The sequence below is a fragment of the Carettochelys insculpta genome, chromosome 1 (genome assembly GCF_033958435.1).
Source record: "Carettochelys insculpta isolate YL-2023 chromosome 1, ASM3395843v1, whole genome shotgun sequence".
NCBI lineage: Eukaryota > Metazoa > Chordata > Testudines > Carettochelyidae > Carettochelys > Carettochelys insculpta.
This window is the reverse complement of record NC_134137.1, coordinates 13,673,670-13,817,848: the sequence shown is the minus strand read 5'-3', so window position 1 is coordinate 13,817,848 and position 144,179 is coordinate 13,673,670. Positions and strand designations below refer to the sequence as shown.

Here is a 144,179-nt window from a genome sequence, read left to right as displayed (position 1 = left end):
TGAGATTGCTAATGGGGTGCCAGCCTGTGGTGGTTTTAGCGGTCAGCTATTCACAATGAAATTGACTCAGATCACAGTTTGTTTTGCATAGACCACTAGACAGCCTTGGGCAGTAACGTATTAGCAGCTCTCACAAACTAAGCCAAGAAAAAACAAAAAACAAAAAACAAGGATGCTCTACCAAGGCATTCTGCTATCACATTAGAAGGCAGGTATCCCTCTGAGTCAGTAACGACTGTTCCCAGAGGCACTGTCTTTTCCCACGGGATACAAAACTAAAATTCTCACCATTTATAGACATCAAGGAGTCATCAGCACGGGCAACTCTGGGAAGCAGATGCTGCTTGCTGAAATTCTTCTGGTAGTTTTTATTGGATATGCTATTTTTCATCACCTCCTCTCTTCAGATGTTGTGCAGGGTTCCTTCCCAAAGTTAAATAGCTGCCACGTTTCAGCCTGGGGGTAGCGATAATAAATGACGGCTGATGTTATGTTCACAGCACACACATGGGCCGCGTCTACACGTGTGTGCTACTTTGAAGTAGCGGCACCAACTTCGAAATAGCTCCCGTCACGGCTACATGTGTTGGGCGCTATTTCGAAGTTGAAATCGACGTTAGGCGGCGAGATTTCGAAGTCGCTAACCCCATGAGGTGATGGGAATAGCGCTCTACTTCGAAGCTGAACGTTGAAGTAGGGAACGTGTAGTCGATCCGCGTCCTGCAACTTCGAAATAGCGGGGTCCGCCATGGTGGCCATCAGCTGAGGGGTTGAGAGATGCTCTCTCTCCAGCCCCTGCGGGGCTCTATGGTCACCGTGTGCAGCAGCCCTTAGCCCAGGGCTTCTGGCTGCTGCTGCTGCAGCTGGGGATCCATGCTGCATGCACAGGGTCTGCAACCAGTTGTCGGCTCTGTGGATCTTGTGTTGTTTAGTGCAACTGTGTCTGGGAGGGGCCCTTTAAGTGAGCGGCTTGCTGTTGAGTCCGCCCTGTGACCCTGTCTGCAGCTGTTCCTGGCACCCTTATTTCGATGTGTGCTACTTTGGTGTGTAGACGTTCCCTCGCAGCGTCTATTTCGATGTGGTGCTGCCCAACGTCGAAGTTGAACGTCGACGTTGCCAGCCCTGGAGGACGTGTAGACGTTATTCATCGAAATAGCCTATTTCGATGTAGCGTGCATGTGTAGATGTAGCCATGGAGATGTTAGCTAAAACCGTTGCTGTCAGCTTGCAGCAAAACACTATTTATTTTAGAGAATTCAGAACAATAAACACACAACCCCAAAACAGAAGACCAAGCAGGCTGCTCTCTACTCACAGCATTTTACTGTTAGATGTTATTTTACTGAAAAATAACAGCTGATAAGCTCAGCTCATAAACATCTCTAAAGAGCTCCTGAATCTGCAATGAGGACCAGGGAAAAAAAAAACTTTTGGAATGTAGAACAACCTACAGTAACACAGTTTTAATATGCCACAGGTGACAATCACTGTACATCTGTCTGTGAATGGCATGGTCCTATAGACCTACATTTATTCTTCTGTTCCTGTTTTACCTTCTCTCCTCCTCAAGCTCTTCTTTATGTTCCTGTTGGTCTCATCTTACCTATCAGTCTTTTTCCCTGCGTTTCTGGAGGTACTACATTTTATGTGCAAAACCAGGAGGTATTCTTTAATCAAACAAACCGATTTAAAAACACTTTACTGCAAGTGTTCCATTTTTTTATGCTTATTTCTGATTTCATATTCAGCACTTGCTTGTTGTTTTGGGGCAAGAACAAGTCTGGGAGAAGCTGAGGGCAGGGTTTAAACTTGGGGATCACAACATTGGATGATTGGGTAACAAAATGGAAACTGAATGTTGATAAATGCAAAGTAACGCACATTGGAAAACATAATCCCAATTGCACATTACAAATGATGGGGTCTTACTTTGCTGTTACCACTAGTGAGAGATATTGGAGTCATTGTGGATAGCTCTCTGAAATAATCCACTCAATTAAAAAAAAAAAGCAGTCGACTAGCACTTTAAAGACTAACAAAATAATTTATTAGGTGATGAGCTTTCGTGGGACAGACCCACTTCTTCATCCCATAGCCATACTAGAACAGACTCAATATTTAAGGCACAGAGAACCAAAAATAGTAACCAAGGTTGCCAAATCAGAAAAATATTATCAAGTTGAGGAAATCAGAGAGTAGAGAGGCAAAATGTGGGGGGAGGTCAAGAATTAGATTACGCCAAGTATTCAAAAGAGCCCCTATAATGACCTAAAAAATTCCGATCCAAGCCACTCAATGTGCAGCAGCAGTCAAAAAAGTAAACGGAGTATGGGGAAAGGGACAGATAAGATGAAATATGCTACATTGCCTCTTCGTAACTCCATGGTATGCCTCCATCTTGAACCCTCTGCACAGGTGTACCTACCCCACCTCAAAAAGATATTTTGGAATTGGAAAAGGTTCAGATTAGGGCAACAAAACTGATTGGAGGTATGGGAACAGCGTCCGTACAAGGGGAGATTAATTTCAGCTGAGAAAAGAGATGACTAAGTGAGGGGATATGACTGAGATTTATAAAATTGTGAGCGGTGTGGAGACACTAAACACGGAAGTGTATGCATGCCTCACAACTCAAGTACTACGGATCAGCCAATGAAATGAATAGGAAGCAGGTTTAAAACAAATAGAAGGAAGCATTTCTCTATACAACGCAGTCAACCTGTGGAACTCTTTGCTCAAGGACGTTGTGAGGGCAAGACAATTGCCGGACTCAAAAAAGATCTGGATGAATTCATTGAGGACAAGTCCACTGATGGCTGTTAGCCAGGATGGGCTGGGATGGTGTCCCTAGCCTGTTTGTCAGAAGCAGAGAATGGGTGACAGGGGATGGATCACTTGGGCTACATGTACACTAGGAGAAATGTTTGAAATGGCCATGCAAATGGCCATTTCAAAGATTACTAATGAGGAGCTGAAATGTGCGGGTCATCCAGATGGGGGTCCTTTTCAAAAGGACCCCACCAACTTCAAAATCCCCTTATTCCTGTCTGCTGATAGGAACTTTCCAGACACCCACCACATCTGCAAGAGATGCAGCAAGGACTGTCACTCTCGTGTGGGTCTTCATAGTCACAGTAGACGCTGTAAATGAAGTCCTCAACTTAAACTATAAAGGGCGTGATCCATAGTCTATGCAGACTGAAGGATGCCTACTACTACTGCTGATAGGAATAAGGGGATTTGGAAGTTCCTGTGGTCCCTTTGAACAGGAGCCCCGTCTGGACGAGCTGCAGCATGCTAATGAGGCGCTGAATATGCATTTCAGCGCCTCATTAGTAAGCTTCGAAATGGCCATTTGCATGGTCATTTTGAAGATTTGTGCTAGTGTAGACACAGCCTTGGTGATTGCCCGTTCTGTTCATTCCCTCTGGGCACCTGGGACTGGCCAGTGTCAGAAGACACAATACTGGGCTAGGTGGATGTAGAGGTGTGTGTTGGTGGGTGCTCCCCCTCCAGGGTGGGGGAAGCCCACAACTCCTCGCTACAGCCTCGGAGCTGCCCGGTTCAGGACAGGGCAGCAGTTGCTACAGGGTTCAGTCCCCCTTCAATAAGGCTGAGCAGGTAAAGAGTACACAAGCCCCTCACCCTGGGCCAGCAGGGCTGAGCTGTCAAACAATATGTAAGTGCCTTGCCATGGGACAGGACGGGCAGCAGTCAAGACAAGGCTCAGCTCCTTGCCACAGGGCTGAGCAGACAAAACAGTAAGTGGTAGCTTGTGTTGGGGCAGGGCAGAGCAGCTGACCAACAAGTCAGCAGAGATCTGGAGAGAGGGACCTCAGAGTCATCAGCCGGGCCATCTTCATAAGACAGACTGGCACATCCGTCCATGCTGCTCCGTGGGACCTCCCTCCCCGGGTGCTGCCGAGCAGGGCAGTAGTGTCCCCAGCTGCTGCAGGCACTGCTGCTGGCGTTGCTGGCTCTGGTTCCCCAGCTCGAGGATCACTGCTGTTGCTGCACCCGTAGCTGCTGCAGCAGCTGCTGTTGTTGCTGGAGCTGGGCTGGCGGCTGCCACTGCCGATCAGTTTATTGATGTCCATGGACTGTGTGAGTCTCAGTGCAGGTCTGACCCCTTCTGACAGGGATCTGGGGGTCAGAACGCCCACATTTGCACCCACGTATGGAAGTGTGTGCTGGGGAGGGGGTTCATCCCCTCCAGGGTAGGGGAAGACCACAGCTCCTCGCTACAGTCTCAGAGCTGCCCGGCTCAGGGCAGGGAAGCAGCCACTAGAGGGCTCAGTCCCCCTTCAAGTGGACTGAGCGTGCAAAGAGTACGTAAGCGCTTCGCTCTGGGCAGAGCAGACAAACAGTACAGGGTCACTCGCACCAGGGCAGGACAGAGCCGCTGATCAACAAGGCACTAGAGATCTGGAGAGGGGGAAGGCTGCTGCTCTGGGGGCAGGGAGGTATGGGAGGGGGACACAGGCCACAACACACTGACATTGGTTCTGTTGACGTAGCTCTACGGGCTATTTCCTACCTCCGCTTCCATCAGTGTGGGCTCCCACTCAGGCTTGTCTGGGAGGTCAGGCAGGTCCATGTCCTCCGAGTAGGTGTTGGGTGGCAGGTATGGAGAGTTGGGCAGGTCCACCTCCTCCAGGCAGAGAGCAGCCAGAAGGGCTGGGGGCTTGGGCAGAACAGGGATCTCCTGTTAGGGAGCCTCCAGCTGGTCAGAGGGCTCAGGTATGTCAGGGCCCACTGGATAACAGGCAAGCAGCAGGCCTGGACATCCCTTTGGGTTTGGGTCTGGGCTGCCAGCCGTCTGGTCTGGCCAGCCTGCTGATACGGTGCAGGCTACTCGGCTCCTGCTCTCAGGACCCTTGCCAAGTCCCTCTGTTTGGCTCAGAGGCTGCCCTTTTACTGAGCTCAGTGCCTCACCATTGGTGCTTCCTGCCTTGCCTGTCAATCTCTGGGGGGGTGGGACAAGGGTGTTCTGGCTCCGCCCCCCCAAGGCATCTGGGAGGATTCCTTCGCTTCTGGGGTGGAGGAAGGCCACAACAATTGGCTACACCGCTCCCCTCAAGTCCCACTGTCACCCGCTGGGGTCAGACTCTTCCATCTCCCCCAGCCCTGGATAAGAAGTCTGCATTTGCATGGTCCTTACCTGCTCAGTGGCGGACTGTGAAAGCATAGGGCTGTGGTGTCAGGTACCAGTGCATAATTTGGGTGGTGTTGTCCTTCATCTGGGTCAACCACTGCAAGGGTTCCTGGTCGGTAGCCAGCACAGATGGGCTTCCCAGGATGTAGTATCTCAGCATGTCACAGGCTCACTTCATGGTGAGGGGGCCTCCTTTTCCACCAGTGTAGCACTTACCATGGGAGAAAGTTTCTGGCTGATATGAAGCCATCACATGTTTTTTTTCCTTTGACCTCCTGGGACAAGACAGCCCCAAGCCTCACCCATGAAGCAACGGTCTGGAGGATGAAGTTGTGTCAGTCTCTGGGGGGTTGGGACAAGGGTGCTCTGACTCCACCCACCCCAGCCTCTGGAACGATTTCTCTGCTTCTAGGGCAGGGGAAGGCTACACCACCTTGCAATGGTGGACCATTGATCTTACCCTGAATGGCTGTTCTTATGTTGGCAATCTAAGGGTACGTCTACACTGCCAAAATAGACCTGTGACAGCTCGTCTCAGAGTCTGGGTCAACCGACATGGGCTTGTGTGGCTTGTGCTACAGAGCTAAAATAGCAATGGAGACCTTCTTGCTCAGGTTGGATTTGGGGCTTGGAGACCTACTCCGCCCACTGGGTTCCAGAGGCCAGGATGCAGCCCAAGCTTGACTATCTACACTCAGGTCTGCCGAAGTGGATGTGTAGAAGGGGAATTGCCCTGGAACCCAGTGATACAAAAGGGCCCAGAGCTTCCTGACCCTTAAATTGCTGCCAGAGTTCCACCTTCTGAGTGGCACTGTGGGCTGCATAGCCCCCTCTGCCCAAAGCCCCACACCTTCTGGGGGAGTGGAGCCAGGCTGCCCTGCCTTGCCCAAGGACCTGGAAAGATGTCCAGCCCCAGTCTACACCGCTATTTTCAGTCCCATACTGCAAACCTCACAAGGCTATGTCACTGCATCCACAGACTGTGACTTCCTGCCTCACTTATCTCTTGCAGTAGAGATGTTCCCTAAGTGACACCCAGACTTGGGACACCTTTGAGACAGCTTAAATAAGGGACTCTCCCGAGAGAAACGGGATGGATGGTCACCTTATGTTTCAGGGCTAAGCCTGGATTTACCTTGACTCTGTTCTCTGCCCAGTTCTATCTCCTCCCTGCAAACACCACTAGTGTGGGGTTTTCCTAGTCCAAATGCTGAGACACCCACCCATGCAAATCCAGCCCTGGATATGCTCCTTGAACACTTGCCCAGGAACCCACTCATAAGAGCTATGGTCAGCCAGTCTGAGAGGACAACACCACGGGACCAACCAAAGCTCTGAAGCTCCACTGACACTTCTCCCACTGAAGGCACCTGAGTGCACCAGCCCTCTTTCCCCTGACCCTGCATAGTGGAGCAGATCTGCTCCTGTGCAGCAGGAAGCCTGCTCTGAGCCAGAGGTTTTGACCTTGTTACATGCACACATGTGTAAAGCTGGCAGAGCCTGCTTGTCAGCTGGTGGGATTGAACCTTGAACCTTGGGGGCAAAAGCCATAAGCCTCTACCATATGAGCTAAAAGTCAATCAGCTGCTTCACTATGGCTGTAGGACAGATGTCACTTTCCCCAGGGGTCGCAGCACCTCTGGGTTACGTGCGGGAAGAACCGCAGTGCAGATGGTATAAGCAGCTGCAAATATTTTCCCCTGGGGTTGGGTTTCTTTCATGTACTTGTGGCTGGAAGTTACAACCTGGCATTTGCCTTTGGGGCTTGTATTTCTTTTAGTGCCTGGGGGACATAAGCTCCAACTTCATGGGTATTTCAGGGCTGGAGCATCCCTGGAAAAAATGGTGCTTAATAGCTCGGTGGCTTACCACCCCCAGTGCTTCCTGCCTGCCGCTGATCAGCAAGAAGAGGCAGAGTGAGGGCAGGGTGTGCTCAGGGGAGGGGGTTGGAAAGAGGCTGAGACAGGAGGTGAGACACTGAGGGAAGGGATGGGACGCGGGGGTGGAGCAGGTGTCAATCACCCACAGGGAAATCAGGTCAGTGTCACAGCATGGGAAAGGGGAGGATGGGGAGTACAAATAAGGAGCTGTTAGAGGAAAAGAAAAGAGCTGCACCCACCTGGGCCACAGCTACCTCCCCAAACGAGCCCATGGCAAGCACTGCCTGTCCTGGTAAGTCCTGTCTGCAGTTGCTCATGAGGTGGACTCCTGTGACGGGCTGTCCAGCCATTTGCAGTAGCAGCAGGGAGTGGGTATATGGAAGTACCTGGTTCACACTTACCTTTGGGTCTGAGTTTCCTCCAGAGGTACTGTCTCCTACCCCTCAGGATCAGGCCCACCCATTCCCTGCGTTTTCTTTGCTGGCCGCCTGTAGAAGCTGATGTTCAAGTCAGTGGCTGGAGTTGTAAAGTAGTTGTAACCCTGCGCTTATTACAAGAGGGCAAGCTCCCCTGTGGAGTTCCCCTGGCTTAACTCCATTGAAGCAAGGTCCCCGGGAGGAGAATGTGGGTTTATAAGGTGATACGGCGTTTATCATCAGTCAGGGTTTGATCACCTGCAGGAGTTAGGTGGCCTGCTCTGGAGAGCTCTCCCCAGCGCTCATATTTAACACAGCCATGTCTTGTTTCACACACTCCCATGTCTTCTTCCTTTCCGGGCTTTTCTATCTCTAGAGCGGGCAGATAGATGGGGTGAGCATGGCAGGCCTGGCCTGGCCTGCATTTGAATGCTCTGCCATGTTGGTGAGGCATGAGCACAGGCTGAGTGATTGGTAATACAGCAGCACCCAGCAGTCCCCAGGAGTGCAAGGTGCTGTACATACCCATATTCAAAGGCAGGCCCAGCTCCAAAGAGCTCGCGCTCAAAACAGACAGCGGGTTGACATAGAAACTATGGTGATGGAAGACTTTCCATCACACTGATGATTCCACCCACTCCAGAGGCAATAGCTGGGTGGCCACGAGAGTCCTTCCCTCAGTCTAATGGTATATGGAATGAAGCGGGAGCTCAACCTAATGACATCACACACAGTATGACATTTTTCATAGCCCTGAATGATGTATCTAGTTCAACTTACTTTAGATGTAGACTAAACCAAGTGACTTGCCCAAGGAAGGCTGTGGCAGAAATGGGCACAGACCCAGATCTCTTGAATTCCAATCAAGTGCCTTCATTACAAGTCCACCCTCTCGTAGCCTGTAGGTCCATCCTGTTTTGTTGGTGACCTAGTTACTGTAGAGGATCACAATGCGGAGGACTGGGAAGCTGTTATCACCGCTGCGCCATGGAGTTAATTATTCATTGTTATCACTGAGGAAACCTGGATGGAATTAATAGTATCTGTGGGAATTGCTATTTTTCTTTCTTTGATGAATTTCTCGCCTGCAAGCTGCTCATGTGTTATGTCTCCATTGGTTCTTTTCACAGCTCTGTTATATTACAACCATCTCACTTGCTGGATATAGTGACTTCACCATTTTTTTAATATATTCTGCTATAAAGCTCTTGAAATCATCATCTATTTTTCTCTAGCCCCTCTAATGCTAGCTCAGTTGAGCATGTCAGTTTAGTAACAGGAACTATTAAATGGCAAAAGATTCAATGCAGAGGCAAGGATGTATGGGGCTAGCTCGTGCATTTCCAGAACGCTGAGTTCAACAAAATACAGCCTTGTAGATGCAAGCTTCAGGTAAACACAATTGGGCTCATTGGGCCTTAGAACTCTACTCTGCTTGTGAGCTCAGTTGTAAAAAGTGAGTGTAAGTTCATCGGACATCACAGTGACCTGTACCAACAAATGTTGATGGGGGAAAAAGTATGAAAGGCAGACAGAGACTAAATTAGCCCAAATCAAAAGGCCTCCTGATATACCTCAAGGACTGTGTTGAAATCATACATGGTTAGAATAGGAGATGCAGAACCAGAAATTAATTAACCAGAATTGGTGAGCTGTATACTAGGCCTAATTGGTGGACCAAGACTGAAGGGATGGGGTATTCCACCCATCGCTCCCTGTTCGGGCCCTTGAAAGAAAGAGACTTTGGGGAAAAATAAGAAGAACTGTCATGGTTGCCTCTTCTGTCATCTACTGGGTCTCGGGACCTTCTTTGCCTAAGCCTGAGTGATACCCTGACCAGTCCAGGGAGAAGATCCTAATGCCATCACCACTGCTGTCACCTCCAGTCGAATCCCAAATACTATGCAAAACAAAGCAGAGGCTGACTTTAACGACAGCAAGTACAAACCACCTCAACTAACCTTTTCTCTTTCACCTAAAGAGGAAGATTATTACTACCTGTGGGACTGTCAAGCAGGGGTAGAGGGATGGATCCTTCTAGAAACTCACGCCAGCTAAGAGAAAGGGAACATGGGATGTTGTTAAAATTAAAACCTGACTCGAAGCATTTGAAATGTGAAGTATTAACTAGTTTTCCTTCTATTTTATCTTTAATAAAACATTAAAAGTGTGTTCAGTGGTGTGCTCGCCAGAGTATTAGGTAGGCTGAGGTCTCTGCATACCAAATCCCAGACTTTATTTAACACTGCTAATGTTGGGGATTGTCTAGGCTTTACAGGACCAGCAAAACACAGTGAGCAATACCCTGGGGGTCAATTTAACAGGTCTCAAGAAGACCTGCTAAATCAACCACCAACCATTCTCTTGCTGACTCCGGTACTCCACCAGAAGGAGAAATGTAAGGGAAGGCAAGGGGAGAGTTTCTCCCACCAACCCAGCATGATGCAGATACTGCAGTAATTCAGCCTAAGGTACATCAGCTCCAGCTCCGTTATTCATGTAGCAGGACTTGCGCGAATTGTGCCACCTTTTCCCCATAGTGCAGACCCTACCCTGAGATTACAACAGTTATGTTAAAACTATTAGCCTGTTTATTCAATCTAAATCAATACAATACAAGCCACACAACCCAAACACTTCTGCCTTTAGGCTGGCTATGGCCATGGAGAAGTGTCTGAAGGTGTTTTTTCTACATTCTCTGTGTTAAGTGCAGCTGTATAGTTGGGCGAATATCCTGGGGAGAAACATACAGTCCAAAACAATAGCTCTGAGATATGAATTGCCCTGCTCTATTCATTTCACTGAGTGCTCCCTTCCCTGCACCCCAGGGCTGGAGAATTTGCTATGTGCCAAATATACCCAGTCTCAGAAGCATGTTCTTGGGGCGTGTTCCAAGTGTCTGGGTTTACCTCTGGGCACCTCTGAGTTTTATTTGTCCACCCCTGCCTGAAAAAGTAGTTCTTTGGTACATGCCATACACAGGGTTTTCCTTCACTAGCTTTTCCTGATTTATTCCTGGGATGTCCCAGAAGGCTCCATTTCTCTTTGATTTGATTTATAAGGCTTCAGGAGATAGATGGTGCCTGCTCCCTTTATCCTTGTTGTGACAGCTCTCTGGTATGCCCAAGTGCATTCATTCTTCTCCTCAATGACCTTGCCAGGCTTTGCTGGAGCATGTTTAATTTAAAATCAAAGAGCGAGAACTTTAACTTGATTGCTCAGGTGATTGAGCAGGTGGGCCTCAAGATGATTAACAAACCTACACGTCTGACTTGTAAATGGGGTGATGTATGATCCCATGTCTCTGTAATAAGGTTTAGGCTTAAGAGAAAGAAAGAAACTGTAGGCCCTCCTGCCCCCAACCTGCGCTAACTTCCAGGAAAATCTATCCCCGTATCTTTGACAAGGGTAAACTCACAACAGCTGCTCCCAACCCAACAGGTTGATGAGTCGGCAAACACCTTTCTTAAGGGACTGTAAAAGGATCAGGCCTACTTCATAGCACCTTCCGCTGATGGGCCTCGCTGCGTCCCTGCTGAGTCAGCTCACTCCCTTGGGTCAGTTCCATCCAGCCTTTCTCAAGGATACAGGAAATTTGTGTCCAGCAGGGGATAGCTGCTCCATCTAAGTCTTGTAGATTCTTCCTGCAAAGCCTGAGGCAGGGAAGTTCCTTCTCCAAGCCTCTCTCACACAATAAGACGTCCTAGCTCTTGCTTTAGAGTCCTAGCTGGAGTCTCTGCTCCTATATGTTTTGTTATTCTAGAGCATGTCAACTCTGCAGTAGTACCAGCAGTTAGCCACTGGGGGCAAGTCCATCAGCCCTAAGCTTAACAGACAGAGTTGTACTTTGTGATCTCCATTTTCTTCTGCCGTTTTTAAGGACTGGCTAACTGAGTTCTGCCTCTTTGTCAGGGGCAGCAAGCTGGACTAATCAGCCCCTGCCATCCTTTTCCAGGCCTCTGATCCCAGTTCCTCAATGCTGCCCTCCATCTTCATCCATTGGAATTTTGTCTGCAGAAGGTTCTGGTTTGGAATCACTGGAAGAGGGGCAGGTTCATAACTTGCCTATCAGAGCTGGTTTATCGTGCTTTGAATCTAGTATCTGTGTATCGCTGGTGACTGCTCCCTGGTGCATATTTAATAATTAGGATGTTGGGTGTAAAAGTTTCTCCCCTGCTCCCAACGAAATTTTATTTACGGAATTACAGAATGTGACACCGAATTGACCGTCGCTCACTCCCAATGTAGTATCCTGTATCCTGGTCTGTCTCCCAGGAGACTGATGCTGTGCGACAAAAATATTGTGCAGTTACACAGTAGACATGGGGTATTAAAAGCATTAATTATGCCACATTTACATACGAAAAATATCACTTTTCTTGGAGCAGCAAAGGTTCAGAGCAGTGGATTTGACAAGGGGACGTTGGAACTGTGGGTTCTATTCCCAGCTCTGACGCCAGTCTGCGGCAGGGCTGTGGGTAAACTATTTTCAGCCTCTCTGTCCCCTCCCATCCTTTGCCGCTCAGTGTGCAGCTCTTTGTGGCAGGGAACATCGCTGGGGTTTGTATAGCACCCAGTGTAGTGAGGCTCTAACTGAGGCCTTTGGTAGAATATTAACACTAATGAAGAGTCAAACTCTCCAGGCTGTACAATAAACTCTTAGTTTAACAGACCCTGATATAATGGATTCTGGAAATAACAGACAGTGTCTGCCAGCCCCATGTCTCCCCATAAATAAATCCCAGAGTGGCTGGTGCCACCAGAGCCTGTGGGGGGGAGCTAGGGCAGGGCACAGAAGCTCTCCGCTCTTAGCTCCGTGTATGTGGAGGGGAGACGGGAAGGTGGGGCGCAGAGGACAGGAGTGAGTGATGGGCTGGGAAGGTCACTGCATCATCATACAGCAGAACCATTCGGCTCTAATGGACTTTTGGCATTAACGGACCCCTTCTCCCCTATTAGTCCGTTCAATTGAGGGTTTACTGTATAGAGCAGACACGCTGTCTGATCCCAGGCTAAAAGCAGATGGCCAGTGAATTAGGACAGTGGGTCAGAAAACAAGGCAGGATCCCTTTTTCGCACCCACACATGGCTCTGACTAAGGGCTGTAGTTCCACTGGAATGACTCGCACAAAAGTCTGCTGAATTTGACCCAAATCAGGATTCTGGAATTGGTGTGTGAGCCAAATTAGCGGTCGTGTGCCACTGTTTGAAGTGAAGAAGAATGTGTCCTTTTGCTCTGCGGTTCCTGCTGCCAGGAGCAGCTGTTTTGGCTTCCTTCCTTTCACTGATGATCTCATTTCAGATCTTGTCTGTTTCTCTCTCTCCAGCTCTTGCTGCTTGTTAACTTTTCTTTCCCTCCCTATTTACTATTAACATGTAGAGACAAAGTGTTTAAGGCCAGTGAGGACAACCAGAGCAGAGTGTGACCTCCTACATATTGCAGGCCGTCAGTGCCACTCAGCATCTACACAATGAGAAGAATGTATTCCAGCTCACAGGAGACTAAATCATCATGGGCCACAGACAGAGAACAGGAGGCACCAATGTGCCCCATTGCCTGAGGCTCTTGCAATGGCAGGGAATTAATGACTAGGCAACAAAATGGCAGATGAATTTTAATGGTGATAAATACAAAGTAATGCAGATTGGAAAAAAGTAATTCTAAATACACACACAGAATGATGAGGACTACATTAACTGTTCCGACTTGAGCGAGAGATCTTGGAGTCATTGTGGGTAGTTCTCTGAAATCATCCACTCAATGGGCAGCAGCAGTCAAAAAAGCAAATGGAATGATGGGCATCATTAAAAAAGAGATACGGTATGTCTACACTATAGCAGTCCATCAACAGAAGTTACTGTCGGAAGAGATTGTCTGAGAAAACTTAAGTTGACAGAGTGTGTCCACACACACACACACACACACACACATCAAGCCGTTCTGTCGACAGAGAGTGGCGGGACAGCCCAGCCACCTCGCAACAGAATGGCCAAACAGAAGCACAGGGCTGCCCAGTGACCCAGAAGCTCTGTCTGTTGACAGAGGGCCCCCGGAGCATCCACACGGCTTTAAATTGACATATTTTAACAGCAAAGGCGTTATGCCTTGTGGGGGAGAGGCAGAAAGCTGTCAATGAAAGTGCCGAGTTTTGTCGACAGAATGCCTTTTTTGTGTGGATGCTCCATGGGTTTTGTTGATAAAACTCTCTACTGTAGATGTAACCCTACAGAATCAGACAGAAACTATACATACATGGTGGACCCATATGTTCAACACTGCATGCAGATGTGGTCACCTTATCTCAAAAAAAGGATACTCGGGCATTGGAAAAAGTTCAGATAAGGCCAAGAAGAAAGACGAGATGTTTGGAATGGATGCCGTGTGAGGAGGAATGAAAAAGACCGGGACGTCTAAGCTTAGGAAAGAGAAGACGAAAGGAGGACATGATAGAGGTCCATAAATCATAACTGCGGTGGAGAAAGTAAATAAGAAAAATTTACTTACTTGTTCCCATAACACAAGAACTAGGGGGTCACCAAATAAAATTAACAGGTAGGAGGTTTAAAACAAACAAAAGGAAGTAGTTCTTCATACAACACACAGTCAACCTGTGGAACTCCTTGCCAGAAGATGGTGTGTAGACCAGGCTTTTAATAGGATTCAAAAATAAATTCATGGAGGAGCCGTCCATTGATGGCTATTAGCCAGGATGGGTAGGAATGGTGTCCAGAGCCTCTGTTTTTCTGAAGCTGGGAATGGGTAACAGGGAACGGATCACTTGGTGATTACCAGTTCTGTTCATTCCTCTGGGGTGCCTGATATTGGCCGTTTTTGGAAGACAAGATAATGGGCTAGCTGGACCTTTGGGCTGACGCAGTGTGGCCGTTCTTATGTTCTTAAGTGAGATATATCCAGATAATCCTGGCAAGCCACTCTCATTCCACACAGCAGATGTCTCTGAGGACATCTCTGAGGAGAGAACAAGAGGCAATGGACTTAAGCTGCAGCAAAGGAAGTTTAGGTTGGACATTAGGAAAAAGTTCCTAACTGTCAGGGTGGTCAAGTACTGGAATAAGTTGCCAAGGGAGGTTGTGGATTCTCCCTCGCTGGAGATATTTAAGAACAGATTAGATAGATGTCTATCAGGGATGGTTTAGACAGTGGTCGGTCCTGCCGTCGGGGCTGGGGACTGGACTCGATGGCCCCTTGAGGCCCCTTCCGGTCCTAGTGTTCTATGATTCTATGATTCTATGATAGGGACAGCCTAGAGGAATCAGTGCTAGCTCTGTGTGTGTGTGCACGTGTGCTGGTGGTGGGAGCGAGGGAGGGAGTGGTAGCCAGGCACAGCAGCAGGGCATGCTGGGAGTAATTAGTTCAGCCAGGAGCAGGCACCAGGACTTGCTGTGTTTTATCACTCGGCCAATGAAAGGGGTTTCATTTTGGTTCCACTGATCATCACGTTCACTTGCAGGATCCCCAAAGCTGGGCCGCAACACCACTGGAGAACTAACTGGCTCTCATACGCTGGGAACCCCACACTTGGCCCTCCACAGTGCAAACATGGTGTGTTTTGGGCACTTGTCCCTCTAAGCGCATTGCCCTGTGGGAGGAACAATGCTCAGGTGGTGCCACTGGGACTCAGGCGTTGTGGGATTGACTCCTAGTTCTGCCCCAGGGGGCTGGAAGTGAGTCTGTCAGGGAATATCTCCCTTATGTGGTGTATCTGGGCTCTGATGCATTTGCACCCCAGCCAGTTCACCCATACAGCCCCCACCTATGTGGTTTCCAATGCTGTGGCCAGTCGCTCTGTGCCTCAGTTTCCCATCTGAACAATGGGAGTAATAACATCCCTACCTCCCATGGGATGGTGAGGGTATATTCATTAGGGTGCTGGGAACGCTCAGGCTCTGAGGAGGGGAGGCCACTAGCCACTTATGTTTGTAGGGGTGGTTCTCGCTTTGTTTAAATTATTCATGTTAGACCTACTTTCACATTCTGCACTGTAGAGCTCACATGCCTATTGTCTTTGCTTAAATGTCACAAACCCAACTGCACCATCAATCACACATGCCAAGCTTGCTACGTTTGCCGAGGACAGTTTGCTTGTGAGCAATATTTTCCCTGGAACAAATGCACGAGCCCCAAATGGAATGTGATTGCTTTGTGGAAACAGCTGAGTGTTGAGGATTTAAAACTGCTGATGTCACGCATCAGCCTGATTCTGTGGAAGCTGGGCTGGGAAGTTCAAGTTCTCTAGATTCCTCACTGGGAAACAGAAACTGTTTTTTTGGAGAAAAGAATTGGTTTGTTGTGAGAACAGAGGCAGCAGATGGGGAAGGAAGCACATCAGAAACATTAGCATTGGAGTTCTGCCTTGTGGGTTTACACAGAAGAGCCAAAAATCAAGCACCAAACAGGGGGTCATTTGGATCCTGACTTTGCAGTGGGGGACTTTGCTGTGGGGCCCCTCTGTGGCGTGCCAGTGGCTGAAGGGTAGCTTTTTCCTTACTGGTTTAATGAAACCAGCTGGACCTCTCCCTATTGCACTGGGGATACACTGCATCCCCTTCCATCTGGAGATCCTACCACCCAAAACCCTGTTTAGCTAAAGATTTTGCATACCCCAGGGAACCTCTGGATAAACAAGTCTGTACTTAGCTTACATTCTAGCCCACTAGAGAGGAAAGCTGGCCAGAGGTTGGGGTGCTAGGAGCTAACTTCTCTGTTACAAGCTTTGAGTGCCCCCTGGACCAGCCATATAGGCTGTGGTTTTCCAAGCTGCACCAAAGAATGAAGTTCCCAGCTCCCATTGGGACACAATGGAAGCTGAGCACTTGATTTCCCTCTGTCCATTTGAAAACTCACCTCCAGGCTGATTGTGCTTCAGCCTCTCAATGGGGATAAAAGCACTTTCCTTCCCCTCTGAAGAAAAGGGCACGAGGGGCTTTGACGGTACAATAAAGGCCATGCAATATCTTGGCTAGACACAACAACTGAAGGAAGAAAATTAGTTTTTCATTTGTTACCTGCCAGGACCCGAATCAGCATTCTCTGTTTCCTCTTTAAAACCATCACTGGTGCTGCTTGTGCGGACGGTGAGATCTCCACGGCAGGATGGCTGTCACTTGCTATCTGTGAAGCACCTCATGCATTTTTGGTGCTATAGAAATAAGTCACAATAATAACGGCAGCACAATTTCACTCAGAGGGGGCTTGTGCATGTGGGATTTAAAGGGGAGTAAATTACAGTGTCTGCTAGTTCAGGCTGAGGCTTAGTTACCTTTAAATCCAAACTCCGTGCTAAGGGCTATGAGGCAGTGGAATGAACTTAGCAAGCGTCTTATTGCTAGTGATAAGTTATATGTTTCCAAAAAGGGGTTTGGTTGACTCAAGGGGCTGCTAAAGAGATGCACACTCTGTCACCTTTCTAGCACAAGGTTGTGCCTGGTTCTGGCTCGTGGAGGGTGATGATTCTCAGACTGGCCTCTCCGTGGTGGGCTCACCTCTCATCCGAGCTAAAACTGCCTCCTATCTCTGACATCTTGCGGACATCCAGTGACCTGTTTAACCTCACCCTGACCAAATGAAAGGTGTCATCATTCCCCGAAGCCCTCCCTCCTTCTCAGTTACCTGGACCCTGGTGACATTGTCCCTGTCATTCTGGCTCATAATCAAGGCATCATCTTTATACTGCCCTTTCTTTAGAGCCTCACTGCCAAGCTGCACCTAAATCCTGCCTCTCCTCTGTCAGAGATGCTCTTTTCTACCCATCCAAAAAAAAAGCCCTATGCGGGCTCCCATTAATCTTGTCTCTTGCTTACTGTGATGTCCTTTTCTCTGGGCTGGACAAAGGTAACCTTGCCTCCAGAGGTGACGTGGAATGAGTATGTGCGGTCACATGCTACTGCCCCAGCTTGTTTGCTCACATGGTGTCACTGGGCCTTCCTCCCTGGAGGCAGCTGAGCCAGCGAGCAGCACGAGGCAGGAAGAAGCAGGAGCAACAGTGTGGGCTGTAGGGAGTGGCCACTACCTTGTAGAGCGGGAGGTTTGACTCAAGCTGTTCCGGGGTGTTGGCCCCTCTCTAGCCCTTTTTCAGTTTTGTGAGACATAAGCTGCTTGTCTTCACGTTCAAGACCCTGTCACAACCTCTGCTTAGTAGCTGTACTAGTGTGGCTTCTAGGAACCCTGGTCATGGACCGGGACTCCATTGTGTTAGGAGTCTGTTACGGGATGGGGTGTTACAGATCCACAGCCAAGTCCAAATATCACCCTTCACCTCAGGGCAGTATGGCCTAATGGCCCGAGTCAATATGGCTGTCCTATGGGGGGCTGCATGTGGAAGCCACACACTTAGGTGTGGGTCACTGTCCCATGTAGTAGCCCGAGAGCACTTACAGAGAGAGCAACTGAGTCTCCTCTGCAGCCTTAGCTGAGCGCCAGCTGGCTTTTCTCATACAGTAGTGGCTCCTGCCCTGAGCTCCAGTGGGCCTAGGGTCAAGTCCACGTGATGGTGGTTACACATGGACTACTGGCTAGAATCAAGATGGCTGCCTTCCTAGTCAGCCTGTGTGGCTCAGCGGCCAGGAGGGAAAATGGGATTCCCCCAAAGGGTAGGTGGTGGCCAGGATAGAGGAACCTGGGCCCTCCCTACTCCATAGGATCCCAGGCCTAGACCGTGTCAGGAGCAACTATATTCACCACTAAGTCAGTGGGGATCAGGCCAAAACACTCTGACTTCACCCCAGTTCTACAACTGGCTAAAGTCGAGCTCCTGTTTGCTACTTCCTGTTTTCTCATGTGGCCATCCACAGGCCTTCTGGGCCTCTGTTGCTGTTGGCTGGAGACGCTGCCAATGAGTTCATCCTCTCTTTGGCTTCTGGGTGCCCACTGGGGTCTTAGCACACCAGGCCTCTTTGGCATGGGGCTCCATCATCTCCTGATAGGGAGCCTGAAACATGTGTCCTATCTCTTCTGTGCTGAACTCAGGCTGAGCTGGGCTGCTCCGTTTTATACTGAGGCTCCTGTTGGAGCAATGTCTGCAGCAGCAGCATGGCTTCCTCAGCCCACCGCATGGGGTTAACCCCTTTTCATCCAGTGACGGGTAGGTAAGGCTCGTCCCACTGCAGAATGGACACAGAACAAAAAGTCAGTCCTGTCGCAAGGACCTCAGAACCTACATTTACATTGAAAGGAAACAGATGGGTACAGATAGATGGACAAGAGCAAGGAAACTGGGACACGGGCCCACCAGGAGGCAATTCATGCTGGGGTCCCCATCACTCTCCACCACACACCGACAAATGCATGGCTGGAGTCTGCATATATTATTTGGTGGTTAATATCAGGATCAGGTATTAGAATAATAAGACAGGCTATGCCTAGATTGTAGCCACAGAGCAAAATAATTTATGCAATTTGTGAAGAAAAGTAGCTTATCTACTACAGCAGAGGAGAAGGAGCCCATGGAGAGATGTAAAGTGTTTTAATAGCCTGATTAGGGGAGCAGTGTGAAGATATAGAGGGGTATTACAGCAAGTATAAGACCAGGCATGTGTATAAAATGATTAGGCATATTAATAGGAAGAGGCAGCTGAAGCGGATGGCAATCAAAGAAGAGAACAATGAGGTGCTCGTGAACAAGGAGCAGGTTGTGAAGCGATGGACAAGATCTTGCACTGATCTATAGAAAGAACAGTTGGGCTTGAGTGTCTCAGAGAGACTGATTGAAGAACTGGAAGAGATAGCTTCGTCAAGCAGTGAGAGTGAGAATGATATTTCAATGGAGGAAGTAGAAAAAGCAGTGAAACGACTCACAACAAGAGCCCTGGAAATAAAATCACAAGAGAGATAATCAAATATGGTGGAGAAAGTATGATTTAGGAAATACACCAAAAATGTAATACAGCCTGGAAAGAAGGGAAGACACCTAAGGAACAGACAAGATCTGTGCTAGCGACAATACACAAGAAAGGAAGTACATTGGAGTGCAAGAACTGAAGAACGATTGCCCAATGACTCATCTAGGTAAGATGCTGATGATGGTACTGATTGAGTGACTGAGACTGCAAATAGAAGCATGTCTAACGGATGAACAAAGTGGGGTTCAGGAAAGATAGAAGTACCATACAGCAGATATTGGCATTAAGATTGATAGTGGAGAAATCTCAATGAAAGAACACCTACACTTGCTTCATCAATTTTCAGAAGGCACTTGACAGTATAAATCAGAAAGTGACTTGGGAGGTGGTGTAGTCATACAGAATAAATAGCAGACTGATATGATTGTTGAAAGATGTCAATGACAATACAGAGGTAGCGGTGAGAACGTGCAGAGAGTTTGGAAGTTGGTTTAGAATGAGTAGAGGTACGAGACAAGGAGATCCGATATCACCAAGTATCTTCATCATGCACCTAAAGGGAATGATGGACAAGTTCAAGGAAGTGGTGGAAGGGATATTGGTGCATAGGATGAGAATTAACAACTTGAGGTTCACAGATGATATAGTTATCATTGAGAAAGATGGAGAGAAGCTAGCGAGAATGGTGCAGGTGCTAAACAAGAAAGGGAAGCAGTACAAACTGATCATCAAAATCAGTAAAATGAAAACAAGGGCATTTGGAGATAGGGAAATAGGAAGGAAGACCAGTGCAGTTGGGATTGAACTAAGGAGCATAAAGAAGATCACGTATCTGGTGAGCAACATGACATATGATCTAGACTGTAAGAAGGAACTTAGCGAGTTGAATAGTGAAAGCCGGAGTGAGTTTGAAGGTGATGAATAAGATTTGGAAAAGCAAAGTGATTAGCTTAGGAACAAAGCCGAGCATCTTGAAAACGTGTGTGTTCATCAGCATATTGTAGGGATGTGAGACATGGGTGATAACGAAAGATTCAAAGAGAAGCATATTGGTGTTAGAGAGGAGTTGTTATAGAAAGATCCTGAGAATAGGCTGGATGCAGAAGGTCACCAATGAGGAATTATATTGGAAGATACAGCCAAAAGAGAACCAACTGCAGAAGTATCAGAGAGGTAGAATCATAAAATCATTGAACACTAGGACTGGAAGGGACCTCGAGAGGCCATCGAGTCCAGTTCCCTGCCCCAATGGCAAGACCAACTACTATCTAAACCATCCCTGATAGATGTCTATCTAACCTGTTCTTAAATATCTCCAGCGATGGAGATTCCACAACCTCCCTTGGCAATTTATTCCACTGTTTGACCACCCTGACAGTTAGGAACTTTTTCTTAATGTCCAACTTACAGCTCCCTTGCTGCAGTTTAAGCCCATTGCCTCATGTTCTATCCTCAGATACCTGAAAACCGCTATCATGTCCCCCCTCAATCTTCTCTTTTCCAAACTAAACAAGCCCAATTCTTTCAACCTTTTTTCATAGGTCACATTCTCTAGACCTTTAACCATGCTTGTCACTCTTCTCTGGACCCTCTCTAGTTTCTCCACATCTTTTTTGAACTGCGGTGTCCAGAACTGGACACAATACTCCAGCTGAGGCCTAACCAGCGCAGAGTAGAGCGGGAGAATGACTTCTCGTGTCTTGTTCACAACACACCTGTTAATGCATCCCAGAATCATGTTTGGTTGTTTTGCAACAGCATCACACTGTTGACTCATATTTAGCTTGTGGTCCACTATAATCCCTAGATCCCTTTCTGCTGTAGTCATTCCTAGACAGTCTCTTACCATTCTGTGTGTGTGACACTGATTGTTCCTTCCTAAGTGGAGCACTTTGCATTTGTCCTTATTAAACTTCATCCTGTTTACCTCAGACCATTTCTCCAATTTATCCAGATCATTTTGAATTATGACCCTACCCTCCAAAGCAGTTGCAACCCCTCCCAACTTGGCGTCATCTGCAAAGTGATAGCCGTGTTAGTCTATATCTTCAAAGGACGACAAGAAGTCCTGTGGCACCTTATAAACTAACAGATATTTTGGAGCATAAGTTTTCATAGACAAAGACTCACTTCATGCATCTGATGAAGCGGGTCTTTGCCCACGAAAGCTTATGCTCCAAAATATCTGTTAGTCTATAAGGTGCCACAGGCCTTCTTGTTGTTCTACTGCAGAAGGTTATACAACAGAAGTGACAGCTATTTAGGCATATCTGCAGAATGAACGATGAGTGAAAAGTCAAGATCTTGATATTCAGCATAACGGATGGTTCAGCTAGGATAGGCAGACCCCCCAGAGACTCAGTAGATGATATAGTAGTTTGGTGTGGAGCTAGTCTACAGAAACTAAGCCACTCCACGCTGCAGAGGGAAAGATGGAGGGAAATAGTGAGGGAGGCATTGGACACCAATGGACACTGAGCCCATGGTTATTGTTGTTGATGATGATGGCTTATTACAAACAGAGCAGAGCTCAAAGTTGGGTTGTGCCTCGGAAACCAGTGGGAGGGAGTCTGGTTTCTGATGTGTAATATGGCCACCCAAACAGGACCCTAACTTCGGCACAAGAAGCAGCCGAGGAGGAAAGATTGGCTGAGGAAAGGAGCCTGCATTCTCCTGCACTGCGTTAGCAAAGGGGTTCGGCAGAGTCCAGCTGAGGAAATGGCCAACCATAGGAATGTGCTGTCCTCTAAAGCTGACTCGGAATTGTATGTTTCCACATTAATGGTTATAGTTACTTGGGGCACAACTTGGAACCATCTAAGGGGCCAGACTCCTCAACAAAAGTTATTTGAACTGGAAAAGCTAGGGGCTGGGGATTGCAATGTTACAACAATCTCTATCAGCAGCATTCAGAAGCACTCTCTGTCCTTCAGCGCTGGGAGTGCAACCAATTAGGATGAAACAGGAAATGCTAAGATACAATCATCAGATCCTGAGGATAAAGGATAAAGGAGACTATTGCTCCCCGACTGTAATTGTCGGACCTTCAAAACCGGGCTCCTCTCCCAAGCTCATTATAAGTACATTAAGCCTGCAAGATGAATTTCATATTTCATCAGTGATCATCACTCAGCCTGTCTCTAAAAGCAAAAAAAAGAAGAGTCTGATTTATGCATCTCTGCTTGTCTTGTCCTTTGAGAAAGCACGGCTTGGAAAAAAAATTAAGAGGAGAAGGTGTATGATTCATTGGTAGACAAAGATGTATGCCCAGACATGAGAGATTTGTGTGCACCAGATCTCATATTCTTCACCTAACATAGAAAGTGAATTTTGTTAAATGTTAGTTTAATTTAAAGGGGTGCAGAAAACATAACTTTTATTTTATAATACAATCCCAGCCACTTGCCCAAATTCCAGTCTGAGAAGTAGAGTGTACATTGTCTATGTAATGTCCTCTTTGTATTTCCGTTGGCTATGATACTTTTCACTTCCTGTCATTAACTGTTGCTAAGTATTTGTAACAGAGAGAAAGTCGTGCTAGTCTATATGCTATCAAAACAAAAAAGCAGTCCAGTAGCACTTTAAAGATTAACAAAATAATTTATTAGGTGATGAGTCTTTGTGGGACAGACCCACTTCTTCTGAAGAAGTGGGTCTATCCCACGAAAGCTCATCACCTAATAAATTATTTTGTTAGTCTTTAAAGTGCTACTGGACTGAGTTTTTGTTTAGTATTTGTGTGTGTGGTATTACAGTAGTGCTGTGTTTCATACCAGAGGTGGTTGCATTTCTTCACGGGGGGGGGGGGGGGAGTGATTTTTGTATGCACCATATATGGGTTTTTTTCATATCCATTTTAAGTTGCAATTGAATGAAAGTATGTGAATACAAGATTATCATCTTTCTTTCAGATCATAGCACTTCAGGGGACTTCAAACACAAGTACCGCCCACTCAGCGTTGTGTTCTGTTGCCCTTTTAAAGAACAGCTTTACTAAAAGCCAGCTGGCTTTAGCTGAGGTGTTAGAAGCTCATGTTCAAAGTTCCTGGGGGCCTACGTTTGATTCCATCCACAGATGATGGGGGTTTGTCAGTGTTACATGAGCACGCATATACTTCCTCCCTAGCATCAGGCAGAGCATTGCTGAGACAGAAAAGGGGACACTGATTACTAGGTCACAAGGACCAATTTCTGTGGCATGTGGACACTCTGGACTTTGTCTTGTTTAGCATGTGAGCTCCCACAAGCTCACAGGTTACACTGCCATGGCTGCAAGCCATTTGTACTAAAGTATCAAGTAAAATGTTGCCAGAGAGGGCTTTACACCTGAGAGACTACATACAAGGTAAACAGTTTGGGGGGAATTTCCATTATAAACTCTGAACAAATTAGATTTTTGATTGGCTGATATACTGTTCCACATGTGTCATCACAGTGCTCAGTGGAACAGAACAATAGCAATTAACCTTTTCTACACTGGGAACCACTCTGGAGGACCACGCTAGCAGTAGGAGAAGGTTGGGCGGTGGTAAACCTATGAGCTTGCGCAATAGCTAGGACAAACACAGGCATATCACAGCAATGGTCAGAAGTTACAGAGGGAGAGGTGTAGGTTGGATATTAGGAAAGTCTATTTCACCGGGAGAGTGGTGAAACACTGGAACGCATTACTGAGATAGGTGGCGGCATGTCCATCCCTAGAGGGTTTTTAAGTCCCAGCTTGACATAGTCCTGTCTGGGATGATTTAGTTGGGGCTGATCCTACTTTAGGCAGGGGGCTGAACTCGATGACTTCTGGAGGTCCCTTCCAGCCCTAGGATTCTATGATTCTATGATTTGATATATTGAGACTATTGTAGTTACCTTTATGACTGTTCTGTGGGATGCTGTGGGCTAGAGGTTGCATTCTGTTCCATGGGGAAAGGTTAACACAGATCCCCAAGGAATAGAAGACAATGTGTGTGGAGGTCATTATTGGCTCCCTGAGCCTGTAAACAGCTCCAGAGAAGTACCACTCCTGGGGCAGTTTGCATATACTACTGCAAGCTGGGTTTTCATGAAATCCAAGAGACAAAAAGAGAACTGGGGTTATATAAAGGCCAGCTTGAACTGATGGATTGGCACCATTTTTGATCGAACAAAGAGACATGAGTCTTTGGTCCAAGGTGGGACCCAACCCTGCTGAACAGCTGGAAGGACTTGAATTTGCTGGACAAATGGGTGACTTCTGGAGCCCTGATCTTTATTTAGACCCTTATTTTACAAGTTTTTTGTGACAACTTGTTTGTGACCCTCCTCATGGTCTCAAGTTGCCCACAGTTAGAACTCAGGAAATAGTCTCTGGTGTGTAGCCATGTTAGTTGGTATCTTCAAAAACAAGGAGGTGTCTGTGGCACTTAAAGACGAATGTATTTATTTGGGCATCAGCTTTTATAGGTAAAAACCACTTTGTAAGATGCATCTGATGAAGAGTTTTTAACCCACAAAAGCTTATGTCCATATAAATCTATTAGTCTTTTAGGTGCCACAGGCCTCCTCGTTTTTCTTCCTGGGAAGTGTCTGATCTACATGATTAGCTTACTCTCTAACGGCTGGAGAAGCCCATTACTGCTTTATTGATGTAGATTCTTCTTGGCTCATGTCCTAGCAGCCTATGTTTTCGGAAAAAAAGGACCTGAATTGTGTCTCAACTGTTGAGGTCATGAGGTCCTGATGAGAGGTGTGACCCACCACTTTGAAACCTTTCCAGTCAGAGACTCACCCTGTGGTTAGCAATTGATCTCCCATTTGATCCAGCTACACACAGGTATCTCTATATTTGTGAACATTTTCAAGTACAGATTGAATCTCTCTAGTCCTGAGCTCTCTTGTCTGGCAACATCTGTAATCCACCATGATTTTAGTAAGCCGGGTAACCACTTATCATGGCTGTGGGTGTGGCCAAGTTTCCCGTAGTCTCATAAAGTTTCTTCCCAGCTACCCTTCAGCTCTCAGTATTTTGTGCTGTTATTTAGCTGTAATTTACCCATAAATGTCTTCTAAGAGCTCAGCAAGCAGTGGAAGTGTTGGTAATACTGCTAGGCAATATTGACCTCTCCGGTCAGATCCCGAGGCTGCCGGACTAGAGAGGTTCAATCTGTATTTTCAAATGGAGTTTTAAAACTGGCTTTTGCTGCTCACTAAGCCAGGCTGCTTGTGGTGTTGGAAACCAGTTCCATGGCTCCCTGAGCAGCATGGTGACCGAGATGACAAGTGCACATTTTCCTACCACATTTTCCATGGGAGATTTTAGTTTCATCTCATCTAGCCAGCTGCCATTTGAGTCTTTAGCTGGGAGAACAATTCACAACAAAGGAACACAAGGAACTTCCTGGACAGACTGGCTCTGTAGTCCATCCATGTATAAATTGCAAGGCCAGAAGGGACAATTCTGCTCATCTGGTGTGGCTGTCTGTGTAACAGAGGCCACAGAACTACCCTGTGAAAGAGCGTCTGGCCAGGAAGGTTTTAATGTGCCCTTGGAAGGCTGTGCAGAACGCAGCCAATAGGAGAGGGGCTGTGAGGAACAGCCACTCGGAGCCAGCAGGCCCATATAAGAAGGGTTTCAGTGGAAAGCAGCTTCCGTTGCTCCCTAGAGCTGGAGGAAGGAGAACTGGCTGCCTTGAAGGGGGAAGAAAGCAAGCACCTTGGAGAGAGCAGTGCTGGGCAGCATCAGGAGAGTGTGAACGAACTCCTGGCTGACTGCTAAGACAGGCATGCTGGGGCCTTGAGACAAGGGCAGAGAAAGCGCTGAATCTTTGGGGAAGTGCCTGAGGGAGGTTGGAGGGAGAACAGCACATGGTTGCCACCTGCACAGTTGCTGGTCTGGGACCTCAGTAATGGTGTGGACTTGTTCTCTCGATTCCCCCACTGAGGAAGTGGCCGGGCCATTGGACTGTGGTACCGTCCCCCAGAAGGTGGGGAACAGAGCATGGCAGAGCCAGAGGGCTATGTCCTGAAGAGGACGCTGTCATCCTTAGAATGACGTACATCCAGGGGCAGAAATGGGTAAGAGACGCCCCCAGAAGAGGTTGCATTGGCTAGAAGAGCCAGTCCCCAGGCACTGCATTGGTGAGTTCCACCCCAGCACATACCCCCAAAAATTCCCTGAGCAAATCTTTTAGCAAAGCTTCCAAGCTTGATTTAAAAATGTCCTTGCTAGAGAATCTGATGGTTAATTACTCTCACCGTTAAAAAATGACTCCTTATTTACAGGCTCAATTTGTCTAGCTTCAGCTTCCACTTAGCCAAGTATCCTGGCACTTGTCAAGAACAGGTGTTACACAGGAAAGTGTAACGAACCATGGAGTGGCCAGTTATGGAATGCTGTGTCTTAATGGGAAATCTCCTCCGATTCCTATCAGTTTGAGGCTGTCTTATGCCCTAAACCAGGAACATTTATGTCCCTTTACATTCTAAATCTCTATTGTAACTTTGGGTGTTCACGCTATCCATGTAAACACTGAGTCCTTTTTCAAATATAATTAAGGTACAATTTTTTGAATATAATTAAGGTCTCAGTGATAACTTGTGCAACTCATTGCCACAAGGTAACAACCGTTCAGCAAAGGATTTTCTTTGCTCAGTTTTCAGTGTATCACCTTTAATTTAATCTGCCATTCTTGTTCTTCTGAAATGTCATCTCATTGATTCTATGGAATGGTGCAGGTAGATACACCTATTCTGTCAAAGTCCTCTTCCACTGTTCTGCATTTGGCAAATTTAACTGTTTCCTTTTTCATGACTTGTCTCCAAACATTAAAAATATGATCAATCTCTTCCTTATTTGTAACAATTTGACAAATATTTTGTGTGTGTTGTTTGTGAGCTGCTTGCAATGAATTTCACCTTGAATATTTCGTCTGAGTAATATGAGCTTTACTTGCACTGTGTGACTGGTTACCTAAGCCACTGGGTTTGGTTGATGTTCTGTGAGTGGAGGACTTAACCTTTTATAAATCACAAAATCACTGGGACTTTCATTCGTGCAGGGAGGCAGCCACAAACACTGCAGGGAGAGAGAAGCAGCTGAAGATAAACAGACCAAGGGAATATGAAGATGTTTGAAAACGTGACCTTTCCTCTTGGCCACGGGAAAAAGCAAGATGTTTAGCTACAGCAGCGGATCCCAGCTTTAAAACTCCCTTGATTTCTTCCTGATTCTATGAGACAATCACAATCCAAATTCAGGGGCCATTTAGCACACTTGACGATCAGTTTTAGCATCAGATTCACACTCAGTGGTGTATTTGTGAAGGTTGCAGGTTCTTGCTCTGCCTCTTGCTTGACTGCCTGGGTGCCTGGACTCTAGCTAGAGACAGCTAGGGAACTACTGGACTAAGGTGTCGTGTGTGCACTGATATTTAATCCATCCACCTAATGCATTGAGTGAATTTGCTGTGCTCCTAATTCACTCTTTTGCTCTGTTCAGTAACAGTGCTGAAAGGGCCCCTTCTGGAGGTGCTTCTTTATATGTGGCAGGGACTTGCAGCTGTGGCCCTATAGCAGCCATTTTGCAGCTGGCTGCTAACTGCTGTATTTCTTTCCTTTTAAAAAGTATCTGCCCCTCCTGTTGTGATTCTCCTTTCTCTTCTCAGAGGAACCGGTGCACTCAAACAAGCACATCCCTCCCGCAGCCACAGCCTGTCTTTGCAAACTGCCAGCCCGGCTCTTGCAGAGCACTGCACAGAAAACAGAGTCTGTGCAGGAAGTGCATTGCTAAGTACATTATCCCTACTCTCATGAATCTCCCTTAGCCTGCCTAGAACACAAAGGGGAGCAGGTTTATGGAAATCAATAGAGTTACCCCAGAGATCGGTTTAGCTCATATCACCCCTGCTTTAAAAAAAGCAGTCCTGTAGCACCTTGAAGACTATTTTATGTATTAGGTAATGAGCTTTCGCGGGTGAGAATATGAAGAAGTGGGTCTTACCCACAAATACCCATCACCTAATACATAAAACAGTCTTTAAGGTGCTACAGAAGTGCTTTTTTGGTGAAGCTACAGACTAACACAGCTACCCCTCCGAGATCCCTCCCTTTGCCATTCACATCTGTCCCCCACATCGTATTCTCTAATTGTTTGCAATGTTTTCGTTTAAATAATTCCAGAGATGGAGCTTGTGCAGCTGAAGCCTTCAGCACCAGGAAGTTTCCCTTCTTGTTATTGACGATGTGCCGACCTACTCCGGGTCCCGTGGGTGCGCGTGGGGTGTGATACAGCGGGGGGAGTTGGGTGGCCCAGGACCAACCACCCCACCTTTATAGCAGCCTGATATAGTGTAGCAGCAATATGTGATTTAGTGTATTTACTTTAAAACCTAGGTTTCCACAGTATTATGAGTACCAGGAACAATAACACTCCGATTGTGAACACCACAATGCCCTGTGGCTGTTCTAAGTCCCAATAATTCTCTATACAGACCCAGCTAGACCAGCTAGTGGTATTTACCAATAGTGATTTATTCATTTATTCGTAACTACAATTACTTAACACTTGTTATATATATATATATATAGATAGATAGATAGATAGATAGTTATTTATTTGGCATAAGCTAAATACTAGGTTACATATAACTATATATAATTACATGTGACTTACCAATAACATCCAATGCTCCCACATCTCACCAATAACTACGTTACAGCGGCCCTTCAAGTCAGAGATACGGCTTGGTTGGGACCTTTCGTGGTGGTGACGTCCGGGTGATCAGGCCGGGGTCTGCTGTCTGGACTGGAAGTTGCTGGCCTCCGCCTTGTGTCCAGGAGCCCACCCCCTTATTCCTGTTAAATCACCTTTTATACTGTTTCTTACTTGGGGGTTCGATACCTGGCCAATTAAAGCGTTTGTTACCTAATTTGGGCTTTCTATCCTCCCGGCCTGTCAGAACATGTTACAAGATTTCCTCTGTCCTTGGTCTTTTTCTGAACCTCCCCTGGGACCCTCTGATGTTGTACAACCAAGATGTTCTCTTTGGGGGGGCTTCCAGCTACTAGCCCCAGCTGTTCTCTTTGGGGGCTTACTATCTGCTTGTCAGGATGTTCTCTTTGGGGACTCTCCAACTACTTGTCAACTTTCTAATTTCTTTCTCCTGGCCTGACTTCAGACCTTCCCACCGTTGCATGATAGCATTCCAAGATGGAGTGTATGGTCATTCTGCCTTGCGAGTGAGGCCCGGCCACCAGGTGCTCGTGCTCCCACAGTTATATTTTCCTTTGCTTTACTTCATCCTGTTCCTCCCATGATGTTCGTTTGTATCACATGAAGCAGACCCTCTCTTCCCTCCCTGTCAACATCTTTCTGATATTTGCAGCTGGTCTGTCCTCCCTGATAGTTGGTTGTCCGTCCCCTCTAGAGTTCATTTTCTTCATCTCTCCCCACAAATCAGTCCTCCTATTAGATTTCTTTGGGGGTGCAGGGTGAGTGGGTGATTTTATTTATGTTTAATCAGCTCATGGCTATTATAACTGCAGAAATATACTAATGGCTGTTTACGCTGATGTCCAGCTGAGCCCAGCTGTTGGCAAGTGTCACTGATTCTTTACCAGCAGGAAGCCTTCTTCTAATGGAGAGGTAACGAGTGAGGGAAGGGTTTATGCTGTACCAGTTTGTGCCTTGGGTGGGGAAAATAAACCTCTCTGTGTGATTGAAACTGGGAAAATAACCACCCAGCCCTTAAACCAGCAGTGGAAAGAATGCAGTGCTTAAATGTTATAAAAGAGTCAGGCCATTACTGCAGTTTGCATTCAGCTCATTCACAAGCCCAGCAAGATTTGCCATTGTTCCCGCTGAATGGCTGGAGGATTGTTTCATCCATCTGTTGTCAGAAATAGAACAGCAGAGTCCAGGGAGTGCAAACAGGCTCACTCTTTATTAGTGCCTGTGCAATTTGTAATGAATATCACAAGATAAATTGCTGTGTGCATTGTTGGGTTTTTTTTTTTGCAAACAGTACAACCAACTCATTTTCAGTGACTGGTAATCAGGCAGATTACAGAACAGCTGCCGCAATCAGGGGAACTTTCAGAAATAAATACTTTGCATTTCTGCTGTCTAGGACCTCACAGTGTTTTACAATAGAGGTGACATTTGGCTGCGAATTCCAGCCTTGCTGTTGTGAGAAGGTTTCATGCCGATTGTGTGCAGTGCAATGATGCAGCTACGGTGATGGGTTTTTTTTTTCCTTAGGGAGAAACTGAAACACAGAGGAAAAGCAACGAGGGGTTGGTTCTGTGGCACCTTATAGACTAACAGAAATGTATGAGCATAAGCTTTTGTGGGCAAAGACCCACTTCATCAGACCTGCATCTGATACCTGAAACACAGAGATGTTGAATGACTTGCAAAAGGACTTGCAAAAGGCCTATGAGGAAATCAGTGTCAGAAATGGGAGTGGAGCTTCTGATTCCTGTATTGCCTCACTGTCACCCATCTCTTATGCAATTGTCATGAATGTTTCTGCAGTGCTTTGCACTGTCCATGCTCTTAACCCACATATTTGTTTAAAAGCAGTTTCCTATTTTGACTCAGTTTCCCATTCTCACTCTGTAGGATTCCTTCTGGGATGGCAAGATCATTATTACTTTCTGGCTACGTCTACACGTGCAGCCAACATCGAAATAGTCTATTTCGATGAATAACGTCTACACGTCCTCCAGGGCCAGCAACGTCGATGTTCAACTTCGACGTTGCTCAGCCCAACATCGAAATAGGCTCAGCGAGGGAACGTCTACACGTCAAAGTAGCACACATCGAAATAGGGATGCCAGGCACAGCTGCAGACAGGGTCACAGGGCGGACTCAACAGCAAGCCGCTCCCTTAAAGGGCCCCTCCCAGACACAGTTGCACTAAACAACACAAGATACACAGAGCCGACAACTGGTTGCAGACCCTGTGCCTGCAGCATAGATCCCCAGCTGCCGCAGAAGCATCCAGAAGCCCTGGGCTAAGGGCTGCTGCCCACGGTGACCATAGAGCCCCGCAGGGGCTGGAGAGAGAGCATCTCTCAACCCCCCAGCTGATGGCCGCCATGGAGGACCCGGCAATTTCGACGTTGCGGGACGCGGATCGTCTACACGGTCCCTACTTCGACGTTGAACGTCGAAGTAGGGCGTTATTCCTATCTCCTCATGAGGTTAGCGACTTCGACGTCTCGCCGCCTAACGTCGAAGTTAACTTCGAAATAGCGCCCGACGCATGTAGACGCGACGGGCGCTATTTCGAAGTTGGTGCCGCTACTTCGAAGTAGCGTGCACGTGTAGACGCAGCTTCTGCGCCCTGGCCAGGTGCACAATAAAGAACTGACAAGGTCTCTGCCCAAAGACCCAGAGGGACACCCAAATTTATCATCGTACAGCTGACTAGGAGAATGCATTTTTAAGCAACATTTGTAGTAACTTCTTACTGGGAGGCAGCCCAGTGGTTAGAAGTGCTGCTGGTGCATGAAGACGCTTGAGATCAGTTCTTGGCTCTGATATTGACTCATTTGTGTTGCTTGCATCTATCTGTTAATCTTCCTGGGCTTCATTTATTCTGTGTTTCAAATAAAGCAGAAATTCTTCCTGGGACAGCTGTTGCAAGCCATATTTAACTAACTTGCCAAAAGCGCTTTGAGATCCTCCTGTGAATGGTCTTATAAGAGAGGAAAGAGGAGTATTAATAGAGATGTATTACTACTAAGGAGCTTGATACTGCAAACCTTGGCTCACTTGAGCAGTTCTCACTCATTCCCTCCTGCGTTTGAAGCTGCTCAGATTACTGAGATGTGGAAGAGATTTCACTAAACTCACCTGGGATTCCAAGGATGGTAAAACTGCAGGCAGGTCACCTCTCTACAGTCCCTGATTTAAAAGGTGTTTCCTGCCAGTAAGAACAAATTGAGTTCTTATCGCTTTGTTATGGTTTTGATCATACCTCTGAGTGTTTTCAGGCAAAACTGTGCTGAGTGGGAGCCAAAGACTTGCTTGTAGAGCTGAGAATCCTTCTTAGAACTCACCAAGGACCTGGGTCTTCTCCTTCTCAAAAGAACATAACAAGGGTGCAACCAAACTGAACTCTTAGAAAGACCAGGCAGGGCCACTATGTTCTGACCTCCTAAAAGATGCCCAGTCCTGAGATGAAGACAGCAGTAAATAGAGAAGCTACTGCAACACTTTAACAGGGCTCAAAAAAGAACTCGATACATTCATGGAGGTTAGGTTCATCAATGGCTGTTAGCCAGGATGGGTAGGAATGGTGTCTTAGCCTCTATTTGTCAGAGGCTGGAAATGGGTGATAGGGGAGGGATTGTTCAATGATTATCTGTTTGGTTCACTCCCTCTGGGGCACCTGGTATTGGCCACTGTTTGAAGACTGGACACTGGGTGAGGTGGACCTTTGGTCTGACCCAATATGGCCAGTCTTAGGTACCTGATAAGTTAATTATTGACACTGCTTAAAAATAAATGTCTTAATTCTAGAATGAATTTGTCTAGCTTTTATTTCTCCCCTTGCCCTCAACACAACAACAGCTGAATCTGGCCTGTTAATCGCTCTACCCACTGAAGTGGCAGAACAGAAATGACTTGGCACAGTGCCCTAGCAAATTAGCCTCCAGGTACAGCTACCACTTGGGGGAGAGCTAGGTTCTGCTGCTTTTCAGGGCCCTGGCTGGCTTTGTGACCGTGAGCATGTCCCTTGATTCCACTCTGCTTTAGTCCCCCCAGTTGTCAAATGGGTACAATAATACTCATGTGCCTCTGCTAAGTGCTGTGATAGCTAATGATATAACAGGACAAGTCACTGTTGTCGCTGAAGCCTTTCTTCTCAAAGCCTGTTGTCCTGGGACAGTTCTGCAGTTCCTTCATGGGGCCATATATGCTATTTGCCTCAGTGTCTCCAATGGAAGGTTCATCATAGTAACCCTGTAGTTCCTATCCATCTCCAATGCTCCTCTCCTCCAGGGAGACCTTATTCTGCTCAGCAGGAACCGGGCCATTAGGTTCAGTCTCCCAGCGTTCGTCCATGCACACCCAGTTCTCAGAGGGAAGGTGGTATATATGTACCAAACTAACACTGAAAGTTTCTCTCAATTGGCCACAAGAAAGGGGAGCCCTGTCCCACTCTGTACCACAGGACTCTTGCTCTTGGGCCCTTCAGGAGAGTGCCCTGGGACCCCCTCCCCTCCCATCCCACTGCTAACTCCCCAGGACAACTTTGTCTTCTGGAGTCAGCAGATTTTTGAGCCCGTGGCTAATAACATTGTCTCTGGAATGTGTTTTTTTGGCCCTTTTAGGCTTAAAGGGCAGGTACACCCAATTACAGGGCAATCCTGCTACTCTCTCCCAACCCATGCACAGGTAGCCTCTCTTTCAACCAACACAAGAGCTTCAGTGCATCAACCAGACTTACAACTACACATCTGCAGAGAACAGGGGGAATAGGACCAAGCTTTCAGGGGCCCTGAGGCCAGCTGCTAATGTACCAAGCAGAGACGAAGGTGCTGTAGTGCTGTGATAATTGGCGTTTATAGGCCAGGACAGAATTCTGTACATGGATACACAGAGACATTTGTGTACTGTATAAAAACCTTTATAAACCATTCAGCCTTACGGGTTAGTGCTCAGAGTGCTGACATCACCGAAACTGCCAGGCAAATGCATGTTTAGGAAGATATACAGCTGCAATGTCCCAAGGGATTAACCCACGCAGACAAGCACGTGAGCCATCCCTCAGGTCTGGGTAGATGTAAGCTTGCAGACAAAAGAAAGAACAAAAGCTGTAGCACTCACAAATAAAGCCAGGAAATAAGCTTATCTCCTGTTTCAGTCTCATCTCAGGCATCCATCCTTCACAGTGACAGTAAAAGGCAAACCCTAGGCAGCAGGTCTAGAGTGTGATTCACATTTTTTCAGTCAGACTTTGGGGGTCTAGATTTTTCCTTGACTTTTCTGCCAGCTTCTCCTTCTCTGGGCTTGTCTTTGGCTCCGCGGCATTGCTGGTTTCCCGCTCTTGCCGTCTGAGAATGAGGAACACAGCCATAAAGCACAGACAAGCTCCCACTTCAAAGAATAACTGGAGCCCAAGGAATCTAAGGGACAGAAGCACAAAAAAACAAGGTAATAAGATAAAGTGCAAAGTTTCAGGATACAGTGTCTGTCAAGCAACAGGGCTCAGGGCCATGTGTCAAATCAGCACTGAGTTTTGAGAAAGAGCCATTTTGGTCAATTAAGAAGGAAGGCAGGTATCACCCAACAATGGGAAGGAAACATGCATGTGTCCAGGCAAAAGGAAATGCTTGCTGAACACTGACCTCAAGGATGGAGCAAAGGCTTGGAAAATAAAGTGGACCATGCTTCTGCATCTAGGCTGAGTAGCACTTGCTCATGCCAACAGTAAATCCGAATCATTGCAAACAACCAGCTAGAGATGCTTTCAAACCTTAGTGGTTCTGCAGCCCTCCCTCAGCCGAGCAACACCAGGACTGCCACTAGTAGGATAATGCCATAATACGTCAGGAGGATCTCTAGGGATGAGGTGGAAAAAGTACCCCAAAAGTTACTTGAGTAATAGTGCAACTCCTTTAATGGGAATGTACTTAAGTACAAGTTATTGGTGTCCCTGTGGAAAACTACTTGAGAAAAACTACACACACATGTACACATATGTCACATCTGGATTATAGTCAGGTATCCAGATGTGAAAGCAGCTGTACTTTTACTCAAGTAACTTTTTGGGTACTTTTTCCACCTCTGCTCTGGGGTGCCCCAGGCTCATTCTCACATCAAAGAGTAGAGAGATTTGGCACGATTTCCCTGCCTCTGTGGGCAACAGTCCATCTCTGGATACTGTTATATTATCTCTGGTAGAAAGGAGGGTTCTCCAGGGCTCATACATATTCTACTGAGGAACTTGTTTTGGTTTTTTTTTTCCCCAGAGGGTTGTACCATGTACCAAGTAAATCCAATAAACCGTCCTGTGGAGAATACTCCTGAGCCCCTCAGAAACTCTTTGCCCCACTGCAAGGTGAGCATGGTGCTCTACTCTTCCAACCTTTCTCAAGCAGCCTGGACAAAGCTTTGCAGCAAGTACAACCTGCCAGGCAATGCTTCTGCCTGGCTTTAGGTAGCATTTGGAGAAAGCGTCTTTACTTGAATGGGCAAACAAATTACCAGCAGATGTTGTAGCCCTTTTCTCCATATCTTTGCCATCTTGTGCACCATGGTGTACATGGGGTTATCACAGGGAAAGTGGGTATGTTTTATTGGCTGCTCTTTCATGAAATATTAACTTCACATCACTGTTGCAGAGTAGAAAGTCCATCTGCCAAATCTCAAGATGCCACTTTCCAGTCCATTTACCCATCCATCCCATGTTCGTCACCTTGTTAGCCAAGCAGATTCCTTCAAAGATGTCATCGATGGGTATTGCCTGATCTACACTTAAAATCTAGTTTGACATAGCAATGGTGTGTTAAGGCTATGTGAAAAATACACATCTGAGTGTTGTAGCTACACTGACCTCAGCCCCCTGTGTCGATGTGGGTCAGTCAATAGAATAACGCTTCCACTGCCTTGTGACCACTGCCAGGGTAGTGGAGTTACTAGATAGGACACGCCCTTGTGTTGCTGTGGTGTGCGTCTATGCTCTAGAACGGCACGGCCCTGTCTCTGTAGCAGCGTCGCTAGAGCCCCTGTAATGCAGCCAAACCCTGAGACCAGGCAGTACCCGAGGGACCCACCTTTGTCTGAAGAGATCGTTGTCGTAGTATCTGCAAGCTGCGTTCTTCTTGCACTTCTTCTCCCACAGGATGCAGGTTGTGTCGATGGCACTTCCATAGAGCACCGGACCTGGCATCCAGGCTGGAAAACAAGTGGAGGGCATGTTGGCAAACGAGAAGCATTTCTTTCTGTAGCACAGACCCCATCCTGCTATTTTTCAAAACTCTGTTAATGGCAGGGGCCTGGCTGGTGTTACATGGGGGGCATACTGGGGCAAGTGTTCACATAGGTTTCTCTTTAGACTTTTGGGGGCAGGTGGAAAGAAAGGCTCTGTCCATCTCCCAATTCACCTGCCTCTGTTCAGTCCCTGTCTCTTGCAGCTGGGCCCAGTGGTACATGGAGGGGGAGAATGGAGCTGTTTCTCACACCAGCTGAGGGTGGCTTCTCTGTGCACCACTGCAGCTGCTGCTGCAGCCCTGCTTGGGAGACAGTGGTGAACTGTGCCCTCTGGGGACAGGCTCAGTGAATTGGAGCTCCACTTTCCCTCAGGCACCTCCCAGCAGCTGGGCTGGGCAGGAGGCAGAGAGGGAAGGCTGCTATTGCACCTCCCTGGCTGGGATCTCTCAGGCACCTGCCACACAGCACAGGGGGAGCAACCTGAAGCAGCCACCATAAGCCCTTGTGAGAAGCGGCTCCATCCTGCCCCCCTCACTTCCTGCCAGGCCCAGCTGCCAGGGAAAGAGGGTAAGTGAGCTGGAAATGCACTGCGGGGCAGGCATTGTGGGAGAAGGACAGAGCCTCCTCTCCTCCCCACAGGCAGGTAAATTTGCTGGAGCTGGAAAGCACTGTGGTCCTGGGCTGGGTGCAGGTGGGGTGATCACTGGAGAAGGGTCTGGAAGCAGGTTCCTTGCCATCTGCTCAGCCCAGCATTGCCCAGGCCTCCCCTGCTGAGGTGTCCCCAAGCTTTGGGAAGACACCGGTGCTGTGAATCTCTCCAGGCCCCCAGCCTCCCAGGAGCTGGCAGGTTTGGCTGGTCTGGCCCAGGGAGGTGGGGCTGGAGGTTCCTCCCAGAGGCAACATGTGGACTGGTCACATGTCCCTCCACGTTTGCATTGTCCCCCTTCAGTGTCAGGAGGCAATGGCCAGACACAGGAAAAGCTCTTAACCAATTAGCAGACACCTCCTCCAATGCCTGGGTGGCTGTTCATGTACTTTCTGCCAAAAAGGTACTATAGTTGAGAATGAACAAGACAGCCAGGTCCTAGACTTGCAGTTCTACTAGCCTAGACTTAATTCTGTCTGGTCTGCCACTGCAGAACAGCTATGGTTTGCAGAACAGCTATGACCACCACATTATAGGTTGCTACAGGTTTGTAAAATACCACTTTAGCCAACCATCCTGTATTGGGCTGGGGTTGGAATAGATGGGATGGGATTTTCTCTCTCATTTTTATATATGGCACAGTCACTCAATCCAGGCATTATTGAACCTGCAGGCTCAGTTCTTCCTCTGTACTACGGGTTTTGTGAAAATGTCCATTGCTAGGACTTGTGGGAATCGTACCAGTGCTCTTCAGGTGAAAATTAGTTACCACTATAAGAAAACCAATTACTTGAGTTGAATTCTAGTTTGAGCCATTCTGAGATATTCCTCGCACAAAGACACAAATAATATGAACAATTCCCCCCGACACTTTCACTTTTTGAGAAAGATCCCAAAGTGCTTTAGAGAAGCTGTGTGTGAGGGTCTCCTCTCCACCTTCACGGGGGTGAAACAGGGCACTCAGAAAATGCCAGGTTATACCTGACAGCAGTGTAAATGGGAAATTTTAGATGGCATTCACAGCTTGCAGTTTGACCAGGACACCAGCCCCTACATGCCATCTATTGAAGAAAGTGTGATGGAATCTTTAATGACTACAGATGATCATGACTTTGGTTTTGTTTCTTATCTGAAAGACTCTTCTGCCAGTAATGCAACATCCCATAGCTGGGAATAATGGTTTAGTGAAGCAAAGTGACACCTACTGAATCAATAATACCCTTCGTTTGCAGCACCCTAGTTTCTCTATTCGGATCCCATCTGATCTATGTGAATCAAAATTTCTTATGATTTTCAGTGCCACATCACAACAAAGTTTAATTTACCGAAAACTCTCAGCAGCATAAATTGTATCCCAATAGCAAATGATTTATCTTCAGGCTGAACACTCCTGAAAAGGAAAAACAAAAGAGGAATTAGTACATCCCCCTACACATAAATAGGAACAGACATAAAAACGAGACAGAAAAAAATATGCCCCTTTGCTACATCCAGCCAAAGCTTCTACGAGCCTCACTGGGGGGCAGACTTTGCTTCATCACATGTATCATAGGCACAGTGTTTTGGTTAATTGTCACGGTAACTCCATTATTTTATAATATAACAATATGTTCTTCAGACAAGTTTGCTGCCCTTTACTGTAACATGTTTTCAGAGATTACTGTTATTTCCTAGCATTCATTTATTTAACATACTCCATTAGCAGAGACCAAGGCTAAGGTTTTGTGATGTATCAGACGCCCAAAGTTTTAGACATTAATTTCAGCAGCAGCATAGGGTGCTGAAATGTAACCGGGCATAACTACTTTCTGGGACAGGGTTTTTTATTTGTAGTCAGAGCTTTACAATCAAGCTGGAAGGACGGATCACAGAGATCAATCCTGAGTCTGGTTCTGCTCAATATCTTTATAAATTATTTAGACAATGGCTTAGAGAGGACACTTATAAAGTCCATGAATGATAGCAAGCTGAGAGGGGTTACAAGTGCTTTGGAGGACAGGGTTAAAATTCAAAATGATCTGGACAAAGTGTAGAAATGGGCTGAAAGAAATAAGAAGAAATTCAATAAGAACAAATGCAAAGTACTCCATGCAGGAAGGAACCATCAGTTACACACAAACAAAATGCAAAATGACTGCCCAGGAAGTAGTACTGTGGAAAGGGATCTGGGAATTAAAGTGGATCAAAATGTAGCTCTGAGTTAATGTAGCACTGCTGCTTAAAAAGCAGGAGTGTTGTAAACAAGGGAAGAGAAATAATTCGTCCGTCTACTCTGTGCTGACAAGACCTCAGACAGAGTATTTTGAAACATGACCTAGACTGCAATAACTGTGCATGTTTAGTCTGGAGCTGAGTACTGAAAGGGGACATAACAGTTTCTGAGTGCACAAAAGGTTGTTACAAGGAGAAAAATGAAAGGTTATTCTCCTTAATCTCTAAGGATAAGACAAGAAGCATTGGGTTTAAACTGAGGCAACAGAGGTTTAGGATGGGCATTACAAAAAGCTGCCTAGTTGTCAGTGAAGTTAAGCAGTGGAACACTGTGGAGGAAGGTTGTGGAATATCTGTTGTTGGAGGATTTTAAGAACAAGAAGGAGAAGTGTAGAGTCCGGAACTTGAGACAGAAGAATCCCAGGCACTGTGATAGGCTGAGGACTGACTGGCTAAGCAGCAGTACAGCAGGAAGGGACCTAGGGGTTATGGTGGATGAAAGGCTGGATATGAGTAAACAGTGTGCCCTTGTAGCCAAGAAGGCCAAAGGCATATTGGGGTGCATTAGGAGGAGCACTGCAAGCAGATTTAGAGAAGTTGTTATTCCTCTCTATTCGGCACTGGTGAGGCCACATCTGGAATATTGTGTCCACCTTTGGGCCCCCCAGTATAAAAAGGATGTGGATTTGCTGGAGGAGGTTCAGCAGAGGGCAACAAAAATGATTAACGGACTGGAGCACAAGACCTATGAGGAGAGGCTGAGGGATTTGGGCTTGTATAGTTTACAGAAGAGAAGACTGAAGAGTGATTTAATAGCAGCCTTCAACTTCCTGAAGGGGAGCTCTAAAGAGGATGAAGAGAATTTGTTCTCAGTGGTGGCATAGGGCAGAACAAGGAGTAATGGTCTGAAGTTACAGAATGAGAGGAGTAGGTTGGATATTAGGAAAAACTACTTCATCAGGAGGGTGGTGAAGCACTGGAATGCGTTGCCTAGAGAGGTGGTGGATTCTCTATCTCTAAAGGTTTTAAAATCCCGGCTTGACAAGGTCCTGGCTGGGATGACTTAGTCAGGGTTGATCCTGCTTGAAGAAGGGGGCTGGACTAGATGACCTCCGGAGATCCCTTGCAGCCCTCGGATTTGATGATTCTATGATACTGGTAGGGCAAGCACCAATGATGGCACTACCTGGCGTGCTTACCTGCCCTTCTCTCTTGGTGATTGACTACAGTGTAAAGATGAAGGCACTATGAAAGACAGAGAGAAACATGGAAAAAGACTGAAGTGGATTTAGATGAGGATCACTACAGACGATGGACAGTGAGACAGAGACTGGGATGGCATCAGCAATAAATCCAGAGAAGTAGATGGGTCTGATTCTCTGCTGCCTGCCCTAACACCCAGGCACAGTATACATCTGAAATGATGTCATGTTAATCTGGTTGCATCGTATACCCACTTTTACACTTACTTTGCACTGGGTAAATTAGCTGCCAGGCACTCATGTGTGAGCGCCAGTAAATTCAACTGGGGCTCAGAATCAGGCTCATACACACATACACCCATTTTCACTGTTACCTTATCACCCACCCACTCCCTGTTGGGCTGCTTATCCACCTGTTGTGTCTTGTCTCCTCTCTGTCTTACCCCTGGGGCTCCCCTTGCTCCCTTGTACAGGGCTTAGCAGGCTGGGGCCATGATCCTGACTGGGACCTCTAGGCATGAACACACATAAATAACCACTGATATGTTTAAATGTGGATAAATATAATAGCGAAGTGCCAAGGCAGCAGCTTTCAATGTACCCGTCATGCCTGCCACTCCCAGAGCATTTGTGCTTTGGATGAAGCAGCTTTCAGATCCAGCCGTGGGTTTGGGTTTTCAAAACTCAGCCTCCTCTTCCCAGCACGAGAGCGCTCTACAGAGCAGCAGAACTGCTGGACAGAGTGCGCACGGGGCGAGCGGCTAGTCTCCCGCCTGCATTACCTCAGAATGAGCATGAAGGACGGGGTGTGTGAAATGCTTGCGAGGATTCCAGCCAGGCAGGAAAGTACAACGAAGGGTAGGAGGAGGTGGGAGCAATTTGTGCCACAGGTCCCAGGGGAGGCGGTTCCTTCAGTCCCGTTGACGGAGATGCACCAGCAGCGTGTGTAATTCTGAAAAGAGACCAAAGGAGATGCAGAGGTGTGGGAAGCCGTTGGACTGCAACGCACTCCCGCCAGCTGTAAGTGGAGACACGGACATAGATAAGAAGATGCGATTTGTTCTGCTATATCAAACCATGGGTCTGTTCAGTTCCGTATTCAGCCTCCAGCAGCAGCTAGCAGCTGTGGCTTCTGAGGAAGAATTCATTACTGTTACAGCTGACCAGTGGCAGACTGCGTAAGGAAGGGATCATGCCATAGGCCTCAACTTTGTCATGTCCCAGGGGTGTCTGAATACCACTTTTCCCCAGGCCCAGCCTCCGCGCCCCCTGTTCCTCCAAACATGACCCAAACCCACCTCTTCTTGATCTGCCTCTTCCCACCCTCTTCTGCTCCTTCCCCAAAGTGTGCCCCACCTTCACTCTGACTCCCCCCGCCCCTGTGCCTTCTGCATGCTGCTGAACATCTCTTCATGGTGGGTGGGAGGCAAGGGGAGGAGTGGGAGTAGCTGATCAGTGAAGCCACCAATGGGTGATGAGCACCCACGGAATTGGTGCCACCTGAGTAACCTGACCTTCCTGACCGCTGCTTCTGCTCCCATTTGTTACCACGTCTTAGTTAGGCTCCAGCCAACAAAGGAGTTAAGCCTGGACAGATCGTTTCACCCACATGGAGGCCCCCTGAACACATCAGGATCTCAGGAGGATGACGGGGGAATGCTTGGTGAGATCACCATTAGACTTTAGAACACTGGAGGTGCTGGGGGCGAGGGGAGGGAGTGGGTGCAAGACTTTGCTGTTGCTCCTGGGTGTGGCACTCACCATCCCCTGGACATCTGCCTCAGTTCAGCCTCTCCTCACTTTTCAAAACCATCTGGTAATATTCCTTCTCCAGAGGCATTTCTACTATCAGTCATGCAAGTCCCTGGCTAGGCCCCTCCCCACCCATCCCAGTAGTGATTCCTCCAGGCTTCTGCTTTTTGTTCCTTGTTACAGGTCTATTGTATGTTTGAGATATTTATGCCCTGAATTCTTGTAATGACGTGATTTGTCCCTGCAGCTAAGTGCCTTGGCATCTGCAACAAACTCTGATTCTGGGATAGTTTAATCTCTCATGACAGAGCTCATCAACAGCTTTTTTAAAAAAAGAAAAAAACAATTTAACAGGACCATTTGCTGGAATTAATCCTCCCTGCAGCCACAATTGTGAGAGCAGATCTGGGGCAGAGCACTGAGGGAGGATTACATGGAGAAATTCCTTTTGATTGCTCCAACACAGAAGGTTAAATTTTGCTTCTGTCTCCTCACTAGGATGACTCATGGTCAACTGAATCCCTGGCCTCCACGGAAGAGAAGTGCCTTCTCAGTGATAGATGCTGTTTCCCCATTTCTCCTGCTATTCTGACATCACAGCTCCGTAGAAAATGTTCTACTATTTACAGTCTGGGCCAACTTCTGCAGTTCCTACAGATGTAAAACTTTGAGACCATGGACCAATAAAAGAATAGATGTGTACCCTTCTTACAGGTTCTTTTTAATTACATAGTTACTAAAATAGTTAAAAGAAGTTAATTATCTTTGGAGGTTGTCACACAAAGCATATGAAACAGAGAGTAGCTCAGGCAAAAGGCTGTGGCTAAATATCTAAATATTTTCAAGTGTGGTAACTGAATCTCTATCTTTCACTTCCAAAAGCAAATGCACGGTTTTATCTCATCATTAATGACAGTTACTGTCTCTAGCAACCAGTGTGATGGACAACATTTCAAGCTCAGTGTGTTTCCATTGCACCACAGATGGAACTCCAGTTGATTAAGAGTTCAGTTATGCAAACCTATATAGAATGGCATAGTTAATTATATCCTATAAAAGTTGGCACGTTATTGGTGGAAAGGAGGAAATCTATGTAGAGGCTACTTTCAAAAGCCCAGCGCTGCCTTCAATGAGAACATCTCTGTCCAAAGAGGAGGCTTTCTCTCCTTCTGAGTGGAACAGAAATTGAAGGGAAAAGGGAGCTTGGCAGATCTCAGAACACTTCTTTACACATAAGAATGAGATATTCCTTCTGTTTGCATTAGATCTCATAACTGCCTTAGAAACCATTGACCATAAGGAGTTCCTAGCAATCCGTGGCTTGGAATTGTTTAGTTCTTTTTTTCAGGGAGCCAATGATGAGTCAGTGTCCATCACAACAGTGGTCTTTCTTGTGGGTTCTGTTCCGCCAGCCTCTGAGTCAAGGTATTTGAAATGTCTAAGAAGATAATGAAGATACCTGGAGAGAGTTGCCTTCAGCATGAAGATGATACTCAGTTCTATACCCACTTCTTAAGAAAGGACGTTAACAAAGTGACTTGGTATTTGCTGCAGATTGGGACATTGATAAGGCCTGATGGGCTATGGCTCAGTCCTGATAAGCCAGAGAAAATGTTCGTAGGTTATGAGAGAAGGAGGCAGAACTTGTAAACACCATGCTAGCACTCCTCATTGAGGAAGTGTGTCCATCATGTGTCACTAAGGTTAGGTATAAAACAGCACAAATGTAGCACTTTAAAGACTGACAGAATGATTTATTACGTGATGAGCTTTCATGGCACAGACCCACTTCATCAGATCAATCTCATTTCCAATACAGACTGACATTTATAAGTACAGAGGACAAAAACCAAAAAAAAACCCAAAAAACCTGCAGTAAAAACTGACAAATCAAATACATAGGAGGGGGATGAGGGGTGGGGGGATGTTAAATGTTCTGCCTGAGGTAATTACGAGCATCAAAGGAAGGGAAGCAGCCCTTGTAATGCGTGAAGTAACTGATGTCTCTGTTCACACCACGTGTTGAATCTGAATCTGAATTCCAACACACAAATCTCTCACTCTAATCTGTTTTTAAATTCTTTTTGCTCCAGGACACAAATTCTCAGGTCTTTAACAGAATGGCCCGTTCCATTGAATTGTTTGCTGACTGGCTTATGTTGTATTGAGTTTCTTGATGTCTGCTCTGTGTCTATGTATTCTTTGGTGAAGGTTTTCCCCAGTCTGTCCAATGTGCACAGTGGCAGGGCATTGCTGGCACATATTGGCGTATATAATGTTGCTGGAAGTGCATGAGAATGTGCATGGGCTCTTGTAATTAAGATGGTTATGTCCAGTAACATGGTTAGGTCCAGTTAGGTATCCCCAGAATAAATTCTTCACCAAAGAATAAATGGACACAGAGCAGATCTCAAGAAACTCAATACACATAAGCCGGTCAGCGAACACTTCAATGGAGTGGGCCATTCTGCTAAAGACCTGAGGATTTGTGTCTCGGAGCAAAAAGAATTTAAAAACAAATTAGAGAGAGATATTTGTGAGTTGGAATTCACATTCAGATTCAACACATTAACGTGGTATGAACAAGCATCAATTATCTCACACATTGCAAGGACTACTCCCCTTCCTTTGATGCTCGTAATTACCTCAGGCAAGACAATTAACATCACTCCACCCCTTATCCCCTTCCTATGTATTTGATTTGTCAGTTTTTATTGCAGGGTTGTTTTTTTTTTGTCCTCTGTACTTATAACTGTCAGTCTGTATTGGAAATGAAATTGATCTGATGAAGTGGGTCTGTCCCACAAAAGCTCATCACCGAATAAATCATTTTGTTAGTCTTTAAAGTGCTGCATTTCTGCTGTTTTGTTTTGTTGGAGTGCAGACTAACACAGCTGCCTCTCTGTTACTAAGATTAGGGATGTATTTGGATCCAAAGCTGACAAAGGATGAGCCAGAAGGTGACATAGCCGAGGAGGCATTTTTTTTTCTGCTGGTGTTTGGTGTAATGGGCAGCACTACTGCTTTTATGGATATGCCTCCACTTATGCTTACTTCTGTGACCCCCACATCAGACTGCTGTGATGTGCCCTACATGCAGTTACATGTGAGGGACACTAAGAAGCTGATGTGGAAGATGTCAAACCATCAAATTGGCTGAATGGCGCATACTGCCAGGTGCATTTTCTCCCCGAGCTCTGTGAGATACTTTGGCTGTTGGTGAGCTGCTGGGTGGAATTCAAGTCATTCGCTTTAACTGTCAGAGCCCTATATGGTGTAGGACCTGGTTATTTGGGGAATCCCTCTCTTCTTCTGCCATGCTGGAGGCACGGCATTATCCATAAATCTCCCTCAAAGCTGGGCTGGATTTGTTAATCTTTTGGTCACTCTGCAAGTCCTGTCTGATTCATTTATTTTGGATGGAATGCAAAGTTATTTGTTTGTTATATGCGATAATGGCATGAATTTGCTCCTATTAATTTCCATCTCTGCTCCTGGAGCATGGACGGGCACCTCTTGTTCAGGTCTCGTCTCGTGTCTGAGCCAAACCAACGGAAGAGGAATAGATCTCAGATGCACTGATGCAGCGCAGCTGTCAGTCTGTGTGCAGGCCTGGGGAGTGAACAAGACTCCCGCAGCTCAGGGTGGAAGAGAGCTAGCAGGCCTGGAGTGGGTAACTTTGGGAGAGTTGCCTCACTGTTCCCACTGGGCCTGGTTCTAGCCATTAATCACTTGCTCTCACTAAGCCCAGACTCAATTAAATATTAAAGGAGAAAGCTCTGGGAGGGGGAATGCAGAACCTGAAAGTGGAGGAGAGAGGGACAAAAATAACCAGCATGTTCTTCACCAAGAGAACAGATTGTGGGCCTGGGACATTGACTTTTTCCAGTTTCTCTGTGTGTAGTCACCACTGGCTTGTTTTTATAGGGAGCTTGTTTTTTAAAATATAGATCATTAAGCACAGGGAATGAAGGGAGAGCTTCCGAAAGGGGCTGGATTTACAGCCTCTGACTGAAAAGTTTATTCACAAAACAACTACAGCACATGCAGCCGTCGTGCAGGCTCCCCGACATCACCTTGAGCGGAACGAGCTATTCCAGAGCTGTTAGTAGGTAGCAAGCTGTGGTCTTGCCAGAGGACAGGTTCTAGAAGAAGTCTTGACTGGAGACTGTAAGTCGCTGTGTGACAGGGTCTTCCTTTGTGGTGACTCCTTGTGGCTCAATTGGGCACTACCGCACAATCCCAGTTGCGGTTTTCCAGGGGTCAGTTGTCCCCACTGAAGGGTGCAATGCCAAAGCGCTTTGAGTGCCACCCTTGCTGGGGACTGAAGTCCAAAAAGAAGCAAACACTACTGACTGAAAAACAGGCTTGAGTGAGGCAGCTTTGGCGTTCTTCCATTCAGGGCTTGTTTGCATGTAGCCAGTGGGTGTAGCCAGTCTTCCTGGGACCAGTCTCTTATTCAGTGGGAGGTTTGTCTAGCAGTAAGCTGTCACAGGTACTTAGCTGAAAGCAGAATTCCAGCCCCAAAGAGAAGCAGAGCTCTGCTCCCTTTCCTGGTCAGCCCCACTGACCTGGTTTCCTCCCTTCAATTTTTTCTCTATGCTCCTGACATCTGCCACAGATGTAGTGGAGCAGGGCCAGCCAGGCACACAGGTCTTCATTAGCCTCCTGCTTGCCAGCATGGGCCTGGATGGTACCTACACTTTATCACATAATCCTCTCTCAGGGTGTGTCAACACTACACAACTTTTAGAGACACGATTGTGTCCAAACAGACCTGTCACTTCAAGGCGGCATGTTTGAGCACAGTTGGCATTTTTGCTGACAAAACGCTTCCATCCTTGACAAGCATTTCTGCTGATAAAGCAGTGTTCACCTGCGCACTTGCTGCTGAAAATTTGTGTTGCTTGGAGGGGGTCGGGGGAAGTTAAGCACCCATGAACGACAAAAGTTTTGTTGAGAAAGTGGAAGTCTATAGACCCAGCTTAAGCCCAGCCTGTCCTTAGGCACAGATCAAGTCCAAGTCACAGGTGACTGCCTAGTTGCAATGGGTTGCAGTTAGAGGAAATTTTGCTCTTGTGCTCCTGCATTCTTCCATGCTGCATGTGTGGACAGCTGGCTGGCTCCTCTGCTCTCCTGCCTGATGCCTGCCACCCAGAGCGGCTCTCTGCGCCACATGACCACATGCGAGCTTCTTGGCACCATCTTCAAGTGGCTCCATGCCGTCCCCACCAACAAGGTAATGGGGCAGCGGTTTGTAAGAGCCAGTGCTGGAGTGCGGGAGGAGCTGAACTGACCAGAGGGAACCATAACAAACCTACTGTGATCCTCAGAGCATTCCAGTGCTGAGGGCAAGGAGCTCCTTGTATCTAGCAGTGAGTCTCACCTGGTCTGACCAGCTCAGGGTTCTCCAACTCACCATTGTTATAATCAGCATCTAAAAGATGCTATGCAAAGTAAATGTGAAAAGGTAACACGATGGTCATTAACACTACTGTGTGATGTATGTACGGGTACTATATAGAAAATTATAAATATGGCCAGGAAGTATATCCTTAAAATGCATTTGGCAGATATGTTTTAAGTCATCCTGCCCTAGACAAAGGAATGTGGTCCTGCCTGCTTGAATGCATCACCAGTATAGACTGAGCAAGGGGACAATGGAAGTACATTTACAAAAAACTCAGTGAAAGCCCACAAACTAGCAACTGAGGAGACAGCACTTAACTATCATGGCAGGGAGAAGAGCCTTCAAAAATTAACATTTTGTGTCAGCTATTGGTGGGTCACAGCAAGCTTTGGAACACAAAACTAAACCTCGAGGGTCTGAGCAGAGAGAAAAAGCCATTTGGCATTCCTCTCCTGAAGAGACAAAAACCCAGGTGCTTTGAGCTCTGTGTTAGATTCAGGCTAAGGCCTGGCCAGCCACACTGAAAGAACAGGTGGTGAGGAAACTGCTTTGAATAAGTAGCAGAGAGGTAGCTGTGTTATGCTGTATCTTTGAGAACAACAAGAAGTCCTGTGGCACCTTATAGACTAACAGATACTTTGGAACATAAGCTTGCCTGGGCAAAGACCCACTTTGTCATCTGAAGAAGAGGGTCTTTGCCCACGACAGCTTATGCTCCAACATATCTGCTAGTCTATAAGGTGCCACAGGACTTCTTGTTTTTTTTGAAGATACAGACTAACATGACTACCTCTCTGATACTATGTATGGTGCCAGTGTTGACCATGAGCACAAGAGGCATTTCCATCTGGGCCAGCTGCATTTGTTTAGAAAAGAAGCAGATGTCATACAGCAGGGCAGAAACCAGCAATAAAATGCATTAGCATGTATTTAGTGAGTGTAGAGTGTGACTAATGTACCTCTGGCATTTGGATTGTGTGCTGTTATCTTGCCGAGTGAGACTGTATACTCTTGGGGGCCTGGCTGTTGCTCCACCTGTGTTAATTTAGCACAACAGGTATCAGAGAGGTAGCCATGTCACTCTGTGTCCTCGAGAACAACAAGAAGTTCTGTGGCACCTTATAGACTAACAGATATTTTGGAGCATAAGTGAGTGCCCATGAAAGCTTATGCTCCAAAATATGTTAGCCTATAAGTTGCCACAGGACTTCTTGTTTTTGAAGATACAGACTAACACGGCTACCTCTCTGAAACTGTAAAGGAAGGTGTTTTTAACACATCACAGAGCTGCTTTTGGGAGCCTTGTCAGAGTACATAAACCCTTGTTTAGAAAACTCTGTCATCAGAACATATTTCACAGTCACAGTTCAATAAAGAACTTCACCAAACATCTGAAACCAGCTCTGTGGGTTTTGCCTGTGAATAGCAGCAGCCCGACTCCTGTTCTGGAAGGCGGCCAACCACAAATTCTTCCATTACTGGATGTCAAATAATATTAATCAGCAGTAATCTCTGGCAATTGTGTTCTCAGATGTGAAAGTGATTCACATCAAGCCATGCATTCTTTTTTTTTTCTTTTTTGCTAGCTGGGACTTGCTGGTATTTAAAGGTTAGTTGCTTTTTCTGTCCATGGAGGAAACTCATCTTCCTTGCCTGAGTCAGGCTCAGCTTGTCTATACAGAGTGTGTAAGTGAGGCAGCACAGTGGGAGATGGCCCACTAAACTCTCAGTTCTGGGAACATGCATTAAGTTACACGTGAAAATGTATCTGGAGGTCTTCCTGTACAGGCATTACTGGTACTAGCACATACCATAAGAGCACCTCTCAAAGGGTTAGAGCCTTATCTCATCCCCATACATCATGTAAAAGGGCCAGAATGACATACAGTGCCCTAAAAGTCCCACAGAAAGCAGGCACAGAATTTCTTCCATGCAGCAACTGGCTGCAGAAGACAACCATAAAGTTATCTTCTGAGGACCACTCACAAGCCCTGATGTATGGAGTATGTTGGAGGCAGAAGACGGACCTTTGAACAAGGAGATTCCAGGCAGTGCTGCAGCCTATGAGGCAGCTCCAGGAGGCTATTCTAACTTCATCTGGTGCCCAGGCCTGTTTAATTTCTGCTTAGGGCCTCTGTGGGCTCTGGAGCAGCCCTGGATTGGGAGAATGCAAAGGTTGGTTAAGGCCTAGTGTCCCTAGTCCCCAGGTAGTGAATACTGTACTGTGTCTCTGAATACTACAAAGAGCTGTTTCTATTCACCCCACCCCACCCCACCCCAGCTCCAGCACAAAAAGTCCTTCAGCTACCAAGCAGTATCAGTGCCACCATCATCATCACACATTGGCAAACGTACCTCACACCGGTTTCTTCAGAGTATGTCTTGCCCTTGGAACTCTGTTAAACAGTTCAACCTACTGTTCCTGGGTGTGGTTATATCCTTACATTCTAAATAGCCCATAACACATTGGCCATAGGTGATGATGGGAGGGTCACTCTCATCTTTCCCTAGAGCAGTGAAGCCTGAGGAATTATAGGGCCCAGCATATGGTGCTCTAGTCTGGCCTGGTAGAAGGTCACTCATTTCAAGATGAACACTGCACAGTGGGGCCTGTATTCCCTGCAGACCACACCCCAAGTGGAAAACGTGAATGTAATATGCTCCAGGTGAGGAGCGGGGTAGTGGTCCTCTGGCCCTTGACAGTATGTCAGTGTAGCCTTCAGTTTGGGCAACGTATAAGTAGCTGTGATGCAAACTAGGTTTATGCTTCCATACACACACAGCAAACCATACACTGTTCGCCTGTGAGGGTATTTATCTTACAGTAGGGAAAAAAAGCAGAAGGAAGGAAATAAATGCCCTTGCAGGGAGTCTTGTGCTTGTGGCTCCTCTGAACCAGGCCCCAGCAACTCTGAGAATAAATGGCTTCCAGCCCCAGACACAGGCGAAGGTCTTACAACTACAATAGTGCGGGAGACAGGACATAAAAGGCACCACAGTGCCACAGCCTCATACACAGCAAGACTGAAAATGGGGTAGTAATAAAAACGTAATTACAGCCATGGAAGCTCCTTTTTTGAGAATACCAAAAAATATAACAACCTCGATTTTGTTTCTTCCAGCAATTTAGCCATTTCTCCAAGCAGAGAGTTGAAACCAACAACTACAATGTCCTGCTGTTGGGATGTGGGATGAGTAAAGTTCGGTGCTATCTGTGCTTCTGTCAGTATGACTTTGTGTCTTGAGTGGCTGCAGTACAGCAAACTCTGTTATCTAGGCTAACAAGAAGCTGGACAAGTTTCCTCTCTCTGCGTGACAGATGGGACTTCATTTTAATATTCAGGAAACAGGAGCTAGTCACAGGGACTATGGTAAATCCAAAATAAAACAACTGAAGTTCTGTGGAGAGCTGGGGAGTAACTCTTTTGTAGCCACAGAATCATAGAATCATAGAAGAGTAGGACTGGAAGGGACCTCGAGAGGCCCTTGAGTCTAGCCCCCCACCCTCATGGCAGGACCAAGCACTTTCTAGACCATCCCAGTGTTTGATCACCCTGACAGTTAGGAACTTTTTCCTAATGTCCAACCTGAACCTCCCCTGCTGCAATTTCAGTCCATTGCCTCTTGTTCTATCCTCAGAGGCAAGGAAGAACAAGTTGCCTCCTTCTGCCTTATGACACCCTTTTAGATACCTGAAAACTGCTATCATGTCCCCCATCAACCTTCTCTTTTCTAAACTAAACAAGCCCAATTCTTTCAGCCTTTCTTCATAGGTCATGTTCTCTAGACCTTTGATCATTCTCGTTGCTCTCCTCTGGACCCTCTCCAATTTCTCCACATCCTTCCTGAACTGTGGTGCCCAGAACTGGACACAATACTCCAGCTGAGGCCTAACCAGTGCAGAGTAGAGCGGGAGAATGACTTCTCGTGTCTTGTTCACAACACACCTGTTAATGCATCCTAGAATCACGTTTGCCTTTTTCGCAACAGCATCACACTGTTGACTCATATTTAGCTTGTGGTCCACTATAACCCCTAGATCCCTTTCTGCTGTACTCATTCCTAGGCAGTCCTTTCCCATTCTGTATGTGTGACACTGATTGTTCCTTCCTAAGTGGAGCACTTTGCATTTGTCCTTATTAAACTTCATCCTGTTTACCTCAGCTCATTTCTCCAATTTATCCAGATCCTTTTGAATTATGACCCTATCCTCCAAAGAAGTTGCAACCCCTCCCAGCTTGGTATCATCTGCAAACTTAATAAGTGTTAGGAGTGTAGCTCAGTTTTGGTAGCCATAGCATTATTTGCACTCATCTCATTGTCACAATTGCAGTGCCCAATTCATGATGTGCTGGTGCAGCACTGGGCACTAGAGATAGCCCATGACCTGAGTATGACATAGCCCATGCCTTGAAGTTCTGAAGATCTCCCAAGCTGAACAGGGTCAAGATATACACCATGTTGGAGGGAGGCCTAAATACCACTACCTCCACCTATGTGCTGCAGGAAATGATATTTCTGGCTTTGATAAATGGTGGTTGCTCATGGGTTTGCACAGCACCCAATATAATGAGGCCCTGATTGTATTTGAGCCATCTGGATTCTCTTGTAATACCAGTAATAAGTGGGTGGGCCTTCTGAGCAGCAACCCAGAATGTAAAAGGGTTTGAAGGCTTTCTGGGTCAAAGGATGCTGGGGCCAGGACACAGTAGCTATGTCTACACAACAGCCTAAACTCAAAAGTAGCCATGCAATTTGCACAGCTTATTTCAAGTGTAGTTCAAAATAGGTTATTTTGGCAGCGCCAAATGTCGAAATAATGCCCTATTTCGAGGCATCCCTCCTCCTCCTCCTCCTATGGGCATGCCAAAATAGCATACCTGTTATTTCAAAAAATATTTCAAAATGATGGGTGCATGTCAAAGACCTGGAGTAGCTATTGGGGGATACCAGATATCTAGACATAGCCAGTGATCCTGCAAGGAACAAATATCAACTTAAACCCATAGCTGGGCGTATGCACTGGTAGAAAGTTTGTTGAAAGGAATGCCATCAAAAAGGGTGTAAATGCAGCCCATGTGAGGCAGTGTGTGTACACAGTGGAGGATGAGGGGTAACACTATTTCTTTATAATGGAGTTGTAATGTTCTGCATTATTTATTTATTTGATTTTTAAAATGCTGTCATGTTTAAGATAATTTATTTGTATTGTGGGACCGTCCAGATGATCTAGCTTAGTTTTGGGCCTTGTTGCGTTCGGCTCTGTAAACCTACGTAGTAAAAGACTGTCTCCAAATGAACCTGACAGATAAAGGACAGGAGAAGAAACAAAAGCACAGCACACTGAATTAAGAAGAAGAAGAGGTCATGGGCTTAAATTGCAGGAAGAATTACTCTCACCAAGGTGACTTGCCAAGTCTGGAGCAGATGAATGACAGAGCCAGAAACAGAACCCATTTCTCTGGCTCCCAGTCCAGTGCCCCATATACCCCATGCTATGCTGCCCCACTGGTGGCATCAGAGAAGGGAAAATTAAAAATCAAAATATGGCAATTTCCATCAGATGCTTTCAGTTATGGACTTGGGCCTATTGCAGCTTCCCACTCAGCTCTTCTCCTTATAGGTATCCCACAGAGCTGGAAGGGACCTCAAGAGGTCATCAAGTCCAGTCCCCTGCACTCACAGCAGGACCTAGCACCACCCCTCACTGATTTTTTTTTAATTAAAAAACTAAGCCACTCCAGACCCTTGAAAGGCCACCTCAAGGCTTGACCTCACAAACCTGGGTTGATAGGACCAATGCACTAACCAATGAGCCATCCCTCAGGGAGTGCCCCACTAACCTTCTCACCCTGAGTCCTGTTTCTCCCACTTACTTATTCCACTTGTGCCAGTAGCCTTGTAATTACTACCCACATGTTCATCATCCCCTAGCAGAAAAGTGATTAATTGCTTCTAGCTAACCCTGCCGCCTCTTCTGAGCTATAGCAACACCAGTAGCAAGCACTGTGATAGAGACAACAGTCAGTTTAAACGTTGTCACCCTGAGTATTCGAATAATAAGGAGACAGTTAGTCCCTGCCTAGGGAATTACATTGTGATGAGAGGATTCCCTAGAGGGCACTGTTACAAACAGCCTACAGCTCGTTTTTTTGCATTTAATCCCTGTTTGGTCTCTGCTGCAATGCTCCACCATGGTTAGTTTTTAGTGTAGTTTTTTCTGGTTGATGCTATTGCAAGAGCAGGAGAATTTTCATTTTGTCTTAATTCCTTGTGGCAGAGTTGTTCCCTGGGAACTGGGCATCAGTGCTTGGGCTGAGATTTCTGAAAGATGGATTTGTTATGTGTTGGTTGTGATCACATCACATCACAAGAGAAAGGAGAAGGAGCTGTGTGGGGTGGGTATGAGAACATTTTAGATTTAATTCTTTTCTGCTCAGTAGAGTCTAGTCTAGTCCATATGTCACTGATTTCAGGCTTTGAGCAGTGAGTAGGGTAATTCTGACTATCCAAGAACTATTGGGTGAGAATAAGATACTGTAGCTGCCAATGACTGCTGAGAGGTCACATGCTTATTGATGATTTGGGCTTATTGGCTCAGATCATCATCACTGTAGAAAAATTAAACTTTTCACGCTCTTACAATCTCATGGATGAATTGCTTGTATCTACATTTTTATGGCAGATCATGTCATTGTAGTGTGAAGCAATATCTTCCATCACTGCTCCAAAAACATGCCAGTAAAATGACTTAGTGTGCATTAAGAGTGAAGTGACTTGTAGGGTCTGAGCCATCTTCTTATGAGGTCACTCTGAGCTAGATCAGGCCTTTAGTGCTGGAGCAAAGCAATGGCATGTATTTCTCTGTCCATCCTTAGACTGGTTCAGCACAGGCACCACAAAGGCAGGCTTCCTCACCCAGATGGCTGTGTCTTGGCCTAGATGACCTCTCAGAATGCAAGGCCAACTCAGTTGCTGTGCCCATGGAATCTCTGGCCTCTCTGCTAAGATAGCCACGAGAACTGAGTGCCAACCATGATGAAAGCTTCTGTGAAAAGGACACTTGTCCAACTCTGCCAGAAGTTTCCTGGGACTTTTCATTCCTCCTCAATCAGCACTACTTTCAGAAGCAAAGCAAAGCAAAGGCATCTAAGAGGCATGTGAGAGCTTACCACCAATTCACAATAAAGAGAGATAAACCACTGTAACAAAACAACTGCATCACTTCTGCTATACCTCTGTAGCACTTCAGCACAGATACTCACTAGTGACAGAAGAGGCTCTCTCATTACTGTAGTTAGTTCGATAGCTGGGTAATAAAAGGATTGTCCCATCAGCAGAGCACAGTCTGCACCAGGGGCCAGGTTGTACACTGCTCAGGGAGAGCTGGTTCAGCCTAACTCTTTATGTAGATCTGGTGAAAGACTTTATTGCCACACAACTGATCTACATATCATCACTGAACGATCAGAATTGATCGTTGCACTCTTACTCATTAGCAGTGCCAACTCAGGGCTTTAATGCTGAGCAAAGAAAAAAACAAACTTTACTCACCAGAACTTTATTTTCCACCACATCAGAGTTTACAACTTCACAGCCAGCAAAACAGGGGGAGATGTATTCAATGCCATCAGCCCCACAAATAGGGTTGTAGGCCTTATCGAGACAGTTGCATTTACTGTTACACTCAAAAGAGTGCTGTCCACCGTCAGAGCTATAGTAGAAGGAAAGATATGACTATATTAATACATAAATTGTGGGTTTATATAGGATACCATATGTGCATAGATATTAGAGAACAGGAGCTTACTTAATGCTGAATGTGCATTTGTGGGCCTTGCCAAAACTACAGAAAATATAGTTTAACATGGATTAATTCTTGTACTTCTACAAACAAATCCTCAAAAATTTGAAAGTCTGGCCATAAACAGTCAAAGGATGCAGCCACTAATATTTGTGCATTATATTTTTCCTTTAGCAACCCATGCAAGTGGAAGTTAGGGGCTCAGGAGAACTAATGGCATCACATCAGGCATATGTACAAGTAAAACATTGCCAATTCAGAATTAATATTTTCTTCTTTAGTATCATTATGTGTAAACAGTTTTCTTTTGCTCTAAAGTCCACACAATGAATGGTCAAAATTTGACCCTACGTGGGGTTTCTTTTTCTTTACAGGGTGTAAAGATCTGTTCGCATTTCAATATACGGAAAGGTGACCATTATTTATTTTTCTCCATGTTGACATCTAGATATATTCTGAGATAGTAAATGATGAGCCAAGCATTTTCCAGTATGAATTTTTGATTCTGGATTATTTGTGAGAAAATTCATTAAACTTGTGGGGTTTGTGATGTTTTCATGGATAAATTTCCAGTCATCTGAAAATTCATTAGCCTTATCACTATAGCAGATTCACTATCTTAATTCACAAACATAATCAGCGTTACCTTCAGCATCGTTCAGTGACCGTTAACCTTTTCAAGTAAGGCAATAGCTTTTCCCTTTCCCAACTCCCAGAAACAATCACACACACACACACCCCACATTTTTTTTTGCGCAAGTTATTTACTTGTTCCCATAACAAACAAACTAGAGGTCATCAACTTAAATTAATAGGTAGGTAACAGATTTAAAACTAACAAAAGGAAGTTTTTCTTCCACAGCACACAATAGACCTGTGGAACTCCCGGCGAGAGGAGGTTATGAAGACCCAGACTTTAACAAAGTTCAAAAAAGAACTAGATAAATTCATGAAGGTTAGGTGCCTCAACGGTTACTAGCCAGGATAGGTAGGAATGGTGTCCCTAGCCTCTGTCTGTCAGAGGTTGGACATGGATGTCAGGAGGGGAATTGCTTTTGTGATTACCTGTTCTGCTCACTCCCTCTGGGGCACCTGGCCTTGGCCTCTGTTGGAAGACAGGATACTTTGGCTACATGGACCTTTGGTCTCACCCAGTGTGACCATTCTTATGCATGGGTAGGGGGAGCAGTAATTTATATCTAAACTTTGTGGAGTGCACCTGGGAAACGATATTTTATAAATCAGTCAGTCAATGAAAGTATGTCAGAAGGCTAAAAGTGTGGTCTAAATTTACGAGTGGTACCTTCTCCTGTAGTTAAGGCCAGCGACTTTGTGAGTAGGGCAGCCCAGGAAGAGGAGGGGAAGGGCAAAAATGACACAGAGGAGCATGCCAAGGACACACATGCCGCCACACTGCTTCAGAGTCATTTGGAACTTCTTCATGATGGCTCCACCCACCACGATTCCAACCATTGCCCCAGGGATGTTCACAGAACCTTGGGAACAAGAGCGAGAGAGAGATACAAATGCCAGTGATAATATTTCAGCACCTTCCACTCAGTGCTGCACACAGTACATGGATTCAAGGCTAAACGACAGATCTCCGCATCTCATTGTGACTAATAATTCTATGTTCTTATCGTCTCATCGGTGGAGCTCAAAGCACTTTACTATGGAAGGAAGCATCACACCTCCATTTTACAGAGGGACAAACAAAGTGAAGTCATTTGTCCAGCCTCTCCCCACAGATCCATGTCAGAGCCAAGACTGAACCCAGCTTCTAAGTTATGAGAAATCCCCATTCAGTGGGAGAATTTCTACCAGCACACAATGTTTGTGTTCCCATGCTATTGGATATGCTTATCCCTGACTTAGAAGAGAATATAAAATCACTGCTGGAAATGTTTGCAGGTGACACACAAGATTGGTGGAGTGATAAATAATGAAAAGGACATGTTAATTTCACAAAGCCATTTGAAGCACGTGATAATCTGAGCTCAGCCAAGCCACATCCTTTTTAGTATAATTAAATTAAGATCATACATCAAGGCGAGGGACTGTATTTTGGAAAGCAGTGGCTAAGAAAAGGACTTGGCAGTCATGACAGATAACCTATTGATTATGCTCTCCTAGACTGAAGCATTAGCTGAAAGACCAAGGATGATCCTTGAATGTATTAGCAGGGGACAATCGAGGTCAGACCAGATCCCTACTTTTATACAGTTTATGGTGCTATTTAGATGCTTACTGAATTACCAATTTACTTCTGGTGTTCACTCTCTTCAAAAAAAAAAAAAATCGAAATTTCCCTGGCAGGAAGTTCTTTGGTAATGTTCAACTGAAATCACCCTTCCTGCAATTTAAGCCCATTACTTCTTCTTCCATCATGGGTTGTTTTTTAGATCTTTAATGATTTTTGTTGCTCCACTCTGCACTTTCACCAGTGTTTCTACATCTTTCCTGAAATATGGTACTCAGAACTGAACAAAATACTACAGCGGAGGCCTAATCAGTGCAGATCAGAGCAGAAGAAGTGCTTCTTGTGCCTCACTTATTATATTCCATCTATTACATTGAAAAATGATATTTGGGTTTTTTTTTTTGCAACAGTGTCACCTTGTTGACTCATAATTAGCTTGTGCTCCACTGTGACTCCCAGATCCATTCTTCAGTATTCCTTCCTAGACAGTCATTTCCCATTTCGTATGTGTGCACTTGGTTGTTCCTCCCAAAGGAATGCTTTGCCTTTGTCCTTTTTGAATTTCCTTATGTTTAGCTCAGACCCTTTCTTCAGTTTGTTCAGATTATTGTGAATTTTAATCCTGTCCTAAGCATTGCAACCCCTCCCAGCTTGGCATCATCTTAAAACGTTATACATTTATGCTCTTTGCTATTATCCAAACAGTTGATGACTATAGGGAACAGAACCAAGCCCAGAACTGATCTTTGCAAGACTCCCACTTGATATGTCCTTCCAGCTTGACTGTTGACCACTGATAGCTCCTCTCTGGCTATGGTTACACTGACCCAAACTGCCAGCAGCAGTCTTGAAAGTGCAAAGCTGCTCATTTGCACATTCACTTGCCGACAGAGGCTGCTGCTGGTAGTAAAGAGCAGTGTAACTGTGGTTCTGCCAGTGGAACCCCAACTTTGTTGAGAGCCTCTTATGCCAGAGTTTTTCCAGGCATAAGAGGCTGCCAGCAAAGGGGTTTTCACCAGCAGAACCATATTTGCATTGCTTTTTTCCTCCTGGCAGCAGCCTCTGTCAGTGAGACCTCTCATCTGTACACTGCTGATGACAGTTTGGGTCAGTGTAACTGTAGCCTCTGGGAATGGTTGTCCAACCTGTTATGCAACCACTTTACTCTACTTCCATCAAAGCTTTATTTCCCTAGTTTGTTTATGAGAAAGTCATGTGAGAGTACCGGAAGCCTTACTAACACCAAGATATGCCATATCTACTGCTTCTCCCATCTACAACACTTGTTATCCTGCCAAAGAAAGATGTTAGGTTGGTTTGACACAGTTTGTTCTTGACTCATCCATGCTGGCTGTTGCTTATCACCTTATGATCTTCTCGGTGTTTGCAAACTGATTGCTTAATTATTTCCTCTATTATCTTTCTGCGTGCTGAAGTTAACAAGTCAATACTTCCCTGTGTTGTCCTTATTTCTCTTCTTTTATAGATGGGCACCCTTTGCCCCTTTTCAGTTCTCTCAAATCTCTCCTGACTTCCATGTCTTTTCAAATTTAATCATTAATGATTCTGATATATCCTCAGTCAGCTCTTGGAGTTTTCTAGGATGTATTTAATCAGATCTCGGTGGCTTGAAGACTTCTAACTTGAATAAGTAATTTTTAACTTGCTCTTTCCATCTGTTAGCCTCAGATCCTCTATTATTTTTACCAGCATTAATTAAGTAAGATAGCTCATTACTATTAAACACTTTGGTGAAAACTCAAACAAAAATATCATTTAGCACTTCTGCTATCTCCATGTTTACTATTATTGTCATCCTCCCACCATGATAATGGGCCTACTCTGTTCTTGGTCTTCCTCTTGCAATGTATTTACAAGATATGTTCATGTTACCTTTCATGGCTCCAGCAAGTTTACTCTCTTTTTATCCCTTGTCCTTTCTAAATTTGTACCACACTCATGTTGTTTATATTCATTCTTTGGAATTTTCTCTAGTTTCCACTTTGCTTATCTGAGTTTCAGACAATTGAAAAATCTCTTGGTTATACAAGGATGGTCTCCTTTCATACTTCCACTCTTTCCTACACAGTAGGATAGTTTGCTCTTGTGACCTCGTAATCATGTCTCCTGAGAAACTGCCATCTTTCTTGAGTGGTTTTTCTCCTTAGACTTGCTTCCCAAAGGATCTTATCTACCATCCACTTGTGTGCTAAAGTCTGCCTTCTTGAAATCCCTTATCATTATTGTGCTGTTCTCTCTCCGACCACTCCTTAGATTCACAAATCATTTCATGATCGCTTTCACTCAAGCTGCCTTTCACTTTCAAATTCTCAACCAGTTCCTCCCCAGTCATCAAAATCAAATCTATAACAGCCTATTCCCTAGTAGCTTTCACCACCTTCTGAAATTAAAATAAAAAGTCTACAGTACATTCCAAGAAGTTGTTGGAGAATCTGTGCCCTTCTGTATTAATGTTTCCAATAGATGCCTGGGTAGTTGACATCTCCCAGCCTGGCACAATCTGTGGCACGCTCACTGGCCATACACCCAGACTTGACACTAAGGATACGTCTACAATAGCCCAAATCCTCAAAATGGCTATTTGCATGGCCATTTCGAAGATCTGGGCTGGTGCAACCACAACCTCAATGTTCTGTTTAAAATAGCAGTCGATCAAAGCACAGTACTGAATTTTTAGGATGCAGAGCCAGAGTCCTATGGCTAAGGGGTGCCTGGCAAACTACAGCACTGTGGATTTGCACCTCAGTTTGCTGGGCACTAGTTTCTCATGCGGAGAAACCTTAAGGCCTGTGTTATGCAGGAGGTCAACCTGTAAGATCAAAATATGTTCTTTGGACCTTAAAACCATAAATCATCTAAGAAGAAGCTCAGCGTTCTTAAAATATTTAAGTTACTTCTCAGGCACAACCCTTCCCAGGGATGCAGGCTCTTGGTATATTTAACACGCTTTCCAGATATCTGTGCTGAAACACGCCCCATTATTTAATTCTTAATATAATGGCTTAAGTCAATATGTGGGTGCTCTTGATGGACTGTGGAGGGTGAATAAAGGTGCTGTTGTTCTAAACAGTGACATTGCAGGTTGAAACACTCTAATCCGGAACTCTCTTGTCGAGCAACATCTGTGATCTGTCATGATTTGAGTTAGCTAGATGACCAAGTTTCCTGTGGTCCCATTAAGATTGTTTACAGTCACCCGTCCTGGCTCTCAGTGTTCTGTGCTATTATTTCACCACTAGATGCCTTCTAAGAGCCCAGTAAGCAGTGGCTGTGTTGGCAATGTTGATGGTGTGCTGGATCATACTGACCTTCCATAGACTGATAAATTCTCTTGTCCAGCACTGGTCAGGTCCCAAGGATGCTGGATTAGGGAGGTTCAACCTGTATCTGTGATGGGCCCATCTTTTCATTCGGTGTTTATACACAACCTAACACAATGGGGTGCTGGTCCTTGACTGGGGCTCATAAGCACTGTGATGATACAAACAAACTATATTGATAACTTTTATTCCTAATTATTTCCATTTTACTTTAAGAGGACAAACATAATCCAGCCCTCTCCTCATCTTCTGACATTGTACTTGAGAGAGGGAGCTTGCATTGGCTTGAGTCCACAGAGAGTTAAAGGTGCGGTATACAGAAACAGACATAACACATAAATAATTAGGTGGCTCATGTACCTATTTAGTGAAGGGGCCACTGAGTAAACAAACAGCTTATGTGACTTGCCCAGAACCACATAACTAGATGAATGGAAGAGAAAGGAGCAGAATTCAGGAGTTCAAGTCATGTGACATTACCAATAGAAAAAACACCTCTGCAAACCTGTATGTTTAGTGAGTTTCAGTGAGCACTGAATGCGCTCTTGTAGACCTGTTCCTGACCTACTTTGCAAATAAACCCCACCCAGCTCCAACCCTGCCTACTTCGCCTCTGGGCAGATCAGTCCTTGTGTATTTAGCTGCTGTCATTTGAACTCTGTTGTGTTTGCATTTGACTGTCTCCTGTGTAAAACACGATTGAGTCTGAAGTTAGCCTACCAGGAAACAAGGGCTTCAGTGATCCCTAGCATGTACAGTAAGAGTGAGAACTAGTGCAATAGTAAGAGAGAGTACTCACCTATGATCATATTGGCAAATGATGCAGTGAGGGAGAACTGCCTCTCTAGGAATTTGCCCATAAATGTTGCTAATCCAGCAACCATGGCAGACAGATTGACTTGGGCTAAAACCACCAGCAGGTAGACTGGGTGCCGGAGATTTCTCAACAAAACCAAAGGAAAGACTGAAATGAAAATGAGAATTAATAACAGAAACCTATTAATGCATAGCACTACCTGAAAGAAAGGGAATTTCCATTGCATGACAGGTTAGCATGCCTCCCATTAGCATTATAATACTTAATATGATAATAGTACAGTGATAAGAACAGTAATAATATGAGACAACTGGCAAGGACGTGTGTGAAACAGACGCAGGAAATTAGTTCCAAGTTTCTGTAACTCCTGTTGTAATTTTCCAGGGGCAGCTTTAAAAGGCTGAATGAATAATAAGTGACCCAGCGCTGGTTCCAGGGCAGCCAGCACACATACACAAAAACACAGAGCCAACTACCATGCCAATAAATCTTTAACAGCTCTGGCAGGAATGGGAAGATAGGGGAAGCAAGGGGCATTTCCAGGTCCATTGAACAGGCTTGATCTATAAAACCTTTTTCTATTTATCAGCTGCTGAAATACACACACGTAAGGCCTTTGAACGGCATTTATTACAGTTCTAAAGATGCACATATCACTGCCCACAGGCAGACACCAACGTGGGACCTCAGGAGCTTAGTGCAGGAGCCTCTACACTTTGAACTAAAAGCCAGCTGGCACTCAGCTAAGGCTGCAGAGGAGACTCAGTCTGTCTCTCTGTGCTATGGCTAGGCTAGAAGGTTTTGTCAGCAAAACATCTGTTTTGCTGACAAAACCCACGGCATATCCAGATTCCCAAGGGCATTCTGTCGACTGCAGGCTGACAGAATGCAGCACTTTTGTTGATGGCTATACCCTGCTCCCCACAAGGAAGAACGTCTCTGTCAAGAAAAAAAGCTGGTCTGGAAATTCTGGGGAGCCTTCTGTCGGCAGACGGGGCTTCTGGGACACCAGGCAGCCCTGTCTGCCGTGCTTCTGGTTGGCCATTTTGCCAATAGAGCAGCTGTACAGTCCAGCCACTCTCTGTCAACAGAGCAGATTGCTCTTGAGATCCGTTTGGCAGTCTGGCCGCGACCTGACGACAGAAGTTTTGTCAGAAGATATCTTCTAACAAAACTTCTCTCCACAGCTTCCTATAACCAATAACCAAATCCACTTATTCCTAAAATCAAATAGGAAAAAGGGGATTTCGAAGTGTGCGGGGTCCTTTCAAAAAGGACCCTGTGTAGAAGAGCTGTGTGCAACCGAAAGCAGCTCTTTAGAAGTGCCGTGGCCACTATTATGCTAATAAGGTGCTGCATATTCATTGCCGAATGAATACATGAATATGCAGCAACTCGTTAGCATGTCCCAAAGTGTCTCATTAGCATCCCCTTTCGAAAGGGGAGGGCTAGTGTAGATGCAACCACAATGAGGTTTCCCTATTTTGAAATAAGGCGTCCACTATTACGGTATTATTTCAAAAGAGCAGTTGCCTTGTGGCTGCACTGACACTACAAGATAATTTCGAATTTAAGGCAGTTAACTCGATGTTACCACATGACTGTCTTCACTGTAATGCCATTAGCTCGATTTTGGGAGCGCTCATATTGAGATTACGATATCGCTGTTACCTGATGGGTATAGCGTGAAGCTCAAATTCAGAAGTTTGATTAAAGGCCAGTGTGGAAGTGCCACATCTTAAAATTGAATTTATTAGCCTCCACAAGTGTCCTGTTATGTATCCCACAAAGCTAAGAGCTGCATGTGGCTCCCAGGTCTCTGCTACTGACCACAGCTGTTGCACTCTCAGTTTCCCAGGTCCTGCAGCTTTGTTGGAGCCAGGAAATTGACCAGGGCTGCTACGCTGCCAGTTTCCTCGCTCCCCCAAGCTGCAGGGACTTGGGAAACAGACAGTGTTCCTGTGCCTGGCTCCTGGCTCAGCATGTGGGGCTGAGGGAACTGTGGGATAGCTTCCCACAATGCACTGTTGCAACAGTCAATGTTTGGTGATTTCAGTGTGGAAGCAACAAGTCGAATTTGTTGGGAGCCTGTGGGAAGTGAGGATACTCAAAATCAACTTTAAAAATATCATTACAAAATCGATTTTAATGCATTCAAATTTATCTTGTAGTGTAGATGTCACCTGTGGTAGAAGCTAGCAGTTACTATTTTGAAATAACTTTGCTGTGTAGACATACCCCTGGATCCCTGGACTCACCATTAGCTCCTATGTACATATTGTTATTTATTACTTACAAAGCACATTAGATTTACCTGGTGCCTAATAAATCAAAGGAATAATTAAGGGCTAGTTCATGGTCTCAGCTGAGCCAGTGCACATACAGAGCTCCACTGGCCTGAATGAACTTACACTACTGTGAATGAGATCAGAATGGGAACTGGAGACTCCTTCCCTTCCAATTTAGGTGCCAAAGTCTGAGGTACTGAACTTTTCCCCACGTGAGCTCAGACTGCATAGGTAAGGACTGAGTTGAAAAAGAGAGTGGCCTTAGGACTGGGTCCCTTGTGTACTATGTGTATCACACTGCCCAGGGTTGTTTTGTCACACAGGCTACTGTAGAGACACAGTGCATCTGAAATGTGCCCCTGCATTTTCTTTCCTTGGGCTTCCTGAAGAGACTCTGCTATAATGAACACAGGAAGCAGCTGTGAAGTTGGGAAAGGATTATTTCCTTGTTCACTGCTGCTTCAGTTCCAGCACCTTTTTCTTGATAACCATAAAATATATGTGTTAATTAAAGATGAGAAAAACTCAGATGAAGGTCCCAAAGGACTCAACTCTGCTTCTCTGGAAAGCAGATGGAAAAAACAGTTTCAGTCATGCTACTATCACTTTTTAAACAGTAAAGTTCCTTGCTCCTTCCTGTATATCTTTGTGTCAACTAATAAAACAGAACTGAAGAGCCCTTCCAGACAAACCACAAGAGGCTTCCCCAGATGCAGACTCCAATTCCTCCTACTGATTTCAACATGATAGTATTTAACATGTGGAAATAATGCCAGGGCTAACAACAAATGCCTGATGTGAATTCGGGAAGCATAAGCAGCTCAGAAATTATGGGAAAATGCCTGGTATCTTTTCCAAAATGAGGGCAATCTGTGGTCTAACTTCCTGAATCGACATGTGTCTGGGATCTAAAACTGTTTGACTAGAAAAACTAAACGACTATTAACATCACAGAGTCCAAAAGATGAGACACAGCAGACCTCCTACCTCACCCCGCTCCATAAATCTTAATTCTGCTCTCCTGGGTCTGGGAACAGCCACTAGGAATAAAATATATGTGTGGGTCAGCATGGGCTCCCCCTCAATAAACAGAGGTGATGACTTTGCCACCTTCTGTGTTCTGACCCATCACTGGCAAATGTTTACCTATGCCACTGGCATCTCTTTAACTCAAGATAAGGATGTTCCCCAAAAAGCTCTGTTCTAGTTCAAATACGAATTAATTGCGGAAAATCTTGTGGTGTGTGTTATACAGGAGAGCAGACCTTGTTCTGGGACCTTTAGAGCCTGAACTTCCGCCCAAACCTCTACACTGTAGTTAAGCTGCAATTATCTTGAGCTCTGGAAGGCCAAGTCAGCTGGCACAGCCAGCCGTGGGTTTTAAATGGTAGCATAGACATAGCCTCTCATTCAATATTAAGAAAACTAGAGTACTCTTATCATCCTGCTTCAGAGCTTGCACACCACAAATCACCATTGAGGATCAGACATGGAGATTGTCAAACCACTTCCACTACCTCAGTAGTCAAATTGATCAAAATGCAAAAATTGAAAGTGATCCAGTGTCCCAGTGCTTTCTTTGGGAAATTTCTCTGATGCATTTTCATGGTACTTGACTTGTGGCAAGACACCAAGAGCCAGGTCTACAAGACAATTGTTGTTCCTGCACTCCTTTATGGAGGAAAACCTGGATGTCATATGTACAGCCCCACAGGATTCTGGAGAGAACATAAGAACAGCCATACTGGGCCAGACAAAATGTCCATCTAGTTCAGTATCCTGAACTTGACCTGTTGCTCACAAACAGGGAAGAACTAGTGGAAGAAATAGAAGTGGGGGGGAACCTGGGCTGCAGCGACCATGAGATTGTAGATTTCAGGATCCGGACGAAAGGAAGAAGGGTGAGCAGTAACATACAGACCCTTGATTTCAGAAGAGCAGACTTTGACTCCCTAAGAGACCGGATGAGCAGGATCCCTTGGGACATGAAGATGAAGGGGAAAAGAGTTGAAGATAACTGGAAGTATTTTAAAGAAGTCTTACTGAAGGCACAGGAACAAACAATCCTGCTGCGTAGTAAGAAATGCAAACATGGTGGGCAACCAGCTTGGCTTAACAGGGAAATCCTTAGTCAGCTTAAATTCAAAAAGGATGCATACAAGAAATGGAAACAAGGACAGTTGACTAAGGAGGAGTATAAACATACGGCTGGAGAATGCCAGGCAGTAATCAGGAAAGCGAAAGCACAATTGGAACTGCAGCTGGCAAGGGATGTGATGAGTAACAAGAAGGGTTTCTACTGGCATGTGAACAATAAACGGGTTATCGGAGAAGGTGTGGGGCCATTACTGGATGAAGGAGGTAACCTGGTGACAGATGATACAGGAAAAGCTGAAGTACCCAATGCTTTTTTTGCCTCAGTCTTTACAGACAAAGTCAACTTCCCAATGATGGTCCTAGATGATGCAGTATGGGAAGGTGGAGGGCTGCCATCTGTGGGGAAGGAACAAGTTCTGAGCTATCTAGAAAAACTAGATGTGCACATGTCCATGGGTCTGGATTTAATGCACCCCAGGTCACTGAAGGAATTGGCAGAGGTCATTGCCGAACTTTTGGCCATTATCCTTGAAGACTCTTGGAGATCAGGGGAGATACCGGGTGACTGGAAGAAGGCAAACGTAGTGCCCATCTTTAAAAAAGGAAAGAAGGACAATCCAGGGAACTATAGACCCGTCAGCCTTACCTCAATCCCTGGGAAAATAATGGAGGGAATCCTCAAGGATTCCATTTTGAAGCATTTAGAAGAGGGGAAAAAGATCAAAAGTAGCCAACATGGATTCATCAGGGGCAAGTCCTGCCTCACCAATCTGATCAGCTTCTATGATGACGTAACAAGCTCTGTGGACATGAGGAAGTCAGTGGATGTGATATACCTTGACTTCAGGAAGGCTTTTGATACGGACTCCCACAACATTCTTGTCCATAAGTTAAGGAAATATGGATTGGATCCTTGGACTATAAGATGGATAGAAACCTGGCTTGATGGTCGGGCCCAACAGGTAGTGGTCAATGGCTCAATATCTGGATGGTGGTCTGTTTCAAGCAGAGTGCCGCAAGGCTCGGTTCTGGGGCTGGTGTTATTCAACCTCTTTATTAATGACCTGGATGAGGGACTGGGTTGCACCCTCAGCAAGTTTGCGGATGACACAAAACTAGGGGGAGAGGTAGATACATTGGAGGGTAGAGAGAGAATCCAGAGGGACCTGGATAAATTGGAGGACTGGGCCAAAAGAAATCTGATGCGGTTCAATAAGGAGAAGCATAGAGTCCTGCACCTGGGGTGGAAGAATCCCAAACATTGTTACAGGCTGGGGACTGACTGGCTCAGCAGCAGTACGATGGAAAGCGATCTAGGGGTTATGGTGGATGAAAGGCTGGATATGAGTAAACAGTGTGCCCTTGTAGCCAAGAAAGCTAACGGCAGACTTGGGTGCATTAAGAGGAGCATTTCGAGCAGATCTAGAGAAGTAGTTATTCCTCTTTATTCGGCACTGGTGAGGCCACATCTGGAATATTGTGTCCAGTTTTGGGCCCCCCAGTATAAAAAGGATGTGGATTTGCTAGAGCAGGTTCAGCAAAGGGCAACAAAAATGATTAAGGGTCTGGAGCACAAGACCTATGAGGATAGGCTGAGGGATTTGGGCTTGTTTAGTTTGCAGAAGAGAAGACTTAGAGGTGATTTAATAGCAGCCTTCAACTTCCTGAAGGGGAGCTCTAAAGAGGAGGGTGAGAAATTGTTCTCAGTGGTGTCAGATGGCAGAACAAGGAGTAATGGTCAGAAGTTGAAGAGGGAAAGGTGTAGGTTAGATATTAGGAAAAACTTCTTCACCAGGTGCGCGGTGAACCATTGGAATGCGTTGCCTAGAGAGGTGGTGGATTCTCCATCCCTTGAGGTTTTTAAATCCCGGCTGGACAAGGTCCTGGCTGGGATGACTTAGTAGGGGTTGATCCTGCTTGAAGAAGGGGGCTGGACTAGTGACCTCCTGAGGTTCCTTCCAGCCCTGTGATTCTGTGATTCTGTCTTCCAACAGTAGCCAGTGCCAGATGCTCCAGAGGGAATGAACAGAACAGGCAGTTGTCAAGCGATCCCTCCCCATCACTCATATTTAGCTTCTGACATACAGAGGCTAAGGACACCATTTCTACTCATCCTGGGTGCCACTGATGATGCCTCTGGAAGATCCTTCACGTCAAATGCCATTGTGGGAGCCCAGTGCAAAAGTCCTTATTGCACTAAAACCAGCATCCTCACTGAATCCAATGTCATCAGCATTGAAGCAATGATCCGCATACACCATCTTTGCTCGGCTGGACGTTGGGTGTGGATGCCAGGCTCACACCTCCCAAAGCAAGTCCTCTACACCCAGCTCAGCCAGGGCCAGAGATTCCATGGTGCTCAGAGGAAATGCTACAAAGGCACACTGAAAGCATCTCCTAAGAAAACTGATGTGGACATCACAAGCTGGGAGGAGCAAGCCACCAGCTGACCCCAATGGCACCACATCCTCCATCAGGCAGCTGCCCACTTTGAGGAGAAGCACCTTGCCTTCAAAGCTGAGGAGACACAGAGGGAGAAAGAAGTAAAAAGAAAGAACTTTCTCCCAGCAGGCAGCTGGCCTGCCATGAAATGTCTGCACCTACTGCAGGCAGAGTTGCAGATCCACAATCAGACTCCTCAGTCAGCTGAGAACCTGTATGTAAATCCATGTTACAGATCATCCTCAAATTGAGGGATTGCCAACGAATGAATGAATAAATGAAAGAATGAGACTTAACCTAAATGAAATGTTTGCTTTAATGAAAACAAAAGTGTAATAGTTTCTCCTACCACACTTATGCTCTGTCTCTGCTATGCTCAGGGTTATCTGGAAGGTCAGAGTGCTGTGGTGTATTCCAGGGATAGGTTTGGGCATCACTCAGAGAGGTCAGAGTTAAGGGTGTGGGTTGGAGATGCTGTGTCCCTGACGCCATTTCCTGGTTTCCACCGGACTCAGTATAGGTGAACTCAACATTCTGGAAGTATTCAGCAAGCTTATCTCTGTCTTAATGAGAAAGTGGCAAAGTGGGACTAGCTAAGGAGCACTTGTGGGTGGCCAAACAGCTCTTTCTGAGCACACCTCTTCACCAGTTAGTTATCTCCTACACCTTTGGTAGATATGGGCCATGGGGAGGAAGGTGATAGAGCTGTGAGAAGTGCATATCCTAGACACAGGCAGAAGAAGAGAGTTGAGTTCCAGAGCCCCTGCCTCACAGCTGGGCCTACCATGGCCCAAGAGCGCTGCACATTCATTAGCAGGAGTCAAGACAGGCCAGAAGTGATCAATTCCTCTCAGCAGGTGGTCCGAACTGACTGAGAACACACCTGGTGAAAAACAAAACCTGCATTGTATGCCTGAGAGGTGTGAAATGCTCTATACATCTCAGTGGAGTGCCTTATCCCTTGGTCTCTGTGCCCAGGGGCTTGTGCTATGCACTGAACGTGTCTGAGCTCAGTTCCCTTCCCCACCTCTGTCCTATTTGCCTCTCCTCTCAGAGAACTGGCTGCCATCCTTGGGCTGGCTTCTCTGTCAATGTGGCAGCTAATGCCTCCCATATCATTCCATCCCTGTACCACACACTGGGCTACATCTCCGGGCCACAGTATTTCCCATTGAACAGTGCCCTCAGTGTCTTCAGGCAAACCGTACACATTCGAGTTGGCAATTACCTATCAGAAGCTAAAATTTGCTTCCTGGAATCAGACGTGCAATTTCAGTTGCTGTAATGCTGTATTCCAATGTCATCCAGGGCCAGCTGTTTTCCAAGGCTGCTCCCTGCAGTACTCAGGCTTTTCCTACTTTGGAGTCATTCCCACAATGGAGCTTTGTAGTTTCCATGGGGTGGTGGAGCTCAGTGTTTAAAAATGTCTCCAGGGCCTTGGCTGAATTTTTCCCTATACACCATGTCATCCTGTCATTGCACATTATTGTTCATTGAACTGCTTTAGAGACAGTTCTTCCCATCCTTAAAGTTCATTCCTCAGACACTTGTGAACAACAGTCTTCTCCCATAGGGTCTGATTCTGGAAGAGTCACAGCACCCAGTAACTTGCACAGGAGCTGAAAGAGCTCAGAAATTTGCAGGATTGGGTTTTGGAGGAGACCTCAGACTAGTGATGGAGGGTCCCAGTTCTGCTCTCACTGAAGTCAGTGACAAAAATCTCACTGATTTCAGTAGTACAGGTTAGAACCAGAAAAGATCACCCAGGACAGGGGAAGCTGGTGAATGGTCATCAAAGGCCTATGCTCCAAGATGTAGCAGTGGAGGAGGCTTACTACGACTATTACTAAGATCAGACTCTTAGGGTCAAATTCTGCTCTCCCAAACACTGATGTAATCACCTTTAAGTCAACAGGGTTGAACGAACAATTTGTCCTTTAATGGTCATTTTCACTTTGTAGCTTTCAAAACTAAGGAAAAAGCCATCTGGGCACTTCCTTCTGCTCCAGCTGAAATGAGTCTGTTAAGGCCCCACTCAGCAAAAGCAGGAAGTATTTTAAGCATGCACTTGACTCTCTTGGGCTGGTTAGTGAATGACCTTCCATGTGTCCTCAAATTCTTTTCCTGCATTGCAATAAAAACTTGCCCAGCCTCTGAATTTCCCCCACGCTTGGCTCAGCTCCAAGTAGGTTTTTCTAAGCCATCAGTTTTAAAAGAAAGCTATTACCACTCTGGTTAGCCCATCAGCCTGAAAGCTAACAGATGGTACAGCACTTTGCACTGGAAATACACCATGAAATGTATTTTCCTTTCCAAAAGAAACATTTCTAATTATAATTGGCATCTGTGAGCTCACGCCAGGAAACCACCAGCTCTGCCATTGTGGAAGCCGAGTGCAAAAGCCTGTAAGCCTGCTTTAATATGAATTACAAGCCAAATACAGAATGAATATACTGAAGCCAGTGGGTGATTGCCTGAGTAAAGGCTTAGTAAACACTGGGTCAGGACAGCCTCCAGATCTAGCCCATAAATATGACATAGCATTTACAATTAGAACACTGACTCTGCAGCATGTCTGTAGAGGGTAGGTTTATTGATATCTATTTCTGCAGAGTGTGAACACTAAGGAAGGAGAGGAATCAGGTGGTGTGGCACCCAGAGGTCTAACTATGAGCAATGAAATTAAATTAAGAAGGGCAAATTAGGGATGAATATCAAGAAAATATTGTGTTAAATCCCATTCAAGTACTGAGCAGCACTAATGTTTAGATTTGTGACTTTTCTAGGAAAGTACTTGTTCATTACAAATATTTGTAGTGTCAAAATGATAAACAAAATGTAACCCTTCTGCGGGATGCTGTTGGCAGAACCCAGGGCCGGGTTCAATATCTAGGGGTTCCTTTTCATCCATCTCACTCAGAACTGGTTTGAGCCCCCATCCAGTAGCCTGGGAAATTCACACACCCCTGGGTATTTCAAAGAGGCAATGCTTCCCTGCTTGCATGCACACAGTCGGAATGTATAAAAGAAATTTTTAATGAAAGAGGCAGAGTAGTCACATGGCATTAGCTTGGGAAAATACTACACCCAGAGTTCATAACCAACCCACTTGAGGCAAAACTCTGTGATTTCAGCTCTCAGTGATTTCATCTCTCTACATCCACCAAGGCAGATTCTCTCACAAAAAGAATAAAGAGTTCTGCACCCACTTCTATCTTTGAACAGTGGGGGGGAAAGACTATCAAACCAGGATCATAGCTATATGGCCACTGCTAGGTTTTGCCTAAGACACCAAACCAGCTGCTTCAGTTAGTAACACCTCACCACCGCTGCCTCACAATGCTCAGATGAAGAGAGCCCTGTGCCACCCATACCTTACACAGCAGTGATGACTTCCCTGTAACACCACAACAACTTCAAGTATTGGTGAGACGCCACATTTCTTACACTGGGTGATAATATAAATTGTGACTGTACAATAATGTTGTTTATAATGGATGAAACCCCATTGCTTCACCTGCTGCCAATCAGGCTTTTTTTTTCCCAAGGCATTACATATGATTTCTGAAGGACAATTCCTCAAATCCTTCAGCAGTATTGAGCTCCTGCTGACACAATCCTTACAAAAAGCAATAGTATTTTGGAATCCACAGATTGGCCTGTAATGAAATCTGTTTATTTTGAAAGTTCATGTTACATTACTGCACTTAGAAACAAAACAATTAAAAACTGTAGAACCTAGAAAGTCGACTCAGTGCTACTTCTTGTACTGCCAATCTCTCAGACCAACAAGTTTGTTTACATTTGCAAGAGATAAACTTGCCTGTTTCCTGTTTACAGTGCCACCTGAAAGTGAGAACAGAGGTTCATGTGACCCTGTGGTAACCAACACGACATTTTAAATATTAGAAATGATAACTATTCAGGCTTCAAACACCATTCCAGAGGACATGCATTGCTGCTGATGACATCTGATAATGACCCAAGGCCTTATGACCAGCAAATCTTCATTTACATCATCTGAGTCAGATGTCACCAGCAAAAGGTTGCTTTTCTTTTTTGGTGGTTTGGCTTCTGTAGTTTCCCCATCAGAGTACTACTCTTTGGGCTTGTCTACACTAGCTCCCTACTTCAAAGGGAGCACAGTAAGTAGGGTGTTGGGAGTTGATTAATAAAGTGCTGCAGTGCATAAGCAGCACTTTGTCAAGCAAATTCCCCACTGCGGCAACTTCAAAGTGTTAAACTTCAAAGTGCTGGCTCGTGTCTAGCTGTGGCTCATCCACTGGTATTTCGAAGTGCCCAGGATACTTTGGAGCCCCTTTACTCCTCCACCTACACGCGAGCCGGCACTTCGAAGTTCAACACTTTGAAGTTGCCACGGGGGGCGGGAGGGGAATTCGCTTAATGTGGTGCTGCATATGCACCGCAACACTTCATTAAATAAACTCCCAACACCCTACTTACCATGCTCCCATCGAAGTACAGAGCTAGTGTAGACAAGCCCTTTGCTACTTCTGAACGCATACAGTACACCTTATCCCTCTTGGATTTTTTAAAGCACTGCACTTAATTTTAGAAATCTCCCATTAGTGTCCTCTTTGTGTTTAGTTAACTCTGCAGTGAAAGTGTTTTAAAGACAAAAAACACATACAGTGTCATCATCTGAGATTGCTATTACATGAAGGCTGTACCTAGACTAGCCCCGAACTTCGAAGGGGGCATGGTAATGAGGGTGTCGGGAGATTGCTAATGAAGTGCTGAGGTGCATATGCAGCACTTCATTAGGCAAAATCTCCCCCGCGGCAACTTCGAAACGTGAAACGTCAAAGTGCTGGCTCGCATGCAGCTGCGGGTACCTTGACGTGCCCGTGCTGCTTCGAAGTCCCTTTACTCCTCGAGTAGCGCGGGCACCTCGAAGTACCCGTGGCTGACCCATGGCTACATGCAAGCCGGCACCTCAAAGTTTCAGACTTCCAAGTGCTTTGCTGGAGATTTTGCCCAATGAAATGCTGCATATGCACCACAGCAGTTCATTAGTAATCTTTGAAACCCTAATTACCATGCCCCCTTTGAAGTTCAGGGCTTGTCTAGACACAGCCGAAATGTATTGTACAATGACAGTTAAAGAGAAGTCCTCCCCCAAGGAGTTCAATCACCAATATAATTAATGTAGCATTATCTCCTGCGAATGTAAAAAGTTTGTTTGTCTGGGTGACCAGCTGAATACAAACTAGGAGAGTAGATTGTAGTCTCTAAAATCTCTAAAGTTTTATTTTTGAATGCATTTTTTTTTTGTGCATAATTCTACTTTTCTAAGTTTATCTTTCAGGATAAAGTGATTGCACTACAGTACTTGCATTAGCTGAACTGGGAAATGTTGTATAAAGCCTCCACTCAGTCCAGTACAATGCAGATGTATGCTCTATAACTTTCAGTCATTGCTGATTTTAAGTCCTGCATCTCTCTGTAAGCTTTAAGAAGTGGGTGTGTCCCACGAAAGCTCACCTAATAAACTATTTTGGTAGTCTTTAAAGTGCTACTTGACTGCCTTTTGTTCTGTAAGCTTTGTTATGTAGCAGCTACTAGGTCTATATTAAATATTATAAGGTAGAAAGAAATTGGTTATAGATACCAGAAGTCTGTAAGAAATCCTGGTGGTTCTATTGTAAAAGAAATTGCTCCTCTGAAGTGAGCTTTCTTTGTGAATGTGGGTGTGTGTGCAATGGAATCAGTCCTGCAGGCCAGCCTGTCTGGAAGACCAGATGCCAACAGCACCTTCATGACCAGAGAATAGTAGGATCTGAGCCCAGCAAGAGAACCCACCCAAGAAAGAGACCCCAGCAAAAGAAGATCAAAGTTCCATCTGCTGTTAGCTGATGACTCACAGCCATACAGCTTCCTAGTGCAGTGGGACAGGATGAGAGTTATGGACTGAAATGTATAAAAATATGGGTGCAAATCTATAAAGGGCTTCTTCTTGCCATTACCTCTCTTCGGCTACGTCTACACGTGCACCCAACTTCGAAATAGCTTATTTCGATGTTGCGACATCGAAATAGGCTATTTCGATGAATAACGTCTACACGTCCTCCAGGGCTGGCAACGTCGATGTTCAACTTCGACGTTGCTCAGCCCAACATCGAAATAGGCACAGCGAGGGAACGTCTACACGCCAAAGTAGCACACATCGAAATAAGGGAGCCAGGCACAGCTGCAGACAGGGTCACGGGGCGGACTCAACAGCAAGTCGCTCCCTTAAAGGGCCCCTCCCAGACACACTTTCATTAAACAGTGCAAGATACACAGAGCCAACAACTAGTTGCAGACCCTGTATATGCAGCACGGACCCCCAGCTGCAGCAGCAGCAGCCAGAAGCCCTGGGCTAAGGGCTGCTGCCCACGGTGACCACAGAGCCCCGCAAGGGCTGGAGAGAGAGTATCTCTCAACCCCCCAGCTGATGGCCGCCATGGAGGACCCCGCTATTTCGATGTTGCGGGACGCGGATCGTCTACACGTTCCTACTTCGATGTTGAACGTCGAAGTAGGGCGCTATTCCCATAAGAACATAAGAACATAAGAACATAAGAACATAAGAATGGCCATACTGGGTCAGACCAAAGGTCCATCAAGCCCAGCATCCCATCTGCCGACGGTGGCCAATGCAGGTGCCCCAGAGAAGGAGAACAGAAGACAAGTGATTTATCTCCTGCCATCCATCTCCTGCCCTTGTTATGAAGGCTAGGGCACCATACTTTATCCCTGGCTAATAGCCATTTATGGACCTGACCTGCAAAAATTTATCAAGCTCTTTTTTAAACCCTAATAGAGTCCCCTCATGGGGTTAGCGACTTCGACGTCTCGCCACCTAACGTCGATTTCAACTTCGAAATAGCGCCCGACGCGTGTAGACGTGACGGGCGCTATTTCGAAGTTAGTGCCACTACTTCGAAGTAGCGTGCACGTGTAGACGCAGCCTTCAAGAGTTAGTCTCAGCTGTCTGGGGAGGCAGGACGAGGCCTGGCCCTGGGCCCCTCCCCATCTTCACAGGATGAATGGTCCTCACTGCTCCTGAGAAGCATGCTAACAAGAGAGCACAAGCTGATAAAGGATCGAGCTGACAAGGAGAGTCATATGATCAGCTCCTTGCCCTGGTTTCATGACTGCAGGCAGACATACCAGACCCACTATGCCTTAGCTTCCTCTGCTGTCTCTGTGCTGCTCTTCACCTGCGTGATAAATAGTAACAGAGAGATAGCAGTGCTAGTCTATATATGTGAAAACAAAAAAGCAGTCCAGTAGCACTTTAAAGACTAACAAAATCATTTATTTGGTGACGAGCTTTCGTGGGACAGACCCACTTCTTCAGATCACACCCACTGATTGCTACACTTACCTACACACTTCTAGCTTACATCCTGCACACACAACTAGCTCCATTGTTTACAGTCAAGCCCTTAGGTACAATTGCATTTGCTCTGATCCTACAGACAGAGACTGAAGACTACAAGATCTCTACCAAATATTCATTAACCTGAATTACCCACCCTGAGAAATAAAAAAAACAAATCAACAGGGCCAGACGAATACCCAGAGACCAACTACTCCAACATAGGCCCAAAAAAAGCCAATAACGGAACACCCCTGGTCATTACCTACAGTCCCCAACTCAAACCACTGCAACGCATTATTAAAGACTTACAACCTATCCTTAATCAGGATGCCACACTCCAGAACGCCCTAGGTGACAGGCCTGTTCTCTCCTACAGACAACCTCCCAACCTTATGAGGATTCTCACCAACAGCCACAGTCTATACCACAGGAATGCCAATCCAGGAACTTTTACTTGCAACAAGCCCCGTTGCCAACTTCGTCCATGTATCTATTCTGGAGATACCATCACCGGACCTTACCAGGTTATTCACAGAATCATGGGCACATTCTTATGTTCCTCAAATAACATTATACATGCCATCATGTGCCAACAATGCCTACATGCTTGTATATTGGACAGACTTCGAACTCTCTTAGGCAAAGAATTAATGGGCACAAAACAGACATAAAAACACTCCTGATTCACAAACCTGTCCACCAGCACTTTAATGGAGTGGGCCATTCTGTTAATGACCTGAAAGTCTGTGTTACTGAAAAGGAATTTTCACAACCGTTTGGAAAAAAGAAGCTGCTGAACACTCTCTTATATTCAAATTCAACACATTAAAACATGCTTTGAACTGGGATGGCAATTTTCTAGCTCATTATAGGGGCTCTTTGGCATACTTTGCTTTATCTAATTCTTGACTCCCCCTCCTCCTTCTGCCCCTCTGCTCTCTGGTTTGCTCACCTTGATAATAATTTTTCTGATTTATCAACCTTGATTACTATTTTTGGTTCTCTGTGCCTTAAATATTGAGTCTGTTCTGGTATGGCTATGGGCTGAAGAAGTGGGTCTGTCCCACGAAAGCTCATCACCTAAATTATTTTGTTAGTCTTTAAAGTGCTACTAGACTGCTTTTTTGTTTTGACCCTCATGAGTTTGCCAGTGTAAGTGTATGAGTGCAGGAGGGCATGAGTGTGTGTGTGTGTGTGTGTGTGTGCTTGAATGCTAGTTTCCCTTTTTCCTTTAATCCGACGGTGGCATTTAATAAAACACGTGAATGGGCCATAGAGCACAGCACATGGTCTTAAAGCATATGGATCATTTGTCACAACCAGCAAACCCTGTCAATGCCCATCACTGCCTGCATACACTGTAGGCCAGTTTTGTCAAGGACCTTGCTATGGTAATCCATTGGTCCCAAGTAATTCCAAGGGATTTTCTGAGACAGCAAAGGTGGAAGCTATTCAGTCTCTGCTCTGGCATGAAGTATGTGATCCATCTTTCAGAACCATAAAGGAGAGTACTGAGGACACAAGCCTGAAGGGTTAGCAACTTCTTCTTCCAAACACATGAGGTAAGTTGGCCAAAAGTAGCAGAAGCTTTGTCAGTTCTAACCTCAAGTTAAACGAGCTGGTAAAAACTGAGCTCAGAAAGCAGAAGTGATCCACAGTGTTCAGGGTTTCATTATAGACATAAATTTGAGTGGAATGTTGGAACCTTGTGACAGAAGAACTGTTTTCTTGATATGGATTACCATGCCAAACTGCTATACTACCACATTAAAATGACAAAACAGCAATCTGGAATCAAAATTGGATTTTTCTCCTTCGTTTCTCCATCAAATAATTTTCACTCTGCCTCTGTTTCAGCAATGAGAGTTATTAAGTTTATTGATTATTGGGACTGGAGGCTCTCCAGATACTATGTGTTTAGAAGTGTCTGTGCACAAAAGACTATTAAAGCTAATACAACAATAAAGTTTAGCATGAGAAAGATGAACATAATAAAAAAGGCAAATCATAGAAACTGTGAGCAAAATTCTAATCTCAGTTACACTGGGGATGAGCCAACTAACTTAACTGGAATTATTTCAGATATATCTAATTCTAGTTCCACCAAAGTCAATAGTTTTATCATATATTGGGACTGACCAATATAAACATTTTCATTCTCTGTATATATTACACGTGCACATCCTGTCCATACACATCTGCCTACTTACTACCCCTTTGGATATTGAGTGTAGAAAGATATTCGTTGCTGCTTGTTATTCTGTACTGGAACAAAAGAAAAATATTGTATGACGAGTGACAGGCAAAGAATGTAGATATTCACTGAACCCAGACAAAGGCCATAAGGCACGTATATAGCCATGATTTAGGAAAGTCAGATAGGTTAACGTGCCAGGCAGAAACTTTGTAACCGACTGCTGCTGTGATTGCTGCTTTTGGAAACCAGTGTTCAGTGCTAACAATGAGAAGGCTACTACATCCCCCTAGGCCACATCCAGCCTGCCAGACCCTTCTGTCTGGTCCCCAAGCTTTCCCTCAGGGAGGCTAGCCCCTGACCCTCCCCTTCTCTTCCTCTCTCCCAGCGTCTTAGCTCCCCAAGCTCCTTGACAGCACAATCGCCACACCACCAGCCGGATGTTCCAGGCGGCACCACTGTGAGCTACAACCACGCAATGTGGCTATAGTGCAGCCACCCCTGATGTTCCAGGAGGTGTGGTCAGGAGACTGGGAGCAGGGGTGGTTCCAGGAGGGTGATCAGGGCTGGGGAGCGGGGTGTGTATGTGGTTGCATAGGAAGCAGGTGGTCCTGTGGGGGCAGTCAGGGGAAAGGTAGCAGTGGGAATTAGACAGAGGTGAGGGATCCTGGGACTAATCAGGAGGCAGGGAGCAGGGGGTTGGATAGGGGCGGGAGGGGCCAAGGGGGAGCAGGGTTTGTTGGGTCGGAGGCTGGAGAGCTTGGGAAAATGGTTGTGCAGGGGGTGAGGAGTGAGATATAGGGCAGGGACCAGGCCACACCCGGCTATTTGGGGAGGCACAACCTAACTCCTCTAACCTTCTCTGCCCAGCCCTCCATACAATTTCAAACCCAAATGTGGCCCTCAGGCCAAAAAGTTTGTCCACCCCTGCTCTAGGGTGAATTATTTGACTTAAATCCGTGTACTCTGACTGGAGCACAGGTCATCTACAAGTCGACTCCACTTCACTCTGTCTTGGGACACAACTTCTAGCTGACTCCAAGAGCACCCGAGCTGCTGTCCTTCAGTCTTCGGAGATCTTCTCCACATTGTCCAAGGCCTTCCTCTTTTGCACTTTCTTTGTGGGGTCCATGTGAGAACTTGATGGGCTGTGCTGTTTGATGGTTTTCTGAGAGTGTGGCCTAGCCATACCCACTTCCATCTCCCAATTTTAATGTCAAGTGGTTCTTGTCCTGCTCTGTTCCAAAGCACCTCATTTGTGACAGTCTTGCCATGTGATGTGAAGGACGTACCTCAGGTATCTGTTTATGAATGTCTGTAGCTTGTGATTTGAAAACTCTTTTGTGCACCCAATCTCACATCCATCCAAGACAACACTCTTGAACGCAGCTGTTGCTTTCCCTCTCCTGGCATTAATATCATTGTCTGTTTCTCCATCTCTGCCCATAGTACTCCCCAAGTACGCAAACTGCTCCATATGCTCCAGGTCATCCCCTCCCACTGTGATGGCAATGTTGTTGGAATGGTTGATCCTCATTGTCTTGGTCTTTCCCTTGTTAATGCTCTAGAGTACTACACCAGTAAGCCAGTACTGATTGCCAGCCTTACAGCTCTGTAATGCCACATCTAGCTTATAGTAAGTTTTACTACTTCTTAGTTCTGCAGCACTAGCTATTTTTATAGTCATGTCTCTACCTGGAACACCTCACAATAGCTTAGAGCCTCATCTCATGCCAGAGACAATGTGGAGGCTAAACAGAGAACTGGAAACAAACAGAAACTGGAAGATGTGAAATTTCAACAGAAATACTCAGGGGATGAAAAAATGTGAAGAAAAGCCAAGAAAATAACTGAGCATAGGCTGCTGTCTAGTTGTGCATATAGTTGGTCTCTGTAGCAGTCTGATCTGACTAATATTTCTCTTATCCTCCTGTTGCTTATTACACTCATGCATCCTTAGGGTCTAATCTTACAAAGTCTCCCCTCACTGTTCCTTACACTTCCCCAGACTGTTTTGTATCCCCTGTTATCACCCATCTTATACTCAGATTGTAAACTCTTCAGTGAAAAGATCATATTGTAATTATGTATATAAACAGGTCCTAGCATGTTGGTTCCCTGATCTCTGATTAGAGTCCTTTAGTGCTAATGCAGTACAGACAGTAATACAATGAATGTAACTTTGATTATAAGATCTTTCAGGGCAGGGCCCTCAGTATATTAGTTCATTGACCCTTGCATAATGAAGCCCCAGTCTTGAGTGAGGACTTTAGACATTATTAAGAATAAATAACAAGCATGATCAATTAATATTGAGTAGTTCCACTAGCTTCACTTACTCAGGTGCATAAGAATTTACAGGATTGGGCCTTAGTTTGTAAGTTCTTTTGAGGCCAGGAATGTGTCTTCCATTGTGTTCGTATAGTATCCAGCATCATGGAGCCCTGATTGACTGGCACCAAGTGTCATGGCTGCAGCAATAATAATAAACAATCCAGACCCTGATGCTCTGTGTCTGCTGCTCTCACAACTTCAGGTATAGAAAAGGTGAATTTGCTCCCACCGTTATCAAGCAGAAATTAATTTTTACGTTTAAATTCTGTTTGCTGCCTAACAGAAAAGCAAGCCTGTGAGCTGTGAATTCATTCCCTGGTAATGGCTTCCATAGCAAATTTACTTAGTGTCTCAACTGCAACAAGATATTGCTTAAGGATAATGCAACCAGGGCAACAGATGATCATGCCTGCTATCATCTCGGATGGCTTCTTGAATTAAGAATAGAGCTAACAAGTGACTGGTGTAACCAGCTGAAGAGACTCGACAGCTGGATCAGCTCTCTTCTGAGAACAAAACAAACCAGGATTTCCTGCAAATTATAGTGATGAATTTTGGGAAACCCAGAGGAAGCAGACAGGAGGCCAACATTAGACAGTCACCTTTCTGAAGTGAGACCCACTTTTGGAGATATTTCCTCCAAAAACCCCCTTGGAACACACTCCAAGAATGAAAACTGTTGACCTACCCCAGCAGAGAAAGACCTTAGCTCACCATAGTCTGTTAGCTAACTCTGACTTTTGCTCAAGCCAGCTGTGATAGATCAAAATAAGCTGTTACAGAAACTTTATACTGCAGAATTTTAACGACAGAAATCCAATTTCCAAGTAAAATTCACTTCACTTATTGCACTTAAGAGGGGCTGACTGTTCCTAGCCTACATGCACATACCGTCCTTCTCAGAGATGTCCCTTTAAGGATTTTAGGAAGGAAGGAAAGAAGGGTAATCCCTTCCATGGTATGTCTTTCTCAATGGCCAGGAGATAGACATGTACAGAAAGCTGAGTATTTTAGAGTAACAGCAGCAGTGTGACAGAAATCAACTCCCATGCCATGAATGAGCTCTTCTGGCTCCCCTGGGCCACGTGCCAGGGAAGAGTCCTCCAGGCCCCGCATGTGACCCCACGGGCTCTTCCCACTTCCTGTGGGCCCTGTGCTGGGATGAGATTCCAGCAGGCTTCCAGCATTCCCTCTGGGCCCAGGGCCAGTTCAAAACTCCCACAGGCTTCTGCTGGGCCCTGCACCAGGATAGGGTTCAAGATTTGAGGCTTGGGACTCACTTCCTGATTTGCACATAGTCCTGCCTGCCAACAGCACAGCATGAGATTGAGATACCCTGTTATAAAGTGTGAATTACCAACAGAAACAGAGCATTCAGGAGTGGCATGTGGTACTTCGTTTGGTACACTAGTAAATGTTCTATATGATTGGATGAAAAAGAACTCTGTAGAGCAAATGTTAGCACACTGTGCCCTGGCAATGTGCTAAAACTGCACCTGAGAGGCCGTGTACAGGCAGCAAGTAATAGTCCCTTTTTATCCCAGGTGGTGAACATTAGCAGCAAGCTTCTCATTGCCAGGAGGCTGCTATATGCTCGAGTAAGCAGAAGAGTCACTTTGGAGACTTTTCAAGGAGGGGAAAACAAACTTACTTTTTATGAACTTGGTTAAGGAGAGGCTTTGCATGAGTTCTGATTTGGATTTAAGCTGGCTCAACAGGTCTTTGCTCCGCTTAATTTCACTCTCGTTCCCTTTCACCACCTGAGAAAAGACAGAGACTGTCAGTTTTGGACATGCTGCCAGATGTTCTAGGGAAACTCGCTTGCTCCTCCAACAGCTGCACAGCAGTGTTATTTAAAGAGATAAATGAAGATACACCTATCCTGTAGAACTGGAAGGGACCTTGACAGGTCATGTAGTTGGTCCCCTGTACTCACAGCAGACCCATCACCATCCTTGGCAGAATTTTTTTAATCTATTTGCAACAAATCCCTAAATGGGCCTGTCAAGGATTGAATTCACTAGCCTAGCCTTAGCAGGCCACTTTGCAAACCACTGAGCTACCCCACCCCCCAATTTATGGCCTAGAACACTAGCAAATAAAGGATACAGAGGATGACCTGTGTTTCACTCGAAAAGGCTCTCAAACAGTTTACAAGTGAAATAAGAATCTTTTTGCCCACCACAGAAAGACTCCTACTTCTGGGAGGGTATGTGGCTGCTATTAGCAGCAATGTTTGTTTTAGCTAAGGGCAGGAAGTGAATAATATTGCATCCACTTGAAACTGCAAGAGGAACTTAGGAAGGTAAAATGCAATTCTCTAGGTTTAAACTTGACCACAATACGAAGAAAGAGCCCCTATTCATGTGAACAATGTCTCTTAGGTTAACCAGGAGATCTTGAATGATCTAAAAATCAAAGTGTCCTATAAAAAGTGGAAACTAAGTCAAAGTACAAACAATCAACATAAACAAAATAACACAGGTGTGTAGGGACAAAATTAGAAATGAGAAGGCACAAAACAAGCTCAGTCTACCTAGAGGAATAAAACGTAACCAGAAAACATTTCACACATATGTTAAAAGCAAGAGAAAGACCAATGACAGGATAGAGCCACTGCTTAATGAAGAGGGAAAAGCAATAACAGAAAATGTGGAAATGCCAGAGGTGCTTAAAGACGTCTGTGTCTGGGTTTTCATCAAGAAGAGTGGTGGTGATTAGATAGCTACAATACTGAAAGATGGAGAAAAGGAGATAGGTTGAGGACTTAAAAAGGGAAAAGAACAAGCTTAAGATGACTTATCTAAGTTAGATGTCTTCAAATCACCAGAACCTGATAAAATGCATCCTCAAGAAGCTGATTGAGGAGGTATCTGAACCATTGGTTATCATTTCTGAAAAATCACAGAAGACAGGAAAGATTCCAGAAGACTAGAAAAGGGCAAATATAGTGTCCTTTCATAAAAGGGAAATAAGGACAACCCAGGAAACTACAGGACCAATCAGCTTAACTTCTGTGCCAGTAAAGATAATGGAGCAAATAATCAAGGAATCCATCTGCAAACATCTGGAAAGTAAAAAGGTGATAAGTTATAGATAGCATGGACTTGTAAAGAACAAATCATGTCAAACAAACCTAACAGTTTTCTTTGATAGGCTAACAAGCCTTGTGGCTAATGGGCAAGTAGTAGCCATGGTGTACCTAGAGTTTAGTAAACCATTCAATATAGTCTTGCATGGTCATATGAGTAAACTAGGGAAATACAATGTAGATTGTACTACTATATGGTGGATGCATTACTGGTTATATAACCATTTCCGAGAGGAGTTATCAATGCTTCACAGTCATGCTGGAAGGGCATAACAAGTGGAGTTCCATTGGGGTCAGTTTTGTGAGTGGTTCTGTTCAATACCTTCATGGATCATTTACATAATGGCATGAGGAGTAAGTTTATAAATTTTGCAAAAGATACCTAGAGGAGACAGGTTGCGTCTGCTTTGGAGGAGAGGACTATAATTTAAAATGATCTGGAAAAACTGGAGGAATGGTTTGAGATAAACAGGATGAAATTCAAAAAAGACAAATGCAAAGTATTCCACTTAGGAAGGAGCAATCAATTCCACACACACAAAATGGGAAATGACTGTCTAAGAAGGAGAACTGCAGAAAGGAACTTAAGAGTAATAAGCTGTGTCTACACGTGCACGCTACTTCGAAGTAGCGGCACTAACTTCGAAATAGCACCCGTCGCGGCTACACGCGTCGGGCGCTATTTCGAAGTTAACTTCGACGTTAGGCGGCGAGACGTCGAAGTCGCTAACCTCATGAGGGGATCGGAATAGCGCCCTACTTCGACGTTCAACATCGAAGTAGGGACGGTGTAGACGATCTGCGTCCCGCAACGTCGAAATTGCCGGGTCCTCCATGGCGGCCATCAGCTGGGGGGTTGAGAGATGCTCTGTCTCCAGCCCCTGCGGGGCTCTATGGTCACCGTGCGCAGCAGCCCTTAGCCCAGGGCTTCTGGCTGCTGCTGCGGCAGCTGGGGATCCATGCTGCAGGCACAGGGTCTGCAACCAGTTGTCGGCTCTGTGTATCTTGTGTTGTTTAGTGCAACTGTGTCTGGGAGGGGCCCTTTAGGGGAGCGGCTTGCTGTTGAGTCCTCCCTGTGACCCTGTCTGCAGCTGTGCCTGGCACCCTTATTTCGACGTGTGCTACTTTGGCGTGTAGACGTTCCCTCGCAGCGCCTATTTTGATGTGGTGCCGCGCAACGTCGAAGTTGAACATCGACGTTGCCAGCCCTGGAGGACGTGTAGACGTTATTCATCGAAATAGCCTATTTCAATGTTGCTACATCGAAATAAGCTATTTCGATGTTGGCTTCACGTGTAGACGTAGCCATTGTGGAGCACAAACTAAATATGCGTCAACAGTGTGACACTGTTGCCAAAAAAGGCAAATATCATTCTGGGATACATTAAAAGGAGCGTCGTAAGCCAGATGCAAGAGGTAATACTTTGGCTCAACTCTGAGCTGATTAGGACTCAATTGGAGTATTATGTCCAGTTCTGGGCACTACATTTTAGGAAAGATGTGGGGAAATTGGAGAAAATCCAGAGAAAAGCAACAAAAACGAATAAATGTCTAGAAAACATGACCTATGAGGGAAGAATGAAAAAATTTGGTCAATTTACTTCAGAAAAGAGAAGGCTGAGAGGCGACATAACTGTTTTCAATTACCTAAATGGATGTTACAAAGAAGAGGGAGAAAATTATTCTCCTTAACCTCTGACAATAGGACAAGAAGTGATGGACTTAGACTGCTCAGGACACCTTGGTTTTACATTCCACAACTCAAATATCCAACCTGAACATCCACTCAATGTGCTGTAGCAGTCAAAGAAGTAAACAGCATGTTAGCAACCATTAATAGAAGAATAGAGAATTAGACAAAGAATATCTTATTGCCTCTATATAAATCCATAGGTATGCTCAGATCTTGAATAATGAGTAGAGATGTGGTCACCTCATCTTAAAAAAGATATATTGGAATTGGAAAAGGTTCAGAAAAGGGCAACAAAGATGATTAGGAGTTTGAAATGGGTGCCTTATGAAGAGAGATTAAAAAGACTGAGATTTTTAAGCTTAGAAAAGAGAAGAAGAAGAAGGTGGGGCATATAAAAAAGATCTATAAAATTGTAACAGGTATGAAGAAAGTGAATAAGGAAAAATCATTTACTTGTTCCAATAACATAAGAACTAGGAGGTCATCAAATGAAATTAATACATAGCAGATGTAAAACAATCAAAAACAAGTTTTTCTTCATGCAGAGCACTGCCAACCTGTGGAACTCCCTGCCAAAGGATGTTGTGAAGACCAGGACATCATCAGGGTTCAAAAAAGAACTAGATGCATTCAAGGAGGTCCATCAATACTTATTAGCTAGGATGGGTAGGTATGGTGTCCCTAGTGTCTGTTTGTCAGAGGCTGGAAATGGACAACAAGAGAGTAATCCTTCTGTGGCATCTGGAATTGGCCACTGTCAGAAGACAAGATTCTGGGCTAGATGGACCTTTGGTCTGACTCAGTATGTCCATTCTCTTGTTCTCAACAATCAACACCGTGTTCCCAGCTTCACCAATGCCCTTTGCAGCTTAACTTATAGGAGCTCACAAGATCACAGGCTCAGATGTCACAGCTGCAGGCCACAATAGCCCTTTCCATTATAATTTTTTTCTCCTAACCCCAAAGTCTTCTTGCTCAGAGGGATGAGTTTGCTATCACAAATAGCACTTCTAGTTTGACACAGCCACCTACTAGCCATCAACCTACAGGTGTTATGACAGCTGGTGGTGGCATCTGATAGGCTGTGAGTTCAGCACCTCAGCCAGCTTCGATGGAAATCCTGGCTCCTTCCCCGCTTTCTATAGGGGCACCTATCCCTGAATCTGTCCCATCCTGGCTCAGCAGATGCCTTCAGCAGGGGAGTATAGCTGGGGATGTGAGAAGGGGAAGCCATCACTTCGCTACATTAATATCCTCCCATTCTAGGGGCACTCCCTCCCATAGGAGAACCCCACATATGAAGACCTCTCCTTCTGTAAACCCTCCCCCCCTCAGTGGTGTCCCTCAGTTCTTAGGATGTTTTCAGTCTCTCCCCTGGCAGTTCGAGTGTGATGAAAGAATGCAGTGGACCCCTCGTCAGATTTTCAGCACAAGGCCCTTTCCACTCCTGCTGGACTTTCTCCCATCTCAGCTCTTCACAAAGCTGCTGCCTGTTGTGCTTGAAAGCCAACACAGTGACTGTAGCAGGCCTCCTGAATTACTCCACTTTATTACCTCCTCCCACCTCAGCTCCCATATGTGAAGAGGACAGGTTCCTGATTCAGAGCACTCTGGATCACTTGGCAAATTGGATGCAAGCAAACCGAGTTTTAATAGGCTAAGGTCACATGTAACCCAGACACATACTGGGTGTTGTTCACTGCCCCATGTAGTGGCACATCGACCACTTACAGGGAAAGACAGAGTGAGTCTTCTCTACAGCTTTAGCTGAAAGCCAGCTGGCTTGAAGAGAAGCAGCCTCTGTACTAAGCTCCACCAGTCCTGGGTTTGGGTCTCCTGTTGGTGGTTTTATACACACACGCATTTAGGAACAAAGAATACAGGCCAAGTTTACAGGATGAGGGACTCTCTCCTGTGGAGCAACGAGTCTGGAAAAGATTCTGGAATTGTGGTGAATAATCAGCTGAACACGGATCACCTAGTGTGATGCTACAGCCAAAAGAGCTCATGTGATCCTGGGATGCATAAACAGGAGGCTCTCAAGTAAGAGTAGAAAGGTTATTTTACCTCAGAATTAGGAACTGGTGCAACTGTGAACACAGTGCTCAATTTAAGTTGGCTATTTATAACCTGAAGAACATGCAGATAAGATGTATGACAAAAATTACAAGGTGAGAAAACATGCCTAGTAGTGATAGCCTCAAAGAGTTCAGACTACTTAGCTGAACTGAGAGAAAGTTAAGGATCTACGTGGGGTGTGGGGTGGGGGAGAAATGTTTTATAGTGGGCTTTTCTATAACACAATCCCATGATGGTAAGCTGAAGCTGGATGAATTCAGACTGGAAATAAGGCACAGATTTGTAATGGTAAGAATAATTTACCAGGGCTCATGGTGGAGTCTCCATCATTGATAAATTTTAAATCAAGGCTGGATGTTTTTCTAAATCACCTCTCTAAGAATTATTTTGGGTGCAGCTCTCTGGCCTGTGTTATGCAGGGGTCAGACCAGAAGATAATTTGTTACCTCTTCTGGCCTTGGAATCTACGAATCCATGAACATCACCCTGTCTTCTCCACTGGCTCCCCTACTACCCAGCCTGCCTCCTTCTTCAGAAGACCTCCTGTGTCGAGTAGAGACAAGGAGACAGCATTGGAAAACAGCAGGAGACAGCAGAATTTAGGAGCTCTGCCAGCAGATCTGGGCAGAGCTTGCTTGACAATGTGCCTGTATGGTTTTAGGCAGAGAAGTAGTACGCTTTGTCCTGATGAGTTGGAAGCTGTAAGTTCAGGACTTTTCATTGCTTTTTCCTGAAAAATGTTCCAATAAATGTGAGATTCCTCTTGCAAAATTCCACAAAATTGAGGTTTTCTGAGAATACTCCCCAAGGAAAAAGAAACCCCATCCCACTCAATTACTCATTCATCCTACTCTTCCTTCAAAGAGTTTTTGTTTTAACCAGTTATCATCTGCTTTTGCTTGATTGGGGCAGGGGGGTTGGAGTTTGGAAATTAAATTGCATCACTCCCAGGAGATGTAACAATAATGAACCTCCCAATTAACTGTGGCTTACATTTCACATTCCTAAGCACCCTCTAAACAAGGTCCCCGGTGGAATCTCAGTTACCTCCCTATAATTCTAGAATGTGAGGAATTGCACTGACGGAACACTTAATCAAAATGCAAATACATAAAGTGCCATGACAATTAAGGAAGGGGTGGGAGCAGGTGAGGAAAATAAATACCAGGCAGTTGGAGTTGAATTTGGTCAGGACAACAGGGTCAACAGTCAATCCATCTTTTACAAAAAGTTGTCTGGGATCTTTAATGAGCACAAGCAGTGCCTCTTTGAAGCACTCTAGCAGCACACTAGAGCGTTGGTTCAGCGTTTGGCAGGGATCAGAACAGATGACCTTTGTGATTCCTTCTAACCCTAGGGTTCTACGGTTCTATGATTCAATGAGTTAACCAGAAGAAAATCAGCATCTACCACTACCATGTTCCATGAACCACCCCCAGCACTTCTGGACTATCAAGATATTCCACCAGGAAGTCTTAGGGAGTTCTGATCAGGCTGGACTTACTGAAAGGCTGCTGCTATGCCACTTTGTGGTACTACAAAACTGGGGTGTTGTAGGCATACTGATCCTTTGGTACCTTCCCTGGAGCTCTGCAGGTACGGTGCACTCAGCTTGGAGTTATGCCCATAAGGAGAGACCCCACCAAGCCAAAAAGTGATGTGGGATCTCATGGTCCAAACCCAGAAGGTATTTTATGTTTCTTATTTGACAGGAGGGTGAGGGGACTCCCTGAGCTGACAATAATTGAGGAGAACTCCAAGTTCCCCAGGTACACTTGAGTTACTGGACTACATCTGAGTATAGCTAGGTTCAGAGCTATGGAAGAGACATGTCTCCTTTTCACAAAGGAAACAGATGGAAACTTTTCTGCTAGCAGGGCAGGGCTTGGGGGGTAGGGGGGGGACAGTGTCCCTACCTGTATTTTTGTGGCCTTTAATCAAATGCAAGAAAGGGATTTTCTCAGCTGAACCTGGGACTCCTACGGAGCTCTCCAGAGGTGCAGAATGTAGCCCTTGGGACTTAGTGAAAAACAAGGTGACAGACATCCTTTATTACTAAATAAATATGGGATAAAAATCCATCAGTTCACAAAAAATCAATTCAGAATTAATTTTCTTAGTTAATAAGTGGGTCGTATCCCAACAAACAGCTCATTATACTGCCTGCATTTTCTTTCATTTTTGTGCCTGCCTTTTTAAAGCAACCAAACTGCAGGGGACTCATTTGTAGGCTGAGTATTATTTTTAGCAGTTGGTTGCTTCTGTTTGCAAAACTGCTGAAAGTCCTAAGACAAATACAGCCCTGTTACCTTTATGTGCCCACTCCCTCTCTCTTGCATACACTGTTCATTTAGTTTCCAAGTGCTCCTCAAATAATACTGTGTATTTCTAATACCTTTGGAAAGTGCTTCACAAGCACAAATGGAAGAATATTTGCAACATCCCAACCCCAAGAGGTAGGCCAGTGTGATTATTCCTATTTTGTACATAGAAAGATTGAGACACACAGACTAAGCGAGTTGTGCAAGATTTGATAGAAACCTGTGACATAGGTGAGGCAGAACCCAGGTTTTTTTTTTTGCTAGTCATGTACTTTTTCTCCGTAACAATCTTTTCCCCTTACTGGCAAGCTCAGTTTAGATGTGGTTTCAGAACAACCTCTCAAGTATTCTGCTTCTGTGTTTTCCCTTAACCTGTTCATGCTTATGGAAGTACCCAACATGTACAGTATAAATGGCTCCCTAACTCTTAAAGGCTACGTCTACACGTGCATGCTACATCGAAATAGCTTATTTCGATGTAGCAACTAACGTCTACACGTCCTCCAGGGCTGGTAACGTCGACGTTCAACTTCGACGTTGGGCAGCACCACATCGAAATAGGCGCTGCAAGGGAACGTCTACGTGCCAAAGTAGCACACATCGAAATAAGGGTGCCAGGAACGGCTGCAGACAGGGTCACAGGGCGGACTCAACAGCAAGCCGCTCCCTTAAAGGGCCCCTCCCAGACACAGTTGCACTAAACAGCACAAGATCCACAGAGCCGACAACTGTTTGCAGACCCTGTGCATGCAGCATGGATCCCCAGCTGCAGCAGCAGCAGCCAGAAGCCCTGGGCTAAGGGCTGCTGCACACGGTGACCATAGAGCCCCGCAGGGGCTGGAGAGAAAGCGTCTCTCAACCCCTCAGCTGATGGCCGCCATGGCGGACCCTGCTATTTCGATGTTGCGGGATGCGGATCATCTACACGTGCCCTACTTCGACGTTCAACTTCGAAGTAGGGCGCTATTCCCATCCCCTCATGGGGTTAGCGACTTCGACGTCTCGCCGCCTAATGTCGATTTCAACTTCAAAGAGCGCCCAACACGTGTAGCCGTGACGGGCGCTATTTCGAAGTTGGCGCCGCTACTTCGAAGTAGCATGCACGTGTAGACGTGGCCAAAGAGTGTTAGATGATTCGTATCGAATAAGCCAATCTGCTTTGAGCTAAAAATTTGAGAAGTTATTCTTCACCTCACTTCCTGAACACTACAGCAAAGTAATGGCACTCATGCAGAACAGGAGCCATGTGTCTCTTCCACAATGATCCCTGTTTGGTCCTCAGTAAAGGCCTTTTGGGTCACTCAGAATGGACGAGACAACTTCTGAGTGAAGCTGTGATTTACTCAGACTCTCGTCTGCTGAAGACCCTAGAGCTATTGCCTGGCACTGCTAAGGGAATGGCACATGGCAAAAGAGAAATGTCACCAGTCTGAGCCAAGAAAGGCAAAGAGACCTCTTCCAAGGCTGATGGTCTTTACCTGTGCTTGAGTTTGTTGACAAAAAGTGTGTACGTGGAGGAGGCATTTTCTGTGTGAATTTAGTGCAGAAGAAGGTTCAGAATCGATATTTCTGGTGATTCTATTTATCCAGCAAACACAAAGAGTAACTCAGTCCAGTGAAAGCTTCCTACCGCCTGGAAAACCTCTATGTTCTGGTTAGTTTGGGCTTGTCTCTCTAGACTTGTCCACAAAGGGGCCAGTTATAACCAAACCTGGTCAGATTTGCTATGTAGACACCTGGCCATGGAGAACTGAGTGGAGAGCCAGTAAATGCATTTTAATAGGCCACCAAAAAGCCATTGTACTGTAATATTTTTGGTGGCTACTGATTAATTCACTATCCAGACTTCAGATCTGCTGGCTTTGAAACACTCTCGAAAACAAATCTTTTGCATCTCATTAGTCACAGGCCTGCCAATGGAATTGTGGGGGAGAGCAAAGGGGCAGTTGCCTTTAGGCCCAGCAATTCAAAAAGGCCCAGGACTTCTAGCCATCACTGTTGCTACTGGGACAACCACAGCCCTGGACCCATTTAAATTGCCACCAAAACCCCACGTTGCACTCTCTGGGTGCTGCTAAGGACTGGCTGACGGGGACAGCACAGAGTGGCTTGGACGGCACTCAGGGCTGGTAGGGGGAAGTGGTGTGGTGCAGCCCAGGTGGTGCTGAGGACTGGCTCCCCCCCAGCCTTTCCACTTCCACCAAGGCCCTGCAAAAGGAGCATAGAGCCAGCCCTCTCCTCCCCTGGCACACCTTGCATAGGGGCCTGTCATGTCTGCCAGCCCCCTGATTAGTTAACAAAGCTAAGAACAAAAAACTTAATTTATATGTACAGTTAACAAACTTAATGGAACCACATGAATTTTGGCCACACCCATAAGTGTCATGGTGCCGCCATTGGCCCCAATACTTCTGGCTTTATTTGATTGGGCTGCGGATCCTAAACCATTCATTGATGTTACATAGGCTTAAAAGGAAACAAAATTGAAAGTGCTCCTCTAGACCAATGGAGGAGGTAGGATTTCAGATGGAGAAGACGCTCAGCCCTGATGGCTTCTCTCAGCTCCTAATCAAGATATACCCTAGTTCTGTTCAGAAGAGCTATGCTCTTGAATGGCTTTTGCCTCCTTCTCTTCTCCTTGGTTACTGCTCATCCTCTTTCATTTCTCTGCCAGTAATATTCCCTCTCATGAATGCCCTCCCACAACATATGAAGGGAAGAGGAAAAGTCAAAGGGAGCCTGAAGCAGTCTAGGGAGCTTCATCTGGGGCAGGGATACAGCTTTATGGATTTCAGGTCACCATTTTCCTCAGAGGATATTATTTTTGGATGCCTAAGAAGAGGCACCAATGGCCAGATTTTCAGACATTCTGAGCTCCCATATAGCCCTGACTGTCTTCAGCTGGAGTGAGGCACAAAAACACAGGCCGCGTTTGATCTGTCTGTCCTGAGTTTCCCAGAGGGTAGAATAATACTTCCCTGCCTCACAGGGCGCAGCACACTGTGCAGACAGGAACAATGTGAAAGATTTATTTTCAGAGAGCTAATTTACATTTGTCTATTTCTGATTCATGAAGCTGTTCAGTCAGGCATGAGGTAACAGATACTAATCTGTTTACTGTAGGAAAGTTATTTAGTTTAGACTTTAATCTCTTTTATGGTGGTATCAGTAAGGAATAACTCCACTGAGGACCACAGAGTTATACCACTGTAAAACCAGTGTGAAGCTGGAACCAGGTATCACTGATGTCCATTTCCTCTTTAATCCAGTCAGTCAAGATTTGGACTGGTAATCGCATCACAGGCTTGGAACAGATCTTCTTTGCTAACGGATCATGTAGCCATTAGTAATCTTTACATTTGGTTTTCTTTATGCAAGATGCACTGGGAAACTTTGGTCAGTAAAATAATGGTCTGTGATCTCTGCATGACAAGTGTTATCCTAGAGCAACGACTCTTGGGCTGATTCTCCACTGCCTGGTCTCTTGTGGTGCCAGTCACACCCATGCCACTAGCCCCCAACTTCGAAGGGGGCATGTTAATCAGGGCGATGGCAGATTACTAATGAAGTGCTGTGGTGAATATGCATCACTTCATTAGGCTAATGCTGCCCCATGGCAACTTCGAAGCATCAAACTTCTTAGTGCCCGCGGCTACACGCATGCCGGCACGTCGAAATTTGATGCTTGGAAGTTTCCACGGGGGAGAATTAGCTTAATGAAGTGCTGCATATTCCCCACAGCACCGCATTAGTAATCTCTCATCGCCCTGATTAACATGCCCCCTTTGAAGTTGGGGGCTAGTGTAGACCCAGCCATAGGGTACCATTTCACACACACACACACACACACACACACACACACACACACACACACACACTGTACACTAATTTTGCAGCAGTCGGTGACTAGACAAGCCTTAGGCAAACAAAACTTGAACCTATAACTTTAACTGGATAGTTGTAGGGAAGCCTGTTGAGGAACTAATGCTTTGCAGTCTCTCAGCTGTGGAGGAAGCTACTAGAAAAAGGTCACGGCAACATTCAGGATCTCAACATCACCGGGCATGAGGAAAGTTTGGCTCTTCTCTCTGAACCTGGAGCCCCAAAGGCTGGTTTTCCTTCTGTTGCATTTGTTTCAAACCTGCTCATCCTGTCCTTGTGGATTTACAAACCATCAATCCTGCTCTACCACTGGAGTGAAAACATTGAACCATATGTTGAAAGAGACCTTCAGGAGGTCATCAAGTCCAACCCCCTGTGCAAAGCAAGACATATCCTAACTAAAGCATCTCAGTCAGGACTTTATCAAGCCAGGACTTAAAAACCTCCATGGATGGAGATTCTACCACCCCTCTAGGTAACGCATTCCAGTGCTTGACCACCCTCCTGGAGAAACAGTTTTTCCAGCTATCAAACCTAGACCTCTCCCGCTGTAACTTGAGATCACTCCTTCTCGTTGGGTCACCTGTCACCACTGAAAACAGCCTCTGAAAACTGCCATAGTTACATCTCAGGCTTCTGGGGTAGCTTTGTGCAAATATGAAGAAGTGATGGTTTTATTACAACACCTGCAGGAAACAATGTGTGGGAAAACAAACTTTCTTCTGATCTCTGAGGTTTTCTTAAGACAGTCAAACATTTTATCCAGCAGTTTCTGGCTTGTTTCCAAACTGCCAAAATTCTCTTTTACGAGTAAGATCATTCACTACTGTTTTGCTTTAGATGCCTTATTGGTAGCATTATCAGAACAGAACAATCACTTCTGCTATCCCCAAATGCCCCTGTCCTGGATGTAGTTAGAGTAATTCCATCTCCTGGATTTTTTTTTGTTTTGTTTCCGTTTCTTGTAATTTTTACAGTGAACTGTTTCCCCTATGCTCCCAAATCATTATGGCTCAGCAAATTTAGCATTTCAATGAGACAATGTAATTTTGTTTTAAATATCAGTTAGCAGAGAGGAGGGAGGTTGAAGTTCTGGTTGTCCTTTAGTAACCTCTCACCAGGCTTGCTTTACACTTAAGAAAACCTACCAGCTTGACCAGGAGAAAATGCATTTGGGTTCATTTACAGTTTGTCCTTTTGTCTCAAATGGTCTATTTAGTTATGATTCTCACTAATAGTAGCAGATGCTGCATCTTTTAGCCTAAGGGGCTATCAGAGTCATCCTGTTCAGGGCAGCTGTTTCATGTCCTATGTTTTGGGATGTCCCACAGCAGCCACCTCCTCAACTATCCATATGACATATGAAGCCCAACGGTCTCAGGGATTACCTGGGAGAACCTGGTGTGGGGCAGCAGCAGGGTTTGTGTCCCCCTCCCGCCATGGCAGCAGGAGCTAGAGCAACCCAGAAACCTGCTCTGCTCCACTGTCCATCTCCCAGTCCACTTCATTCTTGCTTCCTGTCAAATGGAGCACTGTGAGCTGGGAGAGAGTGGTGGAGTGGAATAGAACAGGCTGCTGGTCACCCTGGCTCCCAGTGCCACAGTGAGTGCAGGTGGGGGCAGGGGGCAACCCCTGCTGCTGCCCTGTGCCAGCTCCGTCTGCCCCCACCCAACAGGCCGCCCTGGATGCCTTACACATAGAGCTTGATTCTGAGCTCATGTCTGCTATGAAGCTTAAATCAGTAGAGTAACATAAGAGTAAGTCAGACCCACTCTATGCAGTATGGACCTGATCCTGAAAGGTACGTTGTGTCCTCAGTTCCCATTGGATTCATGCTTTTCCAGACTCAAGTCTTAGCTGCAAAGGTTAATTATATGTATATAGATGAATATGTGAATTTGTACTGTTATATTATACCGGTAAACCACCTATATTCCAGCATGAGTGACATTTTTTTGGTTTAGCTGATATATCTTTAGGAGCGTTTCAACTAAAACAAATAAAAAGACTTTCTTATTCCCCAGAATAAGGGGCCACATGTGGAGTTATAACTACCTCAGTTGAACTATACTGGTATAATTACACTGGTAGAACTAATACATTTTTCCCATGTTGATAAGTCAAGGTTCTACAAAAGTCTCCTACTGCTGAAATGCAGCCACTGCTAGGGCAGAAGTCGGGAGCCAATACTTCCCAGGGACTATATATAACGCTTTTTAGACAGGGATGCTTAGACAAATTACAACTGAAAATACGATGGAGTGGAGGCAAACAGAATGCAATGACCCAGAGGGGAGTATGGCTAGGACATCAAAATTAGCACCAGTTCTCCTACAAAACATGCTACAGGATCTTTAGCAAACAGGGTCTTAGTTTGATGTCTCTTTTGAAAGAACAATTCAAACTATTCTTTGTGCTATTGCAGTAAATTGAGATCTCTCCCATCAACATAGAGTGGTTACAGCAGCAATCTTGCAATGGGGCAGCTGCGTCAGTACAGCTGTGACGCTGGAAGCTCACCAGTGTAGACATGGCCCAAGTCACTTGCCCAAGGTCACACAGCAGACTAGTGGCAGAGCTAGGATAGCTCCAAAGTTGCCCGACTTTCAATCCATTAACCTCCATCTGTAGGCCCACACCTTCCCAACAGTGTTACTAGAGCAAAGGGCAGCATGGAAGTTGCCCTTTTGATCCATTAAGCCCTTTCATTCCATTATTGTGGGGTAAAGATCAAGGGTGATTTCATGGTAGAGTTCTACTACAGACTGCCTAACCAGGAAGAAGTGAATGAAGCTTTTCTAAACAACTAATAAAACCAAAACATAGGACTGGGTGGTGATGGGGAACTTCAACTACCCAGACATCTGATCAGAAAATAAGAGCAGGGCACAGATTATCCAGCAAGTTTTTGGAACGTATTAAAGGGATTTTATTTTTATTTTTATTTTGGAGCATGGAAAAAGTTACTGGGAGGAGAATATTCTACATTTGATTTGGACAAAGAGCAAGGAACTGGTTGAAAATTTGAAAGTGGAAGGCAGGTTGGGTGAAACTTATCATAAAAGGATAATCATGATTCTAAGGAATGGTAGGAGGGAGAAGAGGAAAATAAAGACAATGGATTTCAAGAAGGCAGATTTTAGCAGACTCACGGAGTTGGCAGGGAAGATTTCATAGGAAGCAAGTCTAAGAGGAAAAACAATTGAGGACAGCTGGCAGTTGTTCAAAGAGACATTATTAAGAGCACAAGAGCAAACTATTGTATTTTGTTTGAAAGAAAGGAAGTGTGTCAAGAGGCCACCTTGGCCTAATCAGGAGATCCCGAATAATTTAAAAATGAAAACGGAATCTTGGTCAAATTACACAGGATGAATGTAAGCAAAAAACAAATGTATGTAAGGGGTAAAATTAGAAAGACCCAGGAACAAAGCAAGAAGTTTGATGGTGATTGGACACCTAACACAGTGAATGCCAGTAAATATGGGGGTAGGGTCAGAAGCTAAAATAGGGAAAGAACGAGTTAAAATCACATAGACAAGTTAAATGTCTTTGAGTCACTAGATCCTGATGAAATACATCTGAGAATACTCAGCTGAATGAGGAGGTATTTGAAAAGTCATGGAAGACAGGAGAGAGCCCAGAAGACTGTAAAAGGGCAAATATAATGACCATCTATAAAAAAGAGAAATGTGGACAACCCAGGGAATTACAGACCAGTCAGCTTAACATCTGTACCAGGAAAGATAATGAGCGAATAATTAAGGAATCTATATGCAAACACCTAGAAGATAGTATTGATAACTAACAGTCAGAATTGATTTGCAAAGAACAAATCACGTCAAACCAGGCTGATAGCTTTCTTTGACAGGATAACAAGCCTTGAAAATAAGGGGTAAGCGGTAGATGTAGTATATCTAGAGTTTAAACAATGAGAAGTCCTGTGGCACTTAATAGACTAACAGATATTTTTGAGCATAAACTTTTGTGGGCAAAGACCCGCTTCATCCAACGCATCTGATGAAGTTGATCTTTGCCCGTGAAAGCTTATGCTCAAAAATGTCTGTTAGTCTACAAGGTACCACAGGACTTCTTGTTCTTTTTGTGGATATAGACTAATATGGCTACCCCTCTTATCTGGGGTTTAGTAATACATTTGATACAGTCTCACATGGCCTTCTCATTAGCAAACTAGGGAACTACAACGCAGATGGTACTAGTATAAGATAAGCGTATAACTGGCTGGATAACCATTCCTAGAGAGAAGTCATCAGTGTTTCACAGTCTGTTGTGTCTGATTGGCTTCCAGAATTGTGTTTGGCAACATGACTATGCATGTCTCTCTGACCATGTGATCCTGAGTACTTTTCATGACTGTTCTCCAAATTCTGTTATGAATTAGTATATTTTGATACTTAATACTACCCATTTTATTTCCACTGGTGAAGTGATTTTTCATTTTCTGTTGAAGCAGCTAATCCCATGTGAATTCCATAGGAATATTTCCCTGACCAATCGATGTTCTATCTCAAAAGTGACTGCACTGCAGTTGTGGGCATTTTGTACTGGTGTTCGTAGTATGTAGTCTGAATAGCACTGTGGTAGAGAATAGAACAGAATGAAGATTTAATGAACATCTTGAGAGGAAAGTGTGTAGCACCTACTAAACTGTCAGCAGCACTCTGGGTTTTTCATGGCAGTCTCTTAGGATAATATTGGATTCTGCTTAGCTTATCAGATCTGAGCTGGTAAGGCCTGCAGATACTGGAGAAAAGTTCAGACCAGAAGAAACATCAAAAGCCCTTTATACTTTCGAGATGTATGAATCTGGATACAAGCTTTAAAACTCAGAACCATCGCTACACTGCACCCTGCATGCATAGAAATGTCTACCCACAGATGCGGGTCTCCATGGATAGATATCAGTATCCACTGATCGGCAAGGGCTCTACTCCCAGGTGAAACTGTGATCAAAGGAGAGGAATGTGGTCCTGCCACTCCTGGGAGCCAACATCCCATTCCAGCAGCTCCTCCTAACCACAAGGAAAGCAGAGAGGGGAGAGGAAGAAAGGTAGCAGGTATGGAATAGGGCATTTATAACAACACCCTCAAAGCATATTGATATTCTGTATCTTATCTGATTTCAGCATCACCCCAAAACCCAACTGGTCTCAGAAGCTTCTCATTGAGCTCCTCATCACCTCACACACTCCGATTTAGAGTGAACTCTCCTGCCACAGGAGCTCAGAGAACTTAATTGTTTAAATCAGTGGAGTGATTTCTGCAACTGACCTTGTGCATTTCCAGGCCTTTTCTTACCTCTTTAGGCATCTCTTTGGGGAAGAAGAAATAAGGGATGGCAGATATGGCCACGAGAGTGGCTGCAACCAGGAACCCGAGCCACCAGGCCCCAACCCATCGAGGGTCTTTGTTAGTGAGCTGAATTTCCTCTGAAATACAAACAAACAAATACAAAGTAGAATCACAGCAAATGGGAAGAAATGAGAGTCACCACTGTCCCTCTTCCCCGACCCCTTGTGGCTGCAGGAAATGCACAGGGTATATCCATCTGACCCCCAAGAAATTAATATTGCTCGGTGCTCCAGAGCAGGGGCTCCCCAGCTGGGGGCTGTGGATCACTGGAGGTCCACAGAGCATCGGCCGGTGGCCCATAGAGAACTGACAACACATAGTGCTGACTCTCTCCCTTGTTTCTTAAATAACAGTTAAGGCAGATAGAAATCGACTCAATACTTTCCTAGTATTGAACTGATGTGTAAGAAACAGCTGTAGTTGGCAAAAAGGTGTTAGGTGACTGCATGAGAAGGGAGGGGCCCATGGGACAATCTGTCTAGGAAAGTGCTATTCATGTTATGGACAAATATGGGATTCCTGCTTGAGAGGATGATACATGACACAAGGGAAAATCCTTCTCTGACCTGGGCTAAATGTTAATTTAAAAATCTGACTTTCGGCACCCAAGTTTCAACCTTTTGGCTTTAATAATTTAGCCACACTCAGGCCGCGTCTACATTAGCAAGTATTTTTTAAATAGTTTTCAGATGCATCTGATGAAGTGAGTCTGTGCTCACGAAAGCTCATGCTCAAAACTTTTCTGTTAGTCTATAAGGTGCCACAGGACCCTTCGTTGCTGTCACAGATCCAGACTAACACGGCTACCCCTCTGGTACTTTTCGAAAGAAGGGGCTCTTTCGAAGGATCCCACAGAGCATCTACACACAAAATGCGGTGCCTCTTTCAAAATCACTCCTTCCTTCCCATTTCAGGCAAAACACCTTCTTTTGAAAGGCTCTTTCAAAAGAGCATGTGTGTAGACGTACCATGCATTGCTCTTTCGAAAGAGGGGGTTCTCCATGGTGCTGGCCAGCTGGCATGTGGAGACGCCCTTGCCAGCGCAAGCAGGGAGCTCTATGGTCCGTGTGTCTGGCTGTGTTTTAAGATGCAGGGACCCAGAAATCCTGTGGCTGGAAGCTGAGAGCATGCTGGCAGCAGGGACAGCATGAGCTCCCACCAGCAAGCCCTCCAGCAGACACAAGAACTCCCTGAGCAAACCCATGGCAGCATGTCCAGAAGCCGAGAGCCCTGCGCCCCCAGAGGTACCCCCCCAGGCATCCAAGGGCTCCCAATACCCCAGCCAGGGTCTGAAAAAGAGGACCCCCTCCTGGAGTGAGGCTGAGGTAAAGGACCGGCTGGCTCTCTAGGGGGCTGAGGAGCTGCTGCTGCACACGACTGACCAATGCCAGAATGCCGCAGCCTTCAGCCAACTGGCCTGAGCTCCTGGGACCTCCCCGCCCACACAGCAGAACAAATGCAGAGTAAAGTAAAGGAACTGTGGCAGACCTACTGCTGGGCCCATGATGCAGCCAGCTGCTTGGGGACAGCAGGCCCCACTTTCCCCCACTTCCAGGAGCTCAACTGCCTACTGGGGCCCAAGGAAGCGGCACCGCCAATCCACATCCTGGACATGGAGCCTGACAGCAGGCCTGAGGCGATGCCAGGAACAGCAGGAGGCAGCAGCTTCCTCCCAAAGGACACCGAGCTGGAAGCCACCTGTATCTCACAGGGCCCTTGGGCCACTGGATGGGGAGTGGGAAATGAGAGAGGGTGGCTTTCCGTCTTCCAGAGAGATCCAGTTCAGACGGGATCACTTCTCTCTGTTTTTTGAGGCAAAGGTCAAGGACAATGGCACCAAGAAAAAAAGGACTGTGTTGGAAAGGAGCTATTGAGTCTGCTCCTTCAGCATTCACCTTTGAAGTCTTTCTCATGGACCCCTAGGAGGCAGGATTCAGCTGAAGCTGACGAGGGTGGAGGGAGGGGCATGGGCGTATTGTATACTGCCACTTACTGCTTCCAGAGCAAAACGAGCCAACAATGTACACAACTCCAAAGCTCTGGAATTTGCCTGGACTATGGGCTGGGAAGAGCTGTGCTCTAGCTGTTCAAGCATGGATTTCGTAAGCAGACCATTTTGCTCTGGTATTGTGGCCCGGGGCAAATCATGTCACACTCCTGCTTATAGAGGAACTGTGAGACTTCGTTATGTTTGTGAATGGACTGAGTGTATTTATTTCCAACCAGCTGAACCCATGGCTAGCGACTCTCTCAGAAAAGCTTTGTTGCCCCTGTCCACAGTTTGTATTTACAATCCAGCTTCCTTTGGCTGTGATGGTCCCTGAAGAATAGGATTACATATATACAAAGCAGCACAGCCGATGCCTTTTTCCATGTGACTCCTCACAGCATGCTGCAGCCAGTGCCTGTTAGCGTAGGGAAGGGGAGGGGAGGGGAGGGAAGGGATGGGTTAGTAGCTGTAATGTTTAAAGATTTCCCGGATGTCAGTGCCTGTTGATCTTGGCCCAAGAGATGCTTTCTCAATCTCTTCACAAAGCACAAGAAGTGCTGCAATGCTTGTCACAGTCTGGCTGGCTCTTTGAGTAGGGCAGGCTGGGTTCAGACTTGCTGGGGACTGTGTAGCTGTCCCTCAGCCTCACTGGCGGTTTAACTGGGCAGTGATGATAAGTGATCCCCATGCTGGAGTTTAATTATAATGAAAGATTCCAGATGTGGGAGATCAGGGTGAGGACTCAATGTAAATAGAGCTGTGAACTCCGTCAAGCAGAAGATCCAGCAGACAGGCTCCAGGGGACTTTCCTCCCTGGAAAACACCTGGGAAGCTGGGCTGGGAAACACCAGCAGGGAATAGCTCAGGCTTGTATAGGAGACAGGGAACCCTGATATAAGACCTCCAAGAAATAGAGAGATCCCTGAGGTAAAAATTGCCTTGAGTCCCTGGTGAAGGGAGGCAGTGTGTGGAGAGAACCTGCTGGGCAGAAAGAGCTTAAGGAAACTCTGCAAGGCCCAGGAGCGGCTACTAGTTGGAAGACGGTTGGATTCACAGTTGGATTTTTAATAGCAATGAAGGGTCCTGTGGCACCTTATAAACTAACAGAAAAGTTTTGAGCATGCTCGGGGGTCGCTGTTACAGATCCAGACTAACACGGCTACCCCTCCGATAGTTGGATTTTTGTTACCCCAGAAGGGGACTGAACTTCAGTGCGACTTAGCTGGAGGGAAAGATGGTTGGGAGAAGACATGGACAGAGACAATCCATTGTGAGGCTGAGGAAATGGCCACTCTGGGGATGGGATGCAGGAGATAGTCAGTGAGGTCAAGGCATGCTAAGGCAGCAAGAACAACCTACTGCAATGTTACAGATAATCTCCTGGAAGATCGTGCTGCATTTTCCAAGCCAGGATTTTGATATCCCCAAGGCAGAGAGAGCTTCTCAGAACCCCCAGCTCAGGTTGTTCATTGTTACAGAGGGACTCACGTGGTCTGTAACAGAAGTTCTGCTGGCCTCCCTGGTGCTTGCGTCAGCATCCTTCATCTTTGCCACAGTGAACACGGCTACCTCTTTGTTACAGTGAACCCTGTTACAATTATGAGCTGACTGGCAAAAGGCCTATTCTGTCTGGGTGGATCTTCATCTTCCTTCCCCATTTTCTGTGGTGGCCACTAGTTTTGTCTTTGCTGACACATTGACCTTACCAGAGTGTTAAAGATCTTTCCTATGAACATCATATCCCAGAAATGCTCTTGGTTAAAGTACAGTAAAAATGAAAGCGAAAGCATTGAGAGCGATCGCTGCCCCTTTCTCTCCCTGCTCTTTTTTCTCTTCTTGTTTTTGTTCTCCTCCACCCCACCCCAGTTACCCTGTCTTCTTGGGCCTCTCTATCCATGTCTTCCTCTACCTCAGTTTCCCTGTCTCCTCAGTCTCCCTGTCTGTGTCTTCTCCCCCCTTACTCACCCTGTCTCCTTGCATATTCCACGTTTCTTTACTTTTTCTCCTTCACTCCTTTTGTATATGTTTCTTTCCTCCCCTTTTCACTCTACTCCTCTAACACTCCCACCCTGAAAGCTGGTGGTGGGTAAAACACTCACTGATGTGGAGCTGCAATACACTAGGGGCTACTCAGAAATATAGTGAGAGACGTGCAGTGAATGAGGTACAGTCTTTGTGGTGTCCCAGTTAATATAGTGATGAGCATGGTAAGGACAGATGAATAGACAGGTTTCACTCATCTTTTGCTGGTGTAACCCACACACCTGAGGGTGGGGGAGTTCACTGTCCCATGTGGGGGCACCTAAACCACTTCCACAGAGAACTAAGGCATCTCCTCTACAGCCTTAGCTGAGAGGCATATGAATTTCAGCTCAAACTGTAGCGACTCCTGCTGTAAGCTCTGGAGGTCCCAGGTTCAAGTCCAGGGGTAGTCAGTTACACTAGCACTACTGGGAATGAGCTGTAGTCCAGGTAAGAGTGATCCCTGTGATTGAGGAAGGGAAAAACCTGATGCTTCTGCAGCAGCCATTCTTGAGCTACCCCATGAAAGTGGTGCATGACCCTGCATGAGAAGTGAAGCACCCACTTCTCATACTCAGAGAGAACCATCACATTGCTTACTGCACTTGGTTAACCACCCTCACAACCGTGGGTGCCACTAGCAGAATGATGATGGGAAGTGTTGGCAATGCACTGAGGCATGTCCAAGTGTGTCAGCAGAGTTAAGGGAAGCCAGGCTCTGCTTCAATGGATGACAGATTAGCTGCACGCAACAGATCATTTTCACCTCCTGGGTATCATGATGCTAGCACACAGATCTAAAATGACATTGCCTAGGTAACCAGAAAGTTCTCCCACAACACAGACACTCCCACACACTGCATTAAGAGTGACTAATGGCCCTCAGAAGATATACGAGCTCACCTGGAGAAACTTTGTCAATGTCCACATAAAAGCGCAAAATGGCGGATCCTAACATGAACGCCACACCAGGTCCAATGATAGTGACAGCAAACAGGATTCCTGGGAAAATAAACAGTATTTCCACTCAGAAGGAAGGCTCAGCTTTTGAGAGAACTGCATGCAGGGGACATGAGTGCAAAACCACAGGAAAATGGGAATGGCCAAAAGAGATGAGACACAAAGTTCATCCACTGTAGTAGCCTGTCTCTGGCAGGGGCCAGCACCAGCAGAAGGTTTAAGAACCCTGCAGTATCAGATATGGGTTAATCTACCCCCAGATTAAGTCTCATCCTTATCTCTAATAATTAGAAATTGGCTTCAACCCTAAAGCACGAACTCTAATACTCTTTCAAAAATGTTGAGAACAAAAAAGCAGCCCAGTAACACTTCAAAGACGAACAAAATAATTTATTAGGTGATGAGCTTTCGTGGGACAGACCCACTTCTTCTGATGGGTTACTTTTCAAAAATGTTGTTCCCATTAATTATAACTCTGACTAATCTTTTTAGCCATATAAAAGCTCAACTTGTTTTTGAGTCTTGCTACGTTCTTTGCCCCATGGACTTCCTGTGCTAACATGTTCCAGAATCTAAGAACACGTAGTCTATGTCTACACTACAGAGCTCTTTCAAAAGAGGCTCTTCTGGGAGATCTGTTCCAAAAGAACTTCTTTCGAAAGCGTGCTTTCACACACAAAAACGCTGATCAAAAGAGTGATCTGCTTTTCAAAAGACAGCATCCCCAGAGACCCCAAGCTTTTGGAAAAAATGGGTCAGGGATCAAAAATGAAGACTATTCTTTGCAAAGAAGGGACCTGGAGAGCATCTAAGCATGTTTTCTTTCTAAAGCTTTTGAAAGGGGGCACTCTTTCCTGAATTGGGAAAGGAAGAGTGATTTCAAAAGGAGCACCACATTCTTTTGGTCAGCTTTCAAAAGAATGTTTTTTGTGTGTAGACATTCCATGGGCTCTTTTGAAAGAGCCCCCTTCTTTCGAAAAATCTTTTGAAAGAATTTGCTAGTATAGATGCAACCGTAGTGTGCAAAATATTTCCTTCTATCAGTTCTGAATTTTCCACCTTTAACTTAATATCCTCTTGTTCTTGTTTTAAGTGAAAAAGAGAAGTGAAATTCTTTAGCTCTTTTTTCTATATTATTAATATAAAAGTAGTAGGTAGAATCATAGAATCATAGAACACTAGGACTGGAAGGGACCTCGAGAGGCCTTCGAGTCCAGCCCCCTGCCCCAATGGCAGGACCAAGTACTATCTAAACCATCCCTGATAGACATCTATCCAACCTGTTCTAAAATATCTCCAGCGATGGAGATTCCACAACCTCCCTTGGCAATTTATTCCACTGTTTGACCACCCTGACAGTTAGGAACTTTTTCCTAATGTCCAACCTAAACCTCCCTTGCTGCAGTTTAAGTCCATTGCCTCTTGTTCTGTCCTCAGAGGCCAAGAAGAACAAACTTTCTCCTTCCTCTTTATGACTCCCTTTTAGATACCTGAAAACTACTATCATGTCTCCCCTCAATCTTCTTTTTTCCAAACTAAGCAAGCCCAGTTCTTTCAACCTTTTTTCATAGGTCACATTCTCTAGACCTTTAATCATTCTTGTTGCTCTTCTCTGGACCCTCTCTAGTTTCTCCACATCTTTTTTGAACTGCGGTGTCCAGAACTGGACACAATACTCCAGCTGAGGCCTAACCAGTGCAGAGTAGAGCAGAAGAATGACTTCTCGTGTCTTGTTCACAACACACCTGTTAATGCATCCCAGAATCATGTCTGTTTTTTTTTGCAACAGCATCACACTGTTGACTCATATTTAGCTTGTGGTCCACTATAATCCCTAGATCCCTTTCTGCTGTAGTTGTTCCAAGACAGTCTCTCCCCATTCTGTATGTGTGAAACTGATTGTTCCTTCCTAAGTGGAGCACTTTGCATTTGTCTTTATTAAACTTCATCCTGTTTACCTCAGACCATTCCTCCAATTTATCCAGATCATTTTGAATTATGACCCTATCCTCCAGAGCTGTTGCAACCCCTCCCAACTTTGTAACATCTGCAAACTTAATAAGCGTACTTTCTATGCCAATATCTAAATCATTGATGAAGACATTGAACAGAACAGGTCCTAACACAGACCTCTGCGGAACCCTGCTTTTTACACTTTTCCAGCAGCATTGAGAACCATTAAGAACTACTCTCTGGGTACGGTTATCCAGCCAGTTATGCACCCACCTTATGGTAGCCTCATCTAAATTGTATTTGCCTAGTTTTTTTTATAAGAATATCATGAGAGACCGTATCAAATGCTTTACTAAAGTCTAGGTATACCACATCTACCGCTTCTCCCCTATCCACAAGGCTCATTATCCTATCAAAAAAAGCTATCAGATTGGTTTGACATGATTTGTTCTTAACAGATCCATGCTGGCTGTTCCCTATGACCTTACCACCTTCCAAGTGCTTGCAGATGATTTCTTTAATTACCTGCTCCATTATCTTTCCTGGCACTGAAGTTAAGCTGACTGGCCTGTAGTTTCCTGGGTTATTCTTATTCCCCTTTTTATAGATGGGCACTATATTTGCCCTTTTCCAGTCTTCTGGAATCTCTCCTGTCTCCCATGATTTTCCAAAGATGATAGATAAAGGCTCAGATACCTCCTCTATCAGCTCCTTGAGTATTCTAGGGTACATTTCATCAGGCCCTGGTGACTTGCAGACATCTAATTTTTCTAAGTGATTTTTAACTTGTTCTTTTTTTATTTCAACTTCTAACCCTACCCCTTTCCCACTAGCATTCACTATGGATACTTTCACCATTTCTTCTTTCTAGGTAAACCATACTGACATTTCCAATCTTGCTCCATAGGAGATTGCCTTCAATCATTCTTGTCACACTTCTCCAAATCCCTTAAGGCTTCTGTAGCACATTAGGGGCCAAACTCTGACTTCATTTACTCTGGTGTAAAAACTACCGTGCATTCAAAAAGGTACTCAAGGTCTATGTTGGCACAGTTCATATTAAAAACGTTGATGAATGTTTTGCTACCTTAATTATCTCCATCAGCTTTTACATGGAAGCCCTCTTATGACAAGTACTGCTGAAAAGTATGAACATACATAAGGTTAAATTCTCTGTTACACTGAATTCTTGTGAACTATGTTTCAGGAGTTTATGCCATTTTAAGGAATTAAAGTCAGGAACAGACAAAACTAAACACTTGAAGTTTCTTGTTGTTCAAGGATCTGTTCCTGAGATGTACTGAGCAGCCTGCCCCAGTCCCTCGAGCCCAGCACAAGTGTTGCTGTCCTTTCACACCACCGCAGGAGGATTCAGTCCTAGTCTTACCTAAATAGAGAGGTGAGTTTCTCTCACTGGCAAAATCATCAATGTAAGAGATCCCAAAGGGCTGGATGGGGACCCCTCCAATGCCTAGCAAAGCCTGGCCAACAAATAGGATCAGCAGGACTTCGCGGCTCTCTTTCACTGTGCGTGGGGTGCAGTCTGTCTCATTGAGGTTCTTGGTGGGTAGTGGTATATCAGGTTGGCAGAGATCTGTAGAATTGCTGAAGGCACCTGTGAAGGCAAATACAACATCCCATAAGTGCCAGAAGCCAAAGTTGGTGGGCCCCTACCCTCTGACTTGAAACATCTTCCGTAACATAGCATAAACAACAGAACTGAAGTTTGTCCCCTTGAGGGCAGGTGATGGCATTAGCTACAGCCCTGATTCATGGAGATCTCAGGCACAGACAGTGCCTCAAGGGGAGTAATTCCTCTGCATGGTCTCCAGAGAAGAGCGACTGAGACTGTGTATATGCAACTTGCTTTCTTGATGCCACAGGCCACTTCTACCATACTGCTCTTCCCCCACCACTCTTGAGAGGAATCATGTCCCTGTCATGCAGCAAAGAGCACACAGTTCCCTACACTGCTCGAAGTGCAAGACCTATGAAAGTCCTTGACCTTTGGCTTTACTTATCCCCATGCCAGCTGCTGGGACCAGGGGAAATCTGGCGCTTGGAGAGTTCCACAGCCAGGAATTGCTTACAAATTAAGCAAATAATGAGCCAAGTTCCACTTTAAGTTACCCCTTTTCTGCCTCAGAGGACCAATGAGATTGCACACGTTACACACAGAAGATTTCACGCAATATTTGCGTCTTTGTAAAAAGCTCTTTATCTAGTTACTCATAACCTTCCTAACAATAAATAGATACCTATCAAATAAACACAAGGCTCTAATTTAATATCCACATTGGAGATACTATGGAAGGCAATCAGAAACCAAACACAAATGTGCTTGTTGAGCCACCAAGGAGAATTATGATATAAAAACAATGGCACTAAATAAAGATTACTCTGGAGTGAAGTATAATAGCAGTCAATTTTAAAAACATGAATGGATACAAAAAGGGTAAGACTCATATCTGCTGAAAGAGGTGGTCTGATCTGATCTACACTGACTTTGGTGGTGTTTCTCTATGTTGATGCCAGTGTAATGGAGATCGATATGTCAGAGGAAAAAAAAAACCTGAGTATCATGAAAAAGCTAATTGTGAAATAACAGGTAACAGATTTATCTTGAAATAAGTCATATAGCAGAATAAGGAACACTGGGAAGTGTAGCATAACAGTCACATTTGAAAGTCCTGGGATTTTTGTTTACTCTCCTAACCAGCATTGAATTCAGGTTGTATAGATTAGACATCTGACGTAAAAATGTCTGCACTATCCAAGGACCTATCACAAAATGTATGGTTGAACTTGTTTCCATGTGTTCCCCCTCATTGACTGGATACAGTGGTGAATTAATCACTTAAATCAGCAGTGGGCAATAAGAGACTGTGGGCTGGATGCGGTTCACCAGGGTTAGCCCCTCATTGGCCACCACCACTTTATTTACCTGTAGCTCCACAGGTATGGCCACTTGAAGCTCTTGCTGGCTGCAGATCACTGTTCCCAGCCAATGAGAGCTGCAGGAAGTGATATCTTGGTCTGTATCACTTCCCATATCTCTCACTGACTAGGAATGGTGATCCGTGGTCAATGGAAGTTTCAAGGGGCTGTACATGTGGAGATGATGATAAATAAAGCAGCAACAGCCTACTGGGGCTAAGCTTGATGAACTGCTTCCAGATTAGTGCCCACCTCTCCCTTAAATCTTACTTCAGGGGCTGCAACTGAGGAAATATTGTGTTAATGTACAGTACAGACCCAATCTATGACCTGAGCTGGCAACTTTCCAAAGGATTTTGTGAAGACTGTAAGTGGGATTTCTATTATTGGACTTGGGGATGAGGACCTTAAGGTCAAGAAGCAGGATGACTAACACCACCACTGTATTCTCCTTCCATTCTTATCTCCTCACTTCTTTCACCATGCCCCCTGTGCCTGTAAAATCCTTCCAGGAGCTGGTCCTCCATATCATACCATCTTCTGCTTCACAGTCCTCCCTGAAAGTTACTTCTTCAATCAGGCCTACAAACACTAGTCCTCCCTCAAAGGAAGCATCAGCAAAATCCAAAAGCAAGAAAGATTTAAAACCCTGGTACTTGTGCCTATGGTCATTGCTCTACCACTCCCACTGGCTGAATCCAATCCCTTTCTTTCACCTACAGCTTAAACCCCCATCCTGTAAACCCTGGCTCCCCATAAGTGTTCTCCTTGATTTGGGCTGAACTCAGTGGGGCTATTTGTGTAAGGACAGCTTGTCTGAGTTACCAGTTACAGGACTAGACCCTTGAGTGTAATCTCTCCGGGTTTGGGACCTAGGAGACTTTTGGTGCCACAAATCATCATAATGAACGAGGCAGCAGGAAGTGGAAGCAGTAGCATATCTAAGAATGTAAATGCTCTAGATCTCATTTTTATTTGGTCTGACCCCCAAAGTAGGTGCTGTTCCCTTGATATTCCTCTCTTGGCTTCACATTGGTCAATATTCAGCTCTTAGGGCCAATACATTTTAACTTCTGAAAACACAAGTTCCATATCTGCTCCTTTGGCATTTTCTACCTCCTTACACACTACAGTGAAGGAAACCTCAAGAAAATGTGTTCTCCTTTGCTTGTTTCCTAAAGGTGTAACAGGTATATATACATTTAGAGTACCTACTGGCAATGGACTGGTCATATTCGTAGAGCCCCGTGATAAAGTGAGGAAGAGACATGAGAAACCCAGCTATGGATACAAGAATAGCGCCACACGCAATGAAACGAGGCCTGTTCACTCTGCTTCCAAAGTAACTTACGAAGACTATCAGCAATGTGTTCCCAACCTGCAGTAGGAGACAGAGGTTAAAAAGTCTCTGAAATGCTTCGTAAATTACCTCCTTGGGACAGACAAGAGTGCAGGAGCATTATGTGGGTGGGAGATTAAAAGAAAGAAGTTTGAATGCAGAAGAAGTCACCTCATTGAAGGATGCAAGCAATCCAGATGTCTGACTGGAAAAGCCAAATCTCTTCTCAATGGTCGAAATTGAGCTTTTCAGATAGCCAGATAGCAGGAGCTGTGAGAGCTGGAGAAACCCATGGCAGAACACAAAAAACTGCAGAGACAAAAAAAAATATATATAACCCATTCAGAGCAGTTATTTCTCTAAAAAGTTGCAACCTGAAAACAAAATCTTCATTCAATCATTCTTACATTTAAATAAAACAATCCCTTAAATATCAAAAGTGTGGTGGTCATTGAACAATGAACTACTAACATTAGTCTGTAACCTATCAGTTAAATCAGCTTCTGTACCAAATAACTGAAAGATAGCTAATATGATGCCAATTTTTCAAAGGGACTCCTTAGGTGAGCCAGGAAAACACAGGCCACTGACACTGACTTCAGTACCTGGCAAACTGTTTGAAACTATACTAAAGAACAATATTGTCAGATGTCTAGATGAACATAATGTGTTGGGAAAGAGTCAACATTGATTTTGTAAAGGAAAATCATGCCTCACCAATCTACTAGTATTCTTTTGAGGAGGTGGAGGGTCAAAATGCATGTGGAGATCTAGTAGATACAGTGTACTTAGATTTGCAGAAAGCCTTTGACAAGGTCTCTTATCAAAGTCTCCTAAACCAAATAACCTTTCAATGGATAAAAGGGAAGGTCCTCTCACAGACTGGTAACTGGATAAAAAATAGGAAACAAATGGTTGGAAAAATGGAAAGTTTTCAGAATAAAGTGAGGTGAATAGTGCTGCCCCCTCAGGATCTATTCTAGGACCAGTCCTCTTCAACATATTCAAAAATGACCTGGGAACAGGATGGTAGCAAAATGTGTAGATGATATAACACTACTCTTGATAGTTAAAGTCCCGGCAGACTGCAAAGAGCTACAAAAGGATCTCTCAGTACTGGGTGATTGACAACAAAATGGCAAGTGAAATTTAATGTTAATAAACATGAAGTATTGTATACTGGAAAACATAATCTCAACTCTACCTGTAAAATGATGGGTTCTAAATTAGCTGTTACCACTCCAGAATGAGATCACAGAGTCATTGTGGCTAGTTCTCTGAAAACATACCCAATGTGCAGTGGCAGTCAAAAAGTGAACAGAAGGTTGGAAATCATTAACAGAGGGATCGACTGCCTTTATATAAATCCCTGGTACACTCCCTTCTTCAATACTCTATGCAGATGTGGCCACCCCATCTCAAAAAGATACACTAGAATTGGAAAAGTTTCAGAAAAGTGCAACAAAAATTATTAGGAGTATGGAATGGCTACCATATGAAAAGAGATTAATAAAACTGGGATTTTTCAGCTTGGAAAAGAAAACTATAGAGGAAGGGTTAGATTGAGGTCTATAAAATCATGACTGGTTGCAGATAAAGTAAATAAGGAAGTTCTACTAATTCCTTTCCATAACACAATAGCTAGGAGTGAACAAAATAAATTAATAGGAGGCAGACTGAAAAGAAATAAAAGGAGGTATTTCTTCACACAAATGCTCAGTCGACTCGCAGAACTCCTTGCCAGAGAGTGTTGCATAGGCCAAGACTATTACAGGATTCAAAAAAAAAAAAGAGGTAAATTCATGGAGAAGAGATACATCAATGGCATTAGCCAGGACGGGCAGAAATGGTGTCCCTAGCCTATTTGTCAGAAGCAGAGAATGAGTGACAGGATGACTGATGACTTGATGACTGTTCTGCTCATTCCCTTTGGGACATGTGGCACTGTTCATTGTCAGAAGAAAGATTACTATGGAAATAAACCTTTGGTCTGACCCAGTGTGGACATTCTTATGTTAAGAACATATGAATGGTCATACAGGGTCAGACCACAGGTCAGTCTAGCCCAGGATCCTGTCTTTTAACAGAGGCCAATGCCTGATGCCCCAGAAGGAGTGAGCAGAAGAGGTAATCGTGAAAGCTGTCTTTCCCCTGACATCTACTACCAACCTCTGACAAACAGAGACTAGGGACACCATTCCTACCCATCCTGGCAAATATCCGCTGATGGACCTAACCTCCAAGAATTTGTCTAGTTCTTCTTTCAAGCCTGTTGAAGTCCTGGTCTTCACAATCTCCTTGAGTAAGGAGTTCCACAGGCCTACCATGTGCTGTGTGAAGAAAAACTTCACTTTGTTAATTTTAAACCTGCAGCTCATTAATTTAATTTGGTAGTTCTTTTGTTGTGGGAACAAGTAAACCACTTCTCCTTATTCACCTTTTCCGCACCAGTCATGATTTTATAGACATCTAGCATATCCCCACTTAGTCTGCTTTTTTTTTCTAAGCTGAGAAGTCCTAGTCTTTTGAATCTTTTTTCATATGGTACCTATTCCAAAATCCCTAATCATTTTGTTGCCCTTTTCTGAACCTTATCCAATGCCAATATCTCTTTTTTGAGATGAGACGACCATATCTGCATCCAATATTCAGGATGCGGGTGTACCATAGATTTATCTAGAGATACTAAGATATTCTCTCTTATTCTCTATCCCTCTTTTAAAGATTCCTATTATTCTATTTGCCTTTTTCACTGCTGCAGCACAGAGAGTGGATTTTTTCAGAGAACTGTCCACAATGACTCCAAGATCTGCCTCTTGGGCGGTTATAGATAATTAGTCCCCATCATTTTTTATATATAGTTGGAATTATTTTTTCCAATATGCATCGGGGCTGGACTAGCTGACCTCCTGAGATCCCTTTCAGCCCTAGAATTCTATGATTCTATGATTACTTTACATTTATCAACATTAAAATTCATTTGCCATTTTGTTGCCCAGTCACTTAGTTCTGTGAGATCTTTTTGAAGTTCTTCACAGTCTGCTTTATTCTTAACTACCTTGAGCAGTTTAGTATCATCAGCAAATTTTGCCACCTCACTTTTTCCAGATCATTTACAAATAGGTTCAATGGGATTGGTCTCAGTACAGACTCTTGGGGGACACCACTAGTTATCTCTCTTCATTCTGAAAACTTACCATTTATTCCTTCCCTTTGGTTCCTGTCTTTTAACCAGTTTTCACTCCATGAGAGGGCCTTACCTCATATTCCTTGACAACTTATTTTACTTAAGAGCCTTTGCTGAGGGACCTTATCAAAAGCTTTCTGGAAATATAAGTACACTAAATCCACTGGATCCTCCTTATTTATATTGCTTATTGTCCCTCAGAGAACTCTAGTAAATTAGTAAGGCATGATTTCTCATTACAGAAACCATGTTTATTTTTTTCCAAAAAGTTATGTTTGGCAAAATGTCTGATAATTTTATTCTTTACTACAGTTTCAACTAATTTTCCCAGTACTGACATTATATTTACCTCATGGACCAGATCCTGCACCCGATTTATGACTAAATCAAGCACTGCATCCCCCCACCCGCCACTTATGGGTTCCAGAACCAGTTGCTCCAAGAAGCCTTCATTTAAGTTATAAAGAAATTTTATCTGTGGTGACATGTACCCAGTCAAAATGGGGACAGTTTAAATCCCCCGTTGTCATAGAGTTTTTTATTTTGATAGCCTCTCTAATCTCCCTTGGCCTTTCACAGTTACTATCACTATCCTGGTCATTTCATTGATAACTTGTCCCTACTGCTATATTTTTTTATTAGAGCTAGAAATTATTATCATACAGATTCTATGGAACATATTGGTTCATTTAAAATTTTTACTTCATATGTTCTTAATGTGTGACAGCAACATTAAATCATCACTACTGTTATTCAGTGTAGATGTTGCTGATGAGAGATGCCGGGGACTGAAGCTATTTGTCAACAGAGGTCTGGGGTTCACGAGTGGTACTGACCTTGCCCCAGTATGTTATACCCATTTGATCCTAACCGCTGATCCATCCTCTGTGTAAGCAGGAGAATCTGTCCACCAAGTCCCTGCTGATATACAATTGAGCAAAATCAGGGGCATTTCAGACTCACTTTGTGATCTGTGTGTAACCCAGAGGCACTGAGATCACTGACAAGGGAGTGAAATCTACTTTATAGCCTTGGCTGGGAGCCAGTTGGCTTTTAGCTCATGTGGAGAGGGTCATGGCTTTAGACTGTACAATCACAGGTCAGACCCACCTGCCAATGAGCAGCATCTACCAGCTTTATAGATGTATCCCAACTAATGTGTGTGAGAATCCCTGGTGCACATAAATTGTTTGAATGGCAGTCAAAAATCTGAATGACACCTACATGAGACTGAGAATGTTAATATAATTCTGCGTATTTACAGCGAATGGTCTCAAAGCCCTTCACAAACACAACTCCAATAAGCCTGAGAGTGCTGCTGGGAGATGAGCATTACTATCCCCATGCTACATACGGGGAGATATGCAATAAGATGGAGCAACTTTCCCAAAGCCCAGTAAGTTGGAGAGTTTGGAAAAGAACTCCTTTCTGTCAGGGAGCTAAAAAACATCTTGCGAGTTAATGAATGCTCAGAAAAGATACATGCCAACTATTATACTCTGTCAATCTCACACTGCACAGGAATATGCTGCTGCTATTTTAACAACTGGCCTCCACAGAAATATTGTCCCTGAGCCAGAGACAAAAATTGCTTATTCATAACCATAACAAAGGCCAAACCACTGCAAAAACTAACTTGTATTAAAGGAGCATTTCTAGCATGTTCTTAAACGAACAGGCACAGTATGCGGGTAGCATAGCCCAGGGCCGGAGGAGAGTGGGGAGCAGCAGTGCTTGTGGGGGTGTGTCCTTCCCCAAGGTAAGTTTTTTTTCAAAAACAGTACCACACAGTCTGCAATCAGGTGCATACCAGAGGGAAAACATCACTTTCCAAAAGCAGTTCTTCTGAACCTCAGGCATCTCTGGGAGGAGGATCCTTCAGAGCTGGCCTGGCTCTGTCAGAAGCAGAGAAATCACCTCAACCTAACAACAGAGTTTTTAGCAAGTAGTATTTGCTAGTGTAACTGCCCAAAGGCAGATTCAGACCCAGGACCTCTGGAGCCCACTGCAAGAACTGCTACCGTTTGAGGTAAAAGCCAGCTGCCTCTCAGCTAGGGCTGTAGACATGATGCAGTCTTTCTCTCTGTAAGTGGTGTAGGTGCCACTACATGGGACAAGGAACCACACTTAGGCGTGTGGGTTACATCCTTCCCCCTAGCTGAGGAAGTATGTCCCAAGCTTCAGAAGCTCCACTGAAATCCTGGATGAGCTCCCACTTGTAACCACCCCCAGGTAGGCTGCGTCTACACCACAACAATCCTTCGAAAGAAGTTCTTCTGGAAGAGATCGTCCAAAAGAGCTTCTTTTGAAAGATCGCATCCACACACAAAAAAATGAACTGAAAGATCGATCTGCTCTTAACACAGAGGGTGTCCACACTGGCCCTGCTCTTTCAAACCAACAGGCCAGGGATCAGAAAATCCAGTGCCATGAGGACGGCTCTTTTGAAAGAAGGGCCCGCAGAGCATCTACACATGCTTTTTTTGAAAGAATCTTTCGGAAATCGGTGCTCTTCCTCATCCTCAGATCAAAAGAGCACATTTTGGTTGTAGACACTCCACCGTTTTTTTTCCCCCAAAATCTTGCTAGCAAATACGCAGCCATAGACTTGAAACTGGGACCTCTGAAGCGTAGTGGAGGAGCCTCTCCAGTCTGAGGTAAAAGCCAGCTGGCTCTCTGCTAAGGCTGTAGAGGAATAGAATAAATGGACGAGAATAGAATTGGAGGTACACATCTTCTCGAACTGGAAGGAGGAGACTCGTTCTTTCTTCGTGTAAGTAGTTTAGGTGCCACTACATGGGACAGTGACCCACACCAAGGTGTGTAGGTTATGCCAGCACAATACAGGCAGGGCTGGCCCTCCACAGCTGGGCCTTACAGCTCTCTTCAGCAGAATCCTACCTGGGTTAGTGTTGCTATCACAGGCTTACGGGACATGCAGTGGCTCCTCTTATGATGGTCAGAAGCACCCCACATGACCTAAGGCCAGGCCCACAAACATATCCCAGACTGCCAGCCAAATAGGCAACATGCACATATATCATCTACAGTAGGCGAGGGGGTTCAGGACAGAGAGAGCTGGTAACAAGAAGACCAAGTTCTGTAACGTTCAGGTTAACATTCTGGGCTTGTCTACACTAGCCCTCTCCCTTGAAGGGGGGCATGGTAATCATGGTAATCAGCCCGATCGGAGGAGGCTAATGAGATGCTGTGATGCATATGCAGCACCCCATTAGCATAATGGCTGCTGCTGGAACTTCCAAGTTGTTAACTTCAAAGTGCTGCAAGGTGTGTAGCCACAAGTGCATTCTAAGTTCCCTTACTCTGAGTAATTCAAATGGATGTGCAGCCTTAGGTGTGATTCTGGCTAAGGACACTGGCAGGTAGGAAGTGAACCAAAACATGCACACACACACTCAGAATATAAAGTGGGAGAAAGCAGCTGAGCAGCAGAACTCCTGCTATAATTGTAACCTCAAGTTCTTTTTATATAGTAGTTGGCCAGGTCCACCCAGTGCCCTATGACATATAATTACATGTTCTGGCAGTCACACAGACTATATTACACTCACAACTGTATTTTTATCGACAGGTGAATTGCTGCAATGACTCATACAGTAACTGATCGTAACACTTCACCGTCCAGAGCACCTTTTTGTTGAAGCTCTCAAAGCCCTTCATGAACATTAATAAGTTCATCCTCACGCCAGCTTGGATTTTGCTGCTGCGGAAAGTCAGGCCCTGGGAGGTACCCTGTGGCAGTGCCCAGTACACAACCCAGATTTCTTTGCCACAGTTTTGAAAAGCGACAAGGGATTTTGGGCACCCAACTTGAGACACCCTCATGGGGCCCAGATTTCAGAAAGTGCTGAGCTCTTGCAATCAGAACCATGTAAGAGTGGGTCAGGTCAAGCACCCAAAATAAATAGTCATTTTTGAAAGTATTGGCAAACTGTGCTCAGCCCTGGGCTTTTACCATAGCATCAGCTTCCTGTATTCCCTTCCTGAAGCTGTCTCCTTTGCCTCATTACAATATTCACGAAAAGAGCTAAAGAAATAAAGCTAACCTAAACATCAGCTTTGTCAGCAGGCTTTATGTGTTTTGCTACACACTCTAACAGACAAACCCTAGTCTTATTTATACTGGCGCAATGCCACATACCTCAGTGGAATTGCTCTGGTGTAACATAGAAACGAATTTACTCCCTAATGTTCATTATATGAACTCAAGGCCAGATTTTGCTGTCACAGAGGTCCATGAACTCTTGCCATGGACTTCAGCACAAGCTGCATCAAATCCTTATTTTGTCCATTCCGTAGCACTGTAGGGGTTAGTGCCATGTGTAATTAACTATCTTAAGGTCCTTATGGTCTGTACAGCATTCCCCAGGAAGACTATTTGCATTACATTCTGGAGTCACATTTTTGTGCCTGAGCTGTCTGAAAATCTACATCGACATGATTACCTTTGTGATCCATTCAGCTGTCCTAAGCGTGCACAATGTGTTAAGCAATTCTTTGTTTTCCCTGTAAGGATCATCCACGTCCTGCTTTATAAATTGTCTCCAGAATGGGAGGAAGTCAGACATTGATTGTGAAATCTGAGCATGTGACCTAACTTCATGAACGCAACGTGAAGGGGGCAGGGGCAGGAAAGAATCTCTGCAGAACATTCCTTCAACAATGAAAAACCTCTAAGAGGCAGGTCAAGTGGCAAATGCCTTTAAAGCCTAGCCAAGATTCTGGAAGCAAAGTCTTATTTTCTTGCAAGAATTTCTAGTGGTGAAGACTGTTGTGCAAATGTTTCATATTGCATATGGGAATGTGAAGTTGTGATGGGGTTCAGGGGTCCCCAAGCTCTGCACCCCATCCACAGGCAAGAGTGACTCTCACTCAGCAGGGGAAGGGGCTGCCTTGCAAGTGGCTGTGAGGCAAATTCATTAATGCTTGTAAAACACTGAAAAGCCTTATTATTAGGGCTTATTAGCTGACAGGACACAGCATCTTACAGAAGAGTCAGTACAGCAACCAGAGACAGCCAGTCCAATCCACGCTGGGGAGAGGAGGCCCCGAGCGGCCCCTGGAGCCAGGGCCTTGCCCCCTCCTTTGTCTCTCTCTCCCAGCCCACACTAACTACTTTCCAACTCCTAATTCCAATTCAAACCCCTCTGGCCCCCTCCTCCCCTTTTGTCTGCAGTCCAGAAGTGTCACCTGGTCTCCTAGGTTACCCTCAGCAGGAGCCCCACACCCGCTGTGAGCCACTCTATCACAGAAGTAGAACAGGGAACCTTTTATGCCCCCCAACCATGTTTTCTCTAAGACATTTGGAAGTGAGTTCGGTGCTGGAAACGTGTTGGATTAGTGCTCGTGGACAGACAGCAGCAGTGCAAATTTCCTGCACGTTTCCATGCTCTGATTTGGAAGGATCCCTTCTAGAAATGGGAAGAGTGGTCAGTGTCCAGATCAAATCAAACAAGCAGTCCTGGAGCACCTTAAAGACCAAAGCCCCTTATTTCATCTCAGATAGGAAGCCCACAAATCTGTCTATTTGACATCACCAGCAAGAACTGGTTTCAGACCTGTGTCCCAGCAAAGAAAGCTAAGCAATCAATAACTTGTTCTCAGAGCCTTACAGTCCTGCACAACACCACAGTCTGTTTATCGGGTTCTTTGGGCTGCAACATTTGTGAGGAAGATTTTTGTGTCCCTCCCATCTCAAGAAAGAACTCAGGAGGACAGCAGCTGATTGTACCAGAATAACAGCAGATTTCAGAGCTCCCATGTGCTGTTCATTCTTTATATTCTTATTACACTTTGTTTCCTGGAGAGTACTAATTACTTACAGTGCGCGTCACTTCGTATGCATCGCCATAAAAAAACATTAGCTTTGTCTTATTTTCACATGGACATCCATGAGAACAAACTGAAGCTGGCGGGAACAATTGTTTTGTGTCTAACTCACAGGTTTGTGTCAGATAATGTGGGTTACATTCTGGGTTCGCTTACGAACTCCCTGTGTGATTGAGAGTATGTTACATACCTCGGTTTCTCCATCTGCAAAAGAGGGCCGATCATAACCTCCTGCCTTGCAAGGGGCTGTGAGGCAAATTCATTAATGCTTGTAAAACATTGAAAAGCCTTATTATTAGCCAGTGCTGGTTTTACTCCAGTGCTTTAAAACAAAGCATTGGTCATATACCTATAGAACTTGGAGAAATTATCTCATAAGAAAGAATGAAGAGATCAACTTCATTCTACAATTACACAGCCTTGTTTGTCCAAGGATCTCAAAGCACTTTGCAAATATCCATGAATCAAACCCCACAACCTATCAGGTGTAAGTATTATAAAAACCTCTTTGTGACTGACTGCACTTTTATATTCACATCCTACACACTGGTGTAAAAATCTTTATACAAAATATGAAGTTCAGTGTATGATGTTGACAGCACATGTTCAAAGCCATGGAGCCCTGATGGGCTGGGAGGGGTATGGAGAGCAGCTTCATGCGAATGACCAGTCTCGAAATTACAAATAGCTACTTATTAGCATAATTGTGAAGCTAATTAGCATAGCCACGCAAGATCTTGCTGCCAGCTGTAAACAGGCTGTATAGACATTCCTATGCCAGCAATGCATAAGGGTCTGGAAATGGGGGGGAGGGGCGTTGCCAGCAGATGCATGTCTACATGGCCTGTTTACTTCTGGAAGCAGCTTCTGCCAGTAGCAAGAGCTCGTGTGGCTATGCTAATTAGCTGTGTGATTATGCTAATGAGCAGCCATTTGCAATTCTGAGACTGCTCATTAGCATGAATTTGCTGGCAATGCCCCTCTGTGTAAACCTAGCCATTCAGTAGGAGTGGTTAAGCAAATAAATTTTGAACAAAGGTGAGTATGTTTACCAGGATTTACCTATAAGTAGCCCAGAAGTTCCCTGAGACAGTGAAAGGGAGACAAGAAAAATCTTGTGGCATGGTCTCCCACAGATCCCCATTATACCTTTACTGTTCGAATAAAATCTGTTGCGAGCCATAATCCTCTAAGGAATTTGCTTCAGTGGGTGACCGGACTATAAAAGGAGCAGCAAAACCACTCTAAGTATTTCCTGCTCACTGACTCTTTCACCCAAGAAGACAAAGTAACTAGCCCTTTGCAATTTCAGGGCAGATTCTGAGTCGACATTTGGGTTAGCCCTGTTTCTGGGAGTATGTGTTCAAAACTTTATCTTGAACCAAGTCTGCAGGTTGAATCTCTCTAGTTCAGCACCCTCAGGACCTGATAGGGGTAAACAAGAGAATTGACCAAAATACAGGAGGGCCATATTGTCTTGCGGCATTACCAACACTTCCACTGCTTTCTGGGCTATTAGGAGACATGTAGAGTAAATCACAGCTAAATAACAGCACAGAGCACTGAGAGCCAGGACTGGTGTCTGTAAACAAACTATGGAATCATAGAAAACTTGGTCACACCCATGATAAATGGTTGTCCAGCTATGTCAAGTCATGCTTGACTACCGATGTTGCTGGATGAGAGCATTCTGGATTAGAGAGGTTCAATTTGCAGTTGGTTAGCATTCAGCACAAGAAAGCCTTTTATCTTGATTTCTCTTGTAGCTGTTTCTGACTTTAACCACTTATAGTTTCACTCACTTAAACACCTCTCTTTCTGTAGTTAAATAAACTTGTTTTATTCTTTGATCAAAACTAATCCAGGGTTGTGTTAAATCTGAATTGTTTGTTAATTCCAACTCAAGATCCAAAAATGTGGTATATTGACGGCTTACAGAGGCAACAGACTGGTAACACCTGACGAGTTCAGGAGAGGGTTGGACATGCAGAACGCAAGTTTTTGGAGGAAAGGTGAGAACAGGGAATAAACTGTGGTTGCCCTGCACGTGCTAACCAACACTGCTGGAAGCCAGAGCATGGCTAGGGTCTTGCTGGCCGACTGCTGGGGTCAGAGTTGCTGAGACAAGTCTGCAGTTGCATACAGACACTCAGGGTGCAGCCTGTGTGCTGTTTGCCTGTGTGTGAGTGCCTGAGTTTGGGAGCTGCATTAGCAAGGCTTTGTGAGGTTTGCCAGGTTGCTGAGCATGGTGACGCTGCCTCTCACTGAGCTGGATTACACCCAGAATTCGATCCCCTTCACAGAGGCATGAAGAGGCTCAACAGTTCCAAAGCAGCAAGAAGAAAGGTCCTGATCCTGCAGAGCTTTACCAGTGCTAACCTGAATTCAGGATTAGCTCCTCTGAGTTCAGCAGGACTACTTAGTTGCTTTACAGTTAAGCACTCACGTAAATTTTTGCAGGGTTGGGATTTAAATGGCTTGCCCGAGCTTGCTCTGCGATTCCTCAGATGGCAGAAGACCTAGCACGGAAGGCCTTCCCTTTTCCCCCAGCACAAAGCAAGGCCTTTTTCAATTAAAATGCCTCATGATACTTTGTGTACCCTTGTGACACAACAGCCGTGTCTACATGAGCCAGCTACTTCGAAGTAGCCGTGCCAACTTCGAAATAGCGCCCGCCACGTCTACACGTGGCGAGTGCTATTTCGAAGTTGAAATCGACGTAAAGTGGCGAGATGTCGAAGTCGCTATCCCCAACAGGAGATGGGAATAGCGCCCTACTTCAACGTTGAACGTCGAAGTAGGAAACGTGTAGTTGTTGTGGGTCCCGCAATATCGAAATAGCGGGGCCCGCCATGGCGGCCATCAGCTGAGGGGTTGAGAGACGCTCTCTCCAGCCCGTGAGCTCTATGGTTACCGCGTGCAGCAGCCCCTTAAAGCTCCCCGCCCCCTGCGTTCCTGTGCAGCAAGCTGAGAGCACGTGAAGGCAGCAGCACTGCCACGTGCTCAGCCTGCACGCCTGCAGCAGCCGCAACCCAACACCCTGCACCGATGGCAGCCAGCCAGCCCCAAAAGCACCCCCAGGACACCCCCCCAAAGGGGAGCCAGGGCTCCCAGGCTGGCAGCCAGCCAGGGAAGAGGCAGCGGGGCCCCTCCTGGACGGAGGCCAAGATCCGGGATCTGCTGGGGCTGTGGGTCGAGGAGGAGGTGCTCCCGGTAATGGGGAGCAAGAGGCAGAACGCGCATGCGTTCACTCAGCTGGCCGAGGGCCTGGCTGCCCGGGGTCACCCTGCCCACACTCCTGCCCACGTCAGGAGTAAGGTTAAGGAACTGCGTCAGGGTTACGCCTGGGCCCGGGATGCAGCCAGCCGATCTGGGGCCACCCCCGCCACTTGCCCCTTTTACAGGGAGCTCAGAACCATCCTGGGCCCCTGGTACACCTCCTCACCCCCCCCCGGCCACTCTTGACACCTCAGCCGACGAGCCCCAGCAGGCCCCAGAGACGGAGAACACCCTGGAGGCAAGTCCTGCACCCCAGGGCCCCCCCAGGAGCCCATCCCTGGGATGCCGGAGGAGGAGGAGGGGGGCTCCTCCAGGGACGGGGGGCTCCGCGTCGCCGTCCCGTCCCGGAGCTCCAGCAGGGCGTCCGCCCAGTGGGTGTCCCCCGACCGTGGGAGCGGACTGTCAGGTATGTACCCCCTGGGTGCACACCCCCGGGGTTAAGGGGCAGGGACAAGAGACATGACCAGGGCCCTCCACATGCCCAGATGACCATGGCCCCAAGGACAGCAGTGGCATGTGCCTCAGAAGAGTGCATCAGCCCCTGCCCCCCAGCAGGACAGCGCCATGCCCCATCCCTGCGGATGGGGGGAGCGGAACCTAGGGTTCCCCGTGGGGGGGGGGACACCCATCAGCAGCAGCAGCATCTCCGGAGGACGGGGATGGGGAACCAGCAGCAGAGGGGTGGGGGGACAAGGACCACAGGTCAGGGCCCACACTAACGGCTGTCTCCACTCTTCTTCCCCCGTGTTCTGCAGCTGCACCATCGGAGGGCCCGGAGAGCCCCGGCGAGGTGTCAGTGGTCCTGGAGAGCCCACCGGGGCCATCACTGCAGGCCAGCCCCTCAGTGGAGCACCAACCAGCCCCAGGACGAGGCTGACGGCGGAGCCACCCGAGGATGGCCACGGACCCCCAGCTGCTCGCGACCCTCCGGCGTCAGGTGGAGGTGTTGGAGCAGCGCCTGCGGGTGGAGGAATGGCGGCTAGAGCTCCAAGAGCGAGCGCTGGCCTGGCGCCAGGAGGCTTGAGAGGCCTTCATGCACACCTTTGAGCGTATAGCGCAACACCTGCCCCCCCCCCCACCGCCACGCCGCCCGCCGCGCCGCCCGCCGCTCCGCCTGTCGTCCCTCCACCGTCTGCCACCCTGGGGCCTGCCGCCGAGGGGGACCATGGGCCTGCGGACACCGGCCGGCCGTATTTGCCGGTTGTCCCGGCCCCCACCCAGCCTTGACCAGGGCTCTGGCCGAGGCGAGGGTCGCGCCCCCCAACACTGGGCGCTGGACATTAGGGTGCGGGGCAGAGGACGTGCCCCCCCCCTTTGTACATATCCCCCATTTGTACATAGTTTTTTGTTGGACCCCTGTTTTGGTAGCTGTTCCCCCATGTAAATAGTTCCCCCCTTTTCTTCTGTGTTAATAATAAGAGGTTGCACTGTTTGGTTTGAAACAACATTTCCATTTATTTCAAAGGAAAGTGGGGGGGTGTGTGCTCTCAGGTGCTCTGTGGTATGGGCATGGGGGCAGGGAGTGTTGTGGAGGATGGGGGGATGCCGTGGGTGGCTTGCCCGCAGCTGGCCCTGCCAGCGTTCACCCCGCAGCCTGGTCAAAATGGGCCCACAGGGCCTCCTGGACCCAGATCCCCTCAGGGTCGACCTGGCGACTGGGGACAGCGGGTGGCTGGACGTCGGCCCTGCCAGCCTCCACAGCCCAGCCCTGGAAGAAGGCCTCCCCCTTGCTCCCCACCGGGTTGTGGAGTGCGCTGCACACGCCCACAACCTGGGGGATGTTGGTGAGGCCTGCATCCAGGGGGGTGAGGAGACACCTCCAGCGCCCTTTGAGGCGGCCGAAAGTGCGCTCAACCACCTGGCACGCATGGTTCAAGCGCATGTTGAACCGCTCCTGGCTGGCTGTGACATGGCCCGTGTAAGGGTGCATGCGCCAGGGCCGGAGGGGGTACGCTGCGTCTGCGATGAGGCAGAGGGGCATGGTGGTGTCCCCCACAGGGATCTCCCGCTGGGGGATGTAGGTCCCCGCCTCCAGCCGGCAGCACAGGTCTGAATTTCTGAACACCCGGGCGTCATGGGTGCTGCCAGGCCAGCCAACATAAATGTCCAGGAAGCGGCCCCGGCTGTCCACCAAGGCCTGCAGGACCATGGAATGGTATCCCTTCCTATTGAGGAAGCATCCTCCCCTGTGCTCCGGGGCACAGATGGAGATATGGGTCCCATCCAGAGCCCCAAAGCAATTTGGGAAGCCCAGGCTGGCAAACCCCGCAATGGCGGCATCCAGATCCCCAAGCTGCACGAGCCTGTGGAGGAGCAGGGCACTGATTGCACAGACAACCTGCAGGGGAAGGACATGAGAGAGCATCAATAAAAAAGAAAAATTGCAGGGTGTGTCTGGCCCTCCACCCCCGGGCTCCCCTCCCGGGCTCCCCTGAGGGCTTCCCCCCGCCGGGCTCCCCCCAGGGCTTCCCCCCCAAGGGCTCCCCCCCTGGGCTCCCCCCCCCCCCGGTCCTTTTACCTCCATGAGGAGAGCCCCAACAGTGGCCTCGCCCATGCCGAACTGCTGCCCTACGGATCGGTAGCTGTCTGGAGTGGCCAGCTTCCAAACAGTGATGCCAACCTGTCTCTCAACGGTGAGGGCACGTCGCATGGAGGTGTCCTGGTGCCGTAAGGCAGGGGTGAGCCACTGGCAGAGCTCCAGGAATGTCTGCCGGCTCATCCGGAAATTCTGGAGCCAGCAGTCATTGTCCCACTCATCGAGCATCAGCCGCTCCCACCAGTCCGTGCTCGTGGGGTAGCTCCGCAGCTGGCGGCGTGTGCAGCAGGGGGAAGAGGGGGGGTTGGGAGGGCAGCAAGGTCTGGGGTTGCTTCCTCATCCCCTATGGGCAGCTCCTCTTCCACAAATAAAAGATGATCAGCTGCCTCCTGCATGGCACTAAGCAGGGCAAGCACTACTCCTGCAGGGGCGGGTGTGTGGGCCTCTGGCTGCTGCTGCTGCTGCTGCTGCTGCTGGGGGTCCATACTGCTTCCACGGGGTGCGTGTGCTTGTGGCTCTGCAGACCGCGTGCTGTGCAGGCTGCATGTGTCTGGGAGGGGCCCTTTAAGGGAGCAGCTAGCTGTTGCCCCGGAAGTACTAGTCCGCCCTGTGACACTGTCTGCAGCTGTTCCTGGCACCCTTATTTCATGTGGGCTGCTTTGGTGTGTAGACGCTCCCCTGCAGCGCCTACTTCGATGTGGTGCTGCCCAACGTCGACGTTGAACGTCGATGGCACCAGCCCTGAAGGACGTGTAGATGCTATTCGTCGAAATAGCCTAGCCTTCGATGTAGCAAAATTGAAATAAGCTATTTCGATGTCGCATCCCAGTGTAGACATAGCTAATAAGACATAGTGGACAGATTTTGGGAGCTGGGCACTTTTGAAAATCTGGCTCATCGATAGATGCCTAAATGCAGGCCTGCCAATGCGGGGGGAGGCTGAAGGGTCTAGCAACATAAAAGGCCCCAGGACTCATGGGCATGGGCCACTGCTAAGGCAGCATCAAAGAGCAGAGCTCCAGGCCATTTACCTTGATATTGAGAAATGGGTTCTTGCAGAATACTCTTCTGGATTGATTCTCACAGTTGTTCTCTGTAACGGTGGCTGTCATTCTGTCAGTTATACTTTATATGCCTGCCAAAAAAAGAAATTTTTCAACACATTTCTAGCACTTTTCTGTAACAACACGGCTGGTACATGACCACTGTGAGTCAATATTACTGTTTATTTACTACATAACATTTTACATATTCAAAACATTAATGAACTAACCAGCAGGGGGAGGGAGAGGTTAAGAATTATTATCCCCATTTTAGAGTTGTGGAAACTGAAGCTCAGAGAGGTTAAATAACTTACCTGAGGCCTTACAGTGTCTCAGGGGTCAAGCTAGAGCTTGAGCTCACAGCTCCAAGCTATATGAATAATGTAATAATTTAATAACCCTGCCTCCCTTTCATTTTACAAGCTCTACTGCTCTCACAAGTCTATCCAAGTTTCATTCCTGATAGTTCCCTTTTTTTCAACCACTTGGGGCTTTCTGCCTTCTTCCATACACTATCACCCACCTGCCTGGAACAGCTTCCCAATATAGGCCACACATTCCTCGACACCTACATCATTCCAGCTACAAGGCTTGTTCGGTCCTTTTTCTCAGACATGAGAAATCTGTGCCTCAGTGCATACCTGCTGCTAAATTTTTGTGGCAGTTAATAATCAATTCTGGTTTTTCATAGGCAAGGACAGAATCAAAACAATCCAAGCTAAAACAAGCCTGAAAGAGGTGTATGTGTTCCCACGGGGCAGGGAGTGGTACGTGTAGAGAACTCTTCCTACAGAAAAAGTGTTTTCCTTGAGCAAATTTTGCCAAGGCTTCTGTGTGAATAGACATTGGATTCCTTCCTTTAAGCAGGCTGGGATGCCTGCAAAGATGTCTCCCCCTAAACTAGTTAGGAATGGATACAGAGATGTTTTCCTTTGTGTTGGCAGCAGGCCTGTGGACTTGGGAGGAGGGGGAAGGTGCAAAGGGGCAGCTGCCCCTGGGCCCAGCGTTTCAAAGGGGCCTGGAGTTCCAGCCACCACCGCTGCTATACTCGCAATGGTGGCGATATCTGGATCTCTGAGCCTCTTTGAATTGCCACAGCAGCGCTGCTGCTGAGGGAAGGGGCAGGGCCAGTGGTGCGGTCCAGCTGGGGCTAGGGCTAATTGCCCTATGCTCTGCCCCTTCTGCCTTTGGCCCTTCCCCTTCTGGGATGTTGAGCCAGGCCCCCCTCCCACCTTGCCCCATGGCTGGTGGAGGCTGTTGGCCCCACTGGTTGATGTGCAGGATATGGAGATGCTGTGTGAAACAGAGTTGTACACTAAAGTAAACAGCTTATCTGATGCGAAGCCTTGGAGGCTCTTTCATTGCTCCACACCCATTCTCTGGTTTTCCTTTTGGCCAAATCTGTAAATTGCAAGATGTGCAGAAAGACTGATTTCTTTGTTCTGCTTTCAGTAGCCACAGTTCCTGTTTGACAAGCTGTAGTGTTCAGAGACATTAACCTCTTCCATGTCAATTTGTGGTGTCCTGCAGGGATTGGTTCCTGGCCCTACACTACATACATTTTCACTGAGATGTGGAGGAAAACAAAACCATGTGATAAAGTTTGCAAATGACACAGTTGAGAGAGTGGCAAACAATGAAGAAGACAGGCCACTGGTTCCAAGCAACCAAGATCACTTTGTAAATTGGATGCAAGGAAATATTATGTTTTAGTATGGCTAAAGATAAAAATATACATCCAGGATCATACTTAAAGGATGTGGGACTCTATTTTGGGAAGCAGTGGCTCTGGAAAAGATTTAGGGATTGTGGTGAAGAATGAGCTGAGCATGAGCTTTCTGAATCCTGTAATCATTCTTGTGGCACTTTTGTGAACTCCCCCAAAACAACAGCCTTCTTGAATTGTGAGCACCAGAACTGGATGCAGGAGTCCAGCAGCAGTCATACTTGTACCAAACCAAAAGGTAAAATAGCTTCTCTACTCACACTGATTCCTATGGGTTGACTTGGTGCCCCAGTCAGATTTAGAAAAATCACACCCCCTCCAATACATCTGGAGATGGAATTATTTTACCTCTTTGTTAGGCACAAGTGTGACTGCTGCTGGAATCCTGTGCCCAGTTCTGGTGCTCACCACTCAAGAAGGCTGTTGTTAAATTTGAGGTGTTTGCAAAAGCGCCACAAGAATGGTTACAGGATCCAAAATCATGCCCTATAGCGACAGACCCAAGGGCCTCAATCTATTTAGCTGAAGAAAGTGAAGATGACTTAAGTACAGTCTACAGGTGCCTACACGAAGATAAAATAGTGAATAACGATGTCTGAAACCTGGCGGAGAGAAGGTATAACATAGTCTAATGGACGTAAGTTGAAGTTTAGCAAATTCTGACTGGAAATAAGGTGTATATTTTTAACATTCAGAGTACAGTACAATTTATCAAGGAGCATTGTGCATCCTCCATCACTGGACATTTTTAAATTGAGACTGGATGTTTTTCTAAAAGAGCTGCCCTGGGAATTATTTTGGGGAAATCCTACAACCTAGGCTATACAAGAGTTCAGACTAACTGAACACAATGGTCCCTTCTGGCCTTCAGATCTATAAATCTTGTACATTTCTTCTTTCTGCCTTCCTTATGATAAGCCATTCCCTTTACCTATAATACTTGGGCAACATTTAGCATTTTGAAGGACTATGTGCCATAAACTCTAGGTCGGGGTCTGTAACCTGCAGCTCTGGAGCCATATGCGCCTCTTTAAGGACTTCTTTGTGGCTCCCAATGCTCTAATTGCAAAGTTAAACAAAACCCTCTTATTTTTGATAGATTGTGAATGTCTAAAAGCACAATAATGAACACATCATATCTAAGTAGTAACCACTATGTGATCTCAAATCATTGGATAACTCCACCTTTAACATATGCAGTGCATTGTGGGATAAGTTACTGTATCTGTGTTTGATCATGTTGCTAATAAAATCCAGATTTTGAAAAGGAAAAGGAAGCTTTTAGCAGTCCTGCTGTGAAGGGTAATACACATTTTAAAAAAAGAAAACTGAAATTAAATGTGAAAATTGGCCTAATTAAAATAGGTCCCTCAGTAAAAGTCAGGAAGACAGTGGTACAAACACACACATGTGAAGTGTGAGGAAACAGACTACGTAAAAAGATTGTGACCATCCTATGTACTGCATTACAAATCACTGTGTGTGTGCTGTTCACAAAATAGGGGTTACAAAAGGTACAGTTTGACATTATTTATTAAGGACCCCATCTTGTATTCACAGGCCTTTCGGTTCTTGAATTATTGAGTTTTTACCAAGTTAAAAAAAATGGCTCTTCTTGCTATATTGGTTGCCGACCCCTGCTCTAGAGTAACTAGGGAAGAGTATCCTTTAAATTATTTCATTTTCTTATAATTGCTTTTTATCTCTCAGGATAGAAAACTGAGCAGCTAATGCAACCTGGATCGAATAAATAATGTTACAGTTTGCTCTAAAGCTTGACAATATCAAGTGAACTTAAAGATTGGTTTAACTGTGATACTTTATACAGTTTATACAAGGTATTATACAGTTTATACAAGCTAACTCACAGCAGATATAAATCAAAAACATGAACCGCATAACATGTATATGCATGTTGTTCACTGGCCTTGCTTGCTACTCTGTTTTATTCCAAGAGAACAAATTGTGCCATATCGGTACATATCATGGGATTAAAAATTAGGACAGTAGTCAATTAAATCATGTATGAAAAGCTTTTTTGGCCCTCCAATGTCATATTTTTAGTGTGATAAGGATTTAGAGATGGGCCTTTAGGTTAGGAGCAAGATAGGTGTCAAAATGTATAGAACTGGGGAGTAATAATGGCACAGGACAACTATTTAATGGTGCAGAAGTCAGTGGTCTGAGTGTTTACTGGGTTCTCAGTGAAAAATTCTTCCTCATTCTCTTCAGGTTTTAGAATGTTCAGTAGCTCTCAACATCATAGCATGTAAGTGTTATCCTGCTAAATTAAACCTGCATACTAATGTCTATACGGGACTTTGAGCAGTGTCCTTTACCCTCTACATGGGGCAGGGAGCACTTCCTTGTTCTTCCTTTTTGATCATCCTATATGTTCTGTGAAAGTAGCCAGACTCGGAGTCAGTTGAACCTCTTTTTTAAAAACAGTTTTACAAAATCAGTCGCAACTCGATATGCTTTCAGTACATCATGAAAAAAAGAGTATAAAATGTTGTGAGAAATCTGTGGACCAAGGACAGAACTCAGATCCTCCTTCTCTTCCAGAAAAGTCGATGGCCACATGAATTAATGGAGAATTTAGCAGTATAGAGCGTAAGACACACAACTGTACAGTTCTCATTCCATCCAGTCAGGGCAGTGGTTCATACACACCCTGGTATGTTCATTACAATAGTCTTGTTTTGATTTTTAATTTGAATTACACGTTTCCTTGCAGCACTTGTGAATCAGCATTGTATAGGGGAGCTAGTGTATGAAACTCAAAATATGAAAATAGCCAAACAATGTAAATAGTGAAACAATATTTTTTAAAAACATTATCAGTTTAAATAATCTATTATTTAAATTAACAAAAAGTAAAGAAGTTAGAGGAACGATGTCAATATTATTTTCAACCAGGCTCTAATTCTAAGAATGCAGGGAATACCCAATAAAATGTAATAAATTACTTTTATAAACCAGGCAAGCCAAATGACCATCTTAAAGAGATAGATAGATAGATAGATAGATGTAAAAATTTAAAAGGGAAAAAAGGTGTAACTAGGAAATGAAAACATCAGACATGGTAACATTAGTTGGTTACATCTTCAAAAATTAAACCAGGCTATCCACACCAGAATTGTTAATATAAGCCTACCATTCTCCCCAGCTTATCCTAACACCCCAGGGAGAAGTGGGGGAAAGCTAGGTGCTGTCGTCCATTTTGAACCCTTTCTCCCTACGAACAGATCTCAATGTACAAAAGCTTCAATATAAATGAATAGGTTTGTCAGGTGAGGATTCCTCAGTGAATCTTCACCTCTAAGGGAGAAGGGGAAGAGGGAATGTATTCTTTCCTGAGAGAGAGGCTGATTTACAGTTTGGGGGTTTTATTGATAGGGGCACAGGAACAAATGAGATTGAGGGAAAGAGATGGTACGTGCTGGAACCATGTACCCAGTCCTCCCTTGCCCAACTTAGAAACAAGGAGAAGAGAGGAGGGAAAGAAAAGCAGAGGGAGGGGAAATCATTTTCTTCTGCTTTGGATGGGACCATGTGTAACCCACACACCTAGGGGCTTGGGTCACGGTCTCATATAGTGGCACTTAGACCACTTATGGAGGGAATGAATCTCCTCTACAGCCTTAGCTGAAAGCCAGCTGTCTTTCATAACGCAAACCATCGAGGCTCCTGCACTAAGCTCCGGAGGGCCCAGGTGTGAGTCTGCCTGTGAGAGGTTATATGGGCACATGCTTTGCTGGTCAAGCCTGGAAGGCTCAGCAGCTTGCAGGCCCTACTCTCCCAGCAGAGGCCTGCATTTCCAGGACTGTGATCCTGGCCACCCACTACTCAACAATGTAAAAACAAAAAAAAGCAGTAAAGTAGCACTTTGAAGACTAACCAACAATGTGTTTCCCTCCCCACAAGGCTGTACTGTAACTTCTTCATGCACCTAGCTGCCACTAAGGGAGGAGATGTAAAATAGTAAATCAGCAAATACTGGAATGGTTTTCTTCCATTTGACTTTCAAAGCCAAGAGAAGCTGGAACTAATTAATTTCCAGTGTGGCCAAATGGATACAGTACTAGGCTAGGACCTCTGGGATCTCTCCTTGGTTCTGCCACTGCCCTGCTGAGTGATCTTGGGCAAGTCACTGAAGCTCTGTGCCTCAGTTTCCCCTTAGTAAACTGAGGCTAATGGCACTCACCCTCTTTGTGAAATGCTTTGAGATTCCCAGATGAAAACTGGTATATATAAGGGCTGGGTGTTATTGCACATAGATGAGCTGGGCCAATTATTCCATATTCTTTCATTGTAAGAAATACTGGGACAACTTTAAATCAAAGGGAGTTGTTTTACAAAATGCCTGCATTTTAAAATAAGCTCTGGGCCATAGAGGCACTTTATCATAAACAATAAACAAAACAATAAAATAAACAATCACGTTGCATCCCCACTCACTACCTGGCCTCGGCCAGGGAAACTTACGATCCAACCAGCAGACCAAATTTGGTGATGAATTCTGGCCATGTGCCACCTAAACCAAGCGGTACCTATGTAAAGACAACCAAAATACAGAGCTGCTCAAATATACAGCCAGAGCTCCCTAATTTACTCTCTGGTACGTTACAATGGAATGCTCACAATTCACCAAGCAAGGTCCATCTTTGTGGACTCTGCTGCAAAACTGCATGTGAAAAACACAGCCACAAATTCAGTGCCATATATTGGACCGGGATATGTTGTGGATACAGGGGCACTAAAGACTCTCTTGTGCCCTCTCCAGAAATGCCTGGTAGGACCAGCAAAGGTTTAAATACCAATCAGAGTTACTCAGGCTGCAGGGTATGCCTACAACAATGCAAGTTTGCAAGGTCTTTTCCTACACAATAATACTGTATTTACGGGATTCAGTAGCTCATTGGAACTAGCTTTCTCTATGCAACAAGATGGTCCTATGCACTCTGGCTACGTCTACATGAGATGGTTTTGTTGAAAAAAACCTGTGGAATCATCTACACACAAAATGGGTGCGTCTACACTTGCATTCCTCTTTTGAAAGAGGCATGCAAATGAGGTAAATCGAAAATGCAAATGAGGTATAAACTTGCATATTTGGCACCTTGTCTGCTTATTCTCATTTCAAAAGAGCTTCTTTTGAAAGAAGGAAGCCAGTGTAGATGCTACTCTTTTGAAAGTAAACCCATCATCGAAAGAATCCTTTATTTAATGGGAAGAAGGATTCTTTCGAAGACGTGGTTTACTTTCGAAAGAGCAGGGCTTACACTGGCTTTCTTCTTTCAAAAGAAGCTCTTTCAAAATTAGAATATGCAAATGAGGTGCCAAATATGCAAATTTATACCTAATTTGCATTTTCAATGTGGATACCGCTTACGAAAGAGGAATGCAAGTATAGACGCACCCAAAATGTTTTGTCGACAGTCTGTCAACAAAACTTGCCACTTCTTCTGACAGCGTTCTGCCTCTCCGGGATGAGGAAGAATGCCTTTGTTGACAGTTTCTGTCGACAAAAGAGCCATCTACACACTCTGGCAGCCCTGTGTGGCAGTTCACCAGGCAGGCCTGTTTGCTGAGTTTCCACTGGCCCTTCTGTCGAGAGGGCAGTCTGGCCGCTTTCTACTGTCAGAGCGGATTGCTCTTTCGATCCACTTGTGTGGGTGGATGTGATCTGTTGGCAGAAGTTTTGCAGGGGAGCTCCTGTTTGACAGTAACTTCTGTTCACAGCTCACGGTAGTGTAGACATAGCCTCTGTGTAATTACTGTTCAGATTTACGTACATGGCTCTGGGGGAGATGTCACAGATCACATTCCAAATAAGGGTGCTCTGCAGTAACTGTGGCTACAGCAGCCTCTCTGTGAGGATGTTAATGGGATTTACAAACACTCAGCAAGTAAGCTTCGCAACTCCCCCATGCAGTCTACCTGCTTTAATTAGCTTAAAGGGAATAATTAGGTAATGCTCATACAACTGTACATGTTTGTACACTCTGTTTAATTAGCTTCACTTGTTAATGTCTGTTAATGTGGGAAACTGCTAGGGAAATCCCTCTCCTGGCAGATTCTGTTGAACAGACGTGACACCTGGTGCATTTCAAAGGACAGCCTTTTATAGACTCTGGTAGGGATGATCCCACGGTATTTTCCAGACAGGGGTAGATGAGCACTCTTACAAACAGGGAAACTTCCCCAGCCCTCCCCACAGTTTGATGCTAGAATTTTTTACAGTGGGCTCATAAGAGCCCCCACTAACTCTCCAGATGATCACTAATCACACCCTTTCTTCCATACCCATGGCTCTTCATTCTACAGCTGGGCTTGTTTCTGAGCAGTCAGTGAGCGCTATTTTTCAGCGGCTCCTGAGTGTTGCCATAGCTGGGGAGGACAGGGAAAAGCTCAGGGTCTGCAGGAGTCCTTTCCTTTGCTCCTTCCAAGATGCAGTAATTTTCAAGAACTTATTTTAGACATTGGATTGTTGGTTGTGTAATGCTGACAGACCTGGGTTACCAGCACCAGGGGTAGAACCTGGGAGCATAGGGTCTAGAGCCCTGCCCTCTACCATGTGAGCTAAAGGCCAGCTGGCGCTCAGCCAAGGCTTTAGAGGAGAGACTTCACTCACCCCAGATGAGGTCTCACTGCCTCTGTGTACTACAGTTGCCATTCCATTTTGGGCTGAGATCCCATGTCAGTGCAACAGCTGGGCTTTCAGCTGGGTTAGTAAAGTCAAGGGAGACCTCTGAGGAACCCCGGGGGTGCTGGAGACCCCATGTGGTTTTGATGGTTCAGTCCCTGATACTCTTATGTCTGAATTGCCTTCCTTTGGTATCAATGGGCACTATATCATCAGAGATTCTGTCTTTCACATGAGACATCACACTGGGGTCCCCATCATGCACTGGTATTAAAGACACTGTAGCACAGGAATGGCTGTGTGTGTGTGCATGGAATTTGTGGGACGGGGCTCAGTTCCATTCTCTATTGCACCCTAAATGTATTGATTTCAAAACCCAAGAGTGCATTAATATGGGAGTTGGAACCACACTATAAAGTTCTGCTTCACTAAAGTCATCCCTTCAATTTAACTTAAATATACAACAGAATTAGGCTACATCTGCCCTGTCACTTATGTAAGGACAACTTATGTCTCTCAAAGGTGTGAATATTGCACCTCCACTAGGGACATTAATTATGCTGGCCTATGGCTGATGTGCACAGTGTTATGTCAGTAGAAGAGTGTCTACTGCCCACATAGCTACTACCACTTCTTGGGGTAGTGCATTAATTATATCAATGGGAGAGCACTCTCCCATCAGCACAGTGGCTATACAAGAGATCTCACAGTGGCGCAGATGCTATGGTACAGCTGTATTGCTGCAAACTTTCTAATGTAGACACAGCCTTAGTCTGCTCTTCCTGTCTTAAACTGTGGTGCAGTGGAAATTCTTGTTGATGTCCAGCTCCAATGGTCCCCTGAAAGTGGCTGCATCCCTCCAATGGATTAAGTGAGCCCTGTGTGCACAGCTGACATATCACAATGAGCTTGCAAAGCACCTTATTATAAGAAGCACCTTGGAATAACAGGTGCTACATCAATGTAAATTATTAAGATTATTCCCAAAGGATTAGCAAATGCATGAGCATTCTTGGCTTGTATCGGTGGATTTCAGCTTTAATCTTTATGCACATCGCTTGTCCAGAGAACTGTTATCTTATTCTAGCAGACATTTCCAGCATTGTGTTTATTACCCCCAGCTGTAATCTTGAAGCTTTCAAATATGTATTCTTCTCCTCCTGTTCTCTGCCCCCTCCCTCAAATAAGAGCAATCACTACCTCATTTTTCTCCTTATTTGCTACAGAGAGAAAATCAGTGAAATACTGCAGCACTGGGCAGTATTTCAAAGGCTGCAGGCAAAGATGTCAAATGGTGTCATTGACCCTGGTACAAAGCACTTTAAAAACCAGCATTACTCCTATGAAGCAGAAAACCTTTTATGTATTTTGTGCTTGAAAGTAGGTTTATAAACGCCCAAAGAAAAAATGCTGCTGCCATAAACCTTCCTGGGACTTTCCATGTTTCTGACTGGGGTTAAGAGAGTACAACTAGATCAAAAAGCAACCAGATTTCAGTGCACGCAATCTTAGTCAAAGCTTCACGAGTGACTGTTTACACTAAAGGAGGCTGCAACAAAGGTCCCATTTGTTTGGTATCTAGGACTTGTTGACATATGTAGTAGTAGAAGGTGCAACATTGAAGTGAGCCAAGCCATGGGGAGATGTGGGAATGGTCCAACTACTGGTCAAGGTGCTGACATTTATCTCACCCTCCTGAACCAATAAGACTGAGAGGGAGTCAGCCTGTTATGCACATGGGCCTATCTTAGGCATTTTAGATTTTAGGGGCACTGGGGCAGAACTTCAGCTGCTGTAAATTGCAATTGCTGCAAATGGATACCAGTTGGTAATCTACCTCATTAACTTTGGGTTTCAGGCCTTCTTCCAGGTGCTGTTTTCTTCTTTCTGTTTTTGTGTCCTCAGAGACCCTGAGCCTCTTTGGGTTCTCAGAGGCCCTAAAACCTCAGGAAACATCCCCCACACTTTAGCTTGGGACAGCTGGATGTGGTTCCTTCACAAGTCCAAGGCAGATACTTGATTCTACCATGTATGTGTTGCTTGGGAGCAGTACTCCAAAATGTTTGAGGTAGGAGTTCGGACAAGGTACTGAGCCTCAAGGCCATCCCACTTTGGGTCCAGTCCCTCACGAAAGCTCTGTCTCCTGCATATACACTGCAAATATATCATAGAATCACAGAAGACTAGGGCTAGAAGAGACCTCAGGGGGTCATCTAGTCCCACTCCCTTCTCGAAGAAGGACCAACGCCAACTAACTCATCCCAGCCAGGGCTGAGTCAAGCCTCACCTTAAAGATGGAGATTCCTTCACCTCCCTAGGTAACTGCTTCCAGTGTTTCATCACCATCCTAGTGAGTTAGTTTTTCCTAATATCCAACCTAGACCTCCCCCACTGCAACCTGGGATAACTGCTTGTTTTGCGGTCTGTCACCACTGAGAATAGCCTGGCTTCACCCACTTTTGGAACCCCCCTTCAGCTATTTGAAGGCTCCTATCAAATCCCCATTCACTCTTCTCTTCTACAACCTAAATACACCCAGTTCCCTCAACCCTTCCCCATAAGTCATGTGTCCCAGCTCCCTACTTATTTTCATTGCCCTTCACTGGGCACTCTCCAATTTGTCCACATCCTTTATGTAGAGGGGCCTCAAACCTAGATGCAATACTCCAGATGTGACCTCACCAGTGCTGAATAGAGGGGAATAACAGTTCCTTCAAGCTGCTGGCCATGCTCCTACTAATGCAGCCAAATATGCCATTAGTTTTCTCAACATCAAGAGCACATTGTTGACTCATATCCAGCTTCTTGTGAACAGTACTTCCCAGATCCTTTTCTTCAAAATTGCAACTTAGTCTGTCAGTCCACCAGCCTATAGCAGTACATGGGACTTTTCCATCCGAATGGCAGCCCGAACTTTACCTCTCCCACAACTTAGTGTCATCCACAAGTGTGCTGAGGGTGCAATCCATCCTGTCATCCATATAATAAGTTATTTAACAAAAGGAACCCCAGGACCAACCCCTGAGACACCCTGCTTGATATCAGCTGCCTACTAAATGTCAAGTCATTGATCGCTACCCATTGAGCATGACAATCTGTTCAGCTTTCTATCCATCTTAAAGTCCACTCCTTCTGCCATACTTCAAGTTGCTGGCTAGAATACTCTTTGGGGTGATGGCTGCCTCTTTGAATTGTGTACATGTGGGACACCATATCAACATTTTGACAATGTCAAGGTATAGTACAGGCCAATACCGGGGGTGGGGGGAGGAGAGTAAAGGGGACAGTTGCCCCCAAGCCCAACATTTCAAAGGGGCCCAGAGCTCTAGCCACAGCTGCTGCAGAAGTAACAGCAGTGGCAGCTAGAGTTCCGGACCCCTTGGAAATGCTGTAGAGCATGGTACCACCACTACATACACAGCTCTGAGGGAGTGTGCCGGGGGGGAGCAAGACTCACTGCCTTAAGCCCTGCCCCCTCCACACTTAGCCTCGCCACTTCTGGGGATGGGGAGACAGGCCCTCCACCCAGCTTGCCCCTGGACCCACACCAGCTGTTAGTCCATTGCTTTCCCCATATTCACAGAGCCATTTATCTCATCATAGATGCCAACCAGGTTGGTCAGGCCTGACTTGTCCTTGGTGACTCCATGCTGACTATTGCTAATAACTTTGAAGTAGTGCATCTATACACACCCTACTTTGAAGTAAGGCACTACTCCATTCCCAGGAACGGAGTAAGGACTTCGAAGTTGGGAAAATGTGTGTAGACTCTCTACTGACTACTTCGATGTAGTGCTTAACTTAGACGTTAACTTCGAAGTTAGTTCCTAGCGTAGAGGCACCCTAAGGGTTCCAAAATGGATTCCTTGAGGATTTGCTCCATGATTTTTTCTGGGGACTGAGAGGAGCTCCCTGGATTCTATTCTTTCCTTTGTAAAAGATGGGTACTGTATCTGCCTTTCACCAAGCATCTGAGATGAGTCCTGTTCTCTGTGAGTTTTCAAAGATCAGGGCTGTACAATCATATTGGCCAACTAACTCAGCAATGTTAGTTGGCCTCATGGACAAAGGGCTTCTCTACACAGTGCTTTAATCTGTACTACAAATGTGTTAATTCTGTTGTGCACTAGTGTGTTGCACATTAATGGTCCCATGTAAATCCTGCTTTCAAACAGTGCCATATTAAGGGTTACTAGCAAACTTTTAGTGTGCACCAGTCAGGGTTGCATTGGCCAGTTAGAGCATGACATCCTAGTACAGACTAACACACCATTTAAACAAGTTCAGAGAGGCAGCCCCTGCCCCAAACCTCATTCAGGAGATAAACTCCTGGGCCATGACATTCTACTGGCCTACTTCACAGGTCTCCCGCAGAACTCATATGGGAGCCATGGAACTCTCCTTGAAAAATGTAATCCCGGGTGGCTACTTAATTAACACCAAAAGTTTATCTTGGGGGAAACAGGTAAGGAAAGAAGCAGGTTTTGTAACTGGAACCTAGCCTAGAAACCAGCTTACACTTTCCCTTTTCCATAGGAGAATGCAAAGTACAGTAATGTGCAAAGCCTTGGGCACCTCAGGCAATGCTGAGCAGAGCAACAGAGCCACAGTAAATTGCACTGACAGTTTACTTTCAGGGTATTCTGTGGTCATTACTATACACTTCAGCCACTCACAACTTCATGGAGATTTTAGGGAATAAAACTCCTGACACAAACACAATGATGTGGAAAACTACTATGGTTTGCAGTAATTACCAGAGGGGTAGCTGTGTTAGTCTGAATCCACAAAAACAACAAAAAGTCCCGTGGCACCTTACAGACCAATAGATTTTTTTGCTTACGCTCAAAAAATCTGTAAGTGTATAAAGTGCCATAGGACTTCTTGTTGTCTTTATGGTTTGTAGTAGTACAGGATAATTCTGATTCTATCTAGCAGAAGGCAGTGATACCCACACATACTTAATACACTATAGTTTTGTTTCATGTCTTTCATATAAACTCAATCCCCAATCCTGTGCAGAGCTAAGCGGTCCAAAATAGCAAGGAGAAGGAAATGCAGGACTCGTACAAAAGGCAGAAGAACAATATTTTTGCTGACATTGGAAATCCCAGCTTGTTACATAACTGGAGATGACAGGGCTTATGCAATCATTATTCTACTGCAGACTTTATAGCCATGATTATTTTACAAAATTTTCAAAGCGGGGTGTCCATAGCTCAGCTTTCACAGAAGGATGTGCAGTCTGTATTGTGACAAAGTCCAGAAGCAGCATCCGTTTACATTGCAGCCTCAGAATGTAATGAAGATAGTGCTTTTTGCTAACTGATATTAGTTCTGAGGTTCAATCCACTTTGATGTCTGCTCGTGGTTTAGTGTTGTCTTTTGATTTGGTTTTGCCTTGGTAAGGGTCATATTGCATAACCAGTACCAGCCGGAATTTGACACAGGACAAGCAGAAGCCAGATAAACCACTAATACTCTATACCCCTGACCTGCACAAACTGCATTCCAGGTTCCCTACGTACTGCTCTGACAATGCTATTTCACTCCTTGGTTTCTCTCAAGTATAGTCTTTCCATCAAGTCCAGATTCTGTGGCATTTTAGTATTTGTGGTGCAGACAGATGACAGACTATATTCTATGCTAAAGCTACTCGTCATCGTGATTATCCCTTTTCAGGGGTGAAGGAGCCACCCACCCCATGCCTGCCTCTCAAGACAAGACTACAGAAGATCACATGATACCTTAATGCTCAGCTGGGTCTGAAAATGAGCAGCCTGGAAAGATACACCAGGAGTGGGAGGGCTCATGGGGAAGGCCAGCAGCGATGACAGCCACCATGGGCCCAAGGACAAGGTGATGGTGGTGAGGGAGGACCTGGTTTTATGCCCCAGAACATGCAGGGCCTAGGGCAATCAGCTGTTAGCACCATTCAAATCACAGCGCTGGCCCCTCCCTCCCCTCACTGCTGCATAGAACTTCAACAAGGCTCTGAGTTCTGGCCATGCCAAAGTAGTCTCTCCTTTCAGAAGGGGCATGGTAACGAGGGTTTTGTCAGATGCTAATGAGGCACTCCATGAATATGTAGCACCTCATTAGCCTAATAGAGGAAGGGCTTTCGAAGTCTGGGGGGGGTCCTTTTGAAAGGCCCCTGTCTACACAGGCGGTGTGCATTTTGAAAGCGGCACTTTCAAATTACATGCAGCTGCCATTATGCTAATGAGGTGCTGCATATTCATGAAGTACCTCATTAGCATCTGCCAAAATCCCTCATTACCATGGCCCTTCCAAAAGGAGGGGGCTAGTGTAGACGCAGCCTGCGTGGACATGCTCTTTCGAAAGATGATCTTCCAGATCACTGTAGTGTAGACGAGGCCATTGCGTCTCACAGCTGCCATGTGCGCTAGGCAATTTTATAGTTGCAGGAATCTCAGGCACAGAAAAGTGAAAAGGTCAGATCCACAAAGGTTTCTGTGCATTACAATGCTTAGCATTGCAACACAGGGCTAAAAACACGAGCTGCTGAGTTAGAGGCATAGGCCCCCTGTACAATGGATGGGAGAGATAAGTGCTTAACTATACAATCCCACAAAAGTCAGCACGAAAAGCATGGGGCTACCTACCTCATCCAACAGGAGATGCCCATGGAAGGAGGGTGTCCTAAGCCCCACCCTTCTCACAGAGGTAGGTGCCTAAATGTGAGCTAGAGGGAGACACCCGTCTCTGTCTGCAATCTGAAACCCGGAACCCAATAGGTGCCCAAGCTATTCCATATGAGAAGGAGTGAGGCAGGTGCTTACATCCCAGAAAAATGGCCAGAGGAGGAGCTGGTGCCATTTCCCACCATACAGTTTTTAGCTCACCTGGGATATGGAAGGTGAGATTCGATTCCCCATCCCCCACCCACTCCAAGGGGGGAGAATGTGAACAGGGTCTCTCCCATCTCTCAGAGCAGGACATTTTGATGGGGGGATGTGCCTCAGTCTCACCAAAGCAGTTCCACCATGGATAAATACTTAGAGCCATTGGCCAGAGAAAGGCTAGTGGTAAGGGCACCCACTTGACCCGTGAGAGACCCAGGTTCTACACCTTCTACTTCAAAGACTCTTTACTCACCCAGAGGATTAGGTGATATCTAAGCGATTGTTTTGTGGGTTGCAGTGATGCTTAAAACTGAGAATGGGGCACCTAAGTAACTTACCCTAAACTACACAGGAAAGCTATGGATGACAAATGATTGAATTATCATAGCCCATTTCCAAAACACGAGGGTCACCATTCCTCTCACTTGATGATGCTAAGTGAAAATGGAACAGAGGCCAATGTAAAATGTTTTCTTTTAATCCTGCTGTGCGAAGCCTTTCACCTAAAGCTCAGCAGATCAAATGCAGCCTAGTTTAGCACTGACTGAAAGTTGTTACCAATGGATGGCTGCTCAGTGGCCTTTCTTTGGATGACTCTTAGTTCAGTTGCTAGTAGACTGACATCACCTCATAAAAAGCACTCTCACAACTGGCAATTTTCCCTGATCCTGAAAGGAAATTTCAGCTGAAACATTTATACAGAGAACAAGACTATCCAAAGTTCAACAGTTTATGGTTTTTAAAAAAAAAGGAAACAAAACTTCATGTTTCTGGATTTAAACCAATCTCTAATTTTTAAGGATTTGGGGGAAATCTTCTTCGGGAGCTGATTATCTGCTAACTATGAATCTGACACTCTGTACCCCAAAGCAATACCCTCATGCCCCAATATCACAAGCACCTGTGTTTCCAGCAAACTGGAAGGAACTACAAAAGAGGGGAAATGATGTTATCACTTGGTTTCTCTCCCCAACAACTTAACACCTGAAAGCTTGTTGAGAGGACAAATATTTGGAATGGGGTAGGTGATGCCAGGTGGGAAAGGAGAAGCTCGGCATGTGTATTAAGGAAAATCACTGTCAGGCTGAGACACTGCTGAATTCAAATACTGTCTATTTTGTGGAACACAGGTTGTGAAGTTTTACCTTTATTTTTAGGTAACCATGTTTGATCTGCTGTCTTATTACAGTTCACTTAAAAATCTATATTTCTATAGTTAATAAATGTGTTTTATATTTTGCCTTAAATAGAGTGTTTTGGTTGAATTGCTTAGGAAATCTGCTCAGGAACTAGAGTTGGCGCATGTCCTCTCCACATTGAGGGTGGGGTAGACTGAGTTATAAACTTGCACAGGTCAGGTGTCTGATTAGAGCAGAATGGTAAAGCCCTGGGGGCCTAGAATGGGCAGGTGCAGCCTCTCTATTGATAGCTCATGAGTGGGGAAGAGATGAATTCATGTAACAGCTGAGTGTATCCCTGCCTGGGGATGTTTGTGTAAATACAAGGCCTGGAGAGGTTTGCAACTTGTCATAGCATCAAAAAATGAGAGGGAGCCTAGACTGGTAACCTGGAGGGCTCGGTGTTGCCCCTATTCTAGGTTGCACCTCAGGGAACTCATTACAGTGGGTTCTTACTTTCCTTTATAAGCATCAGGTGCTGTCAACTGTTAGGGAAAGGGTACTGGACTACATAGCTGGACCAACATGGCACTTTCTATGTTTCTATGACCAAGGACTGGAAGAGTTGTGAAGAGTGAAGCATTCTCTCGTGCCTAGAATTCATCCAGCTAAGTCAAGGCTGAGAAAGATTTCTGGGAAAATGCAAGGGAGCCTGCACTGAAACTGCTGCACCATACTTATTCTGTGAATTAATGACTCTGCTTTCCACCCTATTCTCTGACAGGCTGCTCACATAATCAATAACAGTGTTGCCACATATCCCAATGTTCACTATGTACACCTGCAAAGCAGCCACTGGGACTGCTGGGGATCTTATCATACTATCTGTGCAGAGTTGCAACACCGCTAAGCTAATGATTGATTTTTCTGTTGCTTTCATGCCTACCAGCATCTTGTCACAGTCATTCTCAAACAGATGAAGCAGTCACACACTCCTTAGTTAACCAGATGAGTCTCCAGGCAGGAATCCAACCAACCTCCCTCTCACTGCAGTACAGAGTACTATCCCCATGTCACCAACTTTAACCTCAACGTGAAATGTACAGAAAATGGTTTACGTCTCCCTAGAAATTGATCTTGTGCTAAAGTAAAATGCAAGACCTCAGAAAACGGAGTCTGGGTTAGTGAACGCTCCGAAGATGAGGCAATTTCCTTGTACATTTCTGTGGAACTTTTCACGCTGTTTCATTAGGTGGTTTCACTCCAAGTGGGTTATGCCTATGGCAGCAGGATAAAAGTAGGGTTGTTTTGTAAGAAGAAGAGAAATAAACAAGAACAGAGAACTCCACACAGAACAGGCAGTACAGAAACTTTGTGCTCACACCCCCTTTTGGAACTGCTGAGAAATCCATGTCCTGCACAGTGTAGAAAGTTCTGTAAAAGTTACCCGCTGATGCAGCCACAGATCTATAGACACATGTGCTGGGCTGAGGTCTGAATCCAGAGGAAAACCCAAAACAAGTTAAGCAACAAACAGCTCTACAACCTTCTTCCATGCAACAAAGCACCCGGGATACTCACAATTTCTGGGCACCCCTGTTCACAGTCTCACGGCTGCAGTAGCAAACACCTTCCTCAGCCAAGTTTTCTAATCCTAGAATACTTCAGTGTTCAGCTTGGGGAGGGCTGGTGTTCGTCTGTGAAGGGGAGGGGCTTGGCCTAGATTCTGATCTGAAATTGCCAAAGGTCTTTTTCTAACCTCCAATTTTGCAATCTGAGTGTTTGCATTCAGATTTTCTGTCATTTTCATTGGCATTGAGCCTTGTATTTAAACATTTTTAACCAAAAATAAAGATACTGTCATTCATTTGAATGTAGAGCCAAGAGCTTTGAGAATTTAATAGTTCTTGATTTCCAAATAAATCCCAACAA

The 144,179-nt window shown here is 45.6% G+C and overlaps 1 protein-coding gene across 3 annotated transcripts; it reads right to left on the bottom strand.

The window, feature by feature from the left end:
• Positions 1–33,850: 33,850 nt before the first annotated feature.
• On the bottom strand, positions 33,851–143,896 carry SLCO2B1 (solute carrier organic anion transporter family member 2B1). 3 transcript variants are annotated; one of them, XM_074980882.1, is made up of 15 exons: positions 143,829–143,896; positions 125,877–125,980; positions 110,165–110,302; positions 109,870–110,032; positions 107,105–107,332; positions 103,708–103,806; positions 98,739–98,869; positions 82,008–82,116; positions 61,594–61,758; positions 56,557–56,749; positions 55,004–55,163; positions 41,070–41,239; positions 38,200–38,264; positions 36,072–36,192; positions 33,851–34,421 (listed from the first exon to the last, which is right to left on the bottom strand). In XM_074980882.1, the coding sequence occupies exons 2-15, from the start codon at positions 125,955–125,957 to the stop codon at positions 34,232–34,234; spliced, it is 2,013 nt and encodes a 670-aa protein (XP_074836983.1). In that variant the 5' UTR covers positions 125,958–125,980; positions 143,829–143,896; the 3' UTR covers positions 33,851–34,231. The 3 variants fall into 3 exon arrangements, with proteins under 3 accessions (XP_074836983.1, XP_074836993.1, XP_074837003.1); XM_074980892.1 differs by lacking the exon at positions 143,829–143,896 and adding an exon at positions 114,017–114,101 and having other exon boundaries at positions 125,877–125,904; XM_074980902.1 differs by lacking the exons at positions 110,165–110,302; positions 125,877–125,980; positions 143,829–143,896 and having other exon boundaries at positions 109,866–110,025.
• Positions 143,897–144,179: the final 283 nt, after the last annotated feature.

Excerpts from the sequence above, each read along its gene's own strand:
- SLCO2B1 (XM_074980882.1), bottom strand. The coding sequence starts at position 125,957 with ATGACAGCCACCGTTACAGAGAACAACTGTGAGAATCAATCCAGAAGA. Across the intron at positions 82,117-98,738 it reads CCAAAGAGATGCCTAAAGAG|GTGGTGAAAGGGAACGAGAG; the intron begins GTAAGAAAAGGC and ends GTCTTTTCTCAG. Across the intron at positions 38,265-41,069 it reads TCCTTCATGCTCATTCTGAG|GAGTGTTCAGCCTGAAGATA; the intron begins GTAATGCAGGCG and ends TTTCCTTTTCAG.